At 42.0% G+C, this 144,179-nt stretch overlaps 1 protein-coding gene across 1 annotated transcript; it reads right to left on the bottom strand.

The window, feature by feature from the left end:
* Positions 1-3,323: 3,323 nt before the first annotated feature.
* On the bottom strand, positions 3,324-109,036 carry COLEC12 (collectin subfamily member 12). Its single transcript, XM_065830981.2, has 10 exons — positions 108,644-109,036; positions 96,124-96,174; positions 26,071-26,193; positions 17,778-17,876; positions 14,228-15,274; positions 12,325-12,813; positions 11,755-11,891; positions 10,855-10,964; positions 8,998-9,143; positions 3,324-7,762 (listed from the first exon to the last, which is right to left on the bottom strand). Exons 1-10 carry the CDS (start codon positions 108,648-108,650, stop codon positions 7,743-7,745), a joined length of 2,229 nt encoding a protein of 742 aa, XP_065687053.1. The 5' UTR covers positions 108,651-109,036; the 3' UTR covers positions 3,324-7,742.
* Between the last annotated feature and the right edge of the window lie 35,143 nt (positions 109,037-144,179).

The raw sequence follows: 144,179 nt of genomic DNA on the forward strand, positions 1-144,179 counted from the left end.
GCATGCGAAAATGAAGGGAAACGAAAAAAATATACCACCATGTCATTTAAAAATGTGTACCTACAGAGTCGAAGCAACCACGAGTGATGCTGTGCAGATGGTTTTTCTCTTGCCAGGGAGAAGTGTAGTGGGGCCAGAGTCTTTTAATCTGTCATATATATAACCAAAGATTTACAGTTGGAATCGGACTTGAAAATGTAAATGGATTTTCAATTGCAGAGTCTGCGCCATCATAATGGCTTTCATTCAAAGCTTTGTCTGGGTAGAACAACAGCTGTTCTGCCTGTGTTTTTTCTTGGTTTATTTTATTTTTAGACTTTTCTCATATGTAAAATGCCAGGAGATGGACACAGACTGGGAGACCTTGCGGTGATGTCTGCTAAATAAATAAAGTGTCCCAGTGATACCTGAGTGAAACTTATGTTTAAAATGCTTTCTTCCTTACCTAACATTGCAAAACACACAGAAGGAAAGAGTTGATTTCAGATAGTGAAGTGCCCTTGCCCAGACTTTTGACCGATTTCCCTCTCCTAACGTGGTTAATCTGGATAAAATGAGATGCAGAGATCTAACCTGATTTTAAAATTAGATTTTTGCTAGTGACTGTTGAGAGTCTCCCGGAAGCTCCAGGTTTTGCACCTTAAAGTTAAAAATTGAGGAACGCTGATAGTCACTCATTTAAAAATGCTACCTTTAAAATCCCTACCCAAGAAAAACACTTGGGTATTTGAAGTTGAACTCTTCATGTTCAAATTAAACAATTGTCTATCTGTTTTTTAAAACCATACTACCTCATTTTTGTTTCAAAAGTTCCTCTTTTTCAACATCTGTACGTTTCTGCTGCTGTTTATTACGATTATTAAAAGTTCATGTTTGACTGTTCATGAAGTGCACCTGTTCAAATGCAGATACAAATGAGAGTTTAGTACAGAAATAGAAGTTGTGAGTCCAAATACTATTGCGGGACCTTTTTCCCACTGCACACATTGTTTTGTTGCTTGGAGACTTGCTGTATGTTCTTAGTTTAATCTCTTCCACAGTTGAGTTCTGTACTTCTAATACAGCTGCAAAACTAGAAAATATTCTGTGTTTCAAAACTTGTGTAGGAGGAAAAGGACGTGTAGGAAAAAACAACCAACCACCAAAACAAAAGCTCCAAACCAGCTCCCTGGAGACCTGGAGCCACCAGGAATTTTTGTTTGTGCTGGGAAAGTAGTTCATGACTTCAGGCACCAACTGAATGACATGCTTCTCTCGCAAGCCAAGGAGGTATTCTTTTCACAACCGGGAATTACGAGAACCACGACAGTGCCCTGTTATGTTGTTTCTGAGAAGAGAGGTCCGCTGTGGCTGGTCTTACTAGAAACCATGATGAGAACAGCATGGTTCATTTTCCTCCTCAGTCATTCTCCATCTATTTCGCTTCTCCTCCCAATCTGTCCCTTTCTCTTTTTCTCTGCTCCCTTTCTGTCCTCAGCTCTTCTCTCTGTACCTTTTTTTCTCTCTTATCTCCTACTGTTTATTTAACACACTGCAGGCATGCAGAGTTGCCCCCATCCATCAGAAGATGGACCAGTGACAAAGCTGTACCTGCAGTTCAGTTTGCCTCCACAAGCAGATAGCACTAAGCTGTCTGCTGTTCAAATACCAGTTCCTGCTGTTCTCACAGGCATTAATCCAGGAACATTATTTGCCTGCTGCAGTGGGATACTGCAATGCCAAGGGATATTTTGTCAAATTTCCACCTCCAGCCTTTCTTTTTGACATTTTAAAAAAGTGGACAAAAATACATTGTTACCATTCAGAAAAATAATACATCATCTGTTTTATATGAATGTGGGTAATAGAGCTGGAATTAAGGAAATGTCGTCTTTGCAATATGCCCAGATTTCTGAATGAGAGGGATTCCCGAACAAACTTCTTCCAAAGTCACGATTCAGACTTGCAGCTTCCACCAGCAGGACCTCTGGCAAGGCTGGCAGGAGCACGGCTGCGAATGCGGGGAGTTTGGAAGCAACTCTCAGAGCCTGAAACCACGCTGATGCCTGAGCTGTGGATTTGTGCCTTGGCAAGACAGATAGACCAGAAAAAGTAGAAGTCATATGTTAACCTCTGAATTGGATTTTAGTCTCTTGAAGATCAAGGGTCTAGGTCTGACCTGCACTTAGATTCTGCTCTGGTGTAAAACCAGAACAAGTGTGCTTAATCTGGGACCTACAGACTAATTTCTCAAGCGCCTTATAAAACGCAGCCCTACCTTACAAAAAGCCAAGCACTCATAACTTACTCTAATTCAGCAGGAAACCATCTTCTATCCGTGTTTTGTTGCTCCCTGTCCTCTAGCAGTACTAACAAGAAAAAGAGCACGGAAACTTCCACCATTCAGCAAGAAGGCTTCCATGTCCTCAGATAATCCCTTGTGGGTCTGGACGGTGGGACCAGAGCCAGGCTCTGTTGTCAGGGCTCCCCGGCTGGTCAGAGCGATGTGTTTGTTCCCAACCGGCTCTTACTGCGTCTCAAGATAAATGGCTCCACACTGACCACTACAATTGCATTATGGCCCCAGGAGAGGTGCTATTTACGCTAAAGAACAGCACTGGAATGAGAAAAAAAAATGTGTCTAAACTGGACATAATTACATTCATGCTGTTCTTAATGAAGTTTTTGAAGAGCAGCCAAAATGATTAAAGGGGCAAAGAAACCCCTAATTATTTTTAAAGTAGAATTTGAGACATTTTTGGGAGGATTTATTGATTGGGGACTGCAGAGGACTCAGTAGTCTCAGCAGTCCTCTAATCTGCCTTCCTGTCAAGGGGTTTCTTGGTAACTTAGAGTCATTTGTTAACTCTTACCTACACCAGACATTGCTGTCTGCTGGGCTGGTGATGCTCAGGTGCGATGACACTGAGCTCTGCTCTCCAAAACAGCAGAAATGGCTGCTTCCCACACACGGTGTTGTGGGAAACACACCATTCTGTTTAGTTTAGCGCTGGAAAAACGCGCCTTTGCTGCACTGAGGTGCATGAAAACTCATTTGCTCTGTGCCAACGTTGGCTTCACTGGAAAAAAATCACCTCTAAAAATCACCTCCCCAACATGCAAAAACAGATCCCCTAAACAGGGACATCAAAATGAATCATACTCTTGAAAACCTCCTTTTTCCTCCCATCACAAAATGGGCAATACTTACATGCCTCTGGGAAGCCCTTTGGGTAAGAAAACCCCCACTGTGTACAAGGTCTTCTCTAAAAAGAGCATTATTTGCCCAGTTATTTGCTTTTATTGTTCTGGTATTTAAAAAAAAATAAAAATCACTACACAAATTTTGGACTGTTACACTGAGTTTATTTTGAAAAATAAATCAAAGAATGTTTTTTTCATCTCTGAGCCAGATGGAAAGAAAAAACAAATGTATTCTGCCTTAAGAAAGAAAACACATGAGAACTTTAAAAAAATTTTAGGCAAGTTTCTTTTTCTTTTTTTTTCTTTTCACTAAACAGCATGGAAAAAGTGAGGTGGAGAAGGTGAATGTACAAATAGGCTCTCGTTTTAGGAAGGCCTGGTTTCTGGGGAACAAGGGTTTTGTCCGTAAGGCACTGTGCTTTCCCATCTTTAGATACCCAAACTACCTCTGAGTGCATGTGGCTAAGCACCAGGAGCTCTACAGCTGCCTCCTGGTCCCTCACCAGAAACAGCGAGGTCAGATCAGCTGTTATAAACAGCTGATTTAAGCTAGACACAATAATGGCTTATCTAGGGACTGATCCTGCACTACTCAAGACATCCTTCACTTGGGGGCCCATCTGAGGTGCTTTGCCTGCTTTCGCTAGGACAGGGAACTGCAAGAGGGAATTCTTGCTTCTTAAGACCCTCTTAAAGGTCTTGTTCGACTCAGACCTTTAAAACCAAGTTTCTAGCACCTAGGTGCTGCAAGAAAAATACAGTAAAACTGCAATTACGGGATAAAATAGCTGCGATCATGAATAGAAACAGGATGGTGTACGTGAGAAGAAAGGCTTTAATGAAAATAATTTCCATCCGTTTGATTTTTAATACCAACGAATGCTTCTGGCTTCACATCTCTCCAGTCTCCACATCTCTCTTGGTTACACAAGCACACACAAAGTAAACAACATTCACTTCCATGTCTCTGCTCCCTTTATTGGAACATTTGCAGGTATTATTTATAGACACCAAGGGGGATGAGAGTTTGAGATTTATATGCTCTAATCAACTGAAGGTGTTTCCAAATAAATGAAAGGAGTCAGAAATGACATTAAGAAATCAAGCACTGGATGTAAATCACAATGACTTTGCACCCTCTCTGCCTTCCCCTCCCTTTCCTGTAACATTCTCAATGCTTGCCAGCGTATACGAACTTGCGTTTAGTTTGTGTAAAACAAGAAAAAGGACGATGGAAACATGTACTCAGTGTGCCAAGTTACAGTATTTGTGCATAAGAAGGAGGGCCAAAACTCGAGCTGGGACAAAATAATTTCCTATCACTTAAAACTTTCCATACAACCTGCGTTATCGCTCAAACCATACAGAAAGCAGATTTAACGGGGATGTTTTCCAGACCCCGTGCGGCAGCTCTGACTTTCATGACAATTTATTGGCCCCTCCTGGTGTCCTGCTTGCATCCCTGCCAATCTCTCCTTTCTGTGACGGGTTCCTGAGCTGTGTCCCAGTCCTCCCAGTGATTTCCATCTTGGTCGCCATTTGACACCTTCGTTTCCCTCCTGCAGGAATACTGGGTCAGAAAGATGGTCTGTCTCAACCTGCCTGGCTGCTCAGGCCGGATTTTAGAGATGACTGAACACACCAGGCACGCAACTGTAGCATCCCTCTCTAGCCAGTTTTGCTGAACAGCTGCAGACTTTGCTTCAAATGTGTGAACGAAGAGCTTGCGCCCAGGCACATTTCACATCTCAGTTGAAGGTCGATCATTAGAGCATTATTATAGATAATTACAATCCAATTTTGAAATTCACCTCAAAATGAGTAATTAATTCATAAACATGTTGCATCCTTAAACTGTCCTTGTTCAATGGTTATTTCCATGCTAAGGCCACCCAAATGCCCATAGTTTAGCAGAGCTGCTGTGCTCATTTTCAACAAGATAAGCAGCTATTGCTGAAAACAACCATTTCTGTCACCATATGCGGTCATAAGTGCAGCCATAGCTCTTGATCACCACGGTGCAGAAGACCTCCTTAGAGGGAATGGAGGATACTAGATGATTCTTGGATCATCTCACCTTGAAATGTACCATCACTGCTATTGCTGAAGGAAGAAAAGGATGGAATCAGGGCAAGAAAACAGTACAGCTTGGGGCTTACAGAGAGGTTTCTCATGAACTTCTTTTGTGGACAGAAGTCTATCACATCAGTAAAAAGCAAGAACTTCATTTAATGTGGCAGATGCTCAGAATGGGCTTATTTCACCTAAACAAGCCAACATTCAAACCAAAGGCAGCAGTGCTTCTGTCTCAGTGTGGCTCTTCAAAGCTCCACTCCCAGGTTTTGTGAGGATCTCTGGGTGTGCCAAGTAATAGTTATATACCTTGTTATCCAAAAATAGCACTTTAACATTATCTTCACAGACACTGTGTAAATATGTATGTAAACACTACAGCGTGTATCTACAGCATGACAGGGTGTGTGGCAGAATCATGTATTCAAAACCTGATGAAAAAGCCAAAATAGAAGTCTCAGGAAAGACAGTCTGTCTGAAGAAAACCTCAGCCTCCAAGATGGTGACACATGGTTTCTGCAGCTGAAATACACAGACCTTTCCCTTTTAATTAAACATACGCAATTTCCATGTTGCTCTTGTCTCATATCTAGTATGTACCACAGGACATATTCCCAATTGTTAACACTTTGTGTGTTTTCTTTAAGAAAATTAGAGTTAAAATTAAAAGCCACCCCATGCCCCAAATGAACACTGGAGGGAGTGTGGGCTGTAGGACAGCAGCAGTCTTTAATTAGTTGGTCTTATGAGCAATATTTGAAAGTCTCAAGTACAAAATCCTGTCTCTTTCCAACAGAGCTGGAGTATTTCAACAAACTTATCTGCATTCAGCCAAGGTAAACGGCAGGTCAGAAGGCAATGAAAAACAACCCTCCTTCCCAAGAAGGCAAAACAACTTCCTTCATGGTATAGCATGTGGCCATGAAGAACATCAAAACTGAGAACTGAAACCAAGGTTTCTGCTAATGAACTTCAACTGGTTGCTAATTTTTTAAATTCCTGATAAGCAGCACTGCTGCCCAGACAACGGCTCATGGGACCATGGAGGAAACTGGCTGGGTGATGATATCATCTTATTAGCCACGCTGCCTTCTGTTTTGCAGGATATTTTATTTTCTAGTTTGTTTGGGAGAGAAGTAAGTACTGGTCCAAGAAAACGGAGAGATTGATTTACAAAGCACTTTGGAGAAGTGCAAATTGATCAGACTTTCCTGAGTATGGCATGTTTTTCTTACCAAATTTTGTAATCTGTCTTAAAAAGAAACATATTTCAGTCTGTGCAGCTCCATTTCTGTTTTTATAAAATCCTTCATCTGGGTTTGACTTGCAATGTGAGTAGCACCTACCGGGGTAGAATTCCTCACCAGAAGGGAGAAGGAACACAAAAATTTCAAAATAATTCTGAAATGCGGAGATTTACTTCTGTGGCATTTCTTGTGAGTAGAAGGAAGGAAGGATGGCACGCAGGTGGGAAGGCAGGAAAGCTGGCAGGCTGGAAAGAAGGAAGGTAAGCAGGCAGAAAGGCAGGCAAAAGAAGGCAGACAGGCAGAAAAGGCAGGAAAGAAGGAAGGCAGGGAGGTAGGAAGGCAGGAAGGGAAGCAGGAAGGAAGGAAGGAAGGAAAAGCTTTTATTAACACAGTCATTGCATAGTACCCCGGTGAAACATTGGCTGTGATCGGAACTATGATGAGTATCTAGTCTTTAGTCAAATTAATTGTTATACACGCAGACTAGACTGCATATAATAAGGAAAACACTACCTAAAATCTGCTTTAAAAGTTATTTAACCAGAACAAATCATCTGGGAAAGTACAAATATTTCTAACTGGAAAAATATTTCTCTATAGTTGAGCTAGGCTTGACAGCAAACCTTAATGAATTATTAGTACCTTTATTGTTTTCTTTGGCCCCTGTGCACTATATTTGTAAAAAAAGTCAGTAAAAAAGAGAACAATTGTAAAAAGCAAATATTTTGTACAAAAATACAAAGTTTTAAAAGCTCTTAAAAGTATATTCCATATTATTGATAGGAGTTGGACTATATATATATATTTATATAAAATCTATATATTTGTGTATCTGTATATTTTTCCTACATTTAGGATGTTAGCAAATGAAACATACTGTTTACACAGTTGCTTTATATGTTTTTCTATATGAGTGACCAACAGTCTTACTCAGATTGAGAGAATGTCTTTTCTCAGAAGACAGAAGTTGCTTATGTATGCGGTTACCGATTGGGAAAAAAAATCTATATCAGAATTAGTCCAATAGTATTTCCTGATGCTGTGGGTTGAAAGGCCTCGAATAATTGAAGGATGCTGGAGAAGAGTTGCTGCTGAATTCCTCTACGTGTTTAAACCAGTTTTCAGTGCTTGCCTTTTTTTTTTTCCCAATTTTGGCAGGCAATGTTGCTCTCTGCCAGGATTTTCTTCTTCTTTAAGTAGATTTCCATAATATGTAGGTATCTGTAAAGTCACAGCCTATTACACTCCAAATATTTGCTCTATGGTGTGAGAGAAAGAAAGAAAGAAAAACAAAGAGAAAAAAAATAATGTAAAAAGCCTGTGAAGATTAAACGCATTTCCAAAAAGATCAAGGTATGTTAAAAATTTAAGAGGACTTATATTCAGATCCTCTAAGTCCTGGAGGATAAATATTTGTAAACCATGAAGTTTTCCTAAAATAACAAACATCTGTAGGAAAAGGAGGGCAAATTACATTGTTACACACGCTCCTTTACTCTGGACAGATAGAGTTATACACACATGAGGCTTATACAGCACTTTGTTTTGGTTTAGGGGGGCATTTTTTTGTGGGTAGGATATAATTTTGGCTCTAGCTGACATTTCCATCTGCCTTCACTGAAATTCAGCTTACATGTTTGCAACTGGAGCAGCCAGGCACCCTTGGCAAGGCAATGTTTAAATAGGTTGCATGGAGGAGATGATACTATTTTGTGCAGAGCCCCACCATGAATACAAATACCGCCCAGCTCTGTGAAGACAAGGCGAGCTTCCAAGCAGCCATGTGAACAACCTGCCCACTGCCATTGCAGAAATGCCTCTATAACCAGAAAGAGATGCCCATAGCAATCACAAGGGTGACTGCTTGGCCACACTGGCAGTTGATGAGTCCACACCAACTGCAAGAGATGAGTTGCTTATGGCCTGTGGACCCAGCCTCTCAGCCCTATGGGACATCTCCTGGCAGCAGTGGGGATTTTAAGACCTCCTCAGCAGTCACCAAGTGCCTCCTGTTGCACAAACTCTGAACACAGTCCTGCTTTTTAAAGGCTGGTCCCTGAGACATCCTAAGACCAGCTTTCCCCTGAGCATGGCCATTGAGCTGATAAAAACAGCTTTTGGTGCAGCCAGGGTCTGGAGCACATGTGCCAAATCATGCTTGAAGTGTCAGGCGTGTTTGAAGTCTGCAGGAGATGGTCGAGATACAGAGCATGCTATGCCTACATCCACCTTGAAGGCTGGTCTTGTGGTGAAAGAGCACAAGAGCACAGGACTTATTGCAATAAATCCAGCATCTACATCGTGCAGAGTATTAGAAAAACCCATGTGGGTTGCATCTGAGTGGAAGTGCTCCACGTGTGATTCCTCCTCTTCCTCAACAAGGCACTGCCATAGCATCTGGCCTTATGCCTCAACCTTCTCCCCCATAGCTGTGGAAAATTTACTTGAATTTGCCCTGTTAGGGTGAAATAATCAAACCAAGCACCTTGCTTACCTTTATCCATGTCTTTTTCACAAATGAAATTATTAACATCTTCACAGTTGAAGTCATTCCAGAGCCCAGCATAGATTAACCCAGCGCAATCTTCCCCTGGCCCGTGCCCGTGATTCCAGTTATCAGGTTGCCCGGTTTTCCAGTTTCTTTCAACCAAAAAAGCAAGAGATATATGATTGCACAACACAGCACACATGACAGTTTTTCACCGCAAGAAATTAACGAAAACATCATGAGGTCTGTTCTGAACGGGAAATACACGTTGAAACAAACAATACATGACTCTTGCTGAAAATGGAAAACAGATGTATTACAGCGCAGGGAATCTATTTGGCCTCGGGCTGCCAAAACCCAGAGACCTAAAATTAGACTGATGAACTTTATTTTAGCTTCTGAGTGTACATGCACATATAGTGGAAGTGTTCCGTGCTCCGTGTGCATCACTCCAATCCTGCAAAGCCCGCGCACTGCGTTCCTGCCAGCGGGTGGGACTGAGAAGGGCCACGGGCTCCTGAGGGCTACCCAGGGTGTCAGCACCTTGCCATTGCTCACCGCAGAGGTGCTCAGACCCCTGCCTGCAGCAGCGCGGGCTTCTCGGGAGGCACAGCAAAGACTGATCTGTTTTACGGACCCATATTTGCATGGGAAGTGCATTTTTGGACTTCTAAGGAATGTACAAAGTATATATGCACGTTATCTTCTCAGATCGTTAGCTCTGATGGGGAAACGTAATGCAGCACGTAAAAAACTTGCAGCAAGTGCTTTCTCATCCTGTTTTTGTTTAACGAGTGAGAAACGCTTCCAACCTTGGGACTTAAAAGCTCTGTTTTCCTGAAGAAACAGGTTGTTGAAGGGAGCTTGTGATTGCTGGCTGATACGGTCCGTGCTCAGCTGAAAAACATGCCTGCCTGACACAGAGCGTCTGACCAGGCACCTGGGAGGACACACAGCTTTCCAAAAGTAATGAAATACTTTGGAAATCAGTAACTTGACAGCCCTGAGGTTACGACAGGGCACCTAAAACCATGGTGTAGTGGAAACCTATTGAAAGCAGTGGCTGAAGTGAGAATAAGTCACAGTGCTGCCATAAAGATGAAAACAGGGAGGGAGAAAAAGGGAAAATTACTATAGCTCATTTGAAATACATCTGACTTTTTCCATGTTTCTCATCAAAATGAACACCAATGAGATCACAGCTAATCATTTTGTAACATCTGACTGACTGTAGCATGTTTTTCTGGCACACAGCATACTCAGCTCTATAAACTCTTTAGTCCACTCCTCAGTATTAAATATTTGGGTGGTTGCAATCTGTTCCATTTAGGACAAATTAGGTGTAGCCCTAGGATTCCTGGAGAGCTGCCAATTCAGTTCTCAGCTGTCCAAAGCTTAGACACCCCCATTTCATGCATTTTCCTTATGTTTAATGCTTTCCACTTGGATTTGGACTTTATCTAAAGGCTGGTCATTTTTTATCAGAGCGAGCACTCTATTTATAGCCAGTTGTAATGCAAATAAGGAAAATCAAACCAAGATAGCAAAACTGTCTGTGCTTTCCATCTCTACTTTGTAATAAAAGTCATAAGCAAATGTTTTGGCAAGAAAAACTGTGCTGTGTAGTTATGTGATTCTTTCATTCAACATTCAGTTTTCTTTCTGGCAAGGAAAGCAAGCCTTGTGCATGGAGAAGGGAGAGAGAAAAAACTGAGTTCAACAGCACCCTCAGTAATGAATTATTTCATTGGCATCTACAACGCTCTGGATTCATTGGATTACTTCTAGATGCTGCTTTTAGAAGTGTCAGCAAGAGTGGTAGCATCTGCAGAAAATAAACACCATTGTTTTTCATTTACGTACGTGTAAACTGGTAAGGATCCATCCAGCCATCTCCATTCATTTTCCTTCTCTGAATCTGTTAGTCCAATCCAGAAGCTGCCTTTCCTCAAAATCTGCCTTTTTATCCATTGCTGTGGAAGAAAGATCTTAGTCCATAACAAACACACACAACCATCTTTGGACCCAATAAGCTACTCTAGTTTCATGAGTGTCTTTGTTATCAGAATAGGAAAGGCAAATGAAATTTTTCTAAGCTGAAGACACGTTTCAGGAGTTGGCCTTGCGACACTTTGCCCACCACTAGAATCCATAGCAGAGTTTGCATGTGAGGTAGAGAAAGCTAGGCATGACAATCTGGTTGAAGTAAAGTCACAGCCAATGTCTTATAGACACAGATTGAAAAAAAAAAAAACAAGTACTAGCAGTTGTATCTTGATGTCCCCACTGCTGTGTAGCCACCAAATAATTACAGAATTACGCAACACATATTATGTTGAACAGTACTAAAAGCATAGCTAGATTAAAAATACTTTTGGGTCACAGTAGTCCTAGGCTGCATATATTAAATTAGACAATTTAAAATTAGATTTTATTCACTACCGCAAAAACTACATTTTGGACAATATGCAAGGCATAATTGACTTCATCTTTAAGGTCCAAAACTACAATTCTCATCAGCCTTTCTGGTGGCTCCATGCTCACCACCTTCAGGGTCAGCAACAGCTCTGCTCACACTGCCCTTCTGCACATGGAGAAGCTGCTGAGCAGGCAGAGGGTAGTCAAAATGCTAACTGGAGTCAATCACTGTGTCTGCTTCACTATATGAACTCACGATGCTCTCAGCTTCCCACTTGCCTTGTGGCTTCCTCATGTTAAATAACTTCAAACCCTCCCCTTGAGAAGAAAAGAGAAGGTGCTTACCTGCTCCTCTTTGTTGTCTATGATAACCAAGCGTGATGACTTCTCTTCACAGAATAACTTTGCCTCTTCAAAAATCTCTCTTTCAATTGAAAAGTAGTAGCACTTCTCTGTATAGTTCTTCCAATGAGGAGAACAACCTGTGATGTGAATTTTTTATGTTAAGCCAGTTATTGATAACTCAATAGGCCAGCAGTAACTTTCTGCATAGAGACAATAATAAGTGGTGGATCCCATACCCATTTACAGTGTGCTGGCACCTAAACTACTTACATACAGTTTGGGAATTTACTTATTAGGATCCTGACTCTGTGAAATCAAGGATAAATTGTGTGGTCAAGGGGATTAATTACTCTTACTACTGCCACCTTTTCTTTAGCCCTAAACTTTAGCTGAAAACAATTTCAGGCCATCAGAAAGAAGACCAACAGGTATGGATTCACTTAAAAGGGCTTTTTATGGTAAATCCAAGATATTTAGTCTAAGGTAGCAGAGGTTATTTGAACCAGTAACTAAGTGGCTAACACCCTGTGCTTAGATATATTTGTATCTCAGTAAAAGATGCACGCTTACCATTGGCCTCAGGCACTGATGTAGGTTCACTTTGTAGTGCCATTGGCATTCCTGGACCTGGTGGCCCTGGTGGGCCAGGTGGGCCCTTTGGACCAGGTAGCCCAGGGACTCCAGGTAGCCCAGGTAGTCCTCGAGGTCCAGGTACCCCTGGTTCTCCCACAGTTCCTTGCAGGCCTTGAAATCCTGGTGGGCCTTGTGGCCCGGGTGGACCATCTTTGCCTTGTGGACCCGGTGGCCCTGGGTCTCCGCTTGGTCCAGGCAAACCCGTCTTGCCAGGAGAACCTCTCTGACCTTTGGAGCCAGGTGATCCTCTTGAACCTTTCCCTCCTTTTTCTCCTGGTGGTCCAGCTGGCCCAGGTGGGCCCTTCTCACCTGCAGGTCCTGGTGGTCCAGGCTCTCCTTTATCTCCTTTTTGTCCTTTTAGGCCAGCAGGGCCAAGAGGACCTTGAGGGCCTCTGTCACCTTTAGGTCCCCTTGGACCAGGAGGGCCTGAAACAATGCAAGCATGCAAAGTGGGTATATGGACAGAAAACAAAGCAAAAAGCCCATGTGAGGTTCATGTGTATCTCTGACCAGCAACACAGGATACTCAGCACTGTGAAAACTGGGCTAACAGCTACTTCGATCAGTGCTTGTAAAAGTACGTCTGCCCCTCAGGCACTACATACCATTGCTCTTTCCTCAGCATTCATGAAATACAGGATACAGAACAAAATAATCTGATGCACCCTGTCCCATGAACTGGATGGTGACACCATGCCTCAGGTGACCGGCTGAGGTGCCAGTCCCAGCCAGACACACTCGTTGCTGTTGACACACATGGTCCTGCGTGTTGATGCTCCTCTTCCCTCGCTCTGCTACATCCTCTTTTCCTTCTAGCCCCATCTCCCCAGTCTTAGACTACAGGACTCTTCTCCTGCAATAACCCTGTTTGCTGCTCTGTCAATAATAGGATGTCAAAAAGAGACAACACAATAGATAGTGAGCAAAACGCCAACAGTGGGAAAGACCAGAAGCACTAGTGGCCAGCTATAACAGGAAAGGGAACAATACCCAGTATAGGAAATAGCAATATTGTGACAACAATAAACAACAAAACAAGTTTGAATTCTGACAATGAATGAGCAAATGGCTTGCCAATACCCACTCGCCCAGCCAATCTACATAATTTAAACTCCTCCAGAGAGAAATTCCTAAACTGGAGTAATTTAAGCCTGGTTGAAATGAGAAAGGTGAAGGTTACTGACATGTAATCTTGGCTCTAATTCAGCCTTAGTTTATTCGGAGCAATGGATTTATATTTGTGATTAGAATTTTTGGCCTAACTGTCTCACATCAGGTTGGAAATATAAGTATTCTTTTCATTTGGGATAATACTTGGCAGGCAGAAACCTCCTAAACTTGATGCTATTTATTTCTGGAGAAAATAAAATATCCCAGGATTTAAAACTAAGTGAAGTAGGATGTTTTCTGGCAGACCAAAAACTGGCTTAAAGTGAAATAGCAACTTGTTTTTCAGTAAGGGTGGACCTTTCTGGGAATAGTCCAACATATATTTTTTAGCCATTTCCTCCTTAGCAGGGATTGGTTTCTTGAGGTTCCACACCTTCACTAGCTTATTTTAGAAACTAGATCAAAAGCAGATCCAGTCAGTCATTCACTCAGAACGAATTTTTGCTAAGTCAGAACATTCTTTCACAACATGCCCATTCTAGGTATGTAGAGAAGGCATAGGGAAATTAGTAAGGAATATTCAAGCTACATTTACATTTCCAAAGTTTAGGTTCAGATAATGGAAAACTCTGGATCATCATGCACTAACTAACTTCCACAGACCTATAGAAGTAATGCAAACAGGAGTTCAACACAGACAATTACGAGCATCATTAGAGAAGCTGCATACCTTGTAGGATAGTGAAGTTTTTGATGAGCTGGCCATGTTTGGAATCTACCAGCTTCATTTCTTCCATGATTACCGACAAATTGGCAACTTCAACATCTAACCTTGACCTCATCAAATCCTGCTGCATCTTGAGAGATGCAGAGTCTAAACGAATATTGGCTAGAGTGCTGTTCATAAAAATCAGCTCATCTGAATGTTTACTTAAGGTGTCTGTACAAGTTGTCCTGACCTCATTGAGGTTGCTAGTCAGCGTCCGTAGATGATGAGCTGTGTAGCTGATATTGCTAATGATATTCACTATATCAGTTTCAAAGACCTGGAACCTCTCTTCTAGCTGGTTGAATTTGGCTGAAGTTCTGTTTTCATATTCTTTATGCTGCTCCTGGAGATCCTTTAGATTTTGTTCATTGGCTTGGGCAATTGTGGTGATATTCTCCATTTGCCCACTGAAGGAGCTGAGCTGATTGTTCATGTCTTCAAGTGTATCATTGTTAGCTTTTGCCAGTGCTGAGTTGTTGGCAGCCAAAGTCTGTAAATTTTGTACTTTCTCCTTAAGCCAGTCAGTGTCCTTCCGGGCTTGAAGGACAACCTGCTGCAGATTTTGAAAGTCATTCTTGATACTTAGAATAGCTGAACTTGTATCTTCCATTGACTTCTGCAAGGCACTGATAAGATTTCTTTGCTGTATTTGTGTCAGGTTTAAGTTGTTCAGGTTCATGATGACCACGTTATGAGAATGCACTTGGTTTTGCAAGTTTGTTTGAATATTACTTGTGTCTTCTTGGAGATTGTTGATATAGCCAGTATACGCCTGAAGAGTCTTATTGACACTGATGATCATGAAAGAGTTACTATCTAAGGCACTTCTCATCTGGCTCTGTCTATCATCTAATACATTTCCAGACTCTTGTAGCTTCTCTAGTGTATCTTTGTTTCTGGTAGTTTTCTCTGCAATGTCATGAAGCTGCTGACGAAGAGCCAGAATGTCAGATCTGAAGCTAGACAGTTCAGTGTTAGTATTCATGGCTTTTTGTCCAGCTTGATCATCTGTTGAAGAGGAAAAAAATGGAAAGGCTTTAGCATGAGTTTTATAAAACACAGTATAAAAACCCATAGTTTTAAGTACAGTCAGGTTGTCAAAATGTTCTGTCAATAGAACTTCCATGCTATCTACTCCAGAAAAGAGAAACCACTAAGTAAAGTTCTGCCACTAGACAGAGGAAAAAATCAAAGGGATGAAGACCTTGTATCTTGCCAAGGAAGACAAAATGGTCATTCTGTTATCATATACAGGAAAAACTACCATTAGAAACTGATGAATATAAGTTTTGCTTGTATTCTCAAGGAAAACTGAATGGTAAGCAGAATTCAAAGTATTAAAGAGGTATATCTACATTTATGTTTTGAAGTTACAATTGGCTATTGCTGAAAGTTCAGAGGTAAATTTTAGCTGTTCATATTTTCTTCCTTTTCCTGGCAGGCAGAATATCTTCATTGTGATTTAGTACATAGCATTCCATTTTTTAAAATCTTTGGTTTGGTTTTTAAGAAGTTCCAATACCTGTTTTAAACCAATCTGGATTAGAGACAAAAGTTTAGCCATCAGGCTACTCCAGATATGACAGGATATGATGTATTTCTGTTTTACTCTCTAACATACTACTATTGCTTTTAATGACATTTATTTTGCTGTTATTGTTTCCTCATGTTCTGAGTTTCAGGAAGGCGAAACCTTTAATCTTAGAGGAACACCTCTGCTCATACTTACACTGCCCTACAGTATACTTCTGGGAGCCTGCCTGAGTATGATTAAGCTTTTGAGGCTGCACAGCTCATCAGCCAGGACACAGAAACCAAGGAAATAAGCAGTCAACACTCATTTTCAGGGAAGAATCCCTTTCTTGACCTCAGTCACTTCCCTCTCCACGCACAGTCTGTGTATTTTTGTCCTCATCTAAGTGTAGCTATATTTATGAATTACGCAGTCTGGAGACCATAATTGCAGATGACTCCAAGAAAGGGCAGAATGGTTTTCATAAACTACAGTGAATACAGCTGTGTACGGAGCTTTCCTCTGGGGTGCCTGAATGAGGCATGATGGTGAACATCAAATGGTGGCTTCTGACACTTCAGTCTGAAGTGTTTAAGGAGTCTTTTGTGGATGGACATCTTCCCAAGCACAGTTCCTCTCCCTGCCACTTGTCCTAATCCAGGATCTTCTCAGCTCTGACTCTGTTTACTTCTCGGTTATAGCTCAAGTTGTATCTTGTTCCTCACAGAGCTCTGAGAACGGCCAGGTCCACATACAGCTAGTCCCTGAAGGCCTGTCTTTCATTCACCACATACTGTTATCCTTCTGGCTCTACAGCACTTCTCTTACCTTGATGCTTCCCACATACATTGCCCCATAAATTTTTTAACTTCTTCCATGGGAAGTCCACTTAAACAGGAACTGATTGTCCCGAGCATCTCGCCGGCCATCCGTCCAGCAGTGCGTAAAAATGCATGGGTGTGAATGAATGAATGAAAGGTCTTCCAAGTTGTGAAAATTTCATCAGCATAATATCCCAAATATAACTCAAAAGGTTGCATGTGATTTAAGGTGTAACATTTACTTCTGTATATGTATCAGTAAAAGTATATGCCTCTGAATTACGCCGCGTCTTTGAATTAAATGCAGTTTGCAAATACTTCAGAATCCAGCTATTTTTTGAGGGGAAAAAGTTGTAAAAATTTATGATCAAGCTGCAAGCAAGTAATTTTTCCTATGAAGCTAAACAAAAAATATTTCAAGAAGCACATGAATTATGTGTATATTAATATTCATAAAAAACCTAATTATACGAACTATAAGTCTATGTATATAACATTTGATAATAAACAGCTCCATTTCCTTTCCAGATAAGGAAGAAAGGTAGAAAAGTCCACTTAGTGACTCAGTGAGTAGAACCCTTATCCATGATCTTTTTCCATCTTCCTGCAAGTTGAGAACTGTGATAGCACTTGGGAGACCTCAACTCTTAACAACCTTGTGTCCTGTATTCCCTGAGGTGATTAAGAAACATTTTATGAAAGTAATCAACTTGCCTCAGACATAAGAATTTTCAACAGCTGATTATTTGTGCAACCCTTAAAATGTCATTCAGTTTTGAATCGTAATTGCTAAAACAGCATCAGGATGACTGGCTGACAGATTTTCATTTTATGTAGAATCTCTTGTGCTGTGGAACAGCTTCTGCTATGTTTTACATCTCTACCTCAGAGAAGACTCTCTCCTGAGGACAACCTTAAGTGTCTGTTTACTTTAGTATAAATGATTTCAGAGTGACTTCAGTGGGAAGTGTAACTATTGAAGTATACTTAAAATGCTGTCCTAAGTAGAGCTGATCTTAACTTTTTTTAAGTGCTTTCCCAAGTACTTGAGAAATTGGAATAGAAGTGCTCTTTCTTGTCATAGCCAGAGATTTTTCAGATAAATTTCCTGCCACCATCTGCCAGGAGAACACCCCAAAGCCATAATACAAAGGGACTTTGCTTGTGTGTAGATTACCTAATTTCTTCAGATCACTCTCCACCTCTGTGAGCTTTTCTGTATATCTTCTGTGGGACGTTTCCAGGCCACCTGTCACATTGTCCATTTTTTCTACAACTAGGGGAAAGAGAAACAGTACGTTATGGAAAGAAGAAAAGTGGAATTATGAAGAAAGTCTAGTAAACAATAAAGGAAACAAACAAATAAAACACTGCTACCATCAAACAAAAAAAGAAACCACTTTAAAATTGCCTTGTTTGCCACTATACTTTGCTCCTGCTCTGTGAAATGTTGGAAGGATGAGCTCCTATCTGCTGGTGAGACTCAGCATTCTTCCAGTTCTTTGGTCTGACAACAGTCTCCAAGCTTTTTTGCTTATGAGCAATCTCTCTCCTGAATGAGGAAATCCCTCTTTGTGGGTTTTCCTCATGAACTAAGTCCTTTTCTCTAAACGGTATTTCCATGCTCCAAGCGTACTGCGGTGTGGAAAAGGCAGACTAATTGCTAAATGCTCAGATGTATCAGAGAAGACATGCTTTTATTTTACTATAAGCCATTTATCCTTAAAAATAATGTTTTGTTTGTTTGCTTGTTTTTCCCTGTGCCTTTTAATCATTAAAAATTGCTTTGGTATGAGATAGCAGTTTGAAGATGAAATTACTAAACGTTCTGGAGATCAGCTTTTAAACACCTTGATAATTGCGCAGATCACTCAAAACAGTCTTGAAACAATTCTGCCCCGTTGAAAGGATGATCATTCAGCAAGTGCAGATTTATGGCTGATGTGGTCTTTATTTAGTAATGTCTGAGTCATCTTCTTGTCACTGAGACAATGTGATTATTGATGGAATTGATATGGAAATGGAAAAAACGGAGCAACAAATAAAGAACGAGGGGTGGCTCTGTGGCAAAAACATGAAATGCTTGCAAGGTCAGAGGCAGCCTTCATCTTCCACACCAAACCTTGTCCAATACGCTTCTGCACTGAAGCCACAACAAGGGACAGAAATTTCTTCTCATCAAAAGATTATTTGGCCCTTTTGCTACACTGGGAGCAGAATGGATCTGAACCAACCCTGGGAGAGGCTACACAAGTTATTGTGCCAGCCCCTCCTTTCAAACAGAAGAAATAAGGTGCTTCCAGTGTCCTGAGATAGTGAAGCCAATTCTGTAAACCTGTGTGGGGTAGAGGGTACCAGTAATTCTTTCTGGCTGTGAGATAATCTGCAGCTAGGAAATAGCCTCATAGAAGTTGCTGCTATGTAGATTGGGCTTTTTACCTGAGGCAGAAATTTAGGGAATCTTTTGCTGCTCATGAGCAACCACAAGAATCCTGGACTTTTAAAGTGTAGTCCACCAAGTGCTCCCTCATTAACTTTTGCCCTTGTTTATCTGAGTCTGGGTACCACAGTTACACAGCAGGCTTTTATTGCTTCCCCAAAACTAACAGGAGAAAAAGCATACCAAGATTATCTCTGCTGCAACTGCACTGAGGTGAATGGAGTTACAACAGAGAAAAAGTCTCAAGGTTTTCAGACAGACCAGACATCCTTTGGTGAATTACCTGCCTGTTCCTTTCTATACTGCTAACAAGTAAAACACAGACTTCTGTGTACACAAAGATAGTCAGAGTGCAGCTTTCTGTTTGGGACGATGGCACATGGCTTGCTCAATATCACATCTAAGCTACAATAATGGCTTTGCTTTTTCAGGAGGACCATTGCTCAATATCCTTTACTTTCAAAGGCATTTCCCCCCCAGTATAGCACTAATGCTTCACTGGTTCTTTTACCCATTAAAGTTACTTGCCAAAAAAGCCGTATAGCACTTTTCCTAAATGAAGCCAGAGTTGATTCTCTGTTTGTCCTGCCCAACTCTCTTCCAGGCTGGAGCCCAGATCAGCAAAGTTCCTTCAGCTACTTCTCACACTCCACTGCCGCATGTATACACATACGCATCACATGCAGTGAGCATGGGGACCATACTTGGCTCTTCCTTCTGGCTAGCTCTAGGCAGCTCCTTGCTCAGTCTCTGGTGGTCTTATTTTCTTATGGGTAGTGACTGCAAAGGACACGGCTTACTCTGGGCACTTAGACAGGACTTCATGAAACCATCTGGATTTTAAAAGCAGGACTACTCCAAGTGCTTCTGTTTCACCTGTGCCTTGACAAGCAATGTCACATCACCTACGGGTCTTGCTAATTCACATTTACTGTCATATTTACCTGTTTTCCCCACTTGGAGTTAGGAAATAAATATATATTATATCTTGAAAATATATATTATCAATAATGAAAGAAAAATGTAGGCTCTTCCTTTTGCTGTTCAAATGCATGTTGGTTTGTACTTCAGATTTGAAGTTTGTAAAATTGAGATCTTATGCTGTCCTATAATAACAAAATTGTTTTCATGGCTGAATGAAATCTAACACTGGAAACTTGGGTTAAAATATTCCCCTGAAGAGTCCAAAGGAAATGAAAATAGTAGGAAAGCTATGAATATGTAGTTGCCTGTATGACAGTTAGATGATATTGGATGGAATTAAAGATATGGCCTTTCAGTTCTTAAAAGGGGCCTACAAGAAAGATGGGGACAGGCTTTTTATCAGGGCCTGTTTTTAAATGAAAAGAGGAGAAATTCAGGCTAGGCAAGAGGAATAAATTTTTTACAATGAGGGTGCTGAAACACTGGCACATGTTGCCCAGAGAGGTGGTGGATGCCCCATCCCTGGAGACATCCCAAGCCAGGCTGGACGGGGCTCTGAGCAACCTGATCTAGTTGAAGATGTCCCTGCTCATTGCAGGGGGTTGCACTAGATAACCTTTGAAGGCCCCTTCCAACCCAAAGTATTTTGTGATTCTATGATACAACAGCATATGGTATTTTCATTGCTGAAAGTACAAAATAATCCCACCTCACAAGAAAAAAGAGCAAAGTGGGTCTGTAGCTATGGACATTCTTTGTGTGGAACCACCCCAAAAATTTCTTGAAGCAGGATTTATTCAGAAGCCTTACCGGTATTATTGACAATTGGCCATAGTATTTGGGGCAGACCATACCTGGGCTGTGTCTGAAAGATCAGTAATGAGCACTGTTAGAAGGTCTTTCAGTCCCCAGCAGCCTGTCTACTACAGAAAGTAATAGCTTTTATAATAATTCTAGCATGTAAGTGGATGCCAGGCAACAGCTTGCAATCAGGAGGGGTGGCATGACACTTAGCTGGAAGATGCTGGTTTAGAGAGGCCAGAAAAAATAGGCTGCTTTCAAATATGCAAGGTATTGATTTTTGTCTATTTGACACTAAGCTGGCGATGACTTACCCAGATTAACTGATGCAAAGTGCAGACTAGCTCTATCAGGCAAACCATTTCCTTTATTTTATTTCTTTCTCCTCTCAGAGGGCAAGTCAGCCCTGTCATGTGAAGAGCAGAGGACAGAGGCCAGAGCCAAGTTCAAACCACCCAGCTCCAGCAGCAAAAAAAAGGGGGGGGGGTCTCTGCAAACAGGAACTGCAGGGTTAGCTCAAGGATTCCCAGTGATGCAGCCTAAGCTGAATTTTGTCATGCCATAGACAAACCAATGAACATATTTGCTTTGTACAGGGGAAGGAACTTTACCTCCATGTTCAAACAAATTGCAGTCCTAAGGGACTTGATATGACTGAACTCCTTCTGCAAGCAAGTTGTAGTTTATTTAGTTTCTTGCCATAGCTCTGCAAGTGGAAAGGATGAACTCTGGGGAGAATGAGTAAAGAGCTGTGGCCAAAGTAGATTTTGTTGCTCTTGCTGTCAAAAGGGGTCACATGGAGGGGTGTCCTATTATTGGGAATGCCTTTCCGGCAGTAGCTCCTACCACCATCTCTGGATGGAGCCTTCAGTTGTAGGTGAGCATGTGGAGCACTCTCAGGAGTGGAAGTCAACCTCTGGGGAGTGCCCTGGGCTTGAACAGCCACTTTCCATCTTCTCCAGAAAAAGGCAAAGGCAAGACAGGCAGACCAGCCATAATATCCCTTATGAAGGCCACTCTGCTGCTCTCAACAGTCTGCTGCTCTCTGCCAAGTCTGTCTATGCCTTAAGCTTGCTTTTGGATAGCTTCCCCTGAATTCTCAGCTTGGTCAAATCTCTCTACATTACCACTCACTTTCTGACAATGTGACTATGGAAAATACGGTAAAGAACCTCCAGTAGAAGCCAAAATTTCAAGTAGCTGCTGACCAGAACAGTGAGGACTGTCTGCATCTGAGCCACTGTTTCAGAAACGGGGATAAAATGAGCCATGTCAGCAGGGTGTGTTGGCCTTAGATGATGGCAGGTAAACTCTGTCTGGGAGACAGATGGAAGAAGTAGATGAAAGTCGTGATGGGTATCAGTCAAGACACCTAAAAACAAGGAGTGACCAGAGATTGAGAGCTACCAGAAATTCAAGCTGAGAGCATGCTAGCTTCCCTCACTGGTGTGAGTCCCAGGAGGATCATTCACCTTCAGTCAGCTAATCTGACACTGGCTGCTGCCATAAAAATTTTAGCATTGTATTTTTCATTTAATTGAAGAAAGTATGCATTAAAAATTAGAGATTGCTTTATTAATGTTTTTAACAATAATTTAATATGTCTTCTCAAAGCAAACTAATAGTAAACTCAGCTTGTTATTCCTTCATGACCTTGATGTTTAATTCATGTTTTGGTTTCAGGTTTCTCCAACCTACTATGTAATTTTTACCGCCAGTTTGGAGGTTTGCTCTATATTGACTTTGCCTCCCATTGAGTTATTTCTCTGCCTGCCATATTTAATCCACTGATCAGTAGTTTTAACGTCTTAAATCACAAAGGATATCTAAATACCATGTAGGAAATGAAAGTTTTAAGAGTTGTTTTGGGCTTTATAAATGTAAGTGTGGGAGACAAATTTAATGGAAACTTAGCTAAGAGACTGAAAGAATCCCTGATGCCAGCAGAATTCCTTCTTTCAGTGTAATATTGCAATAAAAAAAGACAAGCCAAACTCTGATGCAGAGTTCAAGAGCTCTATAAAATTTTGTTTTGAGTTTTGTTCCTCCATTAACTCCTAATTCCTTCTCAATGAACAAAAATTTTGCAATAATTCCTTTAAGTACGTACTGTCAACGGGGGTTTTGTCTAACTCATGTCATGCAAATCAGAATGTAGGCACTGTGGAGATGAAGTTCTTAATCTGCAGGGACAAAGGGCGAACTTAATGCCTGACATTAGACCATTTGCTGCTTGGCATTACAGAAGGGATGACTTGGATTAAAATGAACTTTTCTCCAGCATATGCCTCTTTCCCTTGGCATTTAGGTGGAGCAGTCACCAGGTTGGTGAGCAGTGGAGCAGTGGTTACCAAGATGTCTTAAGGTCTGTAAGATGTGCGTTATTCACCTTCCTACAGTCTTCTTCCACCCCCCACTTATTTTTTTTTTCAGTTGTGGCAAAATAAATTCTTTCGTCCTTTCCCTGGATAGATGTGTCTCAGTACTTCTATGACAGAAAGACCAGTCCCTGGTCAGGCACAAATGATTACTCAGTGTAAGAAGGAGGTTTGGAAATAAGTGTAGCAAAGATGAGGCCTCAAGATGAGAGCAAAGCCTGAGGGAAAGACAGGCGAGAGCCTTCATGGAGAAAGAAGCTTGAAAACTGTCAATTGAAAAAAGGAAGAGAAACTCCCTCTCCCAAAGAGATTTTTTGGACAGTGTTATTATTGCTATTGCTTCCTACACACAGACAAACAAACATCTGCAAAAACAAGATATAGAGCAATGGTCCCTCCAACCTGATATGCTATTTGTGATGTCAAGTGAAGTCTGAGTCTTCTGGTGAGCCCCAGAACTTGTATAAAACCCTACTGAGGAAAATTCTGCTAAATCTCAGGCATTTAATGGCTGGGTTATAGCCTAGAAGGATCCATCTTCCCCTGCTGTAAGTAGATCTCTGCACATTTGTACCTGCAAAAGGCCTAACCTTGCCCTCCCCTAGTCCATATAACCAAATGACCATATCTTTTTTGATCAAGAACAAGTTTACGAATCCTGGAAAGATTTTTTTTCTCAGAATCGGACCTCCAGAGACCAGTGACACATTATTCAGGAGAATGTCTGACCAGTTGAGTATGTATTGCATTTATTTACTTTTGATTTTAATTTGCCACATTTCATCTGCTTTATTATGAAAAAGGAATACCAACGTATCTTTATCTGTACTTCACATTCTCTCATCTTCCTGGCTAAATCTTCCATCCAAACAAAGCAGTTTTAATTTTCTTCCTGCTCAAAACTGTACCAAATCCTCTTAAATAAGTATTTATCCCTTTCTATTTCTACAATTTCCTTTTCTTTCACTGGCAAAGGACCAGAGGTGATGTCAGCTCTACTACAAGTGCAGCTGTTGGCGGCACAGGACGCACTGCATGCTAATCACATGAATATTTACCCAGCCTCTTGGAGGGGTTTGAAGCTACTCTCAGAGCCATACTCAAGCATCTCATTTAAAGCCAGCTTGGGTTTCTCCACAACAAGCCACGATATCCTGTTATAACACTCACAATGATGCTATTCACTTTCTTTTTCTTACCAGAAACTCACATCCTATTTGTTTAACTTATTATATCTGTGACTGTAAAACAAACAGACATTTACATGAATCCATTCATAAAAATGCCTAAGTGGCTACAGATAATTAGTGCTGAGGATGTATGGGAATTTTCAGCTGTGCTTTCCAATGTGCCCAACTGATGGCTTGCACAAATGACATTTTCTCTATTTCTGGGTTGCCCAGCTACCAGAATCTTTGAGATAACTGTCAAAAGTGTCTAAGTATCTTTGTTCATCAAAATAGTTGTAGATAATATATTGGCACATCCTGGTTCAATCTTTCTGCCAGATGTTTCAAAGTAATACTGATCCTACACTTTGTGCCTGTGATAAATACTGTGTTAGTAAAACTCTTTCTGGCTGTTCCATTAAGGAGGATATTTATTCTGGAAAGGTGTGATATATGTAAAAGAGCTCAGTGAAATCAAGGTATAGAAAGAGCATTAAGTCTTTGGGTTAGTACTCCTTCATGGTGGAAGAATGATCATGTGTAGAACAAATAACATTGCCATGGTATTGATATTTAAGGTAAAAATGTGATAAACTGCTTGTCACAGTATCACAGTATCACAGTATGTTTGGGATTGGAAGGGACCTCAAAAGATCATCTAGTCCAATCCCCCTGCTGGAGCAGGAACGCCTAGGTGAGGTCGCACAGGAATGTGTCCAGGCGGGCTTTGAATGTCTCCAGGGAAGGAGACTCCACAACCTCCCTGGGCAGGCTGTTCCAGTGCTCTGTTACCCTCACTGAGAAGAAGTTCTTTCTCAAATTTAAGTGGAACCTCTTGTGTTCCAGCTTGATCCCATTGCCCCTTGTCCTATCATTGTTTGCCACTGAGAAGAGCATGACTCCATCCCCGTGGCACTCACCCTTTATATATTTATAAACATTAATAAGGTCACCTCTCAGTCTCCTCTTCTCCAAACTAAAGAGCCCCAGCTCCCTCAGCCTTTCTTCATAAGGGAGATGCTCCACTCCCTTAATCATCTTTGTTACCCTGCGCTGGACCCTCTCCAGCAGTTCCCTGTCCTTCTTGAACTGAGGGGCCCAGAACTGGACACAATATTCCAGATGGGGTCTCACCAGGGCGGAGTAGAGGGGAAGGAGGACCTCTCTCGATCTACTGACCACCCCCCTTGTAATACACCCAAGGATGCCATTGGCCTTCCTGGCCACAAGGGCACAGTGCTGGCTCGTGGTCATCCTGTTGTCCACCAGGACCCCCAGGTCCCTTTCCCCTACACTGCTCTCTAATAGGTCATGCCCCAACCTATGCTGGAACCTGGGGTTGTTCCTGCCCAGATGCAGGACTCTACACTTTCCCTTGTTAAATTCCATCAGGTTATCCCCCGCCCAACTCTCCAGCCTGTCCAGGTCTTGCTGGATGGCAGCACAGCCTTCTGGCATGTCAGCCACTCCTCCCAGCTTAGTGTCATCAGCAAACTTGCCGATAGTACACTCAATTCCCTCGTCTAAATAGTTAATGAATATATTGAATAATATTGGCCCCAGTACTGACCCCTGAGGCACTCCACTAGATACTGGCCTCCAACTGGACTCCGCACCATTGACCACCACTCTCTGGCTTCTCTCTTTAAGCCAGTTTGCAACCCACCTCACTACTCTATTGTCTAGACCACATCTATCTGTGTAAATACGCTTGGATGCTTAGCTGAAAGTGGAATGTTGTGCTCAGTGCATACATACCTTTGTATCCCAGAATGGCTACTGTGATTGTTAACAGGGCACATAAAATATATAATAAGATGATGGAAAACTTCAGTGCCCAGTTATTTTTACACTTGGTACATTGCGTCCCCTCCTGAATACCTGCAAAAGAAGATTTTAAGAATTTCAAAACAACAGTAAAGAACACATTTCTAGTGTTGTCTCCCCATTTCCTCTCCTCCATTTTCTAAAGAAATAAATATTTATGTAAGCCGATGATAATATAGGTGCTTATCTGCCTGTTCTGCCTGGATAGACTCCATGGTAGTTAAAGCATCAGCTTATCAATACAATCACTTCAGGATTTTAGCATGTGGAAGAGAAACAGGAAAATCTGTGGCTTTCCTGACAGACAAGACTATTTTCTGATTGTTCTAACAAGACTATGGTGACCTTTGCAAGTCAAATGTTTATTAGCATCTCCTCGGGCAGGTAGCATACTGCAGCAGCTCCTTCTTAGCATTCAGTCTCCCTAGGAGACAATAAATGCTCTGACAGAAGGAAAATACAGAAATGATTGTGAAAACCTGATAGGAGTACTTGTCCTGCTTTGCCACCATTACCACAAATGGCTACCATGTCAACATGCTCTTTCCATAATGAAACAGACTTTTTTTTCTGATTTTTAGGGGGTCTGGAGAGCACTATTTGCAAAGAGAAGAAGGGGTGCTATCCGGTAAAGCCAGTGGTACATCTATATCAACAGAAAAATGCTGGTGAATTTTCCCTTGTGGACAAGAAAAAGGGCCTCAAGTTGATGAGAGAGAACAGGTCATTACTATTTTACATTTTAGCTTTTTGCAGACTCATTTGTTATCTTTGAGTCTATTAGGGAAGCAATATTCCTCTTTTCTTGACATGCTCCTCGGATACAGCTTGAGAGTGTTGGAAGCTTTGATTAAGTTACCAAGAAATTAATCAGAAACACAAATGTGTAAAAACATGAAAACTGGGCCACAGTGCCGGAACAAATGGTGGGATTTATCCCTCCTTCCAATGTGCATTAAGCAGATCAGGATAACTGCAGCTTTCTGTCTCTGTCAGAAAACGCATTTCTTTGATATTTTACTCTATTTGTGTACTATTAGGGGAGTCCCACAGGAAAGCTTTAAGCTCTAATAAATTCTGTGTACCAGATTACTTAACTAATCAAAACTTGCTCGTAGCTTTTTATGAGTAACTTATATTTCCCCTGAGGTCTAACCCACAGCTGATTATACTTTCCCCAAGTCATGACCTTCTGCAGAGCAGTTTTTTATTTTTCATTTTTCTAAGAGGAAAGCACAGGCCACTTCCCCTGGGTTCACAAAGCACGGGTGACCGACATATCAAGTTAAGTCAACTGTATTTCTCTCTCAAAGAGCAGCATTTTCCAGTGACTTCCTTAAGCCCAGGGTACTTGAAAAAGGGATTACTATACTGGAGAAACTCAAGTAGAGTATTTATACTAAGTTTATTTGACAAGGTGTTTTCCTCAGTTCCCTCTGCACATATGCTAGCTGGCTAAGGCAGAAATGCATCTCTCGCAGTTCAGCCCACTTTCCACATGATGTCATGTGTTTTCTAAATCTGTCAGCTGTGATGTCATGTTCTGTTACATGTGATGAAAGCCATGTCACAGATTTGGGTTCCTTGGGGTTTAGGCTTGAGATCAGTTGGGAACATCTGGATCTTTTTTCAGGGACAGGAACATCAGGGGTAAATGAGACAAGGATTTGTAAGCATAAACCTAAGAGCAGAAATTTCAGAGGGGAAAGGCTTCTCTCCTGCCTGTGTACATGGGAAGGAAGGGAGCTGGCACAGAGACGTTCAGTTGTATAGTCCATTTATTGGTGACTTGGATTTTGGAGACTGACAACTGCTTCACTACAAAAGAAAAAGTGAAGGGTCCATAATTCATTAGCCAAGTTTGCTTAGGGATCCTGATGTGTCGGCTGGTTTTCTTTGTTTGGTTGCAAGTCTCAAGAAGTTTGATAGTGGACAAGCTCTGCTTGCTGAAAAAGCTAGAAAGGGAAAGCAAAGTTTCTAAAAGTTTGCAGTAGGTATTTAGAGACTGAAATTATTCCACTGTGGGAACTCGTGGTGTTTTGCTGCTGTTAGCTGGTACTAATGGGCCCTTTGAGCTCCTGTGCACTAAATGCAAGGTTCCTCCTATGAAAGATTTAAAATTCTGATTCCAATCCGGTAAGTCTTTGAACATCCCACATATCAAAAAACCCCACGAGAAACTTGGGGCAAAAAGCACATCACATTCACCTTCTAAATACACAGATAATAGTAAGCTTAGGCCTCCCTATTTTAATGTTAATGGAAGCAGGACCAGGTCCATAACTGGGAAGACTGATAGACTGCAGAGGTACAAAGCACAGAGAAAGGCAGAAATAAAAACAAAACCTTCAACAGGAACTGCACATAGAAAAGTTTCACTTGATTACAATCTCATGTTAAGATTACTCGTTTTATGACATGACCTGCTTTCTGTCACTGTACTCTGTCTTCCTGTGCGGCGTAATGAGCTGAAACGTCACTGATGTCATTGGATGTATTGCAGTTCAGCATCCAGCATCATGTATGTTCCAGTGCTTCATTAGGATCTTGTTTCACTTGTCTGAATCCTTTCTATCGCTCGTTCAATAAAACAGCACTTTGGCTTTTTGGAACTTTTACTTTCAGTGTATTTCAAACTGACATCAGAACAGCACCCCAACAAAAGCCAGACCTTTCCATCCTTTAACAGTCCAGTGCTGTTGGTTTCAATAACATAAACACAGTGATCATATAGGCAGGAGAGATTCCATTAAATGAGCTGGGCCAGAACTGTATATTGCACTGCCTGCTGTTGCTTTCTGCCTCTCAGCTTAAAACTGCATCTGACTGCCATCGAACCCCCACTACCCTCATGTAACTTGCCCCAGGTCCAGGGTTGGAGTAGAAAGCCAGGAAGCTTTAATGGTGTCCTTTATTTTCCTTTGCCTGGAGATGGACACAGTAAAGTCTTTCAAAGCTATTAAATTTACTCTTTAGTGGAAATACATAGCTCTTAACTCTGCTGCTAGTATTAATAACAGCTGTTTTTCTAGTTTATTAAAGAAATAAAAATTACTAAAGGTAGAGGTACCGTGAAGAAAAGATTTGGAAGGCTCATTCTGATGTGTTTTTGTGTAGTTAAATAATCCAGGCTATGAGCAAAGGTAAAAGCCAGGAATGCAACCTTCTCTGTGTAAGGATGAATTACAGTATAATCAGGGCTCCACGACCTCCCCAAGCAGGGAACCTGGCTTCGACTTGCTCTGTTGTTCTTCCCCACTATCCTGTTTAAGGACCAAGCGCAAATAAGATGGTTCTGATATAGGAGATGCATTAAATCTGGGCTATGAGGACACTTATTTTATTGAGGGGTTGCTCTGAAAAGACCTGATGGCCAAAACATTAAGCAACAACAGTAATTACACAAAACCCAGCATGTTAGCATCAAGTTATGCAGGTTTATCACAAAAGACGTGAGTCAAGCCTGAAGGAGCCCATGCTTTGCTTTTAATTTGACAAGACTGACCCACTTATAACCCCTCGACTGCTTGCTTTCGTGACTTACATAAAATGCAGTGTTCTTCCAGGAGACGTGTAACCTCTCATCTAGAAAGCTGGGAAAGACCCTGCACATTAATTTTGTCGATAGAACTTATGTCAAATCTGCAAAAGGGGGTTCTGGGCTGAAGTCAGCCCCTCTCTGTTTGTTGTTGCTCCCAGTGCAGCACGCTCCTCTCTGCGTCCTGGACACGTGTTTTCGATGTTGGTTTGCTCCCAGACGTTTGTCACTAACTTCCAGACCCGGAGAGCCAGGGTCACTTCCGCATGATGTGCATTTCCCACTGCTGATTTGATCAACGTTTAATAAATATCAGATGGGACACAAAGTGCCTCGTTTCGCTGGACACATGCTTTTTTTCCATTCGTTTCCCCCAGTAACTTTAATAAGAGCTCTGGTTTTTCTATCTCACTGTTGGGAAGACATCTGGCCAAACAGACAGCAACCCAGTACAAAGGGATCCTGCTGACTCACATGCTTTGGGGACCCCCTTCTCTGCAAACCAAGATAGTCACAAAAAAATATGCAAGTGAGACATCCCCCTGTTATCAAGCTTTGTAGTATTTGTTTTTATAGCATTGCATTCCAGCAACTGAAGACTTTGTTCTCATGCAGGGGGTATACATCTGCAGATTCCTTTGGGGCTCCAGATAAGCAGAAGTTTTTCTGGGGGAGAAGCTGGTCTTTTTGGTTGTTGCTTTTTTTTTTTTTCTTTTCTTCTTCTTTTGGTTGTTGTTGTTCTGTGTTTTTTAATGGGAGACTAAATATCTTTGCTTTTTGACATAGAGTAACCACCTTACAAAATGCTTGACTCCTCAATTATATTATGCTTCAGGAGCACATCTTTGAACAGTCAAATATGATATGCATACTTTTTTTCCTGAATAATTTTTTTAGAATCATTTGCCTCTGTGTCCTTTTCTTGGCTGTTGCTGCAGTATATTAGGTGGTCTCTTAACATTTCTGCTAGCATATCAGTTTTGACAAAGATGTAAAGTTCCCTTTGTAACCCTGACAAAAAACGTACTGATAAGATACTTGAAGAAATGTAGCACAGGAAATGAAAATACATACATTAGTCAGGAGGGGTTTTCCCCAGTGTGATTAATTGAAAAGAGATAATATCCCTTGAATTTCGGAAGGAAGACTGCAAGCCTAGTTTGCAGCCTTCAAATGATAAATTTCTCAATGCTAATGTTTTCAAAACTGATGAGCGGTAAATGTAATGGTTATATTTAAAGAGGTCTGAGCAAACTGCATACATCTATTAATAGTTCCAACCCCCCTACCATAGGAAGGTGCCCCTGCACATCGCAGAGGCTTGGAACCAGTTGATCTTCAAGGTGCCTTCCAACCCAAACCATCCTATGATTCTATGATTCAACACATAGGTTGGAATTAAATATTGAGAGGTACTTAACCATGCAGAAATGCAACCAGTTCCCAGTGGGAGCCTAACTCACTAGCAAATGTAGATGATCTCATGAGGAGCTCTCTCTAGGTCTAAATAACTAAATCGCTTGAACAACCTGGCTGTAAGTGCTACAATTCAGGCACCGAAGTGTAAAATGGTTGTTTTTTACTAGTATGCATGCCTAGGCATTAGGAAAGTAAATCTGTCTCTTAGGACAGAGAGGATTTTAAAATTCAGGCATATAAGTATGTACATACACACACACACATTTATGTTCAAATATATTCATATTCAAATACATATGTGTGTGTATGTTTTTTACAGAGAAGCTTTTGTACTGACACAAACTCAGCGTATTACATTAGCACACTCAAATCAAAAGCAGACACATCTTTACCAACAATAAACTTTGTATAGCTTTGAGATTACTGGATCCATCCAGCCACAACATTCAAAATGAGATTTTTTGTCTTCTCTTCTGTGTGATGTTACAGGTTATTAACATACTCTTCACGAAAACAATTCCTGTGATCCTCCATGAATGGTTTTGTTGCAGTCAGCAAAACTGATGATATGACAGTTCCATATGACTAACACAGCTCAGAAAGCAATAGTTCTTTATAATTGTTATAATTTGCAAAAACTGAGACTGTTTTATGCTTTTTTAAAATTATTATTTTGAGATAAATCTCCTTCCTTCAGTTTAAAGTATTTTCTTACACTATAAAGGCTATAGCTTGAGCTAGGTTGTAAATAGACACTCTAAATTTTTCCTGGTTAATGCATAAAGGTGCGTGCCCATCCCCAAGTTATTCGATGGGCATTTAGCGTGAGGCTGCAGGCATGGGAAGCAGCACAGCGCTCACTGGGGCTTCTCCGAGCAGCTGCCCCTCCAGCTGCTGCACGATGCCCCCCAGCCCCTCTCCGGCTCTGCGACCTAGATGCTGCTGAGTAGCCCGTCTTGGCATAAGTGTGGCTAAAAAAGCAAACATCACGGTCGTTGCACAACCAGTCTACAGGGGAGCGCCAACCCTCAGGTTGCAGTTGTGAAGCACCTAGTTTGGAGGAGCCGTGCTGCTGCCTTCATTTGAACTGAGCTGTTCCTCACACCACGGCATCCTCAGATGTACACATCCATCCCCGGGGTTTGCTGAGAAGAGGTATAGACCAGGGAAACTAAGGCCCTTCATTGCATATCATAAACCAGAAGAGATATTACCAAATTGTGTCTGCTACCACCTCCTTCTTTACTCTTTGTCTCTTCCCTTGGTTTCCTCTCTGCTCGGCCCTGAGGGCACATGAGTGCCAGCCTTCCTCCCACATCCACAGTCTTCATAAGCCCTGTCTCCCCAATGCCAATGGACCTGCTTGCCCAGGTGGTGCAGCCTTGTGGGCAGGCGGACTGCAACAGCCTGCTTAACTTCACTGTCAGATTTTCACAATGCCATTGGAAAAAATATTTAGCACAAACATGCTGTCATTTGTTCCAGAATCTGCTAGTTTTGCTTCTGGTTTTGTAATCAAACAGGGATAAACGCAAGTTATGCTTGTTTTGAAAAGGTTTCTTGGTTATGTACTAGGAAGCAATTAAAGAAGCAAAACTTGAAATCTAAGCGGTGGGTATGTACTCACCTAACTTGTGCCAGGTTTCCTATGCCAGGTGGAAAATCATGAAACACAGCAGCAAGACAGAGGCCAAAACAGCCACTCTATATTTCAAGTAAACACCGCGAGACACAGAGCTTCTTTCTTCATAAATTAATAAATAAATGGACCAACCCTGAACCACTCCATCCTCACAGGTTGCTACATGGTCCTGCATAACCCGATCACCCTGTTATGTAGCTGGCAGCTTGTACAAATACCGTCTGGAGAGGAAAAAACACACCTAAAAAGACTGGTCTGAGAACTGATGGCTCAAAAGAGCTGCATGACTCCTGCCGAGACCAGTGATGCCAGTTCCTGTGATTTTATGCTGAGTTTCACACTGTGGGATTTCTTTTTCACCCTGGTGCTCCTTTCCAAGTGCAAGCTCCCGCACCTGGGCTGGGGCAACCCCCCCATCAATACAGGTTGGGGGATGAAAGGATTGAGAGCAGCCCTGCGGAGGACTTGGGGGTACTGACAGATGAGAGACTGGACATGAGCCGGCAATGTGCACTTGCAGCCCAGAAGGTCAATCATATATTGGGTTGCACCAAAAGCATCGTGGCCAGCAGGTCGAGGGAGGTGATTCTGCCCCTCTGCTCCATTCTGGTGAGACCCCACCTGGAGTTCTGTGTCCAGCTCTGGAGCCCTCAGTACAGGAAAGACATGGACCTGTTGGAGAGGGGCCAGAGGAGGCTACAAAAATGATCGAAGGGCTGGAAGTCCTCTGCTGTGAGGACAGGCTGAGAGAGTTGAGGCTGTTCAGCCTGGAGAAGAGAAGGATTCAGAGAGACCTTATTGAGGCCTTTTCAGTACTCAAAAAGGGCCTGTAAGGAAGACAGGGAAAAACTTTTTAGCAGGGCCTGTTGTGATAGGACATGGGTTAATGGTTTTAAATTAAAAGAGGGACGACTTAGACTAGATATAAGGAATTTTTTTTTTTGTTTATGATGAGGGTGGTGAAACACTGGCCCAGGTTGCCCAGAGAGGTGGTAGATGCCCCATCCCTGGAGACATTCCAGGCCAGGCTGGACAGGGCTCTGAGCAACTTGATCTGGTTCAAGATGTCCCTGCTCATTGCAAGGGGGTTGGACTAGACTTTCAAGGTCCCTTCCAACTCAAACTACTCTATGATTCTATGATTCTTGCAGCTATATAATTACAAGTCTTTCAGCTTGCACTTTAGGAGAACAGCATATTCCTAGGTTCAAAAAAAGAAAGGTGGGGAGGAGATTTTCCTTAAGGCTCAAGACAATAGAAGAATCCACCATTTACAGGATTTTTCATAATCCTGCCCCGAAAAGAGCTACTCTCACCACCAAGAGCTGGGGCTGGGGCTGGCAGGGCTCACTATGTTCCTCGTTCCCTGAAGCTGGAGTGGGACAATTTTTCCCAAGAGCCCAAGATGTTTCAGTGGAAACAGGGGGTTTCCTTCTCTGGGACACCCTGGAAAAAAACCCCACCCTTGATGATCCACAGGTTGCAGCCTGAAGTTCTGCAGGCAGGAGGGGCTGGGCAAATTCCCCTCCACGAGACTGAGTCTGTTGGAGGCAGCGGCCGCTTCCCGTAAATCCAAATCCCACATCTGACATAATAAAGAGCCTCAGAGGGCCAACACTATTATCTCTGGAAAGCTTTCAGCCTAAGAAATACTTTATTCTATTTAATGTACATAAACCCTTTCATTAAAGGAGGGGAGAACCCTCATTTTCAGCCTGACCATCATCTCTTACTTATTTATATAACCCAGCCAGCATTTTCTCTCTGGCTTTGTTCTTCTTCACAGTAGACCAGAGATTCACAATGAATTGTCAGAAATCCTAATTATACACTTCACCAACCATCACCATTTAATTATATAGTACGACCAAACAATGTCCTACTGTGATTAAACACTAAATATCTTAATTGAAAGGATACAGAAAACCCAACCACAACACAGGCTAGGCAAAGACTGCTGAGTATCTGAACTGCATGTTGGGCAAATATTATGAGCAGAACTGAAGGACTAGGGTGGTAAATTTTAAGAAAAATCATGGATTTACAATGGTTTAAGGTCCAGCCATAGCAATGCGGTAAGAACATCACACACACCAGCATCCCATAGACTGTTAGATGTAAAGACACATGTAGAGCTTAACTCAAACCAGAACAAAAAAACAATTAAGTGCTGGTGCTTTAAAGTAACTGTCTGGAGAAAGAGATGTGCCTGCCCTCAGTGACTGAAAATCAAGCAAGAGATCACTCAGTGCACGTCCCTGGAACTAAACCCAAAAATCTAATTAGGCTGTTCAGAAGACGAGAGAAAAACTAGAACAGTTAAAAGAAGATGAAAATCATATATGAACTAAAGACCTGTTCAATGACAGGCAAGACAGCCATGATACATCACAGCAAAGTGCTTCTCCCAAACTGTATCCCAACAGAGAAGAATTTAGATCAGTTCTCAAGCAGATATACAGCCAGATCTATAGGGAGATCAAAGCCAGATCTTTGGTTTGTGCAACAGACTCCGAAGACAACCTGAGGATATTCCATCCAATTAGTTAATTTAAACTAGAGTGAACAAAGCATAAGCAAAGTCACGGAAGTTATCCATCCTTCAAAGTTATGGCATTTAGCCAGATGGCAAAGTAATGCCATTTTTGTCTAACTGCAGGCCCTCCCTTCTTAAATAAACAACCTTCTTAATGAAACATAGCTCCTAATTAAGACGGTATAATTTGATTATTAATGTACAAAATTTTTAGTCTTAAACTACATTTGACTGAAAGGAGGAAAAAAGGTAACACACATACACACAGATTTTGGTGTTAGTGACCCTAGTAATGGTGTTACATTGACTGGTATGTAGAAAAAATAATAACTCTGTGCTTTGTGGCCTTTAAGATACATTTCTTTAAGATGGCAACATGATCTCATCCGGGGCTGTGAGTGTGGTAGGTGCCAACACCACCGGCAGTGACACCTGTACTGCAGAGTAACTCAATGGGGACATGGTAAAGTTGTCCAGAGAACAGGTGGAAAAGCCATTCTCTTCAGGGGAAGCTTTCACCCTTGGTTTTACTAACTTCCTCTGCTATGTTTAACATTATGGAAAGGACAATGTTAGAAACATTGGCTGTGCCACCATCCAGCGAGACCTGGACAGGCTGGAGAGTTGGGCAGGGAAAAATTCATGAAATATAACAAGGGCAAGTGTAGAGTCTTGCATCTGGGTAGGAACAACCACAGGTTCCAGTATAAGTTGGGGAATGACCTGTTAGAGAGCAGTGTAGGGGAAAGGGACCTGGGGGTCCTGGTGGACAACAGGATGACCATGAGCCAGCACTGTGCCCTTGTGGCCAGGAAGGCCAATGGCTTCCTGGGGTGTATTAGAAGGGGGGTGGTTAGTAGGTCGAGAGAGGTTCTCCTTCCCCTCTACTCTGCCCTGGTGAGACCACATCTGGAATATTGTGTCCAGTTCTGTGCCCCTCAGTTTAAGAAGGACAGGGAACTGCTGGAGAGAGTCCAGCGTAGGGCAACCAAGATGATTAAGGGAGTGGAGCATCTCCTTTATGAGGAAAGGCTGAGGGAGCTGGGTCTCTTTAGCTTGGAGGAGACTGAGGGGTGACCTCATTAATGTTTACAGATGTATAAAGGGTGAGTGTCACGAGGATGGAGCCAGGCTCTTCTCGGTAACAACCAATGATAGGAAAAAAGAGGTAATGGGTACAAACTGGAACACGAGAGGTTCCACTTAAATTTGAGAAGAAACTTCTTCTCAGTGAGGGTGACAGAGCACTGGAACAGGCTGCCCAGGGAGGTTGTGGAGTCTCCTACTCTGGAGGCATTCAAGACCTGCCTGCACGCCTTCTGGTGTAACCTCATCTAGGTGTTCCTGCTCTGGCAGGGGGATTGGACTAGATGATCTTTCGAGGTCCCTTCCAATCCCTAACATTCTGTGATTCTGTGAAACATTGGATCACTCTTCTACAGACCAAAGAAAAGTTCAGCCTCACCAAATGAAGACTGCAACCATGCACAACAAGGCAACATTTCTGTACGTGCTGATGCTGCTGCAAATGCTGTTCCAGCTATCTAGAGAAATTAAACTTTGAAATGCACCTGCACAAGTCAAACAGGAATATTTGGAGACTATCTGTTCCACAGATGTTTCTGTGCAGGTACATACGTGCACACATGCACCTCTAATGCAGTCAAGGCAGGTAATTCATTCAAGGGCATTTTAAAGTCCCAAGTGTGCTTTTCAACACACACAGTGTGCTTTTAAACAACAAGGGTGGTAAAATACTGGCACAGGTTGCCCAGAGAGGTGGTAGATGCCCCATCCCTGGTGACATTGAAGGCCAGGCTGGACAGGGCTCTGAGCAACCTGATCTAGTTGTAGATGTCCCTGCTCATTGCAGGGGGTTGGACTAGATGCCCTTTGAAGGCCCCTTCCAACCCAAACTATGCTATGATTCTAACTCATATGAATCTAAATTAATTTTCATTAGGTAGTTGGAAACACACTGGATGCCCCTCTCATTTGTAATTTTTTTTAATCTCTCCTCCCCTATCTGCTGCAGCAGAACAACATCAAGTTTCAACCATATTTGATGGCAGGAAAACTGCATTTCTCTTTTTCCATTAGGGAAAAATATAGAGCTGCTTTTGATGAGGCTTTCAGCAGGAAAAATAAAATGTTTGTAGGCTACCAACAAGTATGCACAGCTTCACGTGGAAAAGCAAAAATTTGAGAAAGTTATAAAAACTGTGATTTGTTAGCATTAAAATGCAGATTTAGTTGTATCTACAGGCTTTGTTTCATATTCCAGTTGTAATGCTGGAAAAGCTGGCATTAACAGAACTGAAAAAAGGTAAACCTGATTTGATGCTTCAAATTAATACATAGACCTTTATCCATCCTTAGCTGGACTTAGTGGTACGGCTTCTCCTGCCTTCATTAAGAAGCATTCCAATACAAAATTTGCATATTTTTCAACTGAAAGGTCCATCTGAGGACATTACTTTGAACTTAAAAGATTTATGTGCATGTAAAAGAGGAGGTGAAGGTGTTTCTATTAGTGCTGGATACTTAACAACAGGGACCTTATTTGGAATGTGATCATACAGCTGGACTTACGCTCTAAAAATGAAGAGGGTCACGAGGAACAACAGAGTAGGACCTCACAGAATAAAGTGAGTCACAGTATCACAGTATTACAGTATCACAGTATGTTTGGGATTGGAAGGGACCTCAAAAGATCATCTAGTCCAATCCTCCTGCTGGAGCAGGAACGCCTAGGTGAGGTCGCACAGGAATGTGTCCAGGCGGGCTTTGAATGTCTCCAGGGAAGGAGACTCCACAACCTCCCTGGGCAGCCTGTTCCAGTGCTCTGTCACCCTCACTGAGAAGAAGTTCTTTCTCAAATTTAAGTGGAACCTCTTGTGTTCCAGCTTGATCCCATTGCCCCTTGTCCTATCATTGTTTGCCACTGAGAAGAGCATGACTCCATCCTCGTGGCACTCACCCTTTATATATTTATAAACATTAATAAGGTCACCCCTCAGTCTCCTCTTCTCCAAACTAAAGAGCCCCAGCTCCCTCAGCCTTTCTTCATAAGGGAGATGCTCCACTCCCTTAATCATCTTTGTTGCCCTACGCTGGACCCTCTCCAGCAGTTCCCTGTCCTTCTTGAACTGAGGGGCCCAGAACTGGACACAATATTCCAGATGGGGTCTCACCAGGGCGGAGTAGAGGGGAAGGAGGACCTCTCTCGATCTACTGACCACCCCCCTTGTAATACACCCAAGGATGCCATTAGCCTTCCTGGCCACAAGGGCACAGTGCTGGCTCATGGTCATCCTGTTGTCCACCAGGACCCCCAGGTCCCTTTCCCCTACACTGCTCTCTAATAGGTCATGCCCCAACCTATACTGGAACCTGGGGTTGTTCCTACCCAGATGCAGGACTCTACACTTTCCCTTGTTAAATTCCATCAGGTTATCCCCCGCCCAACTCTCCAGCCTGTCCAGGTCCCGCTGGATGGCAGCACAGCCTTCTGGCGTGTCAGCCACTCCTCCCAGCTTAGTGTCATCAGCAAACTTGCTGATAGTACACTCAATTCCCTCGTCTAAATCGTTAGTGAATGTATTGAATAATATTGGCCCCAGTACTGACCCCTGAGGCACTCCACTATATACTGGCCTCCAACTGGACTCCGCACCATTGACCACCACTCTCTGGCTTCTCTCTTTAAGCCAGTTTGCAACCCACCTCACTACTCTATTGTCTAGACCACACCTCCTCAATTTAGCTGTGAGGATGCTGTGAGGGACTGTGTCAAAGGACTGGACTGTGTCCAGAGAATAGAGTACATTTACAGAAGCCTGCTCTACTCATTCATTTAATCATGGCTGTGAGTGCAAATTGTCGCTTCTGACTGGCCTTTTCCATAATGATATCAAGAATGCCTGCCTGGGACACCACCCCTGAACAGAACAGAAAGGCTCGCCACAGGCACCACATCGGACGTAGCTCATGGTCACAACTCCACTGGCTGTAAATTTATTCCTAATCTCCTGAGGCTACATGTTCAACTAGAGGAGAGAAATTATGTCCAGGTATAAACACTGCTCCTCTGGGAGTGTGCTGCCTTACTCCCCTCGGCAGAATCGAGGTATGGCAGTAAATCACCTCTAAATGAGAGGGGCTGGCAGGCCTAGGATTTATTTTTCACCTCACCGCCCTTTTAAAACCACTTTCTAAAGGTAGGGATTTTTTTCTTCAGAAATATTACAGGCTTGATGGCAGGGACAATAAATCCCATTCCCATCCTCCAACCTAGCCAGTGTCCCCCAACCCACCTCAGTCTCTGCCTCATTTTCCTGAATCTCATCTTTCCAAGATAGAACTTTTCCTCTGTGAAGCTGGATCTCTAGGCTGAGAAGAAGGACTGTGACCCAACACAGCTACCACCTTTCAGTTTTCTCATTCTGTTCTCCACTTTCTCCTCTCTCTTGTCTTCTCTCTGTCCTGCAGTATCTCTGTCCCCAAAGCTCTCCCCACATCCTGGCTCACACACACCTCACTAGCATCTAATTTCCTCGATAAAAAGCAGACTTAGAATGAATTTCTCCGGCAATCAGAACGTTTTTCACAGAGTTGTGCCAATGTGCAATGGCTGTACAATGTAAAGAGCAAACTGCCCTGATAAATAGATTTTGTCCACCTAATACCATCACAGTTTCTGTGATTTTCCGCTACTTAATATTCACCTGTATCAAGAAATGAAATGTTTGTTCTGTAAATTACTAAAGTTTTCTGTACAGAGGTGGCAGCGTGGTTGATGAATGCAATTCATGCTTTTCCTCCTAATAAAGCAATACACAAATTTACACTGTCTTGACAAACAGTGAAAACTGCTGAATCAAATCTGCTTATTAGAAGTAAGGAAAAGCTACACAGAAGGGCATCCAGAGCACTGTGGTCACAGACAAGATAAGGGACCATCCAGGAGTCCAACAAACATACCACCTACCTACTTACTGCCTTCCTAATGTCAGTGCCATCGCCATGTTAAGTAGGTGAAAACTCAGCTGCAATCAGGGAAATAACAGAAGTTGACAAATCCATTAAAAGCATTAACCTACTAAATCTGTCGGGTGTACATTTGCCTTGTAGCAACTTGCCATTTTTTTTTATCTTGGGAAATTCATTAGACCACCCCCTAACAAAGAATTAAACATGTTGCTATGGTAACAACAACAATAGGAATAACAATAACTGCAATAATTATAATCTTCCTGAAACATATACCCCTTGCTGATTTTGTATTACATCTATAATTCTTTGTTTGATAGCTCATGAAATAAGGGAAAACTAAGTATTTGGAAAATATTTTTTAATGGAGCTAGGGAGTTTCAGGGTTTCTGGCTGCAAAGCAGCATGTAGGGGAGGGGGCTGCCATGAGGTATGGGGCTCATCTGCTTCCACATCTGCAGATGGAGGACTCAAGGCTTTCCAGATGCTTAGGGCTCATTCCTACAAGTCTTATCAGGGGAACCAAATGCTTTTCTTATCCAGAAGAATAAATAAAAAAATAGAAGTTTTCAGTATAAACTTTATGTGCTTTAATCAAGAGAAAATCACAGGTACTAAAGGACATTTAATTAAGAGGCAGAAGGCATAACACAAAACTGTATCTACAAATTGGAATTTGGAAAATTTTATTTTAGAGTAGAAGTTGTAAGGGAGACATCTGTGGCTTTTTTTTGTGGTGTTTCTTTTTTTTTCCTTAATTGATGTGTAAATATGTTATTAAAAGTTCTTGAGAAAGGTACACTCCTATATAACAAAAGAAACAAACAAAAAAAACCCCAAAAATCTTAGCTTGTGTTTCAGTGAAAGCAATCCCAAGGTAGTCGAAAATAAAGTTTACTTATTTTGAGGGCAACAGTTCAGGAAAGAAGAAAGAAGGGAACTGAATGAACTCAGACAGTCAATATGTGTAAACTTTAATATTTTTTGAAAAATTATTCTTCCTGAAGCTAATGCCAAAGACTTTCAGACTGCAAACCTAAATAGCTGCTGTGTAACTTTGTCATTGGTTTCCAGTGTTCTTCTAAACTTGTAACTTTATCATATCTTTAACTATTTGAAGGATGCTGAAGTCCTCAAATAATGGCTGTAACAGTCAGGTTTCCCTATTGTGCTGTGATATACCACTGAAAATATGAGGAAAATGGTCCTTTTCTGTACTTATTGTAAAAGGTGGCAAACACTTAGAAAGTTAATAGAATTTCACACATTTGTCTTAAGCCTGAATTTGTTTTTCAACTCATTTCTTTCCAAATACCAAGATTCTTGGTCCTTGGAAGCGAAAAAAAAAAAAATGACTGAAGTAAATCTGGGGTCAATGTTTAAATTCAGGGTCAATACATCTTGCTTTTCGCTCCCAAATAAGTCAATATTGGCTGTTATTCATGCCATGCTCTGCAGCTGCCCTTTTGAACTCCAACAGAGAAATACATCACACCCTTGACCCACAGTCTTTCAACCTAAGTGTGGAGACACTATAATTTATTTGCTCAATGCAAGTGTCAAATGTTTTCAGCACTAAACTGCACTAAACACTCTTGTTCCTTATCACAATTTCAGTTACACAAGTCTAACCTCTCTGGCTTCCAAAGTGTTACATGCAATTTTTATCAGTGTAGATCTACCACTCCACCAGGGAGCTGGAAAATATATTTTCTTCCATGTCTAGCTAAAAGCATAGAGTAGAAGAGCAAGTGAAGCAGCCAAAGTCGCAGCTCAATGGAAACTTTGGATTAAAAAATTAACACATAGCACTATAACCTATTTAAGGATAATCCAATAAACTTCAAAATAACTCTTCCTTGTGTCTTCAGAGTCCACAGGCACTGAGTCCCAGTACTGCTCTAAGACTTTTAAATAATAGGCTGACAAATAATTTTCATGTATTAAGAGTAAAAACATTTTCTAAAAATGTCTGTTTCTGAGCAGTTTTATTTGACTTAGAACATGTATTTCTTGGCCGGTTCTTTGTATGCCAAATTTCAGCCAGTATGAATTTTTCCATGGCTGAACTATATACTCCTGAAAAGCAGAGCTGGAAATGCTGAAACCCATAAACTATACCTAAAGGCACACATCAAAAACAGAACCATGAAAAACAGAGCTTTCAGTGTGAGCAGAACATCTTTCATGAAAGATACAGTTGGTTTGCTAAGCATACTTCACACATCACCTCCTGGTACTCTGACTGAATCTTACTCAAGCCTCCACAAGCATAAGAGGTTACATAAGATGTAACCTTTCCACATAAGAGACTAATGGTTTTAATGACTTCACATGCTCTTTTTGTTCTGCACTTCTTGCCTGATTCACCAGAAAAGTGGCATCCTGTTTGCTCATTTGAATGATGCATTACTCTAAATAGCTTAAATAAGACTTTATTTAATTCTGCAAAACCCAAAAACTTTCAAAAGTGTTTTTAAGGTGAATGAATGGATTCAGCTCCTTCATATCCTATTACACGAATACTAGTTTTTACTGGTGGGATCAATGTCTGTACAATTTTAGAGGATGCTGTTGCACAGCTGTGCACATGGTACTAATGCAGCCCCAAAATAGGTTAAACCACTTGATAGATGTTCCGGTAGCTCTTTATCAAAAGACAAGAGAGGATATGCCCAGCAGAAGTGTTACGCTCCTGCAGAAATTGTAAGTGCAGTCCAATTTGTTATGCGGGTTCTTCTGTCTTCCAGTCCTTGTTTTGTTGTGAGCTTTGTTAAAGAAAAGTTAAAGGCACTCACAGAAATTTCCTCTAAGTGTTCTGCCAAGGTGCATGAGCAAACTCAGGTCAAAATTTTGCTTTACATGGACAGAAGCCAAAGGACAGAAGAGCATTTAATTTTTAATCATTATTTCATTAGTCACTAAACTGCTTAGCTGCTCCATAATATTTTTGACTGTCTGAAAACGGCATCCAGCTTTGTGGGAGATCCTTCTTTGGCCTCTATCAGCCACGGACACAAACTTTGTGAGGTTTCCAAAGGAACACAAAACTTAATGCACAACTAATGATGAATACAGGGCAGCCATTCAAGCACGCTGAATTATGGGATAAGCTGGGACCACTTACAGAAAGTGAACATTCATGTAGCTGAGAGCATGTTGGGAACAAAAAGCACAAGCCCTGTGTGCTGTGCTTGTAGAACAGTGGCTCCAAAGAGGGTAACGGGTGAGAAGACAAGACACTACCAAAGAGTTTCCATAGAATCATAGAACAGTTTGGCTTGGAAAGGACCTTCGAAGGTCATCTAGTCCAACCCCCTGCAATGAGCAGGGATGTCTTCAACTAGATCACATTATTCAGAGCCCTGTCCAACCTGGCCTGAAATATTTCCATCATGATGTTAAAGCCTAAGGGGCAGTTCCAGCTTCTCAGCTTGCTGCAATGAGCTGCCAGTTGGACGGGTCTTGGGCATCGCAGCATTGATGAGCAGCCGGTTCGACAGAGAGACTCCAAAAGCACAACCCACTGCTGTGACTTTCCAGCCTTCTCATATTGGAGACAGAACTTAGAGCCTGGGCAACCTCAGACAAGCTCAGTAGCTCAGGGCCAGGCCAGTCATGCAAAGACCAAGACAAAAGGTCTCCCGGGACTGGTGACCAAGGGCACCTCCTGGTGGGGTCAGTAGCTTCCAGGGACACTGGCTTCAAGGTAGCACATATGGGATGAAGCTGCAATCAAGCTAATGATCTTCATGTCTACAGTGAGAAGGCTGCAAGTTTTACCAGGTATTTCCTCCACTGTGAGTCTTATCAGGGGGCTGAGGTTTATAGTGAGAGGCTTTAATTGAACCAAGTGCATTTCTGACTCAAAAAAAACATAAAAAAAACCCAACACAACCCAAACCCCCACAAAAACAGAAGACTAGGCTGCAGACTCTATGTACTTTAATGTAGCCTCAGCACTAAAGGGCACTTTTACAAAGAGACATAAGGAGTAACATATGCCCCTGGCTGCATGTTGAAGGTAGAAAGATGCCTCTTGGAAATAAAGCAAAAATTTGAGCAGTGAGGGTGATTACAACTGGAACAAATTACCATCACAGGGGTTTCCCTGTATTTTAATGTCTTTAGATCAAGCTTGACTCCTCATTTAAAAGATACACTTTAGCCAAAAATAAAATAATTGGACTTCATACAGGAGTAACTGTATGGCCTATCATACACAGGAGATCAGAGTAGTTAAGTGTTTTGGCTCTAATCCCTACAAATGGAAATAGGTGTGTCTGCTCTGGCCTGCTGCACAGGAAATATATGTCTTGAGGGGAAATTAATGGTGATGACAAGGCATCTCACTGACCTGAGGGGGACATGCCTTTCGGATCCAGCTGAGCTTAGAATTAAGACAAGGAGTAAGCAGATAACCCTCCCAGATGTTTTATAGCACTGGATGGGGACAGCAGATGATAAGGGTCGGCATAGCTCTGTACGCTGGAACACCAGAGGTTTGTTCTTTGGGTTTTTATGTTTGTTTGTTTCTTATAAAGCATGTAGTAAGTCTGTTTGTTCAAGAAACAAAATAAAGTCGATCAAAGGGAATAAAGGCTGGAGGCTAATTAAAAGCTTGTTTCTATTAATACAATACAATGGGAGAAACTGCTCAGGGACAGTCCATTTTGTTGAATCATGGCCCTGTAATACTGCCAGAAAATGCTGAAAGCTTTAGTGATGTATTTTCAGTCCTGTTCATTAAACATGACTGGGAAATCACTCTGTTGCTTTCCCTGAGAGCAGGTACCATCTCCACTGTGCGACTTGGCTGTCTTCAGCCAGGATCTCCTGTCTCTTGGGTATTCTTCTGGAGAGACAACCACAAAGGCAAGTATATATCTCTTACCCAGAGGTGAAAGGACACACCTTGCCCACCCCCCCCTTTTTTTTTTTTCTTTCTCCTCTAAATAAATGTACTGAATCAAAGTCCTGAAGAATGTCTGCAGGATGTTTTTCAGAGCTGCTCACCAAATTCTGTAGGTAGGCTCTTTTTGTTGAAGTGCAACAAAACATACGGAAAAGTATGAGGGAAGAAGAACATTTCAGTCAATTAATAGGAACTGAGAAAAGGCAAAAGTACTAAACCACACATATGACTACACAAATCAATGAAAATTGGATGACAACACTACTGACTACTAAAGAGGCACTGTACGGAAAGTAAAGGTTTAGGAGCAGGATGTGAAACAGGAGCATTCTCCAGGACACTGCAAAGTGCTAACTTTGACAAGCTTGTAGAAGCTATTTACTGAAGTACTTTGTAAGACAGAACTCACTTGATATCCACAGAAAACTACTGAGATGCAACCGGTCCCTGCAGTCCCTATTCTGAGCATACTTTGTTGTATTTGCACTCCTTACTTACGGCAATAAAATTAAATGCTGCATTTCAGGCCGATTTGATTACAACCAAAAAAGCATAACAAATGCTACAATAAATCAAATACTGGAAGATGGCTAGAAATACTGGACAACTATGCATGAAGGCTGAAGCATTAAAACCAGTTTTCTTGCAACTTTTCCTTTATCTGCATCTGTTGGGATGTTTTTTTTTCGGTTAGCTTTTCATGGAATAACGGGTAATCAATGCAATTAGCCTCTTACAGCCAAGGAACCTCCCTCCCTGTGAGCTGTAACTTGCAGCATTCACCACATCAGTCACAGCTGGGGACAGCTGTTCTCTGCTTCCAGCCACGACTCTGCTGTGCCAGGAGAAGGGGTAAGCGCACTTTGGGGAATCTGCAGCATGGCAGTGACTCCATCACTGATGGGGGACGGTCACTGCCAAGAGCGTGTGACCACCTCCACTTCAGGGCTACATGCTCAAGGGTTGCTCATGTTCATGCTCATGTTGAGTTTTTCTGCAGCCTGCAGGTCTGTTGCTGTTCTTTTCACCTTTTTCATTTAGGTAGGGAGCAAAATGTGGAAGGCTGAGCATGCAGACATAACATATTATCCAGCCTGACACCTATTAGCAGATAAAATGCCATTGTACTGCTGGGGGTGCCTTAAATTAACAGCGCTGCATTTCAGCTTAAGGTGTTGTGAAAGAAAGACTGGGGGTCTGTGTCTTCTTAACTCATCTGAATAGCACCTGGCAACCTTACAAAGTGAAAAACAATGCCTTGAATTTTCATTAAGACTCAGTGTTTGGATTCAGTGCCAGTTCCTGTTGTCTCATTCCCTCTTCAAGATAAGTTGCAGATTAATCCATTTTACTTTCTTACAGTAGTAAGGCCAAATTATGTTTGTACCTGCTCCAGTGGAGCCTCACTGAGTTAATGTCATCACACAGATAAAACTCAGACCAAAATTTGATGTGCTGACTGTTGCCCATTCACTGCTTTTCAGAAAAAAGAGGGCAGCCCATCCTTCAGCTGTGTGGAACGAAGAATGCTACCGAAGACATCACTTCTATAATTTGTATTTTCACTTGCTCGATCAAGACTTTCTTCGATGAATGTACATTTATTTAGACAGATTGAATTTGCTTAGCAGCTATTACAGACTGAAACTCAGCTCTAAAAGATTATTATAATGAATTAGGATAATTTTCTGTAGTATAAATTCACCTCATAAATCAAGTCTGGTATTCATATGGCTTTGCAGATGCGCCAACTCACTTGCAGCTGTGGGCACTTGGAAATCAGCACAATTTGTCCCTAAATCTGCAATTGTTTGATGACACAATTAATGTATTGGCTTTCAAGTGAACAGATTATTTAAAGATGTGTTATAATACAGAGTTTCAGAATATCTAGCAAAAGACACCAATCTTGGTAAAAATGAGGAGAAAGTGGAAATTACTGGGTTTTTCTAGTTCTGTGTTTTTCTGAATACATCTTCCCCTGCTTCTGACATGCTGCTCAGCAGAGCAAGCATTTCTTCAGTATGGATGCACCATTCAGCTCTACGTGGAATATGAAAAAGAGATGCTCTCGTGCCACAAGAATGTAAAGCACTTCCAGGTTTGGGGGAGTTACTAAATAAACAGCCTAAATTTCAAAATTACATGGCAACTCCTATTGAAATTGGGACCATTCATCAAGGAAACAGTTTAAGGTTAAATACATGTGTAGGAGGTTCACCGAAGTTGCTGGTGGTTCATCTCTTTTGAAATTTGGTCTGTTATTATTATTTAGCAAGTACTTCCATAGCCAAGGTCTCTGTTTTGAAAACTCTGCAATAATCCCACTTCCTTACTTGTTTTTGTCAATCAAAAAGCGACTGGAGTTCCCGATTTTGGTCAAGTAGAAAGGGTGAAACAAAATCTCTGAAAAAGAAACCTACATATTTGAGACAAACAGTGAATTAATGGAAAAAAAATCCATGATTCAGCAACCACAGAATAGAAAACAGAATAAATTATTTCTATAATTTTGATGCTTTTCCAACAGAAAATTCTTTGCTTTAGTCACAAAAATTTTGCCTCAAATTTAGATTTTCAGCCCTAAAATATGCCACTTTGACCAAATCTACAGTATTCTGTTATGTTTGTCAGAGGAATTTTGATTATGCTTTTCTGTATTTATACCTTTTGTCCTATAAATACAAACTGTCAGTCCTGCTGTTTACCTTTAATAGCACAGGAACAAAAATTAATTCCCAGCACGCAGTAGTTTGAAATATCTGATCCCTCTTCTGATGAGATACACTGAAGTTGTGGTTTAACCCCAGCTGGCAACTAAGAACCATGCAGCTGCTCACTCCCTCCTCCCTGCCACCAGTGGGATGGGCAAGACAATTGAAAAATGTAAAACTTGGTTGAGATAAAGGCAGTTTAATAGGACAGCAAATGAAAATACTACTACGACTACTACTAATAACAGAATATACAAAATGAGTGATGCACAGTGCAATTGCTCACCACCTGTTGATGCCCAGCCTTGTTCCTTAACAGTGATTCTTTGGCTAACTTTTTCCCAGTTTATATAATGAGCATAATGTCATATGGTATAGAATATCCCTTTGGACAGTTTGGGTCAGCTGTCCTGTCTGTGCCCCTTCACAGCTTCTTGTGCATCTCCAGCCTTCATGCTTAAAAGTCCTTGGCTTGGTATAAAGATCGCTTGGCAACAACCAGAACCATCAGTGTATTGTCAACATTCTTGTCATGCTAAATCCAAAACACAGCACTATACCAGCTACTAGCAAGAAAATTATCTCTATCCCAGCTGAAACCAGGACAACTGAGGAAAGTTACAATCGCAGGTGTTCCATGGAATCTGCTGCCTTCTTGAGCAAATTTTTTCCCAACTCTTTTACATCAATGCAAATCCAGGGTAACTCCAGGGTAGTAATGCTGGATTTAAATTGGTATAAGTGAAAACAGGACAGTATGATGTATTTAAGAAATTACTTGTTGAAATAAACTGTAGAAGCCATTTCCAAAAGCTCTGGCTTTGTCGTTGTAAAATATTTTCTGGAATATCCAAAAGGACTTGAAAAGAGGGGTCATCAATTCACATCAAAAATTATATTCAAAATCAGCTTATGTATTCCCAGGACCAAGTCTTTCTGTAGTCTCTTCTGGTTCCCTGTCAAGGTAGTGCTTCCATGAACACCCTTGAGAACTCCAAAAACATGCAATATAAAGTCTAGGCTGCAGGGAATAATAAAATTAGGAACAATTAATGCAAAATAGAGTCTCTCTGCAAGATCATAATGCACAACTGTAATGTCTCCTGTACCTATATTACCTTCCTCCTTTATGCAAGTTACACATGAGAAAAATCTAAAGGCTCACTTAACAGTTTTATAAAAGTGATCTGCATTCAGAACACCTCATAATTAACAGCACATTATTTAGCTAAGTGAGCACTTATGAAAGTGTGAGGTTTAAGATTAATGCAATCCCAGCTCACATGCCTGCTCTCCCGTCCCAGGCCTTGCTTCTAATTTAGATGATAGTCAATTCACTAGATACCAGAGGAACAGAAACCAGGCTGGGATAAGTTAGCCATCTGAAACCAGACTTTGAATTTTAGCCAGATTAGGTAAAAATTCAGTGTGGTGCAATAACTCACTATTCAGTTATATTCAGTCTTCTTCACACATCCCTGTTTCCCCCCTCATAAACACCCTGAGAGCTTTGCAGGTCTCTGACACTTTACTGACAATACCTATTGCACAGCTAAGTTCCACAGCTAGATATTACATGTCGCTTGTGCTGGTATCCCACCTGCCTGTGCAGTATGTTTCTCACCTCCTCAGCAATTCTAGCTCCTCCTGTGATAGCTGAAGCCATGCGCAACATGAGATTAGAACTGCCGGAACTCCCTTCTATAGGTGTTTACAACAGCATGCTAATTTTCTGTATTGTTTCGAAAGAGAGCATGTCAGTGGTTCATTCCTTGCTGGTTTATGAATGAATCAGGCTGAAGCTGTCATTAAATCTTACAGGTTCTTTCTTCAGAAGTTTCTACAACAAGCTTTCCTCACATTCTTTCTGCTAGAATTTTGGACCCCAGGTTGGCCACCTCTGAACTCAATGATTAAAATCCCCTTGCCACTGGATTTCTTGCATTTCTTTCTGACCTCTTCCAGAAGAGATTCAAGGCGGCTGCTACCTCCTTTCCCCCATCCACCTCCATTGTATTTCCTGCATCCCTCTGCTATGTCCCCCTTCTCCATCTTCACAACACACACACGGGCCTGCCAGTTGCTCCGTAGGTCCACTCCTAGCCATCCTCCCACTCCTAATGTCTCCCTCCTCACACCCTGGCCTTTTACCGCCTTCCTTTCATTTGTAAAACTGACATGGAGCAGGCAGTTGGGTCTCTCCGTCTCCTGTGAGCCAAGCAGCACCAAGTCCTTGTGCAGAAAGCCCCAGCCCTGCTCCATCACCTTCTCCTCCTCTCTACTTCTCTGCAGAAGTTCTCGGTGCCCTCGAGATCCAGTGGTTGCATTGCACAGGTATATGCTGCCTGGCCATCTTTTATATTTGCTCTTGTGGTGTACATCCCTGTCTTTATCCTGGAAGCAATTCTGGGCAAGGACTCTACTGTATATGTTACAGTTTGAATGGTGCAATCTAAAGTGTATTATAAATGACTCGGTGAATAAAGTATTATAGCTATTCTGCCTGCAGTCTTGATAGCGAGAGCTTTTGAAACACTAGAGAGCAAAATTTGTTAAAAATAAACCTCTCTAACATCCCCCTGCCTCGGTCCCTGAAAGAGCAGGAGACACAGTAATGTACCCATTTCCACTGCAATACCACTTCAATGAAGGCTCAGAGGATTATCTGCTTTCCCCAAATCACGGTATGTCACGTAACGAGGCTGCGACAGAAACAGATGTTGACAGTATATCAAAAGACAGTTACCACTGTGCTGATAAACTTGGTTATCTGAAGGCTGCAGTTGTCAGAATGGCTTTGGTACTGACCTCAAGCCCACCTGGCTGTTGAAAGAGAACACATCAAAGAGGCGCCAAGCCAGAAACAGCCTGATGCAAAACCCGTATTCAGCACCACATCCTTTCAAATGGCAATATGATCTCCAACATGATGCATGAGGATATGAAGAATATGTCTGTACAGCATAAAGTATGGGGCAACTGTGATGGGTACTTAGCAGGATTCACCCCAGTCTGTGGGTTGCAGCTCAAAATGCCACCAGAGGACACAAACTTTGGAAAAATACAGATAATTCAGGTCTACAAAGCAGCTGGGTTGTGGGGAAATTGGCTTCACTTGGCCAATATTTTTTTTAATGTTGCCAAATAAATATATATTTAAAAAAGCCTAGTCATCCGGGAGTGATAGGTGACTGTGTTTCAGCGAGCAGGTGAAGGCAGGGCAGGTGACCACCAGAGCCTGACAGAAAGAAACCCTGTATCTGAAGAGAGAGCAAATTCAATAGCTGGGTGTATAAGCAGGATTAGATACACAGCACAACTGTGTCTGGTGATGCTCCTGGAATAACATGTATCACTTTCGTATCCACTCATTGAAAAACTGAGATGCAGCAATGGCTTGGACAGTATAGACCAAAGGATAACAAAAACCTGCCTTAAAATGAGAGGCTAAAGAACCTCATTTCACTGAGTTTATCAAAGATGAGACTAAGCTGATTTATTCGTGTTTTGTTCATAAATTAAACCCTTTCTGATAATACAGGGCTTTCCAGTAAACAAAGTCATGATAAGAGCCAATGTAGTGGACAGTGAAGTTAAACACATTCCTAGCAGACACAAGCTGATGATTTTTATATGAGAGGATGATTAACAATGGGAAGCAATGGAAAAGACATTTAATGGATTGTCTGTCACATGAAGTTTTAAAATTAAGAGTGGATGTCTTTTTAAAAGATGTGCCTTAGCTCCAGAAAAAAAAAAATAAAAATATGGGCATCATCCAGCAATTACTCTGTCTTGTATTATGCAAAAGGTCAGGTTGCGAGATCAAAATGGTCCCCTCTAGTTGTAAAGTTACGAGCCTATGCACTTTTAAAACACTCTAAGCTGTTGAAAACAGTTAATTCCACAAAACTATATGATTATAAAAATGAGTCACTGTCTAGATGGAGAGGCTGAAGTGGGATCTTGCAACAGCTAGTAACCAGCTGCTATCCTTATAGGAAATGGACTCGACTGCAAAAGCAAACACACAGATAACACATGGATGTCTGTGCAAAAGGCTCCCTGAGGGCACAGATGCTGCATAAGCCATGCTGGATTCTTCCTTGAGTCGAAGAAGATCAGGAAGGAAAATACCAATGATATATCATGCTTGTTCCCTTTGTGCATTTGAAGAGATTTTTATCTGAACTCAGTTTTCCTGTTGCACCAGTCGTCACTCTGGCTACTTCTGTCTCACATTTACTAACCTTGCTGGAGTTGGAACTCATGTTTTCAAAGCCAGGTGGGTCAGGACGGTCACCTTCAGCTGCCTGGGCATGCAGGACTCAAGTAACACCAGAACCCCACTGTGCTGGAGCCTCCCAGCTTGAAAACCTGGCTGGTCCCTTCCACCCTCAAAACAGAGATGAGGTCCCACATGGGCAGTATGTATCACCAGGGCACTTGGGAGTTCAGCCTTCAAACGAGATGCTAACATCACAGTACAGACCAGCAGGCATCGTGAGGAAGGAATCAGTGATTTCTGGTGGGAAACCTGGGACAGGACAGAAACTGAAGAGGCACCAGGTACATATGGCAACCGATGAGCCCCAATATGGCTTGGTTATGTCTTTTCATTTCTCTCTTCCTCCAGCCCCTCAAAAAAGAGCAGGGAAAAACTTTTCCTTTGGTGTTCTAGGAAAAAGTTGTTTTTTTTTTTTTTTTTTTTAAGTATTGTGTGCCATTGGGGTAAGCCATTTAAAAGGGAACTTCTAAACAACATATAGAAAAATTGCTTTTTTAAAAAAAATCCATCCCCACAGAAGGGTCACTGTGGATAAGTGATGTCCACAGTCACTTTTCTTACTAAACGATTCACTCTCTCCTTGAACATCAAAAGAGTTTTCACCTTGCTGTTCAGTTTTCTGGGAACTCTTGTAGTTGAGAAGAATATTGACATGCTCTTTGGCTTTTTAAATAGTTTATTTTACTCCACTTGTACAGTATTAGCAAAACTCCAGACCTCCCTGAGAAAGAATGGGTGGCCTGTTGGTAAGAGCCTTTGACTTGTGACACTAACAGATTTCCTCTGAGACCTCACAAACACATCATCGTACAGGACTGTTCATGTATCTGTCCTACTAACATGAAACACAGCACTGAGAGCTCCAAGATAACCCTGACCCCACCCCTGGGCTCACAGTACCACAGCATTACTGCACCTATAGCACTGAGCAGCAGTGCTGCACCAGTATGGGCACTTTATTCAGCACCTTTGTTTCCTGTCCTGCTGCCTGGTAGGATGGAACACATTCTTAGACACTTAGGCACCACTTAAAGAAAAAAGGACTTACATATATGCAGGTTTTGAGAAAGCTTTTGGAAAGACACTGGCATAATGTAAAATGGATTTTGAAATTCTACAACTTTACTAATCTTGCAAAATAACGTACTGCTTTTGTCTTCAGGTTCAAGCTCTCAGAAAGCTTTGCCTACAGTATCTCATTAGACCTCATGAGAACTGGTTTAAAACAGCATTACCTTCATCAGATACAACTGAATTCCTCCCCCGGAGGAAAAAAGAAAAAAAAAAAAAAGCTTTCATGATCTTCAAATATCAGGCTTTCCGAGGGGACCATAAGCCAAAATCTATTTGACTTTCCCCCTCAGCCTCCCTGTCTTGAAAAGCAAACTTCACATCTGCTTGTTATCAGTAGTTATCTCACAGCACGCCTTTGAATCATTTAGAAAACTCAAAGCACATGTTTATCCCTGCTGAGGAACCAGTCATTATGATGCTATTTACAGGCCCTTGGTGACCCAAGCTCACTACATGGTGTAGAAAACTGCCAAAGATTTTGTCTCAGGGGTTCTCACTGCTGCTAGGTTTAATTACTTACCATCAGCTTTTTAGCCATAAGGCTGCACTCCCTCCTTTCAAGCTGCATTGAGGCATGCCTGTGTGAGGACATGTGGGAAAGCTAAGATAAATCAATTAGACATATGAAGCACGTTGCGTGTGACTTAAAGCAAGTTAAGTCCTCATGTGGTTACTCTTATTCAAGAGAATAAAAAGGCTTTCACTTTCCTGCATAGAAACTTCAAAGCTGCACCCTTTTACAATTGTAGTGTGTGGTGAAAAGCAAAGAGGGGCCAGGAAGAGATGCCAGTGATCTTGGGCAAATGCATTCACATCTAAAAATGAAAAATGCTGATTGATTAGTGATGTCGAAGGACGATATGTCCTCATGAGACCAAAGTCTGCTTCTCGCAAATCATTGTGCGCACAAAACTCCTCCAGGGCCTTTCTGCTTAGATGGCCAGACAAACCTTGTATTTCTCTTAGTACCAGGATAAATAACTACTTCACTACAGGATGCTCAAAGTAAGCCTGCTTTTAGTGGAGCATGAAATTTGATGCAGGACTAAGCTTCCACTGATGTTCAGAGCCTCAGATCCAGCTCAGGCCATGTGATAACCATGCTGAGACAGCAGGTTTGCTCAATATTTTCAGTATTCAGTAAAGCCAGTTAGAAGTCTGATCTCACAGCCAGTATCCAGCTTGCAACTGCTCCTTATTATAGCAGACAGAAAATTCCCAGCATCAAATCCAGACTTTCATGATTCTGGAGCAAAAAGCTAAGCATATTGGTTTCTCCTTGCTCAAAGAAGGGAAATCTCTTCATATTCTTAACCCTCTTGAAAATCTGTGCACAGCTAGCCCTGCATTTAACTTTTAGTGATTATGTGTCAAAACAGAGTCCTATGTTTTTTGATTTCCAATGAATACTTTCAGTAGTGATCCACTGCTAGCTACTCTTTTTTTACCTAAAAGTGTTTCAACAAGTTAAAAAAAGACCTTTTACAGTCTCAGTGAGCCTTCAAGAAACATCAATAACCCCAAAACTGCCTCCTTGTCTTGTTTTGCTAAAGAATGTTTTGAAAAAGTAACAGCATTAGACAGGGGTGTTGCAGTTTTCACTGCTTTCAGAGAAGGGATATACAGAGAAGGCACCTACAATGCCAGACTCCAAGTCTTAGAGTACGCATATGAAAACTCATCTGAAGCTACTTACTGTAGCGTATCTGTGTGATATACCAATTACAGACAGAGACATCTACTATAAATTGTATAAAGAAGTTATAAGGTGTCTGTCATCTTTTTAATTTAACCAAAACCCAAAAAGAATTCTAAAAAGACCCAACAAAACACCAAAAAAACAAAACTCAAACCAGAATACTTCAGCAGATTGAAAACAGCTGAATGCCACTGAGATTTCCATATCTTCATGTGGAGAAGTGTCTGCAGCTGACAACTTCAACCACACGTTCTGCACGCCGCCTCATTTCACACTGTGGGAGGGATGTTTATATATTCACTCACAAGCGTTATGTTGTCTAATAACACAATATAGAGAACTGGAAAAGCTTAGAGGGAAAGTCCTTGGGTACAGATAGGTCAAAACCAAAGCTAAATCTAACTTAACTATGCCTCAATTCTCATGTTCCTATCACTAAACTAGTATAAAATTTGACTACAGTTTCTGGCTTTATCTTGAGAAAACCATGGAAACTACGAGTTGGATTAAAAAAATGCTTCAGCTGCATTGCAGTGTGGCACTGGAAAAGAAGTCTAGAGGCAATAAGTATATACAAGATATCTGTTCTGCTATGTAAATAGGTATTAAAAGTTTAGTTAAACATTCCACAGGGGTTTGACAGAATAGACTTTGAAGAAATCAAATGAGAAATGAAAAATGTGTTTGCAATTTATTTTACCCATCCTAGTGCCACTGCTCCAGTTCAGTAAGTGCTATGAGGCTGCTGCATTACTCAGAATCAAAATGTGTATTTCAAGTCTGCCTTATCAAAGCACTGCAATACAGTTTTCTTTACTTCTCCAGTTTCTGGCTCACACAGGGGCTTGGACTGCTTCATTTTGCTGAAGCTTGACTTGGGCTGAAACTCCAAAGGTGTACATCACTGGCATACATGAGGGAAAGACAGTGATGCACTGGAAGGGGTTGTTTCTGCTGCTCTTGAAGACTGTCATTCTCCTCTCACACAAGAAGCTCATGATTTGGAAGTGGCACCACCCTCCTGGTTTTCTTCATACCCTGGTCCTGCTGTAGTTAACCAAAGCTTTCCAGTTCCATTTAATTTTTCTTCAAGATGTAATTACTGCAATGCACTCAAGCTTGGAACTACCCCTGAAGCTCACTCAGAAGCAACAGCTGCCACACACTGTGGCTTCCCACTTGCTAGGAATTGCTCACCACAGGCAACATGTCACAACAGCTCTTTCAACACACTGTACAGATTTGCATCTCTTATGATCAAGGTTTCATTAATCTAGGCTAGCTGAGATGCAGGGAAGTTGGCGTCTTTGCTCTAGCTTGCTTAGCTTGGAAAACCAAAGGCTGTATCCACATCAAGCTAAGGCAGCATCTCACTTTTGGGCACAGTGAATTCCCAAGCCTTTTAGAGCTGGACTTCACTGCTCCTGCCCTCTCCTTTGCTGCTTCTTTACTCCAAGATCATCCTGTTGCCTCCTGCACAGACCTCATTGTCAGGCTTCTTTGGTAAGCACTGCTTTCCCGCCATCTGTCCTTGCTGGGTCTCTGCCACATGAGGATGAAATGCAAACTGATGACCCTGCAGAGCTGGCTACCTGTGCTGCACTCTGCTCGGAGTTGTGCCTTGTTGGACCGAGTAGGAGCTGGTGATCTGTAACTCAGGCTGTGTGTACATTACCTTGGGAAATCAGGATATGACTCAGAGAAGGCACCAGGCTGGGCAGGGATGCAGGTGTAATTGTATTAAGTTATCACCTTATAAAGTGGAAGGTCTGTACCAGGTGGTAGTTATCTGGGAGGTGTCATGCCAGACACTGGAGAGCTAAAGCTAAGGCACAGATTCTCAGGGATGTGCTCTAACCTTCAGATGGGGATAGACTTTTTAGCAGGGCCTGTTACAGTAGGACAAGGGGTAATGGTTTTAAACTAAAAGAGGGGAGATTCAGGCCAGACATGAGGAAGAAATTTTTTACAACAAGGGTGGTGAAACGCTGGCACATGTTGCCCAAAGAGGTTATAGATGCCTCATCCCTGGAGACATTCCAGGCCAGGCTGGACGGGGTTCTGAGCAACCTGATCTAGTTGAAGATGTCCCTGCTCATTGGAAGGGGTTGGACTAGAAGTCTTTTGAAGGTCCCTTCCAACCCAAACTATTCTATGATTCAGTTTACCTAAATGCAGCTCCTAACAGTAACCACCAGAATGGAATGCCTGGCATAACTAAGCAGGGATAGGGTCTTTGAGACTACAAACCAACCTCTTTTGTATAAGAATGCAACCATAACTGTTTGAATTTAGCTAGCCCTTGTTTTGATCTGGATGCAGCCCGTTTATACTGCCTAATCGTAGTCATTCCTGTGGCTTTGTTTGTTTGTTTACAACAGTACTTGGGAGTTGGGGAAATGTTGCAAAAGTTTCAAATAGCAAAAATGGCAGTCATTCTTTAACCTAGTGTTTAGAGTTTATAGGAGAGCTTTAACACGCATTATAGTATTGCAAAACTCCAGAATGTCTTTGCATAGTTGGTCAGTATAAATCTGGGACAATTTATGTGGTGCTGAGAAACAGCGATTTCTGGTGCAGCTGGGAGTTCTTGTAGTATCAGGCACAGAAGATAAATCATCTCTTCAAAGATAAAGGCAACAATACCAAGACATTCAAACAAGTTCACTATTAACTTCTAGCATTGTGAAGAAAGCTTTGTAAGAAGTTCTGAGGTCAAGAAAAAGAAAAGGAGGTGGCATCACTCTCCTGGTTATGTCCCCACACAGTATTTGCATCACTGAAGGATTTTACAGCTATATTTCCATTATTTCCCATAATCAAGTGTCCTTTCTGAAGGTGTCCTGAGCTGAGTTTAGATGCTATATTCCCCATACTTTAGTATATATATTACAAAATTGTCCTTTTCCCCTCCAGGATTTGTCAGTCTCGCTGATACATCACACAGGAGTGTCAGCCTTCCCATAGGTTGGTTGGAGGTAGCACCTGAAGAAGCAAAGGTCTGGTATCTTATTTAGCAAGAATCAACAGGAAAGTTCAGGAAGGGAGAGTCTGAAGAGCTCTGTGATAGTTAGGAGCTGCAGTCCAGCAGACTTTTAAACAGAATATTTTGCTTCTACATCAATTAGATAAGTACACCTGAACATTTTCCTTGCTTTCCAATGCAAGGCCCTAAAACCTACAGTTATAGTACCATGAGACTGAAACAGTTCTTGAAGTGGGACATCAACAGCCTTCTTTCTTTTAACAGCAGGTAAGAGCTCTGACATACCCAAACCACAGGAGCTTTCTAGCTAACCTCCTTGTGGACACTTTCAGGTGAGATGCTGTCTCCACATTCTTTGCTTCCCCTCCAGCCTACGCCTAAATTAGTGGGTTTACACAGTCCAATGTAACTTTTTGTTGTGACACTGATGACATTCATTTGGTGTCTTTTCTAGAAGGCACAGATATTTAACTCAAGATGTCCCGTTCTCTGTTGCCAGAACCTTTAATTTTCACCCAGAGTTGCCCACAGTTTTGCTTTGCCTCTTTTTGTCCTTTATTTTGTTTAACGTCAGTGTGTTGAGATTTTCAACCTCATGTTCGCCCTCAGTACTGAGGATTACTCTGGCTCATGGTGAAACATCCATCTTACACTTTCTTCCCTCTTTGTTCACATCTGGAGCAAGGCATGATGTCATCAGTATGGTATGTCATCTGCCTCATCTCCCCTGGTAAAAATTTGCTTGATGCTCAGCATTCATACAACGGTCCTAACGCAACATGAAGCTGCTCAGAGAAGCTTACTCGCCCTGCCCGCTCTGATTTATCTGTGCCATCACCCAGCTCTCTGGGAGGACTTTAACAGCCATTGCACTGCTCTCAGAAAAACAAAACAAAACAAAAAAGAACACACAACTACTCTTCTGATTCACAAATTCCCATTCCTCTCTGCTCTTCCTCTAGCCTCGAATCCCATTTCTGTGCCTTTAAAGGTGAATAATTTTTTTGTTTCCCTTTCATTCCAGCAGAGAGATGGCCCCTTTTCTGTTTCAATGAGATCCGGGCCTTCCTGCCACAGCTGCTCCCTCCTGGCTGGCGGCCGACTTTCTCATCCAAGCTCACTCTTAATGTAGTTTATTTTTCTCTGTCTTACTTGTTCCATTCTTTGCCTTGTCTTCAGGCTGGACCTCTCTTAATCAATCTCAGTCTTAGCCCTTTTCCCTTTCAATTCAGCCTTTTCTGCTCTGCTGGGTTTGGGAGTAAGAGAAACAAGGCTTCCTTGAAGGGATTTACTTACTTTCTGTTTTTCTGATTTCCTTACTCTTCTCTTTCTCTGCCAGGGAGGTCAGGCAAGCTCTGACCTTGGGTAACAGTGCAAACTGGAACATTTGTGGTTGCAACAGAAACAATTCTTTAATTAATTAAACGATCCAGAAATTGCAGAATGAAGCCAGCAGAGCTCTCCTGCCCACTGATACCTGCTGCACTACATCTTATAGCTCCATCAAGGCTGAAGCTCACTCTCAGGGAATAGTCATAACTCTGATACCGCCCTTCCTTGTCAATCAGAAGCAATACAAATCAGACATATTTATTTAAGTATATTTATTTTTACCTTAAAAAAAATTAAAATGTAACCCCTAAAACTCAAGTTGTGTTGTTGTGAACCCTGACTCTGCTTCATGTGGCTTTTGTTTATACGACTGAAGAGACACAAAATTGATAGACTTGAAATACCTTGAAATAGCCTTGAAATTCAATGATTCTCTAAGCAATTATGATAGGAAATCTTTATTGGAAAGAAGTAGTGCCTGTGTTTGCTTCTATGGATGCAGGTAGGCACATACCTTTGAGTCCCATGGAAACAGAATGCATCCCTACAGTTTCCATCTGAAATGTTTTAAAACCGTATTGGCCCAAACAGGGTCTGAGAACTTGTCCTATATGTAAGATAAAGAAGTATTCTTTGAGACTTTTTCATCTGCTTAGCATGTGTTAATAGAGATCGAGCCACGCTCTCTAGGAGTGGTGGGGTCACTGAACCGAGTAAATGATTTAGGGAAAATACAGGGCACTGTCAAAGCACCATTTGCTTCCATAGTGGAGGGTTATCTCACCAGCTCCTAAGCATCTAAGCTAACTGTTTAGAAATGCCAGCTGGCATAAAATCTAGGGCTCACCATTCTGATCTAAAACCATGGTGACTGGAAATCATGAATAACCCATGTAGAAACTGTCCTTAATTAATAATCACATTCTTTTAGAGCTCCAAGTTTGCCATGTAGTGTTCGGTAGCCTCCTTTTATGGGTAGTCACAATTTACCACTCCATCTGCAGAAGAGAATACCTGCATCTAACAGAAGCCTTTCTTTATTTAGAGCTGCAGGGGAACTAATTAAAGGTAACTGAAACCACAGCTGCTAAAATAATTATAAGGCATTTAAACTGTTTTTGGATAGCTCTCATCGCTTCTCAGTGTGACACATGCAGAATATGATTGGAAACCTACCATCACCTTAAACAACGTAATTGTGGCAAATGATGTACCTAGAAATCTATAGGATAGTACTTAACATAGATACGTGTAACATTTGTTTATGTTTTATATGTATGTACACACAGACACACACACATTGTATACATGAACCTTTTTCAGTACTTTCCTGAGCTGCATGTAGTCTTCAGCACTTAGAGAGAGAAAGATAATGCCCTCAGACACATGGCATGAATTTTGGGGTTGTCCTGTGCAGGGACTGGAGATGGACTCTATGATCCTTGTGGGTCCTTCCCACCTCAGGACATTCTATCTGTGTATTTGCATTATAAAATTGTAATAAAAATACGCCCACTTCTTTACAAAGCAAAGCATTTTATAAGCCCGCATGGAACTAATTGTTTGGAATTAAATACATTAAACACTATTCAACTAGTCTTCAGTTAAGTAAAATTTTCTTTCGATCATTTTAATGTAAAAAAAAGGCTCGCACTTCATATATATACAAAGAATGGCAGCACTGAAGCTTGGAAAAAGAGTTTCGGATTAGGTTTGAATTATTCCAAACTCGGGGCTCAGTGGGGAGCTCAGATTTTACATTTGCACAGGGATCCAGCTGTCAAAAAGAGGTAAAATCAATTGACAAAAAGCACCAGAAAGCTAATCTGATTTTGTCATTTGGACCTTATTCAAAGTAAGTTATTTAAAATGAAGAACAGGAAGGATGTGCATTTGAACTCCCACTTTAACTGTTTCTCTTCAGATCTTATTCATCATTGTGGCGTTTCAGTCTCTTTTAAAATTTATTAATACAAGCAGGTTTGCAAAAGGCAGGCATTATCACAGACTGATCCAAAACTGGATATGGTTTTAATTTTATAAGCACATTCAACTTCTTACATCCAATCCAATGTTTGTTATTAATCATACTAAATATTTTGGGGTAAGAGTATTTCCTCAATAAAGCCATGACAAACTTGAGTGGGAGCATGGAGCACTCCCCCAAGGGTGTGCACCCTCCCTAGTCTTCCCAAGCCCAGCACCTTGTGCCTTTCCAGAGCAATATCCCCACATCCATCTCCATTAGTTGACTTGCACTTTGCTCTTGGGGAAAGAGAAGTGGGGCGGTCCATAATACAGCTCTCTCAAAGTTTACCAACAATAAGCTCAATTTTGCTGATAGTCCTGCTCTTCTAAGTGACAGTTCACCCAACATGTAAATATCTAACTAGCATTCAGTATCACAAAGTATTAATAGCTGGTTATTAAAAAAAACCTGATTAGAACCTTGGTGACATCTTAGTACAAATATTACTTGGAAATAAGAATGATTACCAGAAATTAAATCACTTCCATACCTTGGAAACCACATACTATCCCCCTAGAGATGGAGAAAACAAAGTGAGGCCACAAACTGGCAGGACAACAGCTGCATTTAACACTTGAAACAATATATGGTGAGCAAACATCTACTGCTAAAAGACCAAAGTACAAATCTCCAACTCAGATATTACTTTTGTCATCATACGTGGATGTGAAAGATGGAAATCTATCAAAGACATCATGGGCAGAGTCTGAATGCTTTTGAAAATAAAGACTTTGGAAAAATACTGGGCACTAAATGGACTTCAGGGATAACATACACCAAGATATACCAGAGCATCCAATCACTTGTTATGTCTAAAGTGAACTAGAAAAAAACCCTAACAAACAACGACAGGTAAATGATGAGGAAACATGTAAAGAATGAAGCTTATTTCTTTGCCACAACAGGCATTGAATAGGGCAGTGCATAAACCCTCAGAAGGCCTGACTGAAAGAATTCCTTCCTTTGAGCCTGATGAGAGGAGGAGAGGAATATTAGTTAACACTGTGCTCAGCGTGAAAGCAGGAGTTCCAGTTAGTCAGGGACTGAAATGCTTCTTAAGTGCCCTAAGAAATGCAGGGTGGCTTAACGAAGGATTCAGACCCAGACATGACAATTTTCACAAAGTCATTCGCCTCATTATTTTTTTTAAAATAGTTTAATTTAAATTTTTCTCATTGTCCTCTTGTACCTCACACATTTCCTTGGTACAGCCAAAGAAAACCAGCCTAGGAGCCAGGATGTTGGCTTGGAATGGTCAGGGTCCTTCTATTGGCTTCTACTGGGGCTCAGAGCAAGTCATAAAGGCACAGCCTCTTAAAAGCACTATATCATCTAAAGATGCAGATGCAAACCTTCTGTGACTTTAAAAAGTGCCTTAACAACTAAATCCTGCTGAAATCAAAGAAGCATCAAAAGACAAGTAAAAAACATCATCTTTCAACATTGAAAGCCAGCATAATTAAAAATGCAGAATTTCTTCAGGTTCTAGTCAAATGGCCTGTCACAGCAAAATATATTCTCTACAATTTCTATTTTTTCCCAAAGTTGTTTCTTATTGCTGTTCTAATGTACCCTGTACAAAACCAGGAAGCAAAAAAAAGAGGTATATGGAAGCTATAGATAGACTGTATGAGGCCTGCTCTCAATTACAGCAGAGCTAGGAGGAGTGCAAATGAAAACCAGACTGACAGCCTGAGTATTTTATGTCTCAATGAGACCTGCAAATTTAGATAGTTTCAAGAATACCACATATGAAGTTTGTTCAATAAAAGGCTCAGAGACTGAATGGTCTCAGTTCGTAGTCATCTTCATCTTGACTTGATTGAAAACATCATTCCCCATCTCGGATGGTATGTGGGTCACATCAGTGGAGGGAGATGAAGTTCACCCTCTTGGTGCCCTTTCAGATCAAATGTGTTCGGAATGACCCTAACATGCCAGAAGTGTTGACTGACAGTCTCTTTCCCTCAGATGCTGGAGAGGTTATGCAAATCACAGTGTTTATGAGCTGCTATATAAGACCCAAGACACTACACAAGACCCGAGGCAAGCTTGGTAGAAACCACCCCTCCATTTCACTGGCTCAAGAGCCCACCCAGAGAAGCTGGAAACCTCAGAGAGCGTTCCTTCCTTATGGAATGAGAAAATGCTGCACTGAATTTGAGAAACCAAAAAATATATTGACTTGGACTTCTGTGCCAAGATATTTATGTTTAAATCGCCTTTTTAAAGTAGCAGCAGATAGTAGTTTCCACTTTCCTTGAAACCATTTTCAAACAGGAGAAAGGGTAAGCAACAGCCTGCGCTAGCAGAGAGGATTAAGGTTGTCAAGATGCTATGATAAGAATTATGGTACTTTCACATCAGGATTTGGAAGTATTGAAAGAGGGCCCTTACAGAGAAACTTGGAGGCTGTCCTCATTTTCCCTGCTACACACTGCTCATAGCTGCCCCCTTCATACTGCAATAATCATTAGGATAGAGAAGCTGGTGTTTTTAGTTTGGAACTCAGCTCTAAGGCTACCAAATATTGATTAAATAACAAGATGTAGTTGAATACATTCTCCAGATTCCTAAACGTGGAGAAAATTTCCAACGGACTGTATGCCTTTTCTGGAGAGGTAAGGACTGGCACTGGTCAGAAAATGGCTGGCAAAGGGCACACATTTTTTTTGTACAAAATAAAGCCCTATCTCATCTCATCTCATCTCATCTCATCTCATCTCATCTCATCTCATCTCATCTCATCTCATCTCATCTCATCTCATCTCATCTCATCATCTATCTCACCCCATCCCATCCCATCCCATCCCATCCCATCCCATCCCATCCCATCCCATCCCATCCCAGTCTTTCCTTGTATTTCATCTACAGCCATACCAGTGCTGATCAGTGTTAAGTCTTCCTTCAGGTGACAGAGTGATGGCCAACAGTCCTGCTTATGTGCCCATTCGTGAGACTGAGGTGGTTCACTACAACCCCCTGGAAATGCCTGGGCATCCTCCATACTACATTAGCCATGCACACAGGGAAGGATTGATCTCTCCAGCAGGCTGAAGGCAGCACAGTATGAAGACCAATGTTCTTTTTTTGGAATTTCTGACCCATGAGTTCCCATGCATCTTCCAACAAGTTCAACATTGAAACCCAAAACCACAAAGAGGAGGTAAGAGGAAGACAAACCACCCTAGGGTTATTCAAGGCTGTATCTTAACAGCAAAGAAAAATGGGCGTGAATAAGGCAGGCTGAACTTGCCCCTACATGGGCAGCCTGTGGGTTGCTTGTAGGCTCTATCTGAAGACTATGTTGGAGTGTCTTGGTCAGCATCTAGCTGGCTCCATAAACTGAGACAGTGAAATGGACTCTGGCTGCAACCAAACTCAAACCCCAAGAATAACTGTAGGCAAGGATGATGCTGCAAAACATTCATCTACATGAAAAAAACAACATTCTAAGCCCTTCAGAAAATCATCTACAAACAAAAGGATGTTCTGTTGAATGTCAAACTGTGAATTTGGGACCCTCCATGTGTGGGTAAATTATTAAAAAAGTCAAAAGAACTGAATAATTCAATTATGAAGTCAGTCATACAGCTGTTTAATGAATGCATTCAGAGAGAAACATTTCTGAATGAAGAGTAAAAACACTGCCAATATTTCTGAGTAAAGAATTTCTAATTATTAACTTGACCTGTAAATTCCATAAAAACGTGATTTGGATAAGCTTGGAAGTCAAATGAAGTAAAAGAAGCATGCAAATGTTTGGCATCTAAACAGATGCATAAATAGAAGACACGTGGCTATAGATGAACAACAAATTCATTTAATGTCCCTATTTTCTGAAGAGAAAATAGCTGCAGATATTTTAGATCTTTTCAGGATGGACTGGTGTGGTTAGGGTCTTCATTTTTGCAAAATAAAAGAAAAGCAAGACATTGTCTAGAAACACAGTATTATGCAGATAAAGCAGATGCAAGATTGCTGTTGAAATTATTAGTGTCTTGTGCACCTAAGAGAAGATAGTCTCAAAAAGCATAATCTTCTACAATGCATAAAGTGCAAAACAGGTGGCAGGATGTGCCAGGCTCATTTGCCGTGACCCATCTCCCTTGGGCTCCCCACCCTGCACACTCACCCATGGGCCAGAATAATAATAAGCTGAGTCCTGGCACCCAGGTCATGACCAGGGCTGTGGCATCACCTTGTGCTCAGACTGCACTGGGAACTCACAGACCAGCTGCTCCCAGAATCTGGTCCATAGCCATGGGCTTGGTGGAGTGCACAGAGTTGATACATATGGGTCCCTTCAAACTCAAGACATTACATGATTCTATGATTCTGTGATATGTGCCCCACACACATGCTGAGCCTGACGGGCATAAGAAAGCAGGGTCTTGCCCACCCAGATGGGTGGTAGAGCAAGAAAGGGGCTCTTGAAAATTTTGCCCTTCCCAGCTTAAGTGTTGAAGCTAATAAAGCAAGCAAAAGAGATACCAATATCTGATAATAATTAAAACATATTCAGATGGTGACAAATGAAAGGAGATGTTGAAGGTTAGAGAAGACGCGTAACTGTAAGGCAGTAGCTGAGCTTCCGCTTCTTAGGAAGACAAGAGAGACACTATGAAGGATGCCATATTGCACTTGGCTCCTGTCCTAAAATAATTCCACATTATAAATATTTGACGCAGCACTTAAGACTATTGCCTCCACAGGATTTAATGTAGTATAATGTAATACATCTGTTTGCTACCCACATGGTATGAAGAGAGTGAATGGGTAAGAATGAACAAAAAATGCAAAAGCATATTGTATACTATTACTTCTGTGTTGATCATGCTGCGCTCATTACCTATTGAATTAAGATGATGGAAAATGTTTCATAATACCTGAACAGCATGATCTAGTTCATTTTTTTTGATCTATGAGACTACATCAACTGTGCTCCTACCTTGACTTTCTGTACTCATTAAAAGTACCATGAGTTGTGACATGCATGGGTGCTGCATTTAATGCAAAAAGTTGGAGTACCTGCATGAAAATGCAGCAGCATAAGACAAGTATGGTCAAGTAACTTAAGGAAATATTTCTGCTTTTTATATCTTCAATCTAAGTATTAAAAATCTATCATCACCAGCTTACACTACCTGAAAAACTGTATATTGAAGATACAAGTGTTAACCAATTTAATAAACCTTTCCATCAGCCACATTGCAGCTGAGTGACACTTTCTTACTCTACTTTGCAGAACTGCAGGATTGCCCTTCTTTGACAGTTCTCTCCTCCATGAGTTCCTCTGCTCAGCATCCTTCCCACTTACAGGGGAATCTTTCTTAAGGGTATCTTTCTTAAGAGAATCTTACAGTGTATCTTTCTTAAATTGTAAGTGCTATAGTCAAAGAAAAAATGTTAAGAGCCACAAATCACATTAACAAGTAAACAAACTAATATGTGGACTACACATAGGGGATGACAAACACTTCCATCACTGCAGGTCTATCAGTCTCATGATAACAAACTCCACACCAGCTTTTTGTTCTTCTGATGGCAGCTTAGGTTGGTTTGAAAAGAATGTTACACTGAGAAGGCAATTACACTACAAACGTTTGGTTTCTGCATGGTGCCATGATCAAAGTGTGCCAATCTGTGATGCTCTCAAGCTTGGCAGACTTAAAAAATAAAAAAAGAAAAAAAAAGGAGGAAATTTTTACTGTGGGATGGAGTAAAACCTTTCCAGCCCCAGAAGATGGAATCTCTCTTCATTCATGTTTTACTTTAATCAAAGCATTTTCATGTGGTAGTAGACCCAGCTAGGATTTTCAAAGGTGCAAACCATCTTAGATGTCCTTTGTCCCTCTGGAAATGTCACTGCTGAGCTCCACTGAGATCATGCACAGTCTGGGAAGGGGTGCAGCTCTATGCACTCTGTGCTTTGTCACTACCTGCCTGGGGCAGCCAGAAAGCAGGAGTCGGCCAGGAGACATAGTTCAGCCAGGAGATACAGCTGTGCCAGTCTCCCAGGTCCCACCAACACTGACACCCATTACTGAGGGTCCTGGGAATTCATTACAATGGACGCACTTTGGTAAGCTCAGTATCTCTGTGACAATCTTTTCCTATGTCTGAACCACAACATTTTGTTTTCTCTGAAAGCATCTGATGAAGCAAACACTAGTTTTTTGGGAAATTGCTTTGGCATCACTGAGAATATCAAAATGAGTAAACCATTTAGCAGAGAAAAACAGACTTAGGCACAGTTGAGCATGCCATTATCTTGACTCTTCTACTATATAACTTTTCAAAACTGTGCCTCATCTGGGAAAAGACAGAAATCCATCCTTTGTGGGAAGCTAGATGATTAGTCACTCTAAATAACAACTTATGAACTACAGCTAAGACCTAACCAGACTGGTAAACAGGAATTGCAAGACTGTGATTTTTGTTTCTTTACCCGGAGTTTCACACAGATGAAATAAATGCTTAATTCAGCCCTTCTCTAGCAGCGGTTCACAAACCAGGGGTGGTTTGTGAAACCACACAGTTTGTTCACAGAGACATATTAAATCGTAGCATTTCTCAGTTCTGTTTGCCTGTACTGGTCATTCCGCCTCAAATTTGGTATTTACTTGTTCATTCATCCACAGCTTGGAGATCTATAGGTTTCAGTCAGGTCAACCTAATGACCAGAAATATTACCAGTTGTTCATAAACAATTTTCCATTCAAATGCGCAAGACCCTGAATTGGCAGCCACTTAAGTCAACAGCAATCTTCCTACAAGAGCCAAGAAACCAAGGTAACAGCGTCTTGAATAAAGTATTGATTTTTTTTTACACTGGGCCATGTTTACATTTTTCCTTAGCAAATAACCCATCCATATGTTGGTTATGGATGAATTTCTGATTTCACACACACTGTGGGCAAACACCATGGTCAGAGGTTGCTAGGAACATATATATGCATAGCTGTTAGTCATCATGTTCTTCTGTCTTTGTAGAGGACATAATTAAGAGTATATCATTCAGCTCTTTTGTTTGCATTATGGAGGGACCTGGCTGAGAGCAGCGGGAATGAACCTGAAACCTCGGTCATGAATGTGGATGATTACAAGAAGGATCTCAGCTAGTGTATTTGATCTTTTGCACTTGGAGGACAATTAGAGTAAAATTGAACAGCTGAAGTTTTTCTTTAATTAGCCTCCAGTCTGCAATGTATGGAGGTTCAGAGCTTAAATAAATTCTTACATAACTCACAGTCCTCTTTTCTTTTTCCATCAATATTACTATTTCCATTGAAAAATATTTAGTTTTTAGAAAGGAGGGAAATGTGATAGTCATTTATTGCCCCCACACTGCTAAGAAATTCCATGCTTTTATGTGCAGGAAGCATTGTGTTGATTTTGGCTTCCCCATGGGTTAAAAATCTTGTTTAAATGTTGCAGAATCTAAATGCTCTTTGAGGTTTTTCGATGTTGTTTTATGGAAAGGCTTCTGCCTGATTATTTACAGATGCTGTCTCTGAGAAAGCCAAAAATAGTCCTTTACTAATTCAAAATTTAAACTAGCATTTTTATTATTTTATTGTGCAACCAGTAAATTCTGCTCTGGGATCCTCAGTTCAAAGAGGAAAACAGCCCTTGAGCTTGCTCTTGGCATCATGGGCGGTGACATTCTCATTGAGCTCATGGCAGCGCCAAGCCTTGGCATACCATATGGTCCTCTCCAGCAGAAGTGCAGCCTCCAAAGCAGCTTGCAGCAGAGATTCCCCAGGTTACACGACCATGAAGGACTCACATTGTTTCAGAAGCTACTTCGCCCACAGTAGCACAGGGTGTTTAAAACAATTTTAGGAATTATGACAGCCCTTCAAGCCTTCAAGCTTTTCTACAGCCACCTTGGCTGAACATCAGTAAGGTATTTTTTTTCAATAGTTCATGAAGTGCTAAGATACATCTTGAGCTCAACAAGCAACAAATGTTGCTCAGCCAGCTCAGCAAGCAAGCATTTCATCAGATGAAACTCTCCTCCAAAGTTTCCCTTTGCTTCTCCAAGGGTAAGGAGAGTCACGAACACTAACTAACAAGAAGACAACCCTTGCCAAAGGGGAGCCAAAGAGCTTGGATCTCATCCTTGCCAGTCTAAAGACAAATTTTATTCCCTCAGCCACCAGCAGCAGAAGAGTTGCACTTTCCTTGCTGCCTCAAGTGACTGCTTTTCTATCCTAGGTCCTGTATATATCTGGTTGGGGGGTTGTTCCACTGACCTGGAGACCATGCATTAGACTACTTCAGTCCTATGGATATGGCAGCTCCAGCACTTGCAGGAAAGGGTTGGGAAACAGCATAAACTAGCAATATGGAAGGTGGGTTACCAGACTCAGGGTTACCTGCCTCACTAATAGGTACAGTAAATGCCCAGTTAAAAAAAGCCTTCCTGATCCAGGTGAGCTCATCAGTGTCTCCAAACCCCTGTACTGTGCAATGGTTAGGAGGGAGAGTGATGTATCAAAAACTCAGCATTGCAGTAAACAAGAACATACATTACTGTTATAATTACAAAAGGTTCTGCATAAAATATTTTTATAAAACATCTGCAAATGTAATTTTCTGCCTTTCAGCAGGTACTAATACCAGCTGAAAGCTGCTCCTAACTCAGTCTGTACAAACACTTAACTTGCCTACTACAACGTGGCTTCGAAGCAAAACAGGAGCTGCTCATGAACCACCAACTGTCTCTGCCCAAAAGTGAAGTAACACACGGACACAAGGCAATGCCTGTGGGCCTACATGGTAGGCCAAATTGTCTTCTAACAGACTGGCCCGCAATCTGAATGATACCTTTCAAGCACAGAGCTTGGCAGGTTTGCTTTTATTTCCTACAGTCTGACTTATTATCTGAAAATAGCACTATGGATTTTCTGAAAATAACAGCAAACCCCTTTAAGTGGTCTCTTCACAGACTTTTTTAGTTGGTACAGAGTGTGTAGTTGCTCTGCAGTTTCATTAAAAAAAAAAAAAAAAAACTGGGCTATGTTTACTTTGTGCAGTGGAAAATTACCTCAGATAGACACTACTAGAGATGATTGGAGAAACTGGTACATTGACAAATAAATTGTGTTCTTATTTGGATGCAAAAGAAAAGATTACAAGTTATTCTGAATGGCAGAAACTACTCAAGAACAATTACCATTTTAAGGGTTTAATTTTTTGCAAACTGCAGATTTCTCCCAGATATGAAACTACTTGAGAGTCAGGATCACAGTGTCAAATTCGATCTAGAGTTGAGCTCTGATCTTTCCTTCCTGAAACACAGTAGAGCTGGGATTCCTACAGGTTCTGGCTGGATGCAACTCATCTCCAGCACTGGTACAACTGGCATCTGCTCATTCTGAATGTGCCATCAGCTGAGGCATGGGGCTGAATTTATGGATTAAATACAAAATGGTAAAGAGGGAAGAATTCCTAAAGGATGTATTCCAGAGAAGCTGTTATGTATTTAATTAAAATACATTGTTCTGAATGATATAAATAAAGTGCAACCAAGAAACTGTGCTATGGGGCCTAGGACCTTTTGGGGAGTCTTACTAAGGATCATACACCACAAAGACCTGTGTGATATGTTTAATCCTGTGAAGTTTCTTAGCCACAGCACAAGCTGGCCATATAGTTACTTCTCTTATTTCTTGTAGCTATATTTTGAAAGATAATTTACACTGCTACGCTACTTTTCATCCAAGGATTTAGACAAACTTATAAATTTCTCTAACAGTGCCATTCCCCACAATTTAAGAACCTCCCACAGTAACACTATGCTTTAAGTAAGCATCCCAAAACTTCTGTCTCTTATCTCTTGGGCTACAAATCACTTGTTCAATGTGTTTTGTGTTTTATTTCCATGCTGGGATCATGAATCTGAGATATATTTGGGTAAAGTTAACTAGATGCCTTTGACTGGCCTTGCTTTGTCTCCAGCTCCCTCACTTTCTCCTGAGCTCTGTGGTTTGCTGTTCTCAGAGATGGAGAACCACACAAACACTGTTAAGCATATTTTCTCCTCTTTACCTTTTCAGATGGACATTAAGTTAATTTCCCAACACAATACAGGCATTCCCACTAGAGCTAGAAGACCATCAGTATGTTCTTACTCTCTTGCTGCCTCATATCAGAGCTCAAATCAATTGCTAATTGTTCCACAGGTTCCTCAGGAACACTGCTCTGCCATGACTGCTAGCAAATTCCTTGTCTCCGTTTCAGTCTCCCCTCCTGTATCAAAAGGATGATGACGCATATTTCCGTTGTTGAAAAGATCAATGATCACTGTGAGAAGACCAGTGAATTCCTATTGTTGTTGAGGACAAGATTTTCATAAAAACTCTTAATCTCTCCTCACCTTGTTGATGAATATGCAGTTTATCGATAACAAAACACATGAGAAACCAAAAGATTTGTGGTGAAGACAGAGTGATTGCTCTTTTTCTAATACAAAAGAGGAGTGGCTAGAAAAAAATCTTCTTTGGCTTCAGATGTCTTTAATAAGTCAAATGGATATGCAAGATGTAACTGAGCATCTTCCTCTTTAAGTATATGCTGTGGGAATGGCATCATCTGAAGTACGGCTGGGCAAAGAAAATCACTTAATTTTGAAATCTGGTTCTGAGAGAAAAATTGTAGCATAATGACCTCTGGTGAAACAATAATAATAATAATAATAAAAAAATCAGGATATGTCCCTAATTCTACTAGTATTATTGTCATCACCATTGCATTCAGTACTTATGCGTGTTAGCCCTAACTCCTACGTTGTTTCAGTGTGTTGGAACATGTGGGGTATAAACTAAACTCCACAGATATTTTGTTTCTTGCTTATTAAAAAATCAGGAAGCTTCTTTTAACAACCATATTGACAAGAAAAGCTTGCACAATTGACTGAAATTGTATCCTTTTAATCATTTTTATGGTGGAATAAAACTGCTACAGTTGGCCCACAGCATTGCAATGATATTGGGAACATTCAGTGGCAAATCAAGTGCTCCACTTTTGAGGGATTTTCTCCCCTAGCCTTTCAACTTACACATTTATAGGTCTCCCAAGTGCTAAGAGGAAATCTGTGCAAAATTAAGTACTTAAGCCCAGTTACACTGGCAAGACTCACATCTAGCCAGAGCCTAAAACTGATCCCTTCTAAGAGCACTTCAGCGGACTGAATTCATTAGCAATCTGAGCCTGGGTGCAAACCACACACTGGAGGCAGGTCAGTCAGAAAACAGGCTCGGTGCTTGGTGGGGCTGGGGATTAAATAACCTGCCTCAGATACTGGATCTGAGCAGCATTACTCTGGATCCCATTGGTGCTAATTAACGTGTGTTTGTGAGTCCAGGCACTGCACCACAGTTACACAAGCAGACCTGTGAGTGCATTGTGAGCCACCTGCATGATGGGGAGTCCCTGTTGGGATCTGCTGATAGTGGTCTGGCTGGCTCCAACTGTTTTGTTACACAGGGCCAAAGGATTCCTCAGGACCTTCACAGCCATTCCTATGACAATGCAGAGGCACCAGCCTGAAATATATTCTGTCTTCTCTTATTTTGGGCATGTTTTCACTATAGGCTACAATAGTCCCTTGTTTTGCTGTGCCAGGCAGGTTTTATTTCTCATTAGTCCTGTGTAATCTCAGTGTTTCTCTCTCATACCTGGAGAGAACGTTAAGCCAAAATTAATGACCCATGACTAACATGAATCTTGGCTAATATATCATCAGGACTATATCTCTGCAAGCAGCAGTCTCTGCTAAGCATCGGTCCTTGTCTTCCTGATTCTGCTGTAGCTTACTAACTTGCATTATATGTAACATCTTTTGTTGTTTAACACTAATAGGATCCAGTTGAACTATGCATAATTACATCCAGGTCTCCTTCAACGGATGGCTTGTTCCTTCTGTCAATGATCTAATAAGTAGAGATACCATAAAATGCAGAATGAGTAATGCACACAGAGGTGATTATTATGCTGTGGTGCTCATGGTAACAGCTGGAACAGATCATGGATTACTGAAGCTACATGGGCTTTGGGATGGTCCCCGCAAAACATTTTCAAGAATCCAGTTTCTTTCAGTGCTCAGATTAATATATATTTCCAGGCTGCTTTATCGTTCTTCCAAATTACTGTTTCCTTCACCCCATTTTCCACATCCCAAGGAAGGTTATTTCATCTCATAATAGAGATATCCTTGTGAAAACTGGGGAAAAGTGGAAAAAGTCTGCAGCTCACAGTCATCCTTATGTAATAGTTCATAGGGAATCCAGGACACAAAATTCTCTCTCATTAACATCCTCATAATTCAGTTAGCCATGATAAAAGTCATCAACAGGCATAAGTGCCTGATGCTGGACAAGTTACATTGGTGAGATGGATCAAGTGAAAATGCATTAGTTTGACAGTGTTAGGAGTCAAACCCAGCAGCAGACCTAGGAGCACGGTTCCAGGATCCCCACTGCTGACCACAGGCATGGGGAGGGGCTAAGCTGGAGGTGGCCAATCTGCGACCCACCTGGTCAGCATGTTATCCAGAGCTGGACACAATGGATTGAAGGAGAGGTCCACGCACTGAATGCCACCTGGGATGTATATATACTGTGCAAGTGCTATGACCACCCTGAAAGTCCTCTAAATAGAAAAGGGCACATGCCAAACCACCCCACACTCCACAAGGGGAGGCAACAACAGTTTAATTTACAGGGGATTGGCCCATGGACTAAATAATTCAATATTATCTCCTCAAAAGAGAGGGAACCATCACAGGAACAGGGTCACTCTAGACGTGTTCTGCTGGCTACAGAAGCCAGGAAATTTGGTTTCCATGAAAAAGTGTGCTGCACCTTGGGAAGGAGATGGAAGAGAGCAAGGGAAACAAGCCCCAAGGCCAAAGAGAGCTGTAAGTGCTCATGCTGGGTAGGGAGGTTTCTCACCCACTGGCACAAGCCCAGAGCATGTTTGCTGGCAGAAACCAGGGTGCAAAGGCTCAAGGAACCCCAGGACCCCAGGATAGCTCTTGTTCCCTGAAGAGCTCCATCCCCCCAAGTTATCCAAGGGTGAATCAGCCCTTCCTTTACTACCACATGCTTAGCCAAGGACAGCTACACTTCATTACCCCTCAGCAGTGAGCACACCCTAAACCGCTTCTAAAAACTTTCCTCCCAATTTAATCCCTGACCCACCTGGCCATTCCCTAGCTGCTCTACATTGTCCAAAAGCTTTTGGAGAGCAACAGAGCAGGTCAGCCAGACTCCTTCCACACCTCAATAGAAAAAGCAAAACATTCATCCTGTTCACATTACACGTTTTGGGAGCTGGGGCACGCAACACCTCAGCCATAATGCTGCAGCTCACTGGAGATTTGCAGCCGATTCCTGGATCACTCCGTAATGTGCCACAGGAACCCTCAATGCTGACCTGCCTCTGTGGAGCTGAAGCTCTCATAGCAGCTTCTCCAAGAAAGCAAATGCAGTCAGCATCCACCTACAAACATCCAGCAGGATGGGCTGCAAGTCTTAAAAAAACTGTTGAATATCAGTTTGATAAATTATGCATCCTACAGAATCATGATCTGTCCAGCTTGCTCCACTATACCTGGCTACCTCACATTGAACCCAATTGAAACAAAAAAAACAGGCAGAGCTGACGGACTCAGCTGTCTGATTAACCCAAGGAAAGAGTTCCATCAGGTTCAGTGGGCAGCATGCCTGTCTCCACAGTCACAGAATAAAGGTATAATTGAATATCACGGTTTTCTGTCAGGAAGAACTGCATAAGAGTCAGATCTCACTTGCAGCTCTATTCATTAATTGAAAAATCAGTTTGTTTATTTCTGCTGAAAATGGTCTAACCACATGAAAAATTTTTCTTTGATGCGAACACATACTACAATAATAAAAAGTGGCCCGTGTCATCATTTTAGATGATGAACAAAATAAGTTAAATATAATAAAATGCAGTAACTTGATGGTTGTTTTTTTAATCAGAATAAAAATGCATTTTCAGCAGGTTACATCTTCTCTGCCCTTAGAGTCTTTCAGCAAAAACACTGTCCCTCTGTTCTGGACAGGTGACACTTCTGCTTTGCCACAGCTGTGAGCACTGCTACCACCCCTGGAATTTGTACAACTTGAACTGGTTTGTTTATATTTGCTTATAAAAAAGACGAATTAGCTCTCATAGACACCAATGTGGAAGTAACAGTGATACCACAGAAGCCTCAAACTTGCCTAACCCCTGCCAGAGCCATGCTGAATTAGCTGTAACACCTTCCATGATGCTGCTGCAGCAAGGAGTCTGTCAACAAGTTCTCCTGCAGCAAATACTGCTTGGGGCAAATACTGCCCTGACCTGTGTGAGAAGCTGAACAGTTTAGTAGCCACAACCCCATCACTTGATGCTAACCCGTTGCTGAACTGATCAAAATAAATGGGAATGCTACATCCCACCCCATCCTCCGTCCTCCCGCCCTGTTCTTCAAGTTTTTGGAGAGGTTTTCGTTCTCCGAGGCATATTTTGGATGCATCTAGAAAGCATCCTTTGAGCTGTACTACATATTCTTTCGGATTTTTTGACTGTGTATGATAAACTCACATTGTATTCTGATACTCAAATTAAAAAAAAAAAAAAAAAGTAACTGGAAACCTCCTATTAAAATGTCCCTCTGTTGATTCCAGATTACAAAGTTTAAATGAGATGAAGGCAATCCACACACAAAGACCCTCCTTGGCCTGTACCAGTAGAGACCTAGATGTGTTAGATGAAACTACACAAACAAGTAAAAAAAGTCTTTATGAATCTGCCTGAATATACCTCAACCTCCAGTTTACAAGCTGTTTACAAATAGGTCTAGAAGCAATTGCTTGTTCACAATATTTTTTGTGGAAAGCAACATAGATAACAACATGTTTTTATATGACAACTAACAGAAAAATTAATATTTATTGCTCATAAAGGCTTAAGAACTCAGCCATTCAGCAGGGAGGCTCTTCTGGAACCACGGATGCTCCCAAAATGCTGTCTCAACATTCAATGAACTCTACCAACCTATATTTCAACTCTGTTTAGGTCTCCAGCCTAGAAGCCAGCAGAGCAGATGTGCTGATTGCTGCTATCACATCCTTCCCTTGGCTTACTGGTTATTACCCACTCTGCTTATCTCAAATCCTGATACCACAAGCCCCTTGGTACCTGCACAGTTCTTGGCATGAATTTTGGTTAGCAGCAGATGCTACTGAAATAAGCACTATGAGTAATAGACACTGGAAAGGGAACAGTTGTTCACTGCAAGCATGAAACATTTTAGTCACTTCTCAGATTTTCTGCACATATGAAATATATAGTTTCTGTAAATGGAGGGGCAGTCTGTAATATTTTTTAGAGCAGGGCACTGCTGATTCAACCATAGTGAAGAATGTGACACTTTTTAGGGGAAATTAAACCCAGTGGAATTTTTCAATAAAATATTGTGACTATGGAATAAGGCAATTCCATTTGAAATATTAAATTTTACAAATATTTTCAGATTTTTCTTTAAGGAAAGCTAAAATAAGTTGTGGATAATGTTTAAAGTCAGGACAAATTGTAATGAACAAGCATCAAAACATTCCGTAACACTGAAAAATTGCAGCACTCAATTGAAATGTGTTTATTTTGAGATAACAAAAAAAGGAAACAACTGGACAGTATTTCTAAATAAATTACTGTGATACCTCATGCATCTCTGGCTAGGGAGCCCAGCCTCATGATGAAAACTGAGACATAATTTATCTGATCTGTTTCTCTCTTGAAACAAAGACACAAAATTTAAAATCAAACTAGAATAAAATGGTTCCTGTTGTTCAGGAATTCTGAAATTGTACTTCAAAATAAAGCATTCTAGGCTTTTGTAAGATGATCCTTTCTACAACTGCCCCTTGTTGGTGGGGGGAGTGAGGAGCAAAACATACGTTGTCTTTATTTGAGGCAACAAAGCAAAAAGTTAGAATACTGGAGTTTTCTCTGTGACAAAAGAATAAAAAGTCGTTGACAAGCTCTAGTATTAGAACAACACATCAGCATTGCATTCTCTTTGAATAGAGGTATTTCCGAATAAAAACAAATGAATATACTTGGAATTTAAGACAAAATTCAGCCCTGTGCAATGCAGTCATATTTGCAGCATATAATCCCCCAAAAGAGATCTTAATTATAGAATTATTTGGTGCTTAGAAACTTCTGTATCACAAATACATGGACCACTAATCACGGTGAAAATAGACTGAAAAAATACATTTTCCACCCTGTCTTTCATTAAGTTCCTGAATTAACTGCTAAAAGTGATGACATACAAAAAAAAAAAAAAAGTCTACAGGTGAAACACCTACTTCTACCAACCAGCGTGAAACTCTGGTGAGACCCCATCTGCAATAATGCATCCAGTTCTGGATGTCTATCCAGTGTCCTCAGTACAAAAAAGACATGGACATGTTAGACCGGGTCCAGAGAAGACCACAAGAATGGTCAGGGGAATGGAACACCTCAGGCTGAGAGAGTTCGGGTTGTTCAGCCTGGAGAAGAAAAGGGTCTGGGGAGACCTTATTGTAGCCTTTCAATTCTTAAAGGGGGCCTACGAGAAAGAAGGAGAGAGACTTTTTATCAAGGCAGGATGAGAGGCAAGAGGGTAGATTTAGATTAAACACAAGGTAGAAACTTTTTATGATGACTGTAGTGAGACAATGGGACAGGTTGTCCAGAAAAGTTGTGGATTTCTCATTACTGGAAGCATTCAAAGTCAAGTTGGATGGTGCTTTGAGCAAATTGATCTGGTGAAAGCTGTCCCTCCCCATAGCAGGGGTTTTGGATCAGATTTCTCTTGAAGGTCCTTTCCGACCCAAACATTCTGTGATTCTGTGTTTCTACGCTCCTAGATATCCAAAAAGGTACACAAGCACTGAGGAGTGGAGTCTAGTGGGGTTCCTGTGGGTGTTCTGTGCCATCATGGCTACAGGTTTAGCTTTTGGCCACAGACTTGCTTTAAACCATCAACTACTGTCTAGTTAAAGCTTTCCTCATGTACCTGATACGTCAGTCAAGAAGAATCTCTGATTTTTCCAGTTTTACAGGGAGCCACAGAGCTAGTTTAATCAGGCTTTGGAAAACCAAACTCAGAGTATGTAATGAACATGTACACAAAGATGATGGTTACTGCACACACGACAGGAATAACGCATATCAATATTGGGGTGAGGTAAGTAATGCATAAGAAGGAAGAACATGACAGTTTGTTATTTAAACACGAAAACTGCATTTTGAGAAGGCATTTTCAAAATAGTAACTAATGCGGGTGAAGACCTTTGATTCTATTTGCTTCCTATAGGAGATGTGATAAATACATATTATTTTTTTTACAAATAGACCGAGAGTATATGGACCCTCTGAAACAATACCTGAGTTACCTGATGGGTATCTGATGATGACACCAGCTTATATGGCTTTATTTGTGAAGCTTTGATGTCAAGAAAGCGAAAAATGCAAATTTTCTAGGACAAACCATGGTACACTAGAAGAATTTATCAGCAGCTGCCTTCTCTTTTTATCTGAAAAGCTTATTTACATTAGTACAATTTTCCCAACAATCTTCCCCTTTGTTATAGTACTCTCTACCACAGCTCATTACTGACCCCAAGTTATGCTAGAATGGCTTGATGATAAAAAAAATGTTTGGCATTTAAGAGGAGAACTTGGTAGAGGATTCACCATTTTAGCTATGCTTTATGAAGAGAGGCTATTGGGGACCCCAGTTCACAGGTACACATGAATATGAAGATCTGTCCACAGGTACGGTGTGGCAAGGGCATCCTCTGACCAGAGGGCATGAGGAGCTCCATGCTGCGTAGGCAGCAGGTCAAGCAGTTGACATGGAACCTTCTTTGCCCCCTCCCACCAACCATTTGCGATTTCTGCTCTGGGGTCCTGAATTTAGGCCAAAAAAGAAAACAAACCCCCATTTTGAGACACAGGAATAAGGGAGAAATATTTCTCTTGACATTTTTTTCTTTTCATTGGCAGCCACTAGCAGCCACTGCTCACGGGTTTGGTATGTCAAATGTGGTCCCAGCACACAGGCTGCAGGTGAGGCAGCTGTTCAGCCAGGGCTGCTGCCACCACAAACATGTTTCACCTTTGCAATCTAGTTGGTATTTATTTGTCCTCATTATGCTAAATGCAGACAATATTATAAAACAAACAAACAAAAATCCCCATATTATTATGTTTTCCAAAGGTGGTGATTTATTGTGACCAGAAGTCTGTGACAAGGATCCTGTTTGGCCAGTCCTGCCTTTGCAGTTCCTGTAACTGCAGTATCATGAGAGGAAAGAACATCACACTTCCTATTATCTTGACTTCTTACATAATAGAAGAAAACAAGCTTGGGCTGAAAATAACCCAAGAACCCTGTACCAAGACCAAAAAAAAACCACTGAAAAATTAACATTCCACATGTTTAAAGAATGTAAACAAAAATGTCATTACACAGACATGCAGAAAACTGGTGTTACTCAAACTGAGTGCTGCCAACGCTCCATCTAATGAGTTGTCGAATCCCAAGACAATCAGAAATGGCTCGTGAGAGCTTAGTGAACAACAGCATTTGTTTTTCCTTCTGATTTCTCCGTATTAAAAGCTACAGGGAAATCACTGAGCTAGAAAGACTACTTCAATTACTCTTAATTGCTGTCGGTTCTGATTAGCCCAGCCCACAGTGATCCTGCACGGAGCAGCATGGGGGACAAAGCAGGTGCTTCCGTCTCTTCACGGCGCTGTGGAAATGCCATGGAGGGAATGGGTATGAGCTCACAATTCACAGAGGCCGGTGATACCCATGACCGCATTTCATGTTAAAAGCAAGCCTTGGCCTTCCTGTTTCGCTCCACTCTTCATTTTTTTGTGTTATGTACCCTTGCAGCGTGAGAGGGATGCTACTGCTTGGATGTGAGAGCGAACACGGCTGCAGCAGCTCATCCACTGAGGGATGTGCACATGGCCCAGGGGGCCTGTTACATAAAAGCAGCAACAAACATTCTTCTAAAACCAAGATACGGCCAGAGGCCTGCCTCAAGGGAGCTGAGTGAATATTGACACTTTTTTGAGGAAAATAGAGGACGTAAGATAAGCCTCATTCTTGCTATTTCTCCTTTAGTATATATTTGTAAGTCAGTTGGGGCATAACAAGAAGTAACTAACATGGTTCTTGGACTCACAGCAAGAAATAAAGGAGTGTCAGAGAACAGAGCTGCAAGGTAGCAAGCTCTGAGTTACCTGGCTTGTTTCTTATAACCTTTACCCCAATAAGAGAAACATATAGACTGAGCTAGTATATATTACCAAATAGAGATGAAGATGGATATAATTTTGAAGCATAAAATATAAAACCAAGTTTATATCTTAGCCCTTTTATTACCCAGTCATCTAGGACCATATTCCACACCTCTTTTTTCGTTAAAAAAAAACCAATGAGAATGTTGGAATGTCTATCTCAAATCGACTTGCAGTAAATAGCAAATTATTAAATAACTAAAGGGAAACAGACTCTTTTAATACCATTACTCAGCAAGAAGATCCAGTACTGGATTTTAAACAAGTATAATTTAACCCCTGTCTTATAACAGTGGGATGATGCAAATATAGTCAAGTCACTTCATACTTCAACACCAGTGAGGACAATGCTGCTTTACTCAGTGGAGTTGTACCTGTCTACAGAGTATTTGTCTGCGACCTAGGAATATAATTTGTGAGAAATAGTCTGAAAATTATCTGCTCCCCTCATATTTCTAAAAGCCGTATAATATTATTATGAGGAAATTATGTTATAGATGGCTCCTGTGAAGTTCAAAAGGAGCCTGAAGGAAGAAATCCCAGAAAAAAACACATTTCTTTGCCTACTGTATAACAGCTGAAATGCATAATCAGTATTTTAAGGCCTGGGAAATCAGCATGGAAAATCCCAAATCCTCATAACAAACCATAACCTGAAAAGAATGATGGTCTGCTGTGGATATCTCATCTGCACCAGGCAGAGCTGCAGACAAATTACAGATTGTCCTCCCCTCTGCCCCACCGTTCACTGAAACCTTGCCCACACTACTGTTCAAATATTTCAAAGCAGCCACTTCGACTTGAATGTCTAGTTTACTGGAAATATGCTGGCAACGTCCTTATGAGTTGGTTGAAAAATAAGCAATGTAATCTGCAAAGCTTTAAACCAGTGCATTTTCAAACGGGGAAGTCTGCTGACTGCTTTTTTGCTCTCTTAGTAGTGGTCAGTGCTGGCAGTGAAATGCTTTAAAAAACACACAGGCCATGCTAGAAAAAGATCAAAAGCAGATCAGATGGCAGGGCAGCTCACATCAGTCTTCAAAGAAAGAGGAGAAAACAAACAAAATGAGAAAATGAGATTTTCTTGCTGTGCATCACTCCGTGCTGCCCACCTGCATGCAAGGGCTCCTGGGCACAACGCAGCACCTCTGCCACGGGGCCTGTACCCACAGAGTGAGGAGGACCATGCCGTCCATCACTGCCCGATTCCCCTCCCCACAGTGATTGATGGGACTTCATTGTGGCAGTAGCCAGGCTTTTCCTTGCAGTGCTCCTCCTCTCCGGGCTGCCACTTCTGGGGAAGGGAAGCAAGCCTGGGTGTGGGTTTAACTCGATCGCTGAACAGTGATAGGGTCCAGGGTGATAGTGGCCCTTCTTGGAGGTGGATAATGGATGTACACATAGGGCCTGGCTGTCTCCCAGGGTGGGAGGTGAAGCACCATGGGGCTGTGCCGAGTGCGAGCCATGGCCGGTTGTGGCATGGCTGACCCTCCTTGCTCCCACTGCACCATATGCTGTTTTATTCATTCACCTCTGCAAGACTACATAGACTGTGCTGTGCTAAAAATGTGCAAAAGCACACAGATAATGCTCTTTTTTCTTTACGAACATGATACCTTTTAGAAGCTTTGGAGGTGTACACAGAAAAAAGAGTCCCCGCACAGTCTTGAATGCCGTACACGTGTTCTGTGGGGTTTTCCTAAAGGGCTGTGTGGGGACCCATATAAAAAGTAATGAGTTATGTTTATAGCCCTATATATCCCTTCTGGACAGGTACGTAACTGCAGCTGACTGGTCAGCACCCCCTCCACCCCCTGCTCTCCTCCTCTTCATTCTCCTTTCTCAAGCACATGTGAGAAGGCAGCGAGCAGCCACCGATTTCAGGGCACACCCGGCACGGCTTAAGCAGCAAATTAATAAACCCTCAGCCAGGATTTCGGAGGCTGGCCGTGCCGACGTGAGCGGCGGCAGTCTATGCCCTGCTGACACAGCTGGGCTGGAGCTGGGGCTGGGGCTGGTTTGTGGGGGAGATTGGGTTACAGGGCAGAAATCATAACAAAAGCAGGAAACAGATCAGCACTCCAGGGGTTTAACACCCTCTCCAGGGACTCTGCCGGTTTTCCAGGTTGCAGATGGTTTTAACCCTGTCTTGAAACGCACCCGTGTGGCATGCTTTGCTCTGGTGAAGTTGAGCCCGGAAGATTAAATGAAAGCAATTCAAGGCAGCGTAGGAACAGCCCCAACAGACACCAGTTGGAGCAGTCCAAAGGGTTTTACATCACTTTCTATGAATGGGCTTGGAAATGTGAACCCTGCTGAACGGTGTCCAAATGATAGTAGTCAAACTCCCGTGACGGAGTCCTTCAGCTGAGCTTTGGGACGACCCTCTCCCCACTGTTCTCTGCCAGCTCTGCCTGGTTTTGCCAGGTTGCCACTGGGGCTCGAGCTTCCCCGCAGCCGCAGAACGTTTCCGTTGCTTTGCAGCCTGGCTCTCCATTTTTTGCTGCTTCCAGCACACGGCAGGAGGAAAACCCCAGCTGACCTCATTCAGTTTTATTGACTCCAGCGCCAAAAAAACAGTTGTGCCCTCAACTGCTGGGTTTCATGCAAATGTTTCAAAGCAATGTCTCCATTGGAGAGGGAATGTCTTTCATCAAACAGATCAGCTCTGCAGGACTGGGAGTATTTTGTTTAAAATAACTAGAGGAAAGTTGTGCAAACACATCACCAACACCATCCAAGTACTGATGTGCTTTTAGGTGTTGGTTTTTCACTTTGTGGCAGAGTACTTTAGGAACAAGTCCTACCTGTGATGCAAAGTGTTGCCCATTGTGAAGGAGAAGAGGAGCAAGCTACGTGATCTCCAAATGAAGGTGTTTGGTGAAAAGAGGACATTTCTCACTAGACTGTAATGAGCACAGCACTACCCTCAGTTCCCGCTAGGAGCTCAGACATTCTTGAAGTAGCAAGCTCAACCTCAGTCACTTAGAGGTTACGAGTCCATTTCATATACGATTCCCACAGCAAAAGGAGAGCCAAGTGCCTGCCAAAAATGCTTGCTGTAAATTTGCCCAAGTACAGGCTGCAGGACTAGAGTGGGACCACGGGTCCCTTCCAGCAGAACTGTCTGAAGGGCACATCTGCAAAGGTGGTGATAGCCCTATAACACACCACCCTTGCAAAGCTCCCGCAACTGGCAGAATAGGGAGGCTTTCCTAATTCAGTTTCCACTGTATTAAAAGCACATGAAAACTATTAAAGAAAAAAAAAAAAAGAAGACATAGGAGTAGAGTAGCATAAAAACCCAAACAAACCTCAAAACACACCCACCCTGGAACACCCATTCACAGCTTCACTGAGTATTTTCTTTTAACTCACCACAAGTCTTCCCAGAAGAACAACTGAGAAGACATTACAGATTATTTACTTTTCTTTCTAAAACACTGTTTCAGAAACCTCCCAGAGGGGAGAAATAAAATGAAATTATTATAGTGCCACATTAGCTCAATCCGCAAGCTCAAAATGAAGAGAACTACAGTGACCTAAGTATTTGACGTAAGATGCTGTTTAATTTCACAGTCAGCTCTTCTGCTTCCTTTTACAAAGACACTTCCACTTAGTCTCTTCTAGACCAACTTGAACAAACACATATTCTTGGTAGCTCTTATGGTTATTTTGTGAGGGTTTTTTTGTAATCTGGTTTCATGCATGTGAGACTTCATTCTCTGCAGCAAATGAAAGGCTTTCACAAGTGATCTTCTTTCCATTGGAGACATGATTAGAGGCTCAATTGATATTCAAACCAAGCATAATAAAAAGGGCTTGTAGTGGAGAATACAGCTCCATTTCTCTGTATTAAAACACTGGACTACTCACAGTAACCTCTTGCATAGACTGAGAATAAAACCAGCCCCACCATGCTGTATTTCACAAAGCAGCTTGCCAAGAATACAAGTTTCTCAGGAGTCAGATCTGCAGCAGAGGAGCAGATGTGGCTATTGCTGCAATGGTGGGCCCCAGCTGACACCCTCCCACCCTGCGTGTCAGGGCGCACAGCAGTAGCACGCTGGATAAAGGGGTTAGAACTTGTGCCGTCTCTTTGTCTCTTCCTGGCCCACAGTCAAGGTTTGTTGAAGCAAGAGGCAACCTGTGAAGTTTATGGCATTTACGGGGTGCAGACTGCAGCCACCAAATTTCCCTGCTGTGTCCTCTTGGAGGGCTCAGTACTGAGCCTGAGATGTGCTTTTTACTTTCTGCTGGACTACTCCAGACTTAACCCGTATGGGCAAAGAGAATGGGGGGAATAAGGAGCAGAGTCTCAGCTAAAGAGAAAAGGGACTGCAGCCACATCTGCTTTGCTCCTGCTCCTTTACGGTACCACAGACCACTGTCTCCAGAAAGCACATTGTTTTCTTCACAGAATCACAGAACCACAGAATGTCAGGGATTAGAAGGGACCCCAAAAGATCATCTAGTCCTATCCCCCCACCGGAGCAGGAGCACCTAGATGAGGTTACACAGGAAGGCATTCAGGTGGGTTTTGAATGTCTCCAGAGAAGGAGACTCCACAACCCCCCTGGGCAGTCTGAACTAAAACTTGAACTGTGAATATGGCACAAAGCAGAGGGATTGTCCAAGGGGGTGGCTTCACGTGCTGTTTTGGATGCTGCAGAAAGGATGTGTCTGACCTGTGACAGAGGAAAGACCAGCAGGGATGGGGCAAAGAGAGGTTGAGTTACGGCCCTCTGAAAAACGGTCTTTACTTTGGTTCTGTTTGATAACCCAAAAGAGAGGCAGTAAAGACATGTAATTCTCCTCTTCCAGCAGTATTTCAGTTGGTTCTGCTCCACACACACACCAAACTCATTACTTTGATACCACAAAGTTTTCTCCTGTTTTAATCAACTGTGACCAACTATTTACAAAGGCACCAATTTTAAAGTTTTCAATATTTTGGAAAGCTTTTTCAGCTCCTCTGCAATGAGCAGAAGAACCAGATGTTGGTTTGTTTGCTTCCCCTTAACACTGATCCACCCTACCTGCTCTCCAGTCCTTGCCTCTCCTGCTTTCTGCAAGGCACTTTTAGTACGGAAATTTTGCCTAATACTGAAATATGCATATGGTAATTTTTATAAATTTGTAAGAGGTTAAATATGCAGTATCATTAATCAAGCAGAAACCTGTTTTCCTAAGGAGACAAGTTATGGAGCAATGACTAGTTGGCTTGTTTTAGGGAAGCGTCACTGTTTAGGGGAGTAAGATGACTTGTGACTCGGGACTTGGAACAGGTTGAGGGCAAGAACCACCTCTCAGATTTTTGGCTTTCCAGACCCAGAGAACAATATGCTGGGGAACACATTTAAAGTACAAATTTCCAGATGGAACCTACATGCAATCTAAATATCCATGGGTCTGGTTTTTGTATATTTGAAGTCGTGCTGTTACATAGTCCAACACACTGACCCAAATCCAATTTGGATGTATTAATATAAAACGGAGCACACAGGTTTAAATACAAACACCTGCATACACAAGCAGTGGCATGCAATAACTTCTGGGGACAAGTGGATTTAGTTGTGCACAGATGCTATGTTAAAACCTTGACAGCAGGTGTGCAGATTATTCTGGCTTCAGACCATTTAAAATGTTAATTAAGGACAGGAGCTCTCCCACCCCAAAGCTGAGTCTTACAGGTCAGATTTAAAATGAAATCATCAGTTACATGAGGTATTATATGCTGTATTTCCACCTGAAGCAATTAACTTCTAGGGAGAAGGGAGGAAGGAAGAAAAATATCCTTTGGCTCTACCACAGAATCACAGAGTCACAGAATGTTAGGGACTGGAAGGGACCTCGAAAGATCATCTGGTCCAATCCCCCTGCCGGAGCAGGAACACCTGGATGAGGTTACACAGGAAGGCATCCAGGTGAGTTTTGAATGTCTCCAGAGAAGGAGACTCCACAGCCTCCCTGGGCAGCCTGCTCCAGTGCTCTGTTACCCTCCCTGAGAAAAAGTTTCTTCTCAAATTTAAGTGGAACAAAAATGATCAGAGGGCGGGAACAGCTCTGCTGTGAGGACAGGCTGAGAGAGTTGGGGTTGTTCAGCCTGGAGAACAGAAGGCTCTGGGCAGACATTATAGCAGCCAAAGGTGAGGAGGGACTCTTTATCAGGGAGTGTGGTGATAGGGTGAGGGGCAATGGTTTTAAACTGAAAGAAGGTAGATTTAGATGAGATATTAGGAAGAAATTTTTACTGTGAGGGTGGTGAGGCACTGCAACAGGTTGTAAGAGAAGCTGTGGATGCTCCATCACTGGAAGTGTTCAAGGCCAAGTTGGATGGGGCTTTGGGCATCTTGGTCTAGTGGAAGGTGTCTCTGCCCAAAGCAAGGGGGGTTGGAAGGGGCATCTTCATGGTCCCTTCCAACCTAAACCATTCTATGATTTTGTAATACTATCTGTCGTGACTCTGTAGCATTATGAAATAGCTGCCAGAAAAGATGCTACAAAGTCCTGTTACATTGGCCTGAATGTCTGCACAAGACTTCTAACACAAAAATCTCCTAATGAGCATTAGCTGTGCTGAAGAGAAGTGGGTCCTGGTGTCTTGCACTCAGTCTCCTACAAAACCTCCAGCTGCCTCCATTAGGAGTCACAAGCTGAAACACAAAAAAAACCCACATTCACTTTTTATTTATTTAAGGCATCAATCTCTCTCTCTGGCTGGGTAGATTTTCCAGATGCATTCCTGACCAGGCTGAAGAGTATCTTCAGGACACAAACCTCTCCACGCACTCATTGCACAACATTTGTCCATGCCGGCTCCAGGCACAGAACGAGGCTCCTTCCCGCTCACGCCTCCCTCCCAACCCCCTTCACTTTCCAGAATCTCAGCCTACTCACTTAACTCAGGCTGAAACAGGACAAATGGAGATTTCTCAGCTCCCTGGCTGCTTCACTTCAGTTTACCCATGCGCAGAAGGTTAATCAAGACTGGATAAAATCTTATTCCAGCTTTCCTTTGGCTAATCTGTTGTACTGCAGCACAGTGGAGTTTGAATTGGTTTTGACTTAACAAAACAACATACTGTCCCTTGTTAGTGTCTGCAACAGGCAAAATGAGCCTAAAATACTTGTAGATTCTTTATTTGTCCCATCCCTGTTACCATTCTCTCTCACAGGCTTCTTTAGGCATTTATATGCCTTCCCCAGCATTTATATAGGACCTAATACAGAGATCTGGAGTTGAAGATCTCTATGTAGTGACTCAAAATGACTATAAGCAAAGCTCTCACTCAGCATGGAAGCCCCTTTATGCAGCATCAGCCTCTCCTTGCTACTGCCATTTTAAGGATGGGTGTCTTTAGAGAAGTAGATGTCTAAGCTCCCTAAAAGTAGGTAGAACTAATCCCACGCTAAGACTTACATTCGGATTTCACATGAAAGTCTATCTTCAGATGTAAAATTTTCTTTGTGAAATCATCAAGAAATTTGCCAAGTACCACAACATGATGTACCGCGTTCATGGTGTCACCTGTCCCAGCATACTGACCGGGCTCAGAGCTGCTGAGTGTGATGGGTGGGGGACAGCAGAGACTGCTGGGTCTGTGTCTAGGTCCAGGTACATGTCCTGATTTGGGTCTGGGCCAAGCTGGTGAGGTTTTTTACCTCTCTTGCAGTGGCTCCAGACAAACAAAGGGAAATCTTGATGTAATATTAAATGACATCCTATGTCAAAAACACCTTGGCACTTTTGTTCTAGTGCTTCTGAGAGTTCAGCAGACAAAACACCATACTAACAATTGAATCTGATCTTTCCCTTTCTTTGGGATGTTGCTGAAGCGGACAGCAGGAGACACAGCTGCTCCTTTAAATGTAGCAAACAGGAATGACTACAGGGGCCTTTGAGCAAGGTGGCCAAAGGAGGAGAGACTTCCTAATCTGACAGCAAGGAGCGTATTGTATGAAGTAGCACAGGTGTTTATTAACACATCTGTCAAGCTGACTTGTACCAACTATTTATCTGTGTAGCTGCTAATTAAAACATGCAGCTCTTGGCTGTTAGCATACTTGTTGTTCCTAAATTTGCTGACAAAGTAATGGCAGCAGCACCGCTTCATGCAGACTGCACGTTCGAGGGTCTGACCAGCATTTGCAAAGGGCTAAGTGCCCTGCAGAATCAGGTCACTGGATGCCACCTCTGCCATGTCACCTAACATCGGTGTTAGAGCTCAGGGATGTTTTGAGGAAATTACCAAGAAATATAAGGAATCTAGGATACCAATGTAAGCAGCACTCGACAGATACGTGTTTTATTTGCCTGTGTTCTTAGATACATCTAACAGCATAATTTCAAGGGAAAATAGCACCCCCTTTCTCACAAGACACCAGTTTGTCTTTGTCACTGGTAGTAAGCACAGCACAGGCACTTTCTGATAGGGAATGACTCCAAAATGGGTACAGAAAAGTTAAAGATCAATTAGACACATTTGAGGACTTGCAGCCTTAGAGTTAACAGCATGCAGTAAAGAGTATAGTAGCAGCTGGCTACGGATGCAGACTTGTATTTTGAATAAAGCTGAAGAGGAGCTCAGGAGTAATGCTGATGTGTGGCACAATCTCACAGCAGTGGGGGAGAGTCTGCTCACAGGTATTTTCAACTATTTTTTCTTCCTTCTTGTGATGGCTTCTCATCTGAAATTTTCATTTCTCTCACAGTTTTCCTGTGTTACTTCTTTGCATGGAAACATAATAGTAACAAGTGCTGAAAATACAACACTTAAGTTTCCTTCCAAGACATCAGTTTCACAGGTAATGTTACGAAGTCAAACAGCCCATAAGGCAGCTTAGGTGTCTTGGCAACAAGCTGACCTTACCAAACATCATTATTTGTGCAGCTTGTGTACAGGGAAATAAATACAAAATCCCCAGATGTTGCTTACAGTGTGGCCAATAATTTTCATTCCATTAGTAAATACAACACACTGTTCAGCCCACACACCTATTTTATAGTTCTAATGAAAAATAGAGAGCAAAATCTACACATAATGGTGACCATACCACCTTTCAATGCACTGCTATAAAAGACTGAGATTGGTCAAACTGGTATTGCTCCAAGTGTGCAAATGCAATATATGAAGAAACATGTCAAGAATTTTAATTGTACTAGATAGGAAAAACCCGTAACTAAGAGAAAATAGATTGCCTACATAAGAGCACACAGCTGGAATGACTTTAGTCTGCACGGCACTGCTAAGAGGCCTATTTCTGGGTTTGGATTAGAAGGAAAGTGCCTTTAGCCAGGCACAGCAGGACAGGTTGGAGAGGGGCAGTTCCAAACCCACAAACCTGAAGGGGTCTTACAGCTCCTAAGTTAGCACAGGACATACAGATACGTTAACTTGTGGGATCTCGCTATTACTGCTGACGTTGACAGATTTATCAGGGTGCACCAACTATTTTCCATCTTTAGGAAGACTGGTGGTTTTAAATTTGTGGTTTGGACGTATCAGCAATAATCCATTTAACACCCATGCCTTTTACATCACAAGAGACAGAAGCTACTGACAGAGGAGGGACACAGCCGGTGGCACGCAGGCACCTTGACAGCTTGTGAGCACCCTGATGTTCCTCTGCAATGGCAACAACCGCACGCATGTCAGTGTTTGTTTATTTATTAAGACTTCAGTTCCCTGCCAATTGCCTCAATACTCTGAATATGTACTGGAAAATAAAAGATAACAAAGATAAACCCTTACATAGGCAGTGCCTCCACATGCAGCCCCTGACACGTGGGACTGAAGCCCCAACACAAACCTCGAGGGTGCTGGGCAGTCTCCACTGCTCAGGGCTCACCTCAGGAAGGGACTGGCTTAGCCCCCCTCCACCTTACTGACCACTACAATTAAAGAGTCACTCCAAATGAAATTTCTCAGCTTAAAATGAACAGCCACACAGGCACTGCCATTCAGTGTGGATTTAATTACCCCAGGATGCCAGCAGACAAAATCCTCATCTGATAAATACGGCCAGGCCAGTGAACTGGAAGCAATGTGCCTGACTTTCCTCTGGCTTTGTGAGTATCAGTGACCCTGTGACTTTTCATTGAGCTGTACAATTACATGCTGCAGGCATACATGTGAAAGAATGCCCAGGGAGGGATGTGGCTTGTGGCACCTGAAATCCCTCATTGGTCATTTACAGACCATAAAGAAAAGTTGACAAATTTCCAAAGCTTAGATTTTTTTTTCTTTTTTTTTTTTTTTAGGAACTTAAGGTTTGTGTAGATATAGCACAACACCAAACTGATGCCAGACATTTTTTTTGTGTGTGTTATTATAGATGTGAATAATGGCCTAGATTTATCCAGAGATGAGGACTAAAATTATTCTGTCTTTGCAGTGTTAATCAATAAACACTATTTGTAAACTATCATAAAATTCCAGGCCATGGGTTTTAAGAAGAATTTACCATGATCATGTTTGAATTGTTATTTATGGGCAGAAAAAAAACCCTTTTCTATCTCAAAGTTTTCATTCTTCACTGTAAACCATTCATAAAGCTTTTATCAATTGTTACACTCCTAAAACTTCCAGGTTGCAGCCTGTCAAAGGTGGAGACAAAATACATAGCTTCTCACTGTATAAAATACTACAAATTATATATAGTGAGAAAACAGTTATTAAATGTATCAAGTTCAACTGCTACCAAAACACTCATCAGGGGAAAAAAATCATATTTTCCAAATATGTTTTAAAACCAGTACTTTTTCCCCCCCATGTCATTTTAGTATAGCAGATTTCATTGCCATATGGCAGGATGATTTGTCCATTTTTGGCCCAGAAACTCCTAGGTGTAATCCTTACATCTGGAATGATGCTCAGGAGCTAGGTTGTTCACAAGCGCATAGAAGTGACATCCTGACCTAGGCATCTCTTGCATACCCTACAGAAGAGACCTAATAAAGTACCTACCTTACTTGAGAGGTCCCCAAAGTAACTTTTATCCCTTCCCCTCCTGCCAGTTGTTGACCTACATGGTGTGGGGAAGGCCAGAGGACCACTGCCTTGGTGCGCACTGGGGATACCTGGGGACACAAGGGACCATCACCTATTGATGGCTCAGCCCTGTGGCAGTGGGAAGGTGAAGGTGGGGAGGATCCTGACTCACGAGCTAGAGCAGGGGCATGACCAAGACGGGTTGTACCACAGAGGACAGGCTTACAGTCTCGAATTCTGTCTGTGTCTGCCAAGGGCAAAGGGTAATTATCCTACACAAGCTGTTTAGTCTCCTACTTATCTGTAGTGTACTGGCCCTATCTTTTGATTCCTTGGGAGGTTTCTCTTCATCAGCAGGGCTTTCAGGTCATTTCTTGGAAGCCTGTTTTCTAAACCATTACAAATGTGCCTGGCAACCATTCAATGATCATCCCCTTTGCTTTCAGCTGTTCCATATTGTGCCGTAGCTTCAAACTACGCAATTAATAACTTCACACTGAAATTCCTACATTAAACACACTATTCAGTAAAGTGCAGGTTTTAAGTTCTAGAACATTAACATGAAGAAACAAATTTCACCATGCTCTCTATATGTATTACCTAGGAGTGCCACAAGCTAGAAAGACCAGAACTGCCACCTCAGAGTCCATTAGTTTCCTTCAATTCCTTTGCCTGCGGCTACACCTGGACCCCAGATCTGAGAGTCAAAACCCTGTGGTGAAGAGATCTCATTCTGCTACCTACCACCTAGAAACTAGTCTGAGCTCTCAAGGCTGGAATTTAGCATCCCAAAACTGTGTAATATTGAAAAGCAAGTTTTGCTTTTTTCTCATTCATTCTTTCCCAAAGTGGGGTGTGTATGCAGTAGCACAGACCAATGACACTGATTGACGAAAGAGTTAACATCAGTGGCAATCCAGTAGAGGAAAACCAGTGGAGAGGCACAGCTTGTTATCTGGAGCAGATAACTTCAAAGCAGCCTGAGCAGTGACTGATCACGAAATAATGGTGATAAGAAACACGCTTCCTCACATGCTTTCTCACTGCAGTGATCTGGAAGCATTGCAGCTGAGCATCCCAACTCTGGCAGCGGCTCTGCACATCTGCAGCATCCACTGAGATGAAGTAAACAGCATCAGTCATCTGGAATGAACTTTTTCCTCAGCCTCTCTGATCCCCTGCAGCAAATTTGTCCCAAGCTCAAAAGAGAAAAAATGCTGGTGTGTATTTTTCTAGCATCTTGGAGTTCTCTGCATCTGTATTCATTGTTATTTAATATGTTAGTGTGATATGTTTTGTGTGTTTGGCTTAATATGACCAGTTAATTTTCTGCTGACTAAAAAATAAAGTAGCATGATAAATTCTCTGAAATCAGCTTATCTGAGGAGGAGAGACAGAAAGATTCCGAAAAAGGGGAAGTGGTGTAGGAAAGCACGTATTCAGTGCTCTTTTCAAAAGCTTCTTCCCCAAAATGAGAATTGTTGGAGAAAGACTCCTTCCCTCCCTCCGCAGATCTCTTCCTTCCTTGAACCAAACTACAGGCTCCAGCAACAAGGAAACTAATAATAAACTCTTCAGCTGAACTCTAGGAAAGCAGTTTGGTCAAGGCTTTGCCTGCCAAGTGCTGACCAACACATGTTCCCAGCTGCCAGCAGTGACTCACCATAAGCCATGTTTTTTACAAACCAGTCGTACTTTAGCACGTTTTACTCCAAACAAAGACTCCCACTTCCAAACCATGGAGTCAAAGGCACTTGAGTCATGGTCCTCCTACCATGTCTCATGTCAACAGAGCATACAGGGACTGTTCTGGGCACAATATATGAACACAACTGCTCTTACACCATGGCTCCTGAAACAAAAAACCCACTGCTGCTGTTATCATTGCCCACTCCAGCAGGCTGTACATGAACAGTGCTGGGAGTTCTATAGCGCCAGCCAGCAGACAGGACAAGAGTCCTTTCAAAATGACCTTTCATCAAGGCTTTGTACAACAAAACTTGGTTCTCACCTTGGGTTTCCCTCATATTGCCTTCTCTCACCAGTGAGGACACAGGGTAAAGAGGGACCACCAGGCATAACATTTCCTACTGGTCAAGCAGGAGCTTGAACTACTCAGCTGCATTTCAACCCCAAGAGCAATGTCTGGTGCTTCACTGGAAATGCCAGCCTGGCTGGCCAGTGAATTTGTGGTTTTTCAAAGACGTGTATGTCACATTCCTGAATGGAGGAGCCTGCTGCCAGGTGAAGCAGCCAGTGCTGCTGAAGGCACGTGGCTCCCACTCCCTCCAGAGGCTGCTCAGAGGCTGCCTGGAAACGCAGCAAGGACTGTGGAAACAGGAACACACGAAGTCAGGTTTTCTGAAGGAGAGGAAATAACCCCTTTAGGAGACCACAAAAGCCACAAACAGCACGCGTGCTCGTAAAGGAACGTATGGAAACCAGGTCAGGTCAGCTCCTCCTTGTGCCGCCCTAAAGATGACAAAGGGGATATGAGAGGAAGTTTGGGCTTAAAAGTGGTGCAGACAAAGAAGGCTTCTGGGATCAGGACACTACTGAATTCCACAACTCTCATCAGTGCCATTGCTATGGCTTCATGGTCCCATTCCGCCTTTTGATGAGGCTCTTCCAAAGGAAGGAAGGGTTTGGAATGATTTGGAGTTTAACTCTCAAGTATTACAGACATCTGGGACACCTCCCTCACCACAGTGATGTTGTTTTCATGAAGGAGCATGGGGGTTATGGTTGTTGCCTATGGGCAGAACTACACTGCCTCCTCATTTTGTGGTGAAATCTCCTCCTCCTGCCATCACCAAACTGCTGGCCCTCTCCTCCCTTCTCATCACCCCATGAAGCACAACAGCACAAGCATTTCTGAAAAACCTCAGATAAAACTTGCATTTTTAAGGGGAGACATGACTCACATTGGTAACACCACATTACCCATGAGAAGGAGAGAAATTAAAGCAAGTTAACATGCAAAAATCCCATTGTGTGACAAGAGTGCGCTTACTATTGGGATAGTAGCAACAGTGGGGTATCCACTCCTTGCTAAAACTTTTTGCAGTTCACTGCAAGAGCATACTTACCAGAGATAGCTATGTAGGGGACAACATAGAGGGAAGCTATTCTATAGGTGTTAATAAATCTTAATATTTTTTATTCAGCTGGAGGTGACAGAAATGAAGAGTTAGCATTTCTTCCCATTTCTCAAGATTTTTTTTTTCTTTTTTGCTATTCCAGGGCCCAATCCAGAAAAAAAAAAAAAAAACAGTAGGAAAAAACCCTATGTGTAGCCTTGTGGCAGGACTTTCCAAGCCACAGATGCTGGCTCTGTGGCTGGCTGACCTATCCAAAATAAAGCTCAACAGCAGGGAGCGGTGGAGTAGTTCAGGGGGTAGAAGAGGTCATGCGAATGTGATCCCCACCTCCCGGACGCTGCATCTTCTTACGCTGCTCCCTCTCCTCCTTTTGGGATGGAAGGAATTGTTGACTTATTTTTTATTTTCAGCCTGACTTTCCTACCCGTTTGCCAAGCGGGGTTGTTGAAGGTGACTCTTGTTTCAGCCACTTTCCCAGGAGAGAAAAAACAAGGTGAACTTTTATCCTGATGGCTTACAGTTGAAAAAGCAGCTAGTGGCTTGGATGATGAACCTGTTTGGCTACGCCAAGGCAGAGTCAGTGCTGTGGGAGCTCTGAGGCCACCATGTCACCTCCTCATGGCTGGATGGACAGCAGTCAGCCTACCCCAGGCAAAGCCATCAGCTGCAGAGGCTGAAACCCTTCCCCGAGGGAAAGAGAGCACAAGAGCCTTGAAAAGAGCCTGAAAGCTGCTGCCCTCCATGCAGAGATGTGTGGCACTGTCTTCTGCACATGAAAAGGGCATTTTCAGTGAACAAACATCAAAAAGGGAAAGAAAGCAGAAAAAAATGGCAAGAAAGTGACCAACCTTGTATTAATTTTTCTTTTTGAGGGGAGTGCATGACATATGTCCTGGCTCAGCTGTCAATGCAACTTCTGTGAGTCTGCAGGACATCCCATGCTACCACTCTTGGGAATACCTACAAATCTCACTGCACATCGGTCTGTGGGTCAAAGGAAAGCCCATCTGGGCAAAAGATGTGTAAGAGGCATGGACCCTTTTTAACAGTCAGCACATTCATTTCTGTTGAGGCTTCATTTTAATAATGAAAATGACCAAATAATGAAATCAACTACTTCTTGTTTCTGATCGTGGCTCTTTCTGAAGCATTAAATTTGTCAAGAAAATAAACCAAGTCTAAAAATCACACCTTTCTCTGGGCAGATATTAGACTAAAGTGGATAAAGGGACTGTACCTGTATGTTTTGAAGCTGCCAGCAAGAGAGATTTTCATAGCAAGTGTTTGACTTACCCAAAGCACTACGCAATAGCAAGCTGAAAGACCTGCTGCCACTTACCAAACCTCTTGTAGCCAAAGGACTGCACCTCCTCCTCCTCTGCAAAATCGTCTGGAGAAAGAAAGACAGAGGAATATATTACTACTACCACTGGAAAAATACGAGAAGTTTTTATAGGCGCATGTTCTTAAATTAATGTACTTGAAAGTTTAATGAGTTTGTAAAAGGCATGTTACTGATTCTCCCCCTCCATTGCTCATATGCCACCTCTGTCCCTGGGTAGAAAAGCAGTTCAGAGCGTTTCCCCCAAACCAGTATCACCAGCAGAAATCCAGACTACAAATGCTCTATCACCTGGCAGCTATCTTGGGGCTTGGTTGGCCACCAAAGTATAGACCAGAGCAGACATGTCCCTCATCACAACGATGGCCACGACTGTCACCATTGTGCTGCTTGGGCAGGCTCACCCAGACCACGGCACTCACTCCAACCCTCTGCCTGCACTGTGCGGGTGGTCAGGCTCGGGTTATACACGCACCAGCTGGGCCCTTTGCACAAAGTGCTATGTGTAGCTATGCCAAGTAACGAGAGGAGTCAGAGAGCATGGCTGTCTGTTCACCTACCACCTCTCACAGGCACAAGCTAGGCCTGAAGAGGCAAGAACCGATTAAAAAATGGGAAACGGAACTGAGGATCTCAAACAGATGAGAAAAATAAAAGCCATTTAAGTCCTTTTTTTTCTCAACTTCACCACCGAGCAAGGAGTAAAATGCTAATAATCACAAATGTATTTTTGTCGGAAGCCTAGTTTTTCTCCACTTCCTTCCAGCAGCAAAGGAAAAGGCTGGCATCAGCAGAAGAAACACACACACGACTTTTATTTTTTTTAAAAAAGGATATGTTTTTGTTTGTGTGTTCAGCCTCTTTCTACCAACACAATTCCTCTTTCTGCTGAGTCAGGGAAGGCGAGAGCCCTGCCTCTCCAGCAGCAGCAGCCCCCGCACCAGGGAATAACAGAATCATAGAATGTCCTGAGTTGGAAGGGATCCACAAGGATCATCGAGTCCAACTCCTGATCCTGCATATGACAACCCCACAGTTCACACCATGTGTCTGAGGGCATTGTCCAGTCTCTTGAACACTGTCAGGCTTGGGGCCGTGAGGGCAGCACAGCTCAGGGTGCCCATCTCCTTCTTCCCCATTTCCCAGGGAAAGCAAAGGAGACCTGGTTCCCCTCCTACAAGCACCATTTCACGTAGGGGGTAGCCCCCACAGCGCTCTCTTTAAAGAGGACCTTGGATACGGCTTCCCAAGTGGCAGCTGGTGGTTCGCAGCCACCACCATGCTGGGGAATCATGTTGCCTTTGCCATGTTTCTGAGAAGAAGCAGGAGGGCGAGCCTGCCTCCATGCTGTGAGAAACACTGCCAGGGACTGATGGCAATCACTGGTCCCCAAAACCTGTGTAGTCCCAGGCTTTCGTTTGCATTGCAGTGGTGGGAGGCAGACTCAGCACCTCAGAGAATTTCAGTGGCTGCTTGTGCCACTCTTCCAGCACAGGATACTGAGGAAGCTCGCTCACTTGCAACCTCTCCATACAGACCTTTCCGTGGCACGAGGGGAGAAGGAAACAAAAAGCCAATCAAGGGGTTCACCAGAAGGGAACACTGAATGGGCAGTGGTGGAAAAGCATGCTTAAAGCAGACAAACAAATCTGATGGAGTGAAGCCTGTGCTCAGTTAGAAATTGGCTGTCCACAGACTCACTGCGTGTGAACAGGCTGCTCTGTGTCATGAGACTGGGCTCACTGGTGCCGCATCTAACTCAGGCCACAACAGAGCCTTCACTTCAAAGGTGAAGTAAAGATATGGTCCTCATCCAGGCTCAACAAAGCCTAAATGATTTGAGTTTACATCTAGCAACAAACGTGACCTGCTCCTTCCAACCTGCAAGGTGCCACACACGGAAGTCTGAGGGAGAAGTTGCCTTGAAGAAGCAAAGGAGTCCATGAAATGCGTAATTTTTCAGAATGTCACTCTTTACTCTGACAGCACTTTTGATAAAACAGCTCAAAACTCATCTTCTTCCCTGGGTAACATATACTTTGCAAACAGCCAGAGGCACTCCTGTCCATATCTTAAGCTAGACCCAAAATTCAGAAGTGCACTTTAAAAAGTGGAGGAACCAGTGGATGCTCATTAGGCAAAACAAGCACATACTCATTTTGAAGGCTGAAAGAATCATTAAAAAAAAAAACAAATAAATCCTCACAATTGTACCAAATGTTATCTGAAGACAAGGTCACCCGCCAAAACATGACAAATACTGATGAAGCATAAACAATCAACAACTGAGTTGCTCATCCCAGCAGTGAGCTACTCAGGAAAAATCTTCCCCTCTTGCACAAAAGATGAAATGCTGCACAAGAAGAGATATCAGCTCCAGAGCCCTCTGCTTCCTGCCCTCTCCTGCTATCAGGGTGTAACACAATCGCCTCCTTTGTTTCTCAGGAGCTGTAACCTGGCTTATCTGATCCATATGTGATGTACGCAGCATGGTCATGCTTAAATCTTGCAGGTTCATCCAAGACCTTCCTCCTGGGCTGCCAGCCTCTTCTCAAGTTGTTTGGTTTTTCACACTTAGCCCAGTGGCATTGCCCTCTGGCCATGTATTTATAGTCATGTTTCTGTTTCTTTTGACTTTTATATATATATATATACACACACACACATACATACATACATATGTTTTGTATACATATATAAAAAAATTATAAATTTATATACATACTTGTATACTTTTAAAATACATATATACTTTTTAATATTTGCAACACTGCATGCTGTGCTTGCTAGGGATTATTTTTTTAAGCTTTTTTTTTTAAGCTCTTTTTTTTAGAGCCACAAAGATGATTAATGGAGTGGAGCATCTCCCTTATGAGGAAAGGCTGAGGGAGCTGGGTCTCTTTAACTTGGAGAAGAGGAGACTGAGGGGTGACCTCATTAATGTTTATAAATATATAAAGGGTGAGCGTCATGAAGATGAAGCAAGGCTCTTCTCGGTGACAACCAATGATAGGACAAGGGGCAATGGATACAAACTGGAACACAGGAGGTTCCACTTAAATATAAGAAGAAACTTCTTCACAGTGCAGGTAACAGAGCACTGGAACAGGCTGCCCCGGGAGGTTGTGGAGTCTCCTACTCTGGAGACATTCAAAACCGGTTTAGACACATTCCTGTGTAACCTCATCTAGGTGTTCTGGACTAGATGATCTTTCGAGGTCCCTTCCAATCTCTGACATTCTGTGATTCTGTGAATACTTTGTAACTATTCATTAACCTCCTAATTTTGAAGAGCGCTTGTGCATTCAAAAAAGGAAGTGCAGACAAGCAAGGGCACTTATGTTAACAGATGATCTGGCTCCATGTTCACTAAAATCTAAAACATCAGATCAAACTTTTTTTAAATCCCTGTGAGCCAATATATCAACAGGCAGCAAAGTATTCCAGGGAAAATCTGTTAAAATTATTTAACATACTAAGCTCGGCCGTCTTTCAGTCACGATTGCCACTAGGCACTTTTCTCCAATCATGTGCAAATATTTTACAGTATTAATGGTAATGTTACAAGTTTAAGGAAAATAAAGATAGGAAGAGGAAATGAATAAAACAAGATATAAACTAAATGCTCAGAAATGAACAGAACTGTGTCCTTCAGAAAAAAGGAGATTAGGTTGGGCTGAAAGTCCTACTTCAAAAGAAATCTGTGCTTGGAATATTAAAAATGCAGCTGACAAACAAGCCTATAAATTTAAGTCCCAAGGCAATGCCATGTGCCCCAGCCTGTTCCTCCCATGCTTTTTGGGCAGTATTGTGCTCATTGGAGGCAACAGAATCTTGGCCCTCAGCTCCCACTTCCAGTGCTGAAAATAAATAAAGTTTTGTCACAAATTTTACAAAAATTTCAAAGCTTTCTGATATCTTTGAATCATGAAAATACAGGAGAACTTCAGTTTTCATCAAAAAGGGAACAGCTTTTCTAGGGAAAACGATGAAAATTTGATCTGTGATGAATTACGGAGGTTAAGAAAATACACACCAAGTAGGAAAGCAAATAGTAAGAAAACCTCCAGCATGTTTTTATGCCTTATGCTTTTAAGGGCGGCATCAGAAATTGGAGTGGAAGAAACTCCTGAGTTTTGAGCACCATGGCTGATATTACAAAGGGAATTTTTGCATTTTTACATCAGTGGTGCCCATACACTTGAGCAGGGATACAACTGGTGTAAGAGCAGTTTGTTTGACATTGTGAAAGCCATAAGTTAGAAATACTTTTCTTTAGTTTAAATCCGACCCTTCTTGTTTACAAAAAGGACTGGAATTAATGCAATATTTCTGTTACATACACATACATTTCTATATAGGCAAGGCTTATTTCATGTAGGCAAGGCTTCTTTTCTTGGGTTAAAAATATGATGAGAAGACTCATCCTGGAAGCAGATAACAAAGCAGAATCCATTACACCTCAGCTGGAGCAATTAACTCTTTAGCGCTTGTGGAAAGACAGGTATAATTTAGTTATGAACTGCTCTACTGAGCTCTCAGCTGTGTGCCAAAAGAGAGGAAATCTAGAATAAGAAAGATGAAGGAACATGAAAAGCTGGTTAAAACGTAATTTCTTATTTCACTGACTTCTACTGAGCTCTGGCAGAAGGAAGGTCCATAAAAAAGGTGAACTTTGGGCAGAACAGAAACACATGTGAGCAACCAATTGTATTTAACCATGTAGGGGAAGGACCACCAGAGATCTCCCGTTTCATCAGGTTTACAAGAGTCTCCTTGGAGGCTACAACGGATTGTCACGTGGAGCTTACAGCAAACCACTAAAAACAAGTGGTTAGCTATAGCTGAGTGGCAGTACATCAAAAATTTTAGGGAGTGGGTACAAAGCAAGAGCTCTGATCCAAAAAAGAAGAAAAAGCTTTGAGATATTTTCGCAATATTCAAATATCCACACCCCACCAAGTACCTATGCCAAATTCTGCTTGCCCTCCAGTTACGATTTTTTACTGTAACACCTCTAATAAATACAGTTGTAGAGTTAAATAAGTTATAGTACAATGCTTCAAGGGAGTGGAAATTATAAAAAGGCTGTTCAGCTGGGGATTAACACAGTGAACAGAGGGAATTCATTTAATCTAAAACAAATTAGACTCTCATTTGATTAATGTGCTAGAGGCAAAGCAAAAATCTGTGGAGTAGAACTGTGTAATTTCTATTTTTTTTTCTTAAATCTTAAATAAATTAATCATGGACCACTTAAGAGTCAGTCTGAGGTCAAGTAAGAAAGAGCTAGCCTGAAGCCACAAAGGATGCCAAAGCTGCCCTGGGACTATATAGGGCCTACCACCACCACACTGTTCAGGCCCTTTGCTGGAACAGCACCAGATCTGAGGAGCCTTTGGTGCAAGGTGATTTTTGGGAAATTGTTTCCATTTTCTCTCCTTCCTTTTTTTGGGTGTCATTGTTGGTATATAGAAGGTGTTACAGAAAGCCGCTAACGTACATGTCCAGCTGTCACCCTTTAATGGTACAGCCCGCTCAGGCATTTAAACATAATTACCTAATGAAGCGAACTAGACCTCAGAACCACTAGAGATGTTTGGTCGTATGGTGGCTGCAGACACATAGTATCCACTCCTTTCTAGACCTTTGGAGTGCAATCAACTGGATTTAAAGTCTTCGTTTAAAGACACTGTTCGAAGTCTTGAATTAATAAAAGACATAAATATTCTATACTGCATTTCAAAATCTATGAAAATCTGCTTCAGGAGAGAATGAGGCATCTAGACTAAAAATTGCCATGCTGAGTTTCAACTCAGGTTTTAGAAGCTACTTTATAATCCCCCTGCAAACTGAATTTACAGTACTCAAGAACTTACCCCTGACTAACTCAGGACTATGAGACTAATTTGTAGTAACAAAGACATCCAGTGTAAAAGTTTCCTTTAAAACAAATCTCTCCCTCAAAGAGCTGTAACCGTTAGGATCCTGCCTTTCCCACTGACTTAGTGGGAACTACATAGTTGCATCCCAGTGCAACTCTGTAAAATTCATTTTAATATTATCAATAACAGATTTTTTTTTTGTACCATTAGTTGAAAATTATGATATTCCTCTCTTTAATCCATAAGTCAGCGTGGATGCAGAACTCTGTTCAGACCATGTAACAAGTGCATCCAGGATCCAGCCAGAGGGACCACCTGCAGTGTTGAAAAGCGATTTCTGCCTCCTCTCTCCATCTCAGCCCTCTCAGGGAAAGGCAAAACTTGTCAACTTGTGAGGTTTCTGTAATATTAACAACTGCTCAAACAGATGAGAACAGTGAACACCAATATCTTTCTCATATCACATTTCAAAAGCTTTTTGAGCAGCCACCAGGTTTATATGCATTTCTGGTCACCATTAACTGGGTCTACATTCAAAGTGCTGACCTAGAGGTGAAACTGAGCCAGCAGAAGCACAGCAAGCAGCTGTGGCCTTCAGATGTTGATGACTTCATCAGTCTAATTGGTTTCCACTGGTTTTCATAGCTTTTATTCTGGACAGCCTCCTGCTTGTGCTAACAGGCTGTTCATTCCCCTCTCTCTTCACAGATGCTTTGTTTCACTTGTCTTCTTCTTCTGCCTTTCTCTGCTACTTTTTCTTTACAGCTCCTTTTCATATTCAAGTCCTTCTCTCTGCTTCTATTTTGATAAGCCCTCCCTCATAAAAACCTACCCCGTACTTAAACCTCTCCCCTATTGATGAGATTCCCAAGCTGACACATCACAAAATGTCACTGTTGCTGGCTCTGTGTGTTGTGCCCATATTTTCCACCTGGTCCTTTGTCCAACTTTTCATGCAGTAAGCTCCTTTGGATGGGAATTACATGGATTCTGCATTTGCGGAGTACCTGGTCTTTAGGGAAGCTGTGGCAGAAGTTCAGCTGAGGTAATTCTGGAAGGGAGCCCACCTCCCTGCATCCTGAAGCATCCTTTGGGATATTGCTTGAGCCTGGATTCTGACAACAAGACTGAGGCTTTTCCCCACCTCTGTCCTTAAGGCCCCTAATCAGGGAATTTATCTGCTTTCAGTATTGCAAGAAAGCAAGAGGCAAGGCCTCAGAATGGAGATCCTCTCCTGACACTTACGATCTTAGACTTGGATTGTGTCTCTCATCACCTAACACGCGAATAAAACAAAACAAAGAATCTTGACAAATGGGTGTGTTTTAATATTCCAGTCTTGATCTACTTCCCCACTGCTATGCCTGAAAAATGTGAAAGCTCACATTAAGAACGAAAAAAAAAAAAAAAGACAGGAGATTAAGAAATTCAGAGCTATAAGAATGACAGCTCTAGTTCTGCTTTTTAGGCACAAAATGAAGACAGTAAATAAGGGTGTATCTTGAACAAAACTTGTCTGCCCATAAGTGCCACAGAGCAGTGCTACAGCACTGGGGTCAGGACCAGCTGCACAGTGCAGAGGGTCACCCTTAGAAGTTAAAAGTTTAAATCATATCGTATTTCAGTGTAATGATTTAAGAGCAAACAGATCTGTTCTCATTAGGGCACTGAAAAATGTTAGAGGAGGCAATTAACAACAGCATTAAAATGGCATATGCATTCCTAACAACACATGTCTCTATTACGTCCCATAACTCATTCACTTTGTTCCCCAGTGACGTCCCAGTCCTCACCTCAAATTTATGCACGGAAAGGGACTGCAGTTTAAGGTGGAAGCAGTGAAACTCCTTGAAAGACAATTCATCTTAGCTTGATCTGTCACTTGTACAGACCACGCTCACATTATTAGGAGGATCAGGTTCACTTTCAGTGCCTGGTAAAAAGCGTCTTTATTTTCCTTTCCAAGGGGAGGGCTGGAAGAGGGGAATTTCTGTTTTGACACACAGAACCTCAGGATAAGGAACGTTTTGTGAAGCTGAAGATAACTGGGCACGCATCCTTCGCAGCACTGAATTGCTTTAATTCTTGACACTTCTTCCAGCTCTCTCTATTTTACTCCAGTTTTGCTCTACAAGGCCTAATCAGCTCTATCTCTCTCAAGGTTACTTTTCCCTCCTTATCCTAGCAGGCAAAGGTGTTTGAACCTTTGGGCACAATGGTCTTTGCAGATCTATGCAAACTGTTCAGTGGTTGTGACAAAAAAAAAAGGGCTCTGTTCAGCTCTCATCTGTAGTGAAATCAGTCTACAATAAATTTATGTTATCCAAAGTAGGAGAAGAAAGAACCACAAGAGATTTGAAACAACTCCCATCTTCACAGGGGTAGGCTCACCAATGCTATTCTTAGTCGTATGTGGCTGGGAAAAGTAGAATATTGAAAGCGAAGACGAACAATTACAACTTCTTACCAAAAATACTTCTGCCATAAATAGCTTATATGTTAATTCTGCTCAATATCCACTACAGCTGTACAGTAACATTTTGATCTGTGCAATAACAGATTTCTCTTCTGTTTTCACAGCTTTTAACACTCTGCTTTCCTCTTTATTGTTAACAAGAATATCCTTAGACATATGCATGCATGATCATCTTTCTCATCCATATGTTTAAAATCATTTTTGCTACCAATTCAGGATACACACTGACTCTATAGTAGCATTGCTCGGGATTTGTTCTGCATTGTATCACACATTTATTATAACTGCTTGTTCCTTTGAACTTCTGCAGTAGGGTCCTGTGACATGTCCAACACACACCACTCAGATCTCCTGCATGTGTTTCATGTTTATGTCACTATATTCATATGAACTCTGTTATAACTGGACTAAGTATAACTGGACCACTCCACTTCTAATCCTTGGTTTTAAGATGCTTTCTGGCTTCTGCAAAATGCTATGGACTGGATTTTTTTAAATTTGCAGTTTGAAGTTTCTATCCAGGAAAGACCTTTTTGCAGATGGCTATTCATTTGATTTTGTGCACGTGAAGATCAGAAATCCAGAATTTTTTCTCCAGTATTAGAAAATTAGAATGTTTAATCCTTTAAAAACAGTGGTGGCTGGCATCAAAATGGTTAGAAAGATGAAATCGGTTAAGAAGGTAGACATCACATAAATAGATTATTTATTTTAAGACTTTTTCAACACAGCTAAGAAAGAGCAACTGAATTTGCATGACACTCAACTCTTGCAAAAAAGGCTATACCTGCAGATTACATCTCCAAGTTAAAACACAGAAGGGATGATTTTAGAAATGCAGGTGATACGTCATTAATTGTCTGTTAAAGTGTGCACTGCACACTGCAAACGAGGTAAACTGGCATACCCCATGAAAGCTCAATGTACTCTGTGTACTGAAAACTGTGTACAAAGCACATAGAGCTGCCTTTGAGGCAAACTGGTTGACTAAGAAAGCTGGGCATTGAGACTAGACCATTCCTGAGGCAGTGCCGGCTTCACTGATTTCAGTGGAGCACACCCAAGGATGAATCTGCCCCACTGCTTCACTCTGAGCATCTTTTATTTTTAAATGAGAGGAAACGCACAGGACAGGGTATTTGGTCACATTCCAGTCCTCAAGCGCAAAACACCAGACATTTCGTCCTCCAACACCATCACTATACAGGTAGTACATAGCAAGGTGCCTGTGACAGCAGAAAGGGAGAAGGACGAGGAGGATCAGTGGAAAGAAGTAGCTGAGCTACCTTGGGCATTGTGATGCAGAGCTCCTCTGTCATCCTGGAGCAACAGTCCCAAAGTGACCACCTTGATTTTGTCATTGCCTGATCTTGGGCATTAGTATGAAGTCGTTACCCAAATAATATCCACATTTCAGTTGAAAACACTTATCACTGGAACTGCCGAGACAGTGGTGATTACAGATACAGTTTAAAATAATAATTACAAAAGATATCACAGATATATAGAAATAAATTCTCAGTTTTAACAACATTCGTCCCTGTCTTAAATTAGGACCAATGTTTTTGAATATGTGGTGGTGTTTGACTATGAGGAAGCTGTTTTCATTTGTTTCCCAGGCAACAAATACTGCTTCATACCCAATAAACAACTACAACTTAGAAGTGTCATTTGATGAAGATACATCTGATCCTAAAGCAGTCAAGTCCCTTTATAAATCACACGAATTATTACTAAAGAGTATCACAAAGTTTGTGAGCTCAGTGTAGTTTGCTGGAAATAAAACTGCTAGCATATTAAACATGAACTTCAATTTGTTATACTGATTTAAAACATAACACATTACAAATAGCAGCAATGGAAAATATAATTTATTCCTTACAGATATTTAGTGATGTAATTATTTAGATATTCCTCCGTTCTCCAGAGAGGGCAGATACAGAGACAGCTGCAATCAACAGATCATTTTGTTGCTATTGAGAAAAATGTGTAACTACACTGAGCCCACCATCAAGTTTAAAGAGAAAATATCAAAAACCAAGTCTGTACCCAGAAAAGGAAAACATAGAGTCAAAATTTGGTTTGGCTCTCTTAACTTCCATAACACTGGTAAGGGCACTTGATGTGATGATTTGTTTAAAGTCTCTCTTTTTGCTTGTTATTAGCACAGTCATTGAAGGGTTCTTCATTGCGTGTTTTATTACCAATTTCCGTAACTCTGCGGGGGAAAGGAATAAGATGGCTGTGATGTCTCTTAAGGAAACTGAATAGTAAGGACTCGCAACCAGAGTGAATCATCTCCCTCTTGCTGGAGTGTGGGGCACCAACATGTGCTCCCAGCAGGAGTAACATCTTCCCTCCAAATGCCACTTACTCATTTTGCAAAGAAAAGCGATGGAGGCAGAAAAGGAGATGCAAGTCGCATTATATGTTATTGCCATCCCCAGTCCTTTGCATCCCTTCTCCCCCCAAAACTGGTGCAGCCGCAGTCCCAACAAAAATAGAGTGTAAGGCTTTCAGTGATAACACGCATGGATTTATATTACTGGATTCCCATTGTTTTGGTTTGTTCCTCACGTTACACTTAAGCTGATAATGACAAGCTGATGACAAAACTTTTGGCATGAGCACCCTATAAATAAAGAACATTGTAAATACATTATTAGTATGTTGCACGGCTCTGTAGATACACCATGTTGCAGTGCCAGAAGTAACTTAAATAGTGTGTGTGGGCTTGCAAGAAAAAAAAAACCCAAAAAGCTTCTCCTCCCTTCAGGCAGCTACTCTGGCAAGTGAATAAATAATCACATCATTTGGTGTCCCAGACTCTGGAAACTAAGAGTAACTGTCATGGTGTTTACTGACCTCCTGGCATCTGGAATCAAACTCTGCAATCCAAGCACAGGCACACTGGTGCCCAAAAGCAATTTTCTTGTGTGTATGTTTTTTTCCTTCCCACCCTTCAAGTTTATTTTTGCCTCTGAAAAAAAGCTAGATTTGACTCTCACAAACTCCCAACTACTTCCTAAAGTTTCTCTAATGTCCTTTGATGTTTTCATTGTAACTATTACCCAGTGTGGAAATTCTCTGCCTTTTGCTGTAAGGCCATCAATTTTCATAAATGGAAGGCTTTCTTGCAACACCCCCCCCCCCCCCCAATAGGTATTTACTAGGTTACAGTGTAGCAATTTAGCAATATGCTTCTTTATTTGATTTTAAAAGTGTATTATCTAGTACCTCTCTGTGACAACTTTGTAGGACATGGTCAACCGGTAGAAGTGGCATGTTTCACCCATTTAAAACAAAAGGGGGAGTGGGGGAGAGAGAGAGAAAAAGCAGTAAGGTTTCAGCTTTAACAGATGCAAAGCAAAGACCAAATATTTTCCAGTCGGTGGATGTTGAGGACAAATATGCCAAATACATTTCACAAGCCAGTTAAGCCTCTACTGGCACCTAATCACTGCCAGATGTTTAGAAGCAACACCAAGAACATCACAAAACGCTGGCAAAAATTAAAGAATTCGGGAGAAATAAAAGTCTGTTTCTTGGGACGCCGGGGTGAGGGAAGTTGGGTGCCAAGAGAAAATGCGCTGAGGAGCGCGCAAATGACAGGGACACGTACACCCGGACACTCCATTCCCCGGACCGGCACTGACCAACACGAACCAAACCGAAGCGGCGGCGCAGATCCCCGTGCGCGGGGCCGGGGCTGTCCCATGTCCGCCCCGGGGTACCGGAAAGATTCACGTTCTGCCTCTCCCGGCACGGGCTGCCCGCTGCTGTTCTGCCCGCACCCCCGCTTGCCCTGCCTGCAACCTGCCTGCACGGTGCCCTGCCAGCACCCTGCCTGCAGTCGGCTTAGCCTGCTTGCACCCTACCCAATACTGTCCTGCCTGCGCCCTGCTCGAAATCTTCCCTACCTGCACCCTGCCCGTACAGTGACCCAGCCTGCACCCCGCCCGAAATCTCCTCTCCCTGCACCCTGCTCGTATAGTGCCCCGCCTGCACCCCTCCCGCATCCTACCGATAGTTCCTGCACCCTGCCTGCTCCCTTCCCGCTCCCTGCCCGCCCTGCCCACACCCAGCCCTGCCGGGACCCGGTGCCGGCGGTGCACGTGTGCGGGCAGCGGAGCGGGCGTCCTGCTGCCATCCCCACCTTTCATCTTGGCGCCGGGGCGGGTCGCATAGGACGGACTGGGCGCGGCGGGCGGGCGGTGCTCTGTGCCTACTGCCGGGCCATCCCGGGGCCGGGCGAGCCCCCGCCGCGGGCCCTGCTGCGCACCCCCGGTCGCTGCCGCTACCGCCGCCGCTCGCCGTCGCTCCTTGGCCACCGGTGGCACCGCGCTCTCGCCGCCAGCCCCGTGCGGCCCGGCCCGGCCCCGCGGAGCCGCGGCCCGGCCCCGCCTCCCTCCCTCCGCCCCGGGGAAGGGGCCGCGGCCGGGGCCGGGCTGTGGGGGGCGGGCTTGGGGCCCCGCCGGCGGCTGGGGTTTGGGGGAGTCGCACTGTGCTCTGCCGCGTCCCGCGGGACCGTGGGCAACAGAGTCTGCCCCGTGGGGAGCAGCTCAGGACAGGACTCCCAGAGCACCCAGCAGTGACCGGGGAGCTTGAGTGGGACGTGGTGTTGCCGGGAGGGAGAACGGTTCTCTCCCTGCCCTCCCCACACACATGGCAGGCACCCGGGACGGGGGGGAGTTCGGCTAAAGCTGTCGTCGTGAGTGTCGCACCGCCCGGGCTCGCCACGGCAGCGTGTCTCACAGCCCGGTCTGCCGAGCGACAGGATCCCGCAGCTCTGAGTGCGTGTCGGTCAGATGGGAAGAGACTGCAGGACGTGCGAAGTTCACCCTGGCGCAGAACGAAGAGCCTCGAGCCAGGCCCGTGGGATTCAATGGGATTGCGTGGTGCACACACGTGTGTAAATATTTGTGGGGTTAGGGAGATACGGGCCAGTCGTCTTTTATTTCTCTAGTTCTGGATGTTGTCAGGAATAATGAAACATTTCCAAGCTCCTGTATTTATGAAAGGCGCACTTTAATTTCCTGCAAATTGCCCAACTGAGGATGGTGATAACTGTGATCCAGACTTTACTTCAGTGCTGATAAAGCAGAGCTAATACAATGTGCACCAATTCGTTCTGGGGGCCAACAAGGTAGCGGAGGCACCAGGGAGTCCCACCGCAGAGAGGAGATGCAGATGATTTTGTCTTTGCAATTATTGGTATCACAGTCTGTTGAATGAGGAGATGCCCAGTGAAATTATTATGCTACACAGTCTTCTCAGGGGGCCTACGGCTCTGATAAGGATCATAAAATACCACGAAGGTCATGATGCACTATCACAGCATTAGTTTAACACCAGGACAAAAAGCTTTGGAAACCTGTCAGATACAATCACACTAGAGCAAGGAATGGAGGTCTAAATCCACAAAAAAAAGTAACCATTGTAGAGCAAACGTTAAAAAACAGAAATTGGAATTCCTTCAGTTGGTCTGATGACTTGAGTTGACATCCGCTTGAGTGAGTTTTGCTGACTTGGAGGCAGTACCTTCAGTGTGGGATTACCCAAAATACTTGAACACCAGCTGCAGTAGCCATTTGCTGCTTTAAAGGAGGGTTCAGATATCAAAGAGACTTGACTCAGCTTTTAGTTTACGCTCTGGTAGTTGGCTGGAATATCTTTTTTTTTTTGGTAGAAGTTGTGAGTATTATAAAACACCTAAATCTGAATACAGTCATCAGGTAATTATGGATGTCCTGTAGTGTTGTGTTGGATTAGGACAATAGCTCTTACAGTGTTTATGAAATGGATTAATGCTTAGCTGTGTGGTTTATTTTTAATCCTAAATTAACTCAAAATTTTTGTTTTGAAGAATCATTCAGTTGCCCAAACTGAAAACTGTCTAGACTCTGATCCAAGGCCCATGAGTATGTTTTCAAGAAGAAATCTTTCCATTAATTCTCATAGACTGAACAAAATGAATAATGAAGCTCCATTTCTCCGAAGAAAAAGTATTTCTGTTTGAAAGCACAGTGCTGAGAGAATGCTTTAAAAAGGAAGAAGAAAGAAGAATACTACTTTAAACCTGCGTCATCAGGGAATGTATAAGTAGCAGGACTGTGCAGGAATTAAGAAAATTCCTCAAAAGCAGTAACTGATAACACTTTCCTAATTCTTCAGTCAGTAACCTTAGTGAAATGAAGGATAGTAACCACAAATTGCAGATACTGATGAGTGAACTGCTGTCTCTGAGGAAAACATGTTCCTTACTAATTGAAAGAAAAACCATTAGTATTTTGAATTCATACAGTTTATGATCAGTTCATTAGGCCTGAAATCTACCTCCATTCTTGTGAATTTAAAATATTTATTAATTTGTGGATATAGTGAGACACTTCATATTTCCAAAGTCAGCTTCTATATTTTCTTTTAATTATGTAAGTTGTATTCCAATCAGATTTCTTGTAAATACATTATATGTTTAAATGGCTGATGAGCTTCTACTAGTACTACTTTAAAATTCTAGTGTTATTAAAGAAACTCAGGAAACTCATGAACTGTTTCATGTGTTCAATCTTTCCTCTAAAACCAAGTATTTTATGTTTTGGTGTCTGAAGTAAGTGTTCCTTTCTTCTTCCCACTGAGCCATCTCCATCCACCAGATGAAAGTATAGCTGTTAAACACTGTCACCACCTTTATCAACCCTGGGATTAATGAAGGGAAAGACAGATTGTGATTCATGGACATGGGTTAATTGAGCAAGCATACCTAATGAGCTGAATATCAGTGGATTATTGATATTATGGAGCATATGCTCTCTTCATCAAAAAGAGTTTGATTAAGCAAGAGAATTCTAGATCTTACCCCCCACCCCCTACCCCTACCACTGAGTGGCACAGTTTAGAAATATTTGCTTTAAAAATCAGTGAGAGTGTGTCCATTCCAATATGTAAACAGGTTCAACCCTCCAGTCCCCTTTCCATTGCCTCTGTTTCAATTGCCCGTGTGAACAGCTCCCCAAATTTCCAGTTCTTGTTCAATTAGTGCTCTGCAAATGATGGTTTGAGCCACTACATCCAGACACCTGCCTTATGTTTAGTCTGGCTTCTGACAGCCCATCCTACCTGCAGGAGGTGGATTGTGGGGTGCAGTCGAAATGCTGCTGGTGTGTCCCTGGGGCAGGTTATGGTGGAGGTATGGGGTGACAGTACTGGAGCGGGCAATGACAACGGAGACACGGCAGTCCCTGTGTCACTTTTTCCAGACAACCTTCCAGGAGTATTTTAGAATCATAGAATCGTTTGGGGTTGGAAGGGACCTTCAAAGGTCATCTAGTCCACCCCCCCTGCAATGAGCAGGGACATCTTCAACTAGATCAGGTTGCTCAGAGCCCCATCCAGCCTGACCTGGAATGTCTCCAGGGATGGGGCATCTACCACCTCTCTGGGTAACCTGGGCCAGTGTTTCACCACCCTCATTGTAAAAATTGCCCCTTGTCCTGTCACAACAGACCCTGCTAAAAAGTCTGTCCCCATCTTTCTTATCGGCCCCTTTTAAGTACTGAAAGGTTGCAATAAGGTCTCCCTGGAGCCTTCTCTTCTCCAGGCTGATTTTGGAGGAAGTGGCAACACAGGTCCGAAGGTTTGAACCATTCATTGTTCTGGGTGAAACCAGATTGCTCTACTGGGGCAGCTCAGAGCTAGATGGTGTGGTTGTCCTGTGATGTGGGCATCTTTCCCTTTCTCTTCGTGTGCCCTTTGAACTCTGCCCACAAGAATACTCGGGCACAAGAACACCGGAAGCCACCCAGGGACACAACCTGTGACCTGAAAAACAGTTGAGCACAGTTCTCCCAAATTTTGGCCCTACCTACTGTGCAGATACCCCAGCATACTTTATTTCAGCTAACAAGAGGCAGCCTCTCTCCAGTATCCTTCCACTGCCTGGGTTTCAGACAAATACTAACCCTGAACATCTGAATCGGATGCTACTTGCAGACTTCTCCTCTTATTTCTGCTTAGATGCGAGCTCCCCCCAAACTTGGACCTTAAGCTTTATCTCCATTTCTTACTACATGGGGATCAAGAGATACTCCTACTAGCCAGGTAAACCACAGAGTACGTACATACTTAAGGTGCAATACAAGACGTGATACAGGGTGCAACATACAACTAACATTACCTGGTCCTGGACCTTCACGAGCTTGAACTTTTTATATTTTTTCAAGTTTCATTTAAGACTGCAGTGTGAGTTGCCAAACACAATTACACTGCCTCTCTGGTTAAAACCACAGATCTTCTCAGAAAAAGTTTCAAGCATATTTTCATATTCTTTTATTTTTAGGAAACTTTAAATTGTGTTCTAGAGAAATCTAATTTCACCGAAAAACTTCATTTTGCGGACTTTTTTGTTACTCTAGTTCAGGACATGCATTATGAGACCTTTTTAAATCTAATAATAATAGTATGACAACATCTTACTACTGTGATGTGCTGCCTGTCACAAAGTGATGCCACATTGCAGCCAGACTCAGGCTCAGACAAGGTCTATGGGATCTAAACAAACCATCCTTGATTAGAAATGTTTACGTATTGGCTTAATATGGCTTGGTTATGTGGAACTATTACCATTTATTCATCGAATGCTGAAGCAAGGAACCGAAGTGAGCACTTTGCAGTTACTCTGTCATAGTGTGACTTGAAGCACTTACCAGCCATGTGTGTGTTGTTCATTATTTCCTTGCTACAGTCTTCTCTTGAATATCAAGGAAGTTCATTTATAATGGTTCACACTCACTGTTAATCTGCAAATCACATTCAAATTTGGCAGTAATCCAAAAGAAAAAGTTGCAGATCTGATCTCCCTAGATGCACTTTGCTGAAGTGATCTGAAAACAGAGGTAATGTTCACAGTTCCTGCTCACTTTGATTCAACTTGACAATGGACCATTACCCTCACTTGGCTCTTTAACACATCTTAACCTACAAAATTGTGTCAGCATCGTTCCTCTCTTCTCTAACCACAAGCTATTCGGTGATTTGGCGAGTCTTAGAGCAATGCTGGAGGAAGCCTTAGTCCACGCACATGGAGGTAGGTATGTGTGGCATTCTCTTTTGACTGGCAGCCTTTTCATTGCCTGAGCCCAGATGTGATACAAAGGGCAATAATTAAATTTTAAAAATCTGAAAAAGAATTGCATGCATCATTGAGGAGAACTGCATGTGACATGGGAACCAGATGTGGGAGATCACTTGTCTGAAGTAAGCACCATTTGGGTTCAATACAAAATGTACATTTGAAAAGTAAGAGTTGAGTATTATAACATATTTTAATGATAAATCTTTTTCTCCACAACAATGTCATATTGTTGTTAATGACCATTTTGGATCTCTGCCCAGAGAGAAGACATTATCCTTGGATCTGGGTAATGAGTTTGTAAATGATCCTGAACAAATGGTGAAGTTATTTACTAATAATTTTGTTAAATCCACAATGAGTTTTTTCTTCATCTGGGTAATTAGCATTGTAATTTGAAAGTATTTAGTTATCTAGACTTACCTCTTACAAATGAGTTTGGGTTTTGTTTTTCCTTTCCTATTTTTTGATTAACTGGGAAACGGAAGGAAATTCTGAAGGCAGCACAAGCAGCTGGCTATCTTTTCAGCATACCAGAGTTACTCAGAGATACAGAATTGTTCTAGCTCTGGTTTGGATGTTGATCATGCAAAGGCCTATGGGCCAGTTCTCTTGCCTTTCAATTGCTGTGACATTTTTCTCTGAGAACCTGGATTTCTTGGAAGGATAACACGAGACAGCTATAGAATAGCCCTAAATTTAAGGAAAGCAAAATGCTGGAATGCAACTAAAAGAACAGGTATTACAATTAACTGCAGACGATATTTAGGGACCACTTTTATATTTTTGGTATTTGATGAAACACATCATTATAGGTTTTATTCTTATTTTGAATGAAGAGCAATTAATAGGCCAATTTCCTTGCACAATGTTTTGTCAAAATTACTGAAAACAACTGTAGCTGTTGCTTCTGCTGATTTTTTGAACCAATAAAATACTCACCTTTTGCGCATGGAAATATCACATAATGAAAAGTAATTCTGTTACTGCTAGAGTGTTTAAATGTTGAAGACACCAAAACCAAGACCGAATAATTAGTGCCAGATTTTATTAGAATGCGTGCAGAAGTAGATTTTTATACATTAGTAATAGCATTTTGTTTGTTCATAGCGTGTGTTTCTTTCAACACACAGAGTAAAATAATTCTAATTTCCTCAGAAATAATTTCTGATTGCTGGAGGTGTAACCACGTCAGCTCTTTGGCTGGAGTGCTATCAAAACAATCCTGGCCAAGGTTTGGTTCATGTTGATTGAAGGAAGTAAAGATGTTGTCATGTTTTGAGACTGTTCAAATGCAAAGGACGTTCGACTTCCAGTTATCTTCAGTGGGAGCCAGCAAGCAGAAACCCAGAATTGGGCTTTGTCAACCCAGAGAGGCATCTTCTAGCTGTCCTTACATGCCAGACAATTCATCTCCAGTTCAGGGTCAACTGGATATGTTCTGCACGCTCCTGTGTGACTTCTCTGAGGTGTAAGGTGATGCACAGTGGTGTTTCTGTAAGGCCACCTGGCACTAGAGGGAGTGGAAGCTGGTGTAATCTAATAATAGAATCATAAAATGTCCTGAGTTGGAAGGGACCCACAAGGATCATCGAGTCCAACTCCTGTCCCTGCACAGGACAACCACACAGTTCACACCATGTGTCTGAGGGCATTTTCCAGTCTCTTCTTGAACACTGTCAGGCTTGGGGCTGTGACACCTCCCCAGGGAGCCTGTTCCAGTGCTCCACCACCCTCTGGGAGAAGAACCTTTTCCTAATGTCCAACCTGAACCTTCCCTGGCACATCTTCCTGTCATTCCCTTGGGTTCTGTCATTGGTCACCAGAGAGGAGAGATCAGCACCTGCCCCTTCTCTCCCCCTTGTGAGGAAGCTGTAGCCAGCAATAAGGTCTCCTCCAGGCTGAACAAACTAAGTGACTTTAGCTGCTCCTCACATGGCTTCCCCACCAAACCCTTCACCAACTTTGCAGCTGTCTTCTCGACACTCTCTAGTAGATCAATATCCTTTTTATCCTGTGTTGCCCAGAACTGCACACAGTGTTCCAGGTGAGGCTGCAGCAGTGCAGGGAAGAGCAGGACAATCACCTCCCTCGCCCAGCCAGCAATGCTGTGCTACTTACAGACATTGACATGGCTTGCTTCAGGTGTGTCCGCTCCACAAATTTGCTGGTTATGGCAATATAGGTCCACATGATAAATCCAAATGCATCATACATGGTCTTCTTGACCTCTTGCCTTGTAGTATAGACCTAAGAGTCAGAAACTGAGTATGGCATGTGTACTGCTTGGCCACAGGAGAAAGGCACAGCAAGAAAATAAAGTAAAAAGAGAATGAATCCTCCCTAGATTAAGTTAACATTATTGAAATATATTTTGGCTCTCCAGCTTGTGAGTTACACCCACCAGGACTCCCTGACGCTTCAACAAGTGGGTGTAAGTAGGTCCAGGGGAATATTAAATTACAAGTCTTCAGCTCTGAATTTGGCCCCAAAAGTACAGAAAAAAACCCTTTGAAAATCAGAGAACATCATGATTGCAATTGTAAAGTATTTTGCTCACTATGTAGAGCACATCTGTAATTTATGTAAATTACCATTTATGGAGAAAGTTGAAACTTTAAAGTTTTGCTTGTTGGGTCATAATGACCATAAGGGATAGCCACTCTAATAATTATTTTTAGTCATATTTATCAGGTTTACATTGGTATTGCATTAATGGTAAACAGACTTGAAAAGGAACAAATGAACCAAAAGATGATAGGTAGTGATAAATAGTCCCTTAAATATTGCTTCTGACATTATATTATCAACAGTTGCTTCTGATGCAGAATTTCTATCTTCTTTCAGGTAGATTACCGGGCATTAGATATTCACTGAAAATATTAATGAAAGCTCTGGAGAGATCCCATGTCTTTTTCATCTTGTCAGACTTCATAAATACCACGCACAAATAATTGTTGTCAAAAAACATTACTGAGGTGGTGAAATCAAGCACTCACAAGCTAGGAAATGGCAGGAGAAAGATTTCCCATAACTGCATATGTTTGGAATTATTGACAAAACATATTTGTCCCCACTGAGAAAAATATTGATATGGATTTTAGTTTATAAGAGTGTATGAATTTTTCTCCAATAACTCCATTTATCCAGTACAGAGAAGGGACTGGACTCATTTAGTGAGTACCGATTCAATATTTTATCTTTTCTTTGTTGTTCCTCTAGGTCCCATTCACTGCAACATTCATGTCCTGCTCTGAAGACAAAATTATTCATTTCCTCTATGCCTGTCATCAGGGCAGCATTTATATGTTTCACAAATGTTAATTAAACTTTGCAAACCATAAGGAGTATTATTACCTAAATTTTATGGGACTGAGACACAGGAAGATTAAGGTTAAAAGTTACCATCTCCTAAGAAGTGAATCACCCAGAGTGCTATGATTTCTCAGGGTACCCAGTGTTACAGCTGATCTTTGCACTGCATACCCAAGGGCACCTTCCACTTTGCAAACCTGGCTAAAAATCCTAATCACAGCACCACAAGGCTCAGCTCACACACAATGCTGCCTCTGCCTTTCCTCTCTCTGCTTTCCATGTGTATGAAACCTGCAAAAGCAACCCTGGCATCTTCTGAGCCAAATCCCGCATGTGGGTGACAGATCAGGACATTTGCTGTGCCGCTAGTAGCACAAACCCATTGATCCAGCTGCAGTCATGCATAGTATTTTATGTGCTCGATGGCTAGATATCGTTGACTTCCATGGCAGGGGTGAGTACCTAGCCCTTCTGGAAATGATACTCTAGAGTTCCTGTTGGGACTGTTGAGGAAAAATGTAGGTAGTGATAAACTATGATGAGCTGGATGTTGATGAGTTGCTGAGGTGAGTTGAGGACAGTCTGTGGCAGCTCAGCCCCCACCCAGTTGCTCACTCACTTTCCCTCAGATGGATGGAGGAGAGAATTGGAAGGTCAAAAGTGACAAAAACGCATGGGTCGAGATGAAGGCAGTTTAATGAGTGAACAGGAAAAAAACAAAACAAACCAAAACAACAAAAATAATTAAAAAAATCCATACTGGTGCAAAGGCAGCCACTCATCACCTTCCACCAGCAGACTGATGCCCAGCCAGTCTCTGAGCAGCAGCTACTTTGGAAAAAAAGGTCCCTGCTTTATATTACTGAGTTTGACGTATATGGTGTGGAATATCTCTCTGGTCAGTTTGGGTCAGCTGTCCTCTCCCAACCTCTTACCTACTCCCAGCCTACTCCTTGGGGCAGCAGAGTTAGAAACAGAGAAGGCCTTGATGCTGTGGAAGCACTGCTCAGCAACTGCAAAAACATTGGTGTGTTATCAACACTGGCTTAGTCACAAATCTACACCATAGCACCATCCAGACTGATGCAAAGAAAATGACCTCCACTCAACTAGACCCAGCGCAGTTGCTCACATCACATAGGCATTGCCTGGCAGAATATTGTTATCTATCACTGAAGCCACTAGCTTTGAAAATAAGAACTTCTTCCCCCCCCAGCCTCTTCTCTGACCTTTACAAAAGTGAGGTAGAAATCTTAAAAGACTTAAAATTTTCTTCACTATACAAATTTGTGGTTGACATCTTGCTTCTATGCTGTGCAGATTTCCACTGGGAAAGAGAAAAGGCCATTCCAGGCACAAATATCTACCCACCAGAATTCAGGACTGTGCTCCAAAGTCTGGGAAATGAGAGTTTTTGAAAGAAAACATCTACAAGTTTTTTGACAGAGACAACAATATATACATTTTCCCCTAGGTTCTTTCTTGGAAATGACTGAAATTTTTCCAAAAAAAATGTCAAAAGAAGTCCAAACAAAATCAGCCAGAGGCATCCAGCCAACAGGACAAATTACAGCTAGAATGACTGAATTTTGGCAAAGCTATAAGGTCCTTATAATGGAAAGTATTGGGTAATTTTAGTGAAAGGCCAAAACCAGTTGAGGAATGAAGAAAGAATTACCATGGTGGCCAGTGATTTTAATCTTCCACCTATCATGCAGCCCTGTAAAGGGAAGATATAACCCAAAAGGTGTTTGGAGATATCTATGGAGGAAACACAAGAGAACAAGCTGATTTTGACCTTTCTTTTGTCACTCCAGGCTGTCAGGTCTTCTAAAAGCCCTACAAAGCTTTCTCCCCCAATAGAAAATTCAGTTTTCTCTACTTGAGAAATTTATGAGAAATGACATATGTGCATCCATATCTTTCTGAGCTCCACATAAAATTACTGACAATCCTACTTGAGAAATGAGTTACAGCCTTCAGCTGGTGTTTCCAAGCTCAGCATCAGCCACTCAGACATCCCCAGGCAGAATGTAGACCATCCTTTTCTTGACTTGAAAGATGACTGCTCAGTGTGCAGCTGGTTTGCAGAGTCTTGTGTAAAGGATATTCCAGGCACTCCAGTTTAACCTTCAGCAAACAAGCGCTGTTACTAGCCCATTTCAATGCAGGTGTTACAGTGGAGTATTAGGATTGAAAAAACTCCCTCATGCTCCAGCAACAACACATCTGCTGCTGCTACAGAGTGTAGTGAGGCTGCCAGCTCTCTGCCTCCCAGAGAGGCCCAAGCACAGAGCAAAAGCTCCATATTACTCACCAGCTCTCTTGTTACTGCAGGGACAGCTGGGACAGAGAAGGAAAGGTTCTGCTAGACATTTATAAAATAACACTTTGAAGTGTAGAGTTTTCATGCTGTCATTTGTAATACTGTTTTCTTCATGGGAAGAAACTAGGTATGCTTGTTGACAGAGCAATTTTTGGTCAAAACCTGTCAGAATCAGCATGAACCACAAAAGAAGTATATGAAAATCTGCTCATTCAAAGTTTTCCCTTATGATGTGGAGATCTCCGGGGTTTCTTGGGCAATAGAAAACTGAAAGAGCAGGGAGGAGTATGAAACACAGAGCACCAGTAGACACAGTGTTCAGCCCATGTACCATATGCCATACAAGCAAGAAACAATTTCCAGGGTCAGGAAAACAAGAAAAGGCATCAGAGTCACCACCTGTTCCTGGGGACTGTCTATAGGTTCAAGTATGGAAGGATTTGATTCTTCTGTTGCCATTTAATTGCCTGAGTTTAGGAGAGCTGCTAGTTTTGGATTGCATTAGACTTTAGAAAGTATACTTTAAAATCGGTTACAGGCAGCTGGTCTGCTCGTAATGTGCTTTCTTTCTCCTTGAGACAAGTGTCTGTGTAATAAAGTTCCATTCTTCTATTTATTAAATGGTTGTTGTCAAAGTACTTGCAAAGAAACAAATATCCAAATATATGTAGAAGAATCAGAGAAGAAAGACCACATGGATAGCAAAGTACAACACAGTCATTTATGTTGGAGGTCTCTGGTCCAGCCGCCTCTTCCAAGTAGGGTCAGCTGTGAGAGCAGACCAGGTTGTTCAGTGCTTTGTCCAATTGGGTCTTGAAAACCTCCAGGAACGGAGACCGCACAGTCTCCCTGGGCAACCTGTGCACCTGCCTGGATATACTCAGGCTGAAAATGTTTCTTATATCCTATCTGAACCTCTCTTGTTTCAACTCATGCCTGTTGTCTCTCGTCCACCCACCACGGACCACTGTGAAAAGCCCAGCTCCATCTTCTGCCTCACCTCCTCATGGGAAGCTGCCCTCACCTGCCAAGCTGCCAGGGAGCACTGCTGGCTTCCAGCCTGTCCCATTGCAGGAGGTTAGCCCATCCCAGAAGCAGAAAATTGTACTTGTTCTTGAATTTCAAAACATTTTTGTTGGCCCATTCCCCCAGCCTGCCTACATCCCAGCACTGCTCCCAAGCACAATGAATATATTCCCCAGTTTGGTTTCATCTACAGGCCTAATGAAAGTGCACCCCATCATCTCCTTCAGGTCAGTAATAAAGGTATAAAATAGGATTGATCTCACTTGTAACTGGTCTTCGGACAAGGCAGGAGGGAACCATTAACCACTACCCTTTGAGCCTGATGATTCAGCCAGTTCTTCATCCATCTGATAGTCCACCCATCTTGGCCATAACTACCCGTCTTGCATTCAAATTCAAATATATTGTGGGAGACTGCATCAAAAGCATTCCTAAAATTGAGGGGACATCCACCGCTGCCCCCTAATCCTTGGGTCCAGTCATTTCATCACAGGTCACTGAGGTTGGTCAGGCATTATTTACCCTTGGTTCCCAGTCACCACCTTCTGCTTCAACTGCCTAGAAGCAAACAAGACCTGCTCAAGGATTTTCCCAGAGACTGAAATGAGGCATACTGGCCTGTAGTTTCCCAAATTGTCTTTCTTGCCCTTTTTGAAGACTGGTGCAACAGTTGTCCTTCTCCAGTCACTGGTGACCTTCCCCAATCTCCATGACCTTTCAGAGATTACAAAGATGACTTGTAATGACATATTGCAGTGACATAAGGCAGCTCTTCTGGGACCTTTGGACAAACGCTAGCTAGTTCCATGGACTTGTGTACATCAAGGTTTCCCAAGAAACCAGAGCCAATTCTTTGCCCCTTTTTTGAGCTTCCCTTCTCTCTGACCATTGCTGCTAGGCACAAAGACCTGAGAGACCTTGTTGGTGAAGACCAAGGCAACAAAGTCATTGCTCAGCCTTGCATCTGCTGACACTACTACATTCAGCAGTGGGTCCAGCTTGGAGACTATAAGGCAGTCCTGACAGTGGTCTTATCTCCCTTGACCTTACCAGACAACTCCTAAGAAGAACCTGCTGGAGATATCCCCACCTAGGTTAACACACATTACCTGTGGGGTGTTTGTGGCAAAGATGCTTAGAGGCAGTTTGCTTTGGCCCAGCTTACAGAAGCAATAGTAAATGTTGTGGTAAAGGCAGGACATCTAAATTAATCTGCTATGGAGCCATACACTTTCTGTTTACCCCTGCAAGCCTCCCTTAACCCAGTCAAAGAGCTTAACTTTATGTTATCGTATGTTATTTTACATATTGCTAGTACTTGTGTTTGCAATTAAAGAAAGCCTTTTTCATGCACTGTTGACCCAAATGCTACTTCTTTCACAGAGCTGAAACACAGAATGCAAAATTTTGCTGGTGGTTGTTGTAGCCCCTTAGTCTCACAGGAAAAAGGGAAGGAAAAGTTTTGAGTCATACAGCAATAATCACAGGGAAATATAGCCCCATCCACATTCATTTCCAGAGAGGAATTTGAGGTTTGGATGATATAGAAGAGGAATTACTGGAGGGGGAAGGACTTCCCAGGCTCTGCTGATAGAAGGACCTTCCAAAGTGTAGATGGATTTTATAGTTTCTGTAATTCTTCTGTGTTTCTCGTTTTATGAGTGTGAGCTGTCTCTGCTTCCCTGCCTCTTCCCGTTGGGCTCATTCAACTTGGTGTAACCCTGATTCAGCAGCATCTCAGTGCCTCCCGGGATGAGGGTGAGAACTGGCTGTATTTGCTGGCTACAGGGACAAACATTGCCTGAGAGGAACGGAGCTTCTGCCAGCAAATTGAGTCAGTGAGCAGAGCCTTGGCTGAGCTGCAGCCACCTCTCACTTCCCCCTCCTGCAGGCAGTGAGCTCCTTCTCACTAACAGTGATTTCTGGTAACTCTTCATGATGCCTCAGACCTTTTCACAGCCTTTGGGGTGAAGAAAAGGGATATGGAAGTGCAACCTCCAATTTCAGAAAAAGAGTTCAACATCTTCCCAAAGTGACAACTGTGATGAACGGATGCATGGCCAAGCTCTAAACATGCATAAGCATTTGGAGAGCAGTATTTGTTTTGACAAATGTCCCAATTAACAATGGGACCCTAAAGTCAGTCTTTTTTGCTCTACAGTTGGGTCCTCATCTGGGCTTGCCCATGTGCCCACTTCCTTAACATCTTGGTTCCAAGCTTTAAAAAAATCCTCACTTTTCTATTTATTCAAAATGGATTAACTTGTCAGAGTGTTTGAGGTATTCATTTGGGTGAGGTATTCATCCTGGTCCAACTGAAGTCAATAACAGCTCAATTTCCACTGATTGCAATGCATTTGCTGTGCATACTAGGTGCTTGTGAGGAACTGTTGGGGCTAAGCTGGATCACAAACATGAGTTTTGCATAAGTTATTTGGAAAAATATGGAGTCTGTAATCTTGTTTATGTCTTCTCAGAATGAATTCCAGTCCCAATTCAACTTCAAATCCATAGAATATGAAAATCGTCCTTGCACTGACACCAGGTACAATACATAGTCCTGGGTTACATGCCACGGCCATGACCCAACTTCTTTAACGGAGCGAGTGGCAGACTGCTCCTGTGAGCTCTCCATTTTCTACACTTTGGAGCTTCTTTGCTGACTTTGGTAGTTGCCCCAAAAATACAACTGTTGTAGGAGGTGATAATGCAGGAGATGAACTCATCCACTGACATAGCTATGTGGGCGTCTGATCACCAAACAATAAATCTTGAAACGGATTTCTTATATGGTGGGGTCAAAATGTGAAGAATGCAGCATTGGGATATGATCTGCTCTGCTAACAAAGTAGGTTGCAGCATTTTATACCACTGGAAGCTTTTCTCAGGGTGGTGGCAGTTCTCATAATGGGTTGTTCTTACCAAAAGCTGACTCTGAATTTGAAGAGTCTTGTGAAAACAAGACTGCAACTAAGAACTGCAAAGAATGAATGTGAAAGCTGAAAGTTCGTAACTTCTATGTGTCCAGGTGAACCCTATTGAGTAGATTGTTTTGTTGAATTTTCAGTTATAGATTAAATCCCCTGTTGTTGCTAGTTTATGGCAACTTTATGCTGGTCATGCAAAACACCCTTACAACTGATATATTTAGGCCTATTCACTTGGTTGTAGACCCTGGTGTTACCAAATCAACTGAGTGACTTCAGAGCTACTCTCTCCTCCTGTTGATAGTCTGTGATCTTGGGTTTTCTGACAACTGACCATCTTTAACTGCCCCATAAACTATCAGCAACTGATGTCTGATCTCATTTACACCCGAGACTGGGCAGATGCGCAGCGAGCGCGGGGCTGGGAAGCTCAGGGATTGCAGGTGAAGAGCCTCCGTCATGGTCTGATGCGCTAAGCCTTCTGCAGGCATTAATTGGTCATGCAGCCAATACTTTTGTTAATGTTTTTCTTGGCAAGAGTGAACTGAAATGGTTTGTATATAATCACATGGCTTTACTTTGACTTGTGCTTCCTGATTATGCTGATGGGCAGCATTTTTGGCTATTAAGAAATCTATATATAAACTTACACTCTACATGGTGATGATGTATGAATTGATATTGGAACAATGACTGAATTCCTTCATGGTTTATTAATACCATTCTGAATTTAAACAGCTTTGATTAAATACTTGCTCGAACTCATTCTGTTTTATAGCTATGTGATGCTTTTTGGAAAGAGGAATTTCTAACTTGTTTGTGTAAATACTAGTCCTGATCAAAACACAGGGGATTTTTTTTCATTGATTTTTTTTTTTTAATTTCTGAATCAAAAGAGAAATTACATTTGAACCTATTTTCCCTACACCCCATGATACAGATGTTTTTTTTTACAGACTATCTATTTAGAAATTTTATTTTTTTTAATTTGAAATTTCGATCTAAGATTTTTAACTGCTTGATGTATTTCTTATTTTATGTTTTTACATTTTTATATTGATATTACTTTATGCTAGTTTTAGTATTTTGGAATCAGTTTATGACTTCAGAGGGACCATATTTTATTCTATTATTCAAAAAAATCATTAAGTTTGGCTGCTGTTTACTAGTCATTAAAACATTTTATCTTCTAGACGTAACTGTCCACTGTTTCTATTGAGTTGAAACAGTTTATCAGACTGTTCAGTTCCAATACAAACAGGAAATGCTTGGGTGGGAGTGATATAGCAGTTATTTGCAAAAAACCAGGAGACGCCGTGATCAAGGAAAGAGGTTTCATTCAGTCTTAGATAGCAGCACACAGTAATGATTTTAAAAGACATTACCACCCAGTAAGGGAATGAAGTATTTCAGCTACGATGTTAGTCTGTATTATATTATACTATGCTGTATTATGCCAACTGCAGTAGTGTATAACATGCCATAAGTTATAGAAATGATTTTAAAATGAATACAAGACAAATAGGAATGTAATTTCAGAAAGCCGAAATGTATGATGAATTCTATTTTCTTGAACAGTCAACATTTGTGCTGAAAGCCTTTGGGGGTGGAGTTCATTTGTATCAACTTATTTTAAAATGTTTTGATTTTGATGAAAAGGCCGCTATTGCATTGGAAAATATTTTGATGGAAAAGTCTGCCAATATTTTAAGTACTGTTCTAAGACAGGATGACAGTTTATTAAAACCTATGTATGAAGGAAATTAATATATTTGAAGGACATATGCAGATGTGGATGTAGATATTGCTGCTTACTTCCTGAAAGGTGGGCTGAGCTACCATTAAAGTCCACAGAAAATATCTTATTTACTTTTCATCTCATAGTGGTGGGTATTGTTTAGTTCTTGAAAAGCTATTAAATATCTGCTTGAACTTCAGCTGCTCTTGGGAGACACTCTTTAGAGCACTTTTTTCTACTTTTGCTCTTTCTGATGGTGCTAGCTCTAGAGAGCCTGGCAAGGTGGCACCTTTACAGACATCCTTTCCTTAAAACCTTCACAGTCAGCATCTTGGAAGACCAGAAGCTGTCACTGAAATCTTGTCCCTTCTGAAGTCCCTGGGATATCTGACACTGGTTTTGTTGAAGCCAGGATTTCACTTCATGTTGAGAGGATTACCTTTTTTTTTGCGCCCCCCCCCCCCCCCCCCCCATATTTTATTGGGAGAAAGGAAAGCTGTGCAAATCCAATACAGTTAAACAAGCATATGATGGGTTTGGATATGTAACTCCTCTTTGTACCCATATTAGAGGCAAATTGTGCTGCAGCATGCCTGTGCTCATTGCAAGCAAGTGGCAGAGTGATCATGGATTCACAGCACCACATAAAGTCATTCGAAAGCCAGAATTTCCCATGCACCTGTAGGAAATAATGTTACAACGCTAGCAACGACCTAACAAAGATAAAGGCAAAGGGTGAGGTGATTTTATTGAAAAACTGAGGAAATTTCACTTATATTCACACTCTTGTGCCCATACATTGATGCTGACAAGCACCAGGAGAGTTATATACCCAAATGGGTGCATTCAAGCATGCATATGTGAATACCCAGGTGGTCTGGTTGGGACTCCCTGGCAGGCAAGACAAAGGATGCCACCTGTGAACTCCTCTCCACATCTCCTGGTTTCTTCTTAAGTTGGAGACAATGACTTGGTTTTATTTGTGCCTCTTTCTTTTGTATCATCTAGGAGTTGAGAGTCATTACTCCAGTTACTTCAGCCTGTCCCACCTCTGTGTTCTCCCAGTCTGGGTGTCCTGGGAAACCACACACAGATCATCTGAGATCTCTGTGAGCTGCTAATCCAGGAACCTCCAGTAGCTGTTGTGCTCATAAACCTTCTCATGATGCTTCTTCAAGTGGTTCCCCATCCTGACTTTCCCACTCCTGCTCCATCCATACCAGTCCTACTGTTTCTACTACAGTTCTCTACATGTTGATGCAAAATTCAACAGATTTTCTTTGTTTGCAACATTTTCAAGGTCTGTACAAATTTGAGCTACTTGTGAACAAATACAGCCCCCTTTTTACTTATTTTACTTTGACAGTGGCTCTGTTCTGATGCTAAGATTAACTTTCCCTCTCAGGAAAAAGATCCATCTTATAATGAATAGTTTGTCAAGATTGCAAAACTTCACTGAATAATTCTTATGTTTATATTTTTTTTGTATGACATCATATTGGGAGGCCTTTACAAGACATATTTTTGTGAGTTTATGTTAAAAAGAATCATATTTTTCATCTTAGCGGCTTGGCTGTGTGATTAAGAGACACCCACTTGATGGGGCCCCCTGGTGCTAAGCCCTCTAAGATGAGTAAGAGACATTACTTGCTGTCCAACTGCAAACATCACATACTTTTTAAAAAGATCCAGAATAAAGCAACAAGATAGTTAAGAGGTGTCTTATCTATCAATTATCTAATGGTTAGTGTAGTTTTTGCCTTTTATAGACTGTTACATCTGAACAACTGTGTGAAATTGATCAAATTAGAAACAAAACAGATAGCTTACTATTACAGGAATGAATGAAGTCTCTAAAATGAAATGCAAGAACAAGCTTCTTCCCACAAAACCCAGTCCAAGAGTAAGATTTTGATTTATTTGATTCTACACATATTTTTGTCATTAAGTTTTGTAGCATATTCTAAACTTTAGCTGCACTGTTATGCATGTTAAGCCACCAATTCCCACATAGTGAGCTAATGGCAAAGAAAACACTTGTGTCACCACAGTTGAGGAAAAGAGAAAGTCTGAGGCAGAGACACAGAAGATTTCAGTGGTCTCTCAGACACATTAGCCTACACAGAGATGACACCATACTGGATTTCTGGGCTATTCTCCCCTGCCTTAGGACACCTGCATGAGGTCCTGTCAGTCACAAAAGCAGAAAGAAGGACAGAATTATAATGAAACGACAGTAAGAAAAAAGAAGGAAAAGCCAACTAAGATCAGCTAAGATCTTTAATTTTAGATAGCTGGGCAGAGTTAGCTGTGCAGTTTTGGAATAAATGAGTCAAAATCACAGATGGTCATGAAAAAGAAGAAGTAAAGCTGTTGATAGTAACAGCAGAGCTGCATCAGCTAAGCATGTGTGTGTGTGCATGCAAGCATTGGGATCCCCGGAACAAGAGAGAAGGGGTGGATCTGCTGGAAAGCAGCACTGCAGAGAAGGACTTGGGAATTCTGGTCGACAGGAGGTTGACCATGAATCAACAATGTGCCCTTGTGGCTAAGAAGGCCAATGGTACCCTGGGGTGCATTAAGAAGAGTGTGACCAGCAGGTTAAGAGAGGTTCTCCTCCCCCTCTACTCTGCCCTGATGAGGCCGCATCTGGAGTCTTGTGTCCAGTTCTGGGTTCCCCAGTTTAAGAAGGACAAAGAATTACTGGAGAGAGTCCAGCAGGGTGCTACAAAGATGATTAGGGGTCTGAAACACCTTTCTTATGAGGAAAGACTGAGAGAGCTGGGTCTGTTCAGCCTGGAGAGGAGAAAGCTGAGAGGGTATCTCATCAGTGTTTATAAATATCTCAAGGGTGGATGTCAAGAGGATGGGACCAGAGTCTTTTCAATGGTGCCCAATGATAGGGTGAGGGGCAACAGGCAAAGAGACTGAAACACAAGAAGAGACTGAAACACAAGAAGTTCCATCTGAATATGAGGAGAAACTTCTTTACTTTGAGGGTGCCAGAGCACTGGAACAGGCTGTGCAGAGAGGTTGTGGAGTCTCATTTTCTGGACACATTCAAAACCTGCCTGATGCATTCCGGTGTGATCTGTTCTAGGTGAAACTGCTTTAGTAGGTGGGTTGGACTAGATGATCTCCAGAGGTCCCTTCCCAAACATGCTGTGATACTGTGAAGAGCCTGTAGCTGGTACAGAGCTCATTCACAACTGCTGGAGCCCCACCACTGCCTGTGGCTGCCCCTGGCACCTGCCTTTGAAGGCAGGAGGCTCCTTGGACTCTTTCTTCTTTTTTTATAAACAGGGACAACAAATTGTGATGGCTAATATATATACACCAAACTATTCTCATCCTTTGAGTGGCTCAGATGATAATTTTCAGAAGTGATTCTGTAAGTCGGTGCTATATATATATTAGGAGTTGGACATATGAACATTTATGTATGTATGTATGTATGTATTTATTTATTTATTTATCTGACTTAAAGCTTGAGTGTTCTATGGAATTCTGCTTACTCAGCTGTGTCAGTCCTGGGCCTGAAGAGGTGTAGAAAGTGAGACAGCGGCCCTGCAGAAGTATTTCCTACTATGCAGCAGCTGCAGTTCCCTTCAGAGATGGGAGAGGAGGGATGGATGGAGGGAGCTGCAGCAGCACGAGTGCTTGGACATTGCCCATCCTTCTCTGTGCTCACGCAAAGGGCAGTTTTTTGCACAATGTACCAGGAAGTATCTCTTGGAGGAGAATCCAAGAGCAATGCAATTCTGTCCACACCATAATACAGTTGCAGCTACAGAGATGCCCATCTTAACTTCCTAGCAGAACTATTTCATCAAAGTGGCCTTCCTCCTTGTGGTGGAAGGCCACAGTCATTCTGTGAAGTTCTGTTGGCCTATGTCTTATCAGAAAGGAGCATAAAAAGAAACACTCCAAACCTGACAGATTTACCCCCCCAAACTTTGTGTGTATTTGCGATGTTATTCTTCGAAGTCCTTTTACTGTGCGAGTGCAAAACTCCATTTATTGGTGAAAGCTGTGTCTTCACTAAAGATCTTTGCTGGTGTTCATCTGTCCTCCTTACTGAAGTACCACCTAATGGCTTTGGGGGAAAAAAGAAGTCCAAGGATCACCTTGCGCAGTATTACCAAGATAGTTTTCACTACAACCAAATCCTAAGGCTAGCTTTCAAAAACATGTTGATTAGTTTTATTTTATCCCCTTTTGCCTGCTTGTTTGTTTGCATCTGTGGGAATATGTGTGTGTGCGTGTGTTCTTTTAATTTTTTCGCAATTGTTTCACAGTCTCCCTTCTGATGTCTTGGAGACCACACATTAAGGAACACTGGGTGTAGACTAATTGTAAGACTTTCCTAGTAGCATGAATTTAAGCTTGAAATCCCTTCTGCTCTTTTCTTTTTCTTCCCACAAGCAATATCAACATGCCAGCAGACAGAGAGACATTTTTCACATGGGACACATTTATCTTGCATCATCCAATGTGCTCGCATGCTGCAAGCATATACCCATCAGGGTATGGGGCAAGCCTATAAGTTACTTTGAAGTAAATTAAAGGCATGAACTTATAGCATAGTGTGTCCTGGTGATAACTGCAGTCCCCTTCCATTTTCCCTTCATGTAGTTTACCTGTAGTCATGGCTGTGTAACCTACCTTCTGCTGGCTGCAAGGTAGGAGCCCACACTGAGGTGCTGCACAGTAAAGTCATGACAGAGAGAATTTGTTAATTTTTCTGATTTTTTAAGGCTCACCACAATGGAGGGCAAGGTGGCTGAAACACGGGCGAAGAAGCAATGAAATGCCGCAGAAAAAAAAAAAAAAGAAGAAATACAGGCTTCATTTAAAATATTTATGTATATATGTGCTATGCTCCTTTGAAGTAAATGAACACAGCACAGAAAGAGTGCTTCATGTTTCTTTCAGATGTGGGATATTTGTTAACATTGTTAGATGGACACAAAGCCAGATGGCTTCCTTTTGAATTGTTATATGGTGTTCTTTTTCCACTGTGCCTAACAAAAACTCATTTATGAAGCACAAGGAAAAAAAAAAGCAAACCTCCTTATATTACGTAACTGTTAATTCAGCTTCAAAAAAAGAAAAGAAAAAAAAAGAAGCCATTTGGGATCCCATGGAAATATTACTGGATTGTTGCTGAAAATTTATTGCTTAAGACAAACATTGGATTAAATGACAGCTATTATAATGGCACCTTCGTGGCCAGTACATGCATTCATGGGAAAGTGGTTAACATTCCCTGCAAAGCAGGTGAACTTTGCAGAGGGGCAAAAAAACACACAGTTTTTTTCAGAGGCAGTTGGAGTTTTTGGAAAATTCGCACTCCTGGAGGTGCCCAGGAGCTCTGGATGACTGTGAACATCTCCCGCTACCAGCACTTTCCCAATGGCCTCCAGCACCCAGAGCACAGCCCAGGTAACATCCATAAGGACCAGCACTGTTGGGTGGCAGATGGTGAAAATGAAGCAGAGAGGAGCCATGTGCCATGTAGTGTGATGGTGACAAGGCCAGGAGGAAACGTAGACCTCCTGACTCCCTGCCTTGTGATCTCCCCACTAGACGTCTTCCTGTTTCCCTTTGAAAATGTTGACAGCTTGCTGGAGAGGAAAATCTACAAACATTACACATTCCACTGTCAAAAAAGGGGCTTTGTTATTTGATATAGGAACTCTCTTAATTATTGCGGTAACTTCACAGCATGAGGTCACAAAGGGCAAATTTGTTAGCAGCATTTATTAGTGATCTCTCCATGGGTAGCACACAAATCCAAAAGAACTGGCTTGACACACTGGAGTTTTTTACACAGTCCCATTCAAGAACATTTAAATAGCAAGCGTCATAGCTTTTTTTGACTGGAAATAGTGAAATTGGTACCGATCCAGTGAGAACTGACCTGATTTTTCATGCATCACTTGAATCAACACCAAAACCTGTTCCAGCTTCTGCTTCTTTGGATTTTAGTTTTGGATAGAAACAGATGTATGCAAATCCAAAGAGACAGTATTTCCCTGTAGGAGCCAAGAATTTAAACAAAACTTCACATACCTCCGTAACACTGACTGTACTTCAACAGTTTGAGTTCTCAGACAAATGCAAACTTGTTAATAACAGGGATGTTTCGGTATCTGGATAGCTAATTTAAATGCTTTCATTAGTCACAGAACATTTTTGTTGTTTCTTATGAATATTTCTATTAAATTTGTTCACAATCAGCCATTTTTTCCATTTCTTTGTAAGGGGACTACTAAAGAGGTTAGAACTAAAATATGTCTCAGGCAAAAGCTCTCCCCTCTATGTACAGTAAATACAGAATAAAAACAAAAAGTATTCAGCTATGTAAAAATATTGTATGAAAACTTATATCCTAAGTTGTTCATAGTTAGAAGTCAGTAGTGAAATTCTGTCATCTTTTCACCTCTTGATGGTACAAGGCACACTGGATTCAGCACTGGGACTACGGCTGAGAGAACCTGGCAAGCTTTCTTCTTAAAAAACCCCAAACATGAGCCTACATCTAAGGAGCCTAAGAACACATCTTTGGGAATTTTGCATTGTGTTCAGAATTTGGTCTGTGCCTGAATAAGGTGCACTGGTTTAACAGAGCATCTTGCTGGGGTAACTCTGCTCACAAGTTTGTGTTTTGCATCACTGGAACTTGCATGAGCTTTGCAGGTCGTACAGTGACTGTGATATTACAGAAACTGTGCTAGAAAAGGACCTGTTCTTTTCATGGCTATGTTAAAAAAGAGCTATGGCAAACAGTGCTATGATAGTGACATTATAAACAGCAACTCTTTAAGAGATTCACAAAGGGAGGTATGGATCTGTATCTTCATGCTGGTGATGGAAAAAACAACAACACACAAAGCAGCTTCTCACATTTGTTCCAAGACTGAGAGGTGGGAATTCAGCTACCCTCATTTCCCAGACCAGCACCTTTCCGATTAGCGGGCACAATATTCAATGTACGTGTGTGTATCTGTAATCCCTGGAGGTGAGCCTGCACTTCAGATACACCATGTCAGCTGCCTTGTCCTGGATGTCAGTAGATCCTCTGCAAGGCTCAGTGGTTTTCAGGGCAAGGGCTCCCAGGCACCATGGGCAATGCAGACCGCTGTGCTTACGTTGCTACCGTGGTGCCCTCATTCAAGAGCATGATGAGCTAGCTTTTCAGAGTTTGCTGGTATGCCACGTTGCTATATCCTTGTTTATATTGGTAGAGAAAGAGTGTTGTGACATCTCAGCTATGCAAACCCTCTGCTACAGGCACTTGTCTTAGGTGCCACCACTACTAGGGCATTATGTTCAGGAGCAGTGGAGCTGTTGGACCTTGAGTCCCTGTATGATCCCAGCCTGCCCTGCAAGCGTCTCAGAAGAGCAGTGGTGGACCATGCTCAGGCTGTCTGCTCCACACTGTTAGCCTAGGTTTCATTACTCCTTCTTCCCTTGAACACACAGGACACCAGGATTTGGGAGCCTTGGACTGTAGGTGGTCTAAAGGGCTCATGAAGCTCTTGAACTTTGACATCACAGAGGCACCAGTGTCCTCCTCAAGCACTATATTAGCATCTCTGAATGTGGCCCACATGTCCCTTCCTAGCAATATGATCTGCAAGGGTAGACCTTTATAATCAACCTTATACATTCCCAAAGAAGCTATCAGGGCTATATGTGAGCAGAAGAATCTCAGCTTTAAATAGCTAACCCTTGTAAACCTTTACAGCCCTTGCGGATGTTTGTGCGAGCATAATACTGCACCTTCATAAGGAGGGTTTGTTTTCTGCCTTTACTGATCTGAACATGTGAAATACTTCAGATCATCCATATCATATAGCAGGGTCAAGCATTTTAATTTATAGAGGGTCACGGTTGCTACTTCTCTTAAACACCAGTGGAATTTTTCAATATCCTTGAAGTAAATCCCTTTTGCAAAATAGTAAATGTTAGTATGACAGTATGTCAAACATGGATTTGTTCCGAGATTATTTACTTACAATTAGACAACTGTGCTGGCTCTCAGAGAGACTAGTCAGCAAAATCAACATTATTTGAAAGAGCAGCGGGATGGCCAGTGTTTTAGAATCCAAGGAATGTGGTTTTCATAAATTCCACAGCATGGTGAGATGCCACAGAACTAACTAATTTGTTCTATAAAGACTTTTTTGGGCCCTGTTTTACACACATTCACATTTTAAAGGCTTTCCATTCAGTGAAGAAAAAGCAAATAGTGACTTCTCAATTTTAAAACTTGTGAGATGGACATTTTCCTATTAAGAACAAAGTATTTTCAATATTTTTTTAACTTTATTTTGACATTTATGTACATATACACTTCTTGGGCAGGGTAGAATGGGGAATCAGCTAATAACAGCTGCCAGGAGCGAACTTTCTGAACACAAAAAGGCAGTTAGTCTGTTTGCAACTCCGATCTGCTTCAAGACACCATTAGTATTTTTGCATGCTGCAGTTTGAAGTCTTCTTTGAAACTGCTGTCTCTTAGTAAGCATTCCATGTAAATCCTTGCTGCATGGTTTGCTCATTCCTGAGCTCAAAACAAAAGGTAGAGCCTATACTTACGTGTGAGGAGGCAGTTTGTAAGTAGACATTTTTCCTGGTGTTATGTTTTCAATAAAATCTTAATTATCTTCTGTACTAAATTGGCATGTTTCTCTTCATGGACTCAGTGTAGTTCAGCACATACTTCTAAAGGAAGGCAGGGAGGGCAAAGAAACTACAAAGCTCACTCAAGACTTCAAAAATGGGTATTTGGTCATATTTTACACACTCACTGAGGGGTTGTCTTTTGGTGTAGCGCAAGCAGCTGGAGTGATGGCGAAGCAGCCATGGAGCAGCTCTTAGCCTACACCAGGGAAAGCAGGCGGCAGCACAGCGGAGCTGCTGGGCCAGAGCATCTGCAGAGCAAAACAGCGGTGTCCCAGGAGCCTCCTTCGCCTGGGCTAGAGACTCACTGCTGCTTCTGCTATAGCCTCCGAGTTTTAGAAGGATCAGCCCTCCCAGGGAGCCTCGGTGAGACCCCTGCCCAACTCTGGCTGCACAGGACCTGCTGTTCTGCCATCCTGCTGTTCCCCACACCAGCTCTACTCCTCCTGCCTCCTTTTTGGGATGGGCTCTGGCCTCTCTTTTTCATGGCAGCCTTGCAAATCCCTCAGTGGCTCTGCCTAGCACCATACATTTGCACAAAAGAGCTAAAGGTGCGGGTATAAAATATCTGCATGAGCAGTGGGAGCATTCTGCAAGTCTGTGTGGGATGTAGCTAATCTTACAGGGATGCAGAGTTTGAAGGGGAAAGACATAAACCAAAATGTTTTACTTGACTTGACTAGTATGTTGTCTATCTACCCATACCACCATTCTTTAATTTTCTCTGCAGAATAAGGAGTCTGTAGCAGTATTCTGGCAATTGACACTATTTTTTTCAGCTTAATTACAAATAGTCCGTGAAATCCCTGAAGTCTGTTTACAATATCCTAATGAGTTAAACTTACTCTTTTCAAAATGTGTCTGAGACTTAAAGTCTGACTTCAAGACATTTCTAGTATTTCTGTTTTACCTCTTAGAGATGAATTCTGTGAGGTGTCGCATTCCCTTACTCCCTACACCCACTACCATCAGTGAGGAATGGGCCCTAAATGGATGAGAGCAGATAAATGAAGTATCAGCCAGAAACGCTTCACATCAAGTGAGCCAGGTAAGGAAGTAAAAAAGAGAGAAGAAATCAGAAGTTTTTCATACATGTTAGAAGGCACTTTTCAAGCTCATTGTAACGGGAAAAAGGGTCAGAAAAAGGACCACAGATTTTCTTACAGATTTACAGAATCATACTGACTTGATAAGATAGGTAGAGTCTTGCTAAAACATTAAAGACATTTTTGCACTCAGTCTTCACATAATGATGTGGAAACAGATGCCAGAAGTAGTCTCGAGGGAGGAAAAAGAAACAGTGAACTAGGAAACTAGGCTCCTGTTAGGGCAGATAATTAGAATATCTGAAGAGTGACAAAATTCCAGTGCCAAAGCAGCTCCATTTCACATCATGGAGGAGGTGCCAGGAAGATGGAATATAACAGAAACCCCAGAAAATTGCTAGTTTCTGTTAAAATTTTTGCAAAGGGCCCACACGCTATGAAATTTGCTTCAGAAGCATAGTGTCTCACTGGTCTTACTAATTTATTCCCTTTACGCCTTCATTACTTAGCAGGGCCTGTTGTGACAGGACAAGGGGAAATGGTTTTAGGCTAAAAGCGGGAAGATTCAGACTAGACATGAGGAAGAAATTTTTTACAATGAGGGTGGTAAACACTGGCCCAGGTTGCCCAGAGTGGTGGTAGATGCCCCATCCCTGGAGACATTCCAGGCCAGGCTGTATGGGGCTCTGAGCAACCTCATCTAGTTGAAGATGTCCCTGCTCATTGCAGGGACTCATTGAAGTCCCCTGGTTTACTTTTACATTGCAGGGGGATTGGACTAGATGTCCTTGGAAGATCCCTTCCAATCCAAACTACTTTCTGATTCTATGACAACTTTAGTATCTGTCCTCTAAAAATTTGCAGGTAGCTGTTGTCCACCACAGGGATTTTTACCGCCTTGAATACATGAAGTTTTATGTGCACCAGAACTCAACCACACATGAGCACCAGACCCGACCACAACCAGGGCTGGTGGTAGATGAGGGGATCCAGCACTGCTGCAACTTTCCTGAGATCCATTCGTACCACTTGGCTATATTTTGCATGAGGAGACCTGGGGTTGCAATAACCATGAGAACTTATTTTCCCTTCAGGACAGGAGAAGCCTGCAAGTGCAGATACTCTTCTTTGCATTTGGTTGTGTAAGGGAAGGGGGAGGAGGAGGCATCTGGCAGCAAGGAGCAGAAAAGCAGGAAAGGACAGGGGATGTGTTTTGCTCTGCTCCATTGAGTAGCCCTGCCCTGGTCCATTTGTTGTGCAATTTAAAACTGCCTGTCAGCAACATTATTTATGGCAACGCACAGGCTGAGTTTCAGAATCCGGAAGCCAAATCCAGCTTCCTAATGTCCTTCTCCACCCAGGCTATTAGATTTATAGCCTCATTTCTTAAGAAAATGATTCCTGCATGACTTTTGCAGCCTGTTCATATGATGATCTGTGTGCCATCTATCACTCTTTTCTTAAAAACTTTGCAGTGCAATTCACCAGTTTCAATCAGATTTGGCAGAAGGGTACAGGGCTCTAAGTTGTTCAGTTCCCACACGTTTGATGGAACCATTTGTCCATGTAGAGAAACAAGAGCCAGAGGAGCATCTGTTCCTCAAGGGAATGCAGACAGATCTCAGCCTTTGTTCGGTCTGAAAGTGGCCACCCGACCCATCCCCATGTGCATGTTAGCTGGCCGCCTGGTATGCAGACATGTCCCACAGCCACAGCTTGTGCTGGCCATAAGATTTAGGGGCACTGAAGGACACTGGAGGTGGTTTTCCATCTTGCAGTGGTGGGAAGGATGGGGGACATCAGGGGCACTGAAGGCATGGAAGAGAATGAAATGTTCATGAGATGCAAAGGAGAAATGGGATGGCTCACCAAAAGGCATGGAGGCTATGAGGTGCAAGTCTGTGGTAAGCCCCTTACAGAGCACCTGAACCACAGCAGGGTCCTGGGCCCAGCGTGGCTTTGTACACATCTAGCTGAAGTCTGAGAGAAGTGGCAACACATTGGGAGCAGAGTTGAGCACACTTCATGACATTCTGTGTATTTCTTGGCATAGGCAAAGTGCTGGAGATAAACCAGATGATGCATAAATTCACAGATCATAGTTTAAGATGATTAAAGAAATATCACTTTTGACAAAATCAAAGGCTCGAAGGAACCTTAAGTGTGGAAATAGAAATGGGAAGGGTCCACAGACATGTCGATAGCAGAGACGATTGCATTCCTAATAAAAAACCAAGAGACTCTGATTTAATCTATGGAATGACCAGACACAAAAGGAATTCAAGTGGAATTCTCTGCCTGCAGAGCAGTGGATAGAACATGCAGGAAAAACAGCAAAGGAAGAAGAAGGTGTGGTATGCAAGTATGGGCTAAAAAGTGTTGTGGAAATTATCTGGAGACTCAGAGAGGGGCACACGTAATTAGAAAGGACTCCTAGCTTCCTTCTGTCCCAAAATGTCTCTCATTTGCTATTAGCAACTCAGTGGGGGTGGTATGATACAATTACTCATTAGGTAAAGGAATTTCAAACCTTTGCCCTAAGAGGAGGCTAAACTTGTCACTCAAACTCAATCCTGTGTCTTTTCATCAGCCTGAGCAATACTTAAACAAGGATGACTGAGCTGGGCTTCATTTTTGTTTTGTTGTGAGTGCTCAGGGTCTGAAATGGAGAGTTTGCTCCTGGTCATATGTGCTGTGCCGCTGTATACTGCAGCTGTCCCACACAGACCATCTTCTCGCCTGCAACATGAGGCTGAGACAGGCTGGTCTTATCTGCCCCAGCTCTCTTCCCTCAACCACAGCCTCTGCTTTTCTAAGAAAATAATTATCTGTGAGGGCAATAACCATATTTTATATTCTGGGCAGAGATGGGAAGATGCAGACAATGAGATTACGCAGCTTTGTGGCCATGTCTGCACAAATGATTAATCGTCTTACTGTTGTTGCTGTAACTTTTGTGGTTTAAGAGTACAAGAAAGGTACTATTTTGTATTAAACTGAATGACTTAATTGGAAAAATGGGCAAAGCTTTTAGATTTGTGTCCTTTTTTCCCAACTATGGCAGCTAGGCTAATAAAAGATATTTCCTCGTTCTACAAATCTTACTTTTCTGATTAAATCTCTACAAACTAAATACCACACTGAGTTACAGCACATTCAACATTATCCATGTGTGTCACTCTTTTCAATAAACTAATAAATAAAAATATCAAGTTAATGTACATCAAAGGCATTTAGAATAAAACCTTCAAATTAAACAGGAACATATGTAGCTCACATATCTTTATTTGAATAAAGAATATGGAAAAACTAACAAAGTATACTATTTCAGCTGATCTGTTTTCCTCAAAAAACTTTGCTGAGTAAGACACTGAAATGTTAAACCATGTTTCTCTTTCCATTTCTGTTGCTTAAGGAATTTTCTACAATACCGTTGAGTGTGTGTGTTGGGAAAATAACACCGTTTAAACATTTTTTTTTGTAAGTCACTTTGATTCTCTTTTCTTATGCCAGAGATTTACTGTTTCTTTTGACATAATAGTGGCTGGTTTTGCAAGGACTGCTTTGGACAGCAGCAAAGCCATCTTGCTCACTTCCCTTTGCATGTACAGTACAAAAAGCTAATAGATACTGAGCAGTTTCGATGCATGTTTGATGGGTAACAAGGAACTAGCAAAATCCCACAAAATTCTCAGGAAGAGACTGAAAAAAAATAAAAAAAGAGAAGGAAGCAAAGTTATCCAGAAATAACATCATTTAGGTTTTAATCAAACTGAAGAGCAGTATCTTGGGTTTCTTTGGGGGGCCACTGCTGGGGATCAGGTGCTCCTACGGGATGTACTCTGCAAGCCAAGTCTTCTCCCCATGGCTACTGTGTGGGACTGCCTTTGCTTTCCTCAGTGGAAACACCACCCAGCCCATCCAAGGACTGAATTTGTCACCTTCTATTTTTCAAGAATCCTTTAGTGCGCAGGAGAGCTATTTCCCCTAAGAAAGCAATATATTGGTCAGCAAGTGAGTCACTCCTCTGCAAACACCAGCCCTTTTATAGCAGGGCTACTTTTGTGCAACCCTATGGTTTCAGATGATTTCCACAGAAATCTCCAGCAGGAAATTCCCCGAACAGTGCACTGATAATGTTCTTTGCTCAATATAGCCAAATCGAAGCCTGAGCCTGGAGCCTGAGCCTTGGTACTTTCCATCTCTAAATACTTCCTTCTGTACTACTGGTTACAGAGACATTAGGATTAAACTCCCTTATGACTTCCCTGTGAGGTTGCTCCAGTTAAAGAGACACACAGTGAAAAAAAAAAAAAAATGGAAGAGCTGATCTTGCTTTTTGGAAAACCAACTCGAAAGTTTTCAGCCAAAATGTATTACCTCCATGATCCAAATGGGTAGAAAGAAAGCACATATAGAAAATATGATGAAGAAAGAAGTGAAGCAGATTGCCTTAAACTTGGAATTATGAAAAATGTGACAATGAGCAGAAATACTTTTATTTCTGGCACATTAGGCAGTGTAAGTTTTCCTGTCCTGACTAACCTGGAAGAAGCTAAAAAGTATGAGCTGGGTATGCTAAGCAGTTATTGCTGTGTTATAGCCAATACTCCAGACAAAGCAGAGCAGGCCAGGGCTCTGCAAACATTCTGGGTTACCTGAAGGAGATGAGCTAACAAGAAACTAGACCATGCAGTGAATGCCTCTGTTCTTCTCCAGTTTAGGCTTGGTATATCATCAGATAGGAAGAGGCATTTACTTTTAATAATCACTGACTGGTGGGTTGAATTCCTCCAGTCCTTACTCAGATTTGATTTGCGTGGTGTTTCGCTTGCATAGGATTAAATGAAAATAAAATGCAACAAAACACACTGTATACCAAGTACTTTAGCGGAACAGACAACGTCTACCTTATTGCGACTGCAACAGCAATATGCAGCTACTGCAGGTTGCTAGCATCAACGCGAAAGCATTTAGGGGCAGAATGGTGAAGAAAACACCTCGTTCAATGAAAGAAGCCAGATCAGCTAGGCAAGCAGGGTATGTTTACCTGAATAATGGCATTCATTCAAAACTCCTTATCCCTTGTGAAGACAGGCTGCTCCTTTACGGGGGGAGCATAGCAGGGTTTCTCACACAGTGGATAATATAGCTCTTGCAGCCCAATGCCATTCAATACCATGCTGCCACCTTGACGCAAAGCATTTTATAAGGGTTATAAGGAGATCTCAAGAGCATTTCTCCCAACTACAGGATTTTTCCAGAGAAGTTTCCCTCCCTGGACAGTGCCGTCTTTGCCGTACAGACATGCTCAGCATAGCCTCTTTTGGCTTGGTGGAGAAGTGAATCATCCTGCCAGTGAAACTGCAAGATGATTGATAGAGAACATTTGAGGAAAACCTTTGATTGGCGAGGCTATGAGAGTCTCTTGCAAAATCTGCATTGGCAAGCACAGCCACATAACTGGATTCCTAATACAATTGCCTCCAGTTGCATATGCAAATAGGGTTTTCATCTAAGCACAAAATAGGAGTTGTCTGTCAGTAGATTTCTTTCATTTCACTATCAGTTTCTTGGCTACTTGGAACACAAAGAATAAGAAATGGAAGAGCAAGACCTTAGAGGACCCAGCTGAAAAGTAAGAAACAGAAAAATTATGTGCAAAGGATATAGACTTGGTATCTCTGGCAAATGTCCACATTTAAGTGGACTTTTCACATTATATGAATAACTGTTGTGAGTTGTTGACAAATATAGTTTTTCTGTTCTCTCCACAACATGAAAAATCCCTTTTCTGTTTTTGCAGTAGCTCCAAACACCAAGGCTTACGCTTAGCAGCAAATGCTATTTAATTGCAAGTAAACATTAGTGGAATAAAATTTATATGGGATCTTTTTTTTTTTTGTGCAAAAAGCAGCTGCTTTAAGCATATAAAAGAGTGAATGCAACCGCTCATCTGCTCCCACTTGGAAGGCTGTTGACATACATTGCTCTTTAATATTGACTGGTGTGGAAATAAGTAGATTATTAGGTTTTACTCTCTAAGCTGCTCCCTGTTCTGGCAACAGTTATAAGTCAAGTGCATGAAGCATAAGTGATCACTTTATATGACTATCCCAGTCTTAACTAAGGTTTGCTGGATTTCCAGAAGACCATCCTTTTAATGGGTTGCACATTGGAAGATTCTCCTGGTATGGAAGACTGGTTGCTCACCAACTCATATTGGTTGCTCACCAACTCCTTGGTTGCTCACAGCATTTGGAAAGAAGTAAAAGCATTTTATTGAAGAAATTTCTGTCAAAATGTCTCTACACTAATTTCCTTGAACAAAAAAAGAAATATCATCTATCACCTCTGAAGCTAGAACAGGAAGGAAGCTCTTCCTTTAGCTGAAGGGAATGGAGAGAGCACTTCCCTTTATAAAATTCAAAGGAAGGAGTGAATAAATACACTAGCTGTCAGCAATTGTGGGTATAAAAATGTGAAGCTTTTTAAAATAGAAGTATTTCATTTTTATGCCTGAACACCAAAAACATCTAAGAGGATTTAGTCTGAACACATTTATACCTCTGAACACATTGCAAAATGAAGTACACATTTTTCATTTCTAAAACCACTTCCAGTCTTCAAGAAAACTGGAAGTGAGTTTTGGACACAATCTGACAATTAAAACAACTACTATTTTCTCATGCTGCTACGTGTCACAGAGCATGACCTTTTATTATGATTTCTTTGGTAGTTGTTCCCTTCAGAATTGCATGGGAGTGTGGATACTTCTTCAATGACCAAAGAAATCCTAAGTCTGTTTGTATATGTGAGAACCGAAGCCTGACTTACACACTACAATACTTGTCGTGTAGTCAGAACAGAAGTTAGATGTGGTTTCAATAGCAGTAAATCCTTTTCTAACAGAATGACCTGTAAGAAATGTAGGGAGCCCCTACTACTTATTTATGTGATAGCATTTCTCTTATTAATCCACCCTGCCCTTATGCATGCTGCTCTTTTAACAGAAATGTTCCAGACAGATGGGCAATTGTAGTCTATATTTTTTTCTCATTAATGTTCCCATAAATTATGTGATGGATCTGATCTCCTCAAGGTCTCAAGTCATGGAAATTTACACCTGCAAGAAACCACAGCAATAAATGATTATACTACTAAAGAGAAAGTATAGATGCCATGAGATGGCAACAAAGGACTGTGGCAAAGTTTATTAAATGTTTTTATTAAAACAGTGAGATCTGAGTGCCCCACATTAGGACGGCATGGAGACAGGGATCATTTGTCCATTTGATGCTTCCATGTTACTAATATGAGAAAATGTTTCAGTGATAGCGTTAATATTTTGGAGGTATGCAGGCTAAAACACAGGCTTTTCTCTGATGCCCCTGCATTCTGGGTGGCTTACGCAGCTCTTACCTAAACCCCAGATACTTGGGACCTTGGGATGCTTGTCCTAGTTGCTTATCTGTATGGTTTCAGCAGTATATAGATAGCAGCTCTCAGTTGCGGTTCATTGCCTTGGCTGGTGGCTAAAAGCAATGCTAAACATCAGTCTCAGGCCTTTTCTCTTAGGTGACGATTTTGTTGCATATTTGTTCTTTGAGCTAAAGATTCTGAAATGGAAACATTTTCCTAGGAGAGGTGAGAAGGAGAAACTGCTGTTGGGGAAGAGTTTTCACCCGAAGTGCCCAGGTTTTTCAGTACTGCTGATAATAACTTAGAGAAAGTATGCACAGAAATATCTGAAGTTCAGCTCCCTCTTGGAGCCATAGACAACACTTACCAGCTAGAACTGGAAGGGAATCTGTCACAAAAAAGAAAACTAAACCCAAATGGTGCCAGTGGATGCCCTAGTGATGAGTTTGCTTCTTTACACAAGGCACCATTGGATTAAGTGATTCATATTATGGAGGAAGGAAGTGATGAATAGCAACAGAATGTGAGCTCCCAGGTAATCAATCATATTTTGTATGTAGTTGATAAATTTGTGTCTGCTTAATCTGAAAATATAAAACCTGATTTTACCTCTCTTTCAATTTTATATCCTTCTACCATGAGGCTGACAGAAATCAAAAGTGCATTTCCTGGTTATCTTACCCTGTTTCCCCAAAAATAAGCCCTAGCCCAAAAAGAAGCCCTAGCATGATTTTTTTCAGGATTTTTGAGGATGCTTGAAATATAAGCCCTACTCCAAAAATAAGACCTGGTTGTAGTTGAAAAAGTCAATTTAAATAGTGCCCAAGCAGCTATACATGTAAAACATAATAAGTTTTGGAGCAAAAATTAACATAAAACCCTGTCTTATTTTCAGGTGAACAGGGTAGTTGCATCAAATTCCCTTTAATGTCCCACTTGAGACATAATTTGTCTGAGAAGTACTTTGTGTAGGATGAACAATGCACATAGTTTGACTACAGATATGATCATATTCCATGAGGATGACAACATCACTTCAGGCTCCACCTGACCAGGCCACAACAGAGCAACTGTCCTCTTGCAGAATGCAAAACAATAACGTTTTCCAAAAAAGTCTCAGTTTTATGTGTCCTGTTTTGTTCAGCCAGAAACAATAGTCTTTCCCAGACTGAAGAAATATAGAATAAATGACAATCATTATATTTTCATTTTGGAAAGGTTCACCTGGTCTAACCAATTCTGTATGGATATAGGTACCTGCCCCCAATATTCTAGAGAAAGCTTAATGGCATAATGATGCCACCTTGGCTATGAATAGAATGATTTCAGCTGATTAGTCAAGCTTAACCTACTTGTTTTGACAAGGTCTTCAAGTTTACTTCTGTTTAAACAAGAACAGAAAGCTTCTCACTGATCTTTGTTAAGTATGAAGCCATACTTTTCTGTAATGGCAGCGAAAAATGAATGTTCAGAGATGGCAAACAAACATTTTAAAGTATACTTTGCAGAATAAGTGCCCCCTGTCTGGTTTGTTTCCTCAGATGTAGTGAAAACACCCAACGCACGTAATAACAGAAGATGATCCAGGGTCAAATTCCTTTGTTAGGGGGTGAGCAAGAAATAATATTTTATGCATTTATTAGGTAAAAGAATGAGTATTATTCACTCTTAGAAGTGTCATTTAATGGAAGGATCTGCACTACTATCAGAAAACTATGAATTGCAACTCTGTATAGTAAATCTTAATTAAATGTTGTTTGATCTTGAAGAAAAGAAACCTAAACTATAAATGTCAGTCCAGGTCAGATGCACACAAGGCATTTAAGAATTCACACCTCTTTTATCTACTGAATTGGATGTACTGGCCACATACTTTGTTTTTCACCAGGTTTCCTAAGACCCTTTCTCCACTATATTTTTCCCCCTCAGACGGTGACAGCTAATGAGACAATTAAGCCCTTAATAGAGGAAGGTCACTGAGGCAGGAGAGGACAGGAGCCCTTTTATTTGGTAATGCAGAACAGTGGCCAGAGGAACAACAGTTCCCCCTGGAGCTATGGCTCTGAAACTC

The sequence above is a fragment of the Patagioenas fasciata genome, chromosome 2 (genome assembly GCF_037038585.1).
Source record: "Patagioenas fasciata isolate bPatFas1 chromosome 2, bPatFas1.hap1, whole genome shotgun sequence".
NCBI classification, from domain to species: Eukaryota; Metazoa; Chordata; class Aves; order Columbiformes; family Columbidae; genus Patagioenas; species Patagioenas fasciata.

Excerpts from the sequence above, each read along its gene's own strand:
- COLEC12 (XM_065830981.2), bottom strand. Across the intron at positions 17,877-26,070 it reads AGCCATTCTGGGATACAAAG|TTGTAGAAAAAATGGACAAT; the intron begins GTATGTATGCAC and ends TCTTTCCCCTAG. Across the intron at positions 12,814-14,227 it reads AAACTTCACTATCCTACAAG|GCCCTCCTGGTCCAAGGGGA; the intron begins GTATGCAGCTTC and ends GCATTGTTTCAG.